General features: G+C 39.8%; 2 protein-coding genes and 1 long non-coding RNA gene across 19 annotated transcripts in view; 1 reads left to right on the forward strand and 2 right to left on the reverse strand.

Moving 5' to 3' along the window:
• Nucleotides 1-17,892: 17,892 nt before the first annotated feature.
• LOC131240061 (2-isopropylmalate synthase A-like) lies at nt 17,893-98,157 on the reverse strand. Of its 9 annotated transcripts, none has more exons than XM_058238072.1 (12): nt 97,494-98,156; nt 93,296-93,509; nt 93,083-93,163; nt 91,750-91,842; nt 91,562-91,648; nt 64,966-65,066; nt 38,468-38,501; nt 38,276-38,350; nt 21,391-21,474; nt 21,103-21,237; nt 18,416-18,561; nt 17,893-18,337 (listed from the first exon to the last, which is right to left on the reverse strand). In XM_058238072.1, exons 1-12 carry the CDS (start codon nt 98,120-98,122, stop codon nt 18,202-18,204), a joined length of 1,815 nt encoding a protein of 604 aa, XP_058094055.1. In that variant the 5' UTR covers nt 98,123-98,156; the 3' UTR covers nt 17,893-18,201. The 9 variants fall into 9 exon arrangements, 8 of the variants coding, with proteins under 8 accessions (XP_058094055.1, XP_058094054.1, XP_058094056.1 ...); XM_058238071.1 differs by having other exon boundaries at nt 38,465-38,501; XM_058238073.1 differs by lacking the exons at nt 17,893-18,337; nt 18,416-18,561 and adding an exon at nt 20,118-20,384 and having other exon boundaries at nt 38,465-38,501; nt 97,494-98,157.
• Nucleotides 98,158-116,362: 18,205 nt separating this feature from the next.
• Nucleotides 116,363-120,380, forward strand: LOC131238950 (2-isopropylmalate synthase 1, chloroplastic-like). The gene is made up of 3 exons (XM_058236526.1): nt 116,363-116,399; nt 118,164-118,821; nt 120,374-120,380. The coding sequence occupies exons 1-3, from the start codon at nt 116,363-116,365 to the stop codon at nt 120,378-120,380; spliced, it is 702 nt and encodes a 233-aa protein (XP_058092509.1).
• A 14,569-nt stretch (nt 120,381-134,949) lies between these two features.
• Nucleotides 134,950-144,179, reverse strand: part of LOC131240062 (uncharacterized) — a 12,978-nt gene continuing 3,748 nt past the window's right edge. Inside the window, exons 2-8 of one of the 9 annotated variants that reach the window (XR_009168597.1) lie at nt 139,168-139,455; nt 138,615-138,768; nt 137,515-137,590; nt 136,767-137,137; nt 136,359-136,642; nt 135,939-136,076; nt 134,950-134,979 (exon numbers count right to left, since the gene is read on the reverse strand). This is a non-coding gene — a long non-coding RNA (uncharacterized LOC131240062). Of the gene's footprint in view, nt 135,855-135,938; nt 136,077-136,358; nt 136,643-136,766; nt 137,138-137,218; nt 137,310-137,514; nt 137,591-138,614; nt 139,456-144,179 lie in introns of all 9 variants that reach the window. The other 8 variants (XR_009168598.1, XR_009168603.1, XR_009168599.1 and 5 more) reach the window with 8 other exon arrangements.

A 144,179-nucleotide genomic window follows, 5' to 3' on the forward strand; every position in this document is an offset into this window, starting at 1 on the left:
TTTAAATTTATAAGTTTTAATCGACATTATTCACACTCACGTTCAATTATTTCAGAATTCATATTTCGATCTTCTTCTAGTTCTAGTTCTAGTTATTTTCAAAATGCGTACAAGTTTAGTCCCTGTGGATTCGACCTACGTCTTACCAAGTTATTACTACATAGCGACCCTACACTTAGGGTTGTGAACAAGTTTTTAGCACCATTGCCGAGGACTATGGCTATGTTTTTCTGAGATTAATTAGTATTACAATTAAGTTAAGATTAGGGTTTATTTTTCCGTTATGTTTTTAAGTTAGGATTTTTTTTCTGAAATTAGTTTTAGAAACTAACATTGTTTTCTGTTTTGTAGAATCCTAACATAGCAACTCTAATTTAGTAACCTCTTTCCAATTCTCTCTTTCTTTTCTAGATTTCTAATTTTCTTTAATTTTCTTTATTCTTAGGTTTAGTTACTTGAGGGCTGAGAGTGTATTATGCCCAAGTGGGTCCATGATAACACTCTACGTCTTTTGAGTGAACGAGGATTAGTCGAAGGGATAGGCATCGTAAGATTAAACATCACTTAAGACCCTCTGAGTCTAAAGAAATGATGGTTGCAAATAAACCTTAACCTCCAGTTGAGGAAGTTCATGATGACAATGACGTGTATAATGCACCCCTGCCTCATACTCTACGTGATTATTTACAAGCGGGGGGGATGAGTACACCTTCCCGCATATATTCCCATTGAATGTAAGAACTGTGGATGTTAAACTGAGAGTGATTCAACTTCTTCCTAAGTTTAATGGACTAGAATCTGAAAGTCCATACTTGCATATGAAAGAGTTTAATGAGATAATATCTACACTATACTTCCCAAATGTGGCTAAAGACACGATAAGACTGAAATTGTTTCATTTCTCTTTGAAAGAAAGGGTTAAGTCATGGTTGCATTCCTTAAGACCACGGTCCATTGGCACATGGGCTGAGATGACAAGGGAGTTCCTTAAAAAGTTGTTTTCATATCACAAAAGGAATACCTTAAGGAAAGCAATCATGAATTTTGCGTAAAAAGAAGATGAGACCTTCCAATGTTGGGAGCAATTTAAGGATCTCATAAATTCATATCCATAACATGGCTACGAAACATGGAGGATAATAATCTTTTTCTATGAGGGATTGACCACATCCATACACTAATTTGTGGAGATGATGTGTAATGGGGAATTCATGAACAAGGAAGTCGATGATGCATGGAATATTTTCATAAACTTGCTGAAAATATGCAATCATGGGATACCTCCTCAATAACTACCACTTCTAAGCCAACTCAATCAAAGGAAAGAGAATGAATTTATGTCTTAAAAGAGGAAGATTATGTAAATGTAAGAATAGTCAAACTTACAAGAAAAGTCAAGGCCATGAAACTTAAGAAGGCAAAACCCGAAAAGGCTACGAAAGTTGATTGTGGTATTCGTGCTTGTAACTACATACAACTGAAAATTGCCCAACAATTCCTACTTTTCAAGAGATATTGAATGAGCAATCAAATGCCGTGAACAACTACCAAAGACCTTTCAGCAGACCCACCTCAAATACATATAACTCAAATTGAAGGAACCATCCAAATTTCAATTTGAGAAATGGGCAAACTGTTACTCCTCAAGGAATCCTTAACCAATTTATGAATCAAAGGAAACCTCAAGAGGATCCGGTCATAAAACATTTTTTTTTTTTTTACACACACACCCGCCACACACCTATGCACGTCATAGTGGGATTTCACCACTTATGGGTTTTGAACCCAAGACCTTGTGTTGAAACTCCTCCGAGTCTACCACTCAGGCAAGGATTGGAACCCATTAAAACATATTTAAAATCAATAGTTTTTTAACTAGGGTATGCTACAAGCCTTTCAAGACCTTACAAAGGTCATACAAGGGCTTGAGACAAAAAATTCAAGTGGGGAGAAAGGGATCCTTCCAGCCCAGCCTCTCCCTAATCCAAAACTGCAATATGAAATAAGTGACCCAAGTTCTTCCAATCAGATGGAGCCAGCTAAGTCTATCACCATTCTTAGGAGTGGGAAGATTATTGATAAAACTATTCCGGTGAGGGTTGAAAAGCCTAAGGACCCAGAAGAAACTGAGAATGATGACCTAGTAATGCCTGACATGGGTTAGAACTAGAACCCCAAAGTAAGCCAATTGCACCATTCCTCCATCGGTTGATTGCACCAAAACATCTATCTAATTCTCAGGATAATGTAGAGGTGCTTAAGCAAGTAAATGTCAATATTCCTCTACTGGATGTCATTAAACAAATCCCTTCATATACCAAATTTCTAAAAGATCTTTGCACTACCAAAAGATGGCAAAACATACAAAAGAAAATTTTTCTGACAGAAAAAGTGAGTGTCATATTCAAGTAAGATATGCCACAAAATTATAAAGATCCTGGTAGCCCAACTATCACATGTATAATTGGGAATCAACAGATTAAGCATGCACTTCTTGACTTAGGGGCGAGTGTAGATATGATCCCTTACTCGGTTTATGAACAATTGAGTCTGGGTGAATTAAAACTCACCCGGATCACATTACAACTTGCCGATCACTCAGTTCGCATACCAAGAGGGATGATTGAGGATGTGTTGGTCCAGGTTAATAAATTTTATTATCCAGTGGACTTTATTGTCCTGGATACTCAACTCATTATAGATATGAGCACTAAAATTTTCATCATTCGTCCATTCCTTGCTACATCAAATGCAATCATTAATTGTAGGAATGGAATTATAAATTTATCTTTCGGAAATATGACATTGGAGCTCAATATCTTTTTCAACATGAACAAATAGTTAGAGGATGTTGGCAATACCCACAACATTAATATGATCGATTCTTTTATGGAAGATAGAGAACTTCTGACCCTATACTCTAACACTCTAGAGACGTGCTTGGTTCACTCCCTTAATTTGGATGATGACACAATTAAGGAGATGGATGTCATACTTGATTCTGCGCTGGTACTTGAAGTTAACTGGTGGAGGCCACAATTTGAAAAATAGCCCCAAATCGATGTAGTGCCTCTATTGTGTAACCTCAAGACACCAAAGCTTAACCCGAAACCATTGCCTGTTAATCTTAAATATGTTTATTTAGGTCAAGATGAGACATACCCTATGATGTTTTCTTCCCATCTTAAGAAAGAACAGGAGAGAGTGTTTATTTCCGCTCTCACTGAGCATACAAGAGCCCTTGGATGGTCGATTGCGAACCTCAAGGGAATTGACCATTTGATTTATACTCACCACATTTATCTTGAGGATAATGCGAAAACTTCTCGATAACCACGACGTCGGTTAAATCCCAACATGAAGGAAGTGGTTACGGCTAAAGTAGTTAAGTTGTATGATGTGGGTATCATATACCCTATATCGGACAGTCAATGGGTGAGTCCAACTCAAGTAATTCCCAAGAAGTCCGGAATCACCATCGTAGCCAATGCTGACAATGAACTCGTGCCAACTAGAGTCACTACTATTTGAAGAATGTGCATTGGCTACAAGAAATTGAATACCATACAAGGAAAGACCACTTTCCTATGCCCTTCATTGATTAAATTTTGAAAAGGCTAGCTGGTCATTCTTACTACTGCTTCTTTAACAAGTATTCGAGCTACAATCAGAATGAGATAGCCCTTAAAGATCAAGAGAAGACAACATTCACATGTCCCTTTGGCACATTTGCTTACCGAAAGATGTCATTCGGACTATGTAATGCCCCCACCACATTTCAGCGATGCATGTTGAGCATATTTTTTAACATGGTGGGGCAATATTTAGAAGTCTTCATGGATGACTTTTATCTTTGGTCTATCCTTCAGCGAGTGTCTAGAAAATCTTAAAAATGTGTTAAAGCGATGCGAAGAAAAGAATTTAGTTTTGAATAGGGAAAAATGACATTTCATGGTTCTTAAGGAAATAATGCTTGGACATATATTTTCGTCTAAGGGAATTGAGGTATACAAGGCTAAAATTGATCTTATCTCTAACCTACATCTACCTAAGAGCATACGTAACGTACGATCGTTCTTAAGACACGCCGAATTTTATAGACGATTTATAAAGGACTTTAGCCATCTCTCGTCCTTTATGCAATCTACTTCAAAAGGATGCACCATACGAGTGGACTGAGTAATGACAAGAAGCTTTCACTAAGCTCAAGGCTATGTTGACTACCGCACCTATCATGCAACAACCCAATTGGAGCATCCATTTTGAGATTATGTGTAATGCATCTGACTATGCTATTGGGACGATGTTAGGTCAGAGAAAACAGAAGAAGCCCTATGTGATTCACTATACAAGTAGAACTCTAAATTCTACCTAAGTAAACTACTCTACTACGAAGAAGGAACTCTTAGTCGTAGTGTTCACTTTGGACAAATTTAAGTCCTACTTGATTAGATCCAGGATCATCATTTGCACTGATCATGTGACGTTGAAGTACCTTCTTTCTAAGAATGATACTAAGCCCCACTTGATAAGATGAATCCCTTTACTTCAAGAATTCGATATAGAAATACGAGACAAAAGGGGAGTAGAGAACGTAGTGGCTTACCATCTCTCTAGGCTTGATCTCCCCGATTCCCTTGAGCCGACACCTATAAATGATATGTTCTCTAATGAATAATTGTTTAGACTCTCCCAATTACCTTGGTTTGCTGACATTGCGAATTATCTTGCTACAAGTTTCACGCTGACACATTGGACTGTGCAAGATAAGAAAAAATTCTTCACCGGGAGGATGATCCTTATCTATTTAAATACTACCCAGACCAAATTCTAAGGAGATGTTTGCTAGATAATGAACACCAGAGTGTCATCTCCTTTTGTCATTCTCAGGCCCTTGGTGGTCACTTTTCTGTTAAAAAGACCACAGCCAAAATTATGCAGTGTGGCTTTTACTGGCCCACGATGTTCAGAGATACTCATGAGTTTTGCAGAGCTTGTGAGCGTTGTCAAAAATTGGGAGAGTTGTCCTGTCGAAATATGATGCCTCTAAACCCGGTTCTTATCATTGAAGCATTTGATTGCAAGGGCATCGATTTCATTAGACCATTCCCCCAATCCTTTGGAAATATTTACATTTTGTTAGCAATAGACTATGTCACTAAGTGGGTTGAAGTGCTCCCATGCTAGAATAATGATCATAAAATGATCATTCGATTCTTAAAAGAAAACAGCATTTCCCGATTCGGAACGCCTCGAGCCATTATTAGTGATGGAGGTTCACACTTTTGTAATAGGCCATTTGAGAACTTAATGAAGAAATATGACATCTCTCATAAAGTGAGCACTCCATACCACACGCAGACAAGCGGGCAAGTTAAAATTTCTAACAGGGAAATTAAACAAATTCTGAAAAAAAAAAACAGTTAACCCAGACCGTAAGGATTGGTCAATTCGCTTGACCGATGCTTTATGGGCTTCCCGTACAGCTTATATGTAACACCTCGTACCTTTCAGTACTCGGGTGTTACCATATAACCAAATTAGAATAAATATAAGCCTAGCTTGAGCAAACGTTCACGTGCATTCTAGCCTAAATTTAACAGTTGAATGTAATCCATATCCATAATTAGGCCGTCCATCCGCTTATTTTAAGAATGGACCACTACATCATCAGGTAACTCCATCTTTAGGATTCCAACCACCCTAATAAATCGACATCAAACCCCGAACCCCCAGACCCACCATTTATCAGGCCATGCCGGAGTCCATTACTTGACCACTACAACCAAGCCATCCATTAGCAACATCAGGTGGACCATACCTTTACATTAGGACTCTTCAGATAAATTATGAATCAATCACAACGTTCCATTAATCAATCTAACGATCGATTTCCATAACTCAACCTTCGAATTATAGGACTAACCATAAGTTGATCGAGTAGTAACCATGCACAGGATTTACACACATGACTTAACAAGACATGGTTCAAACCATTGATGGCTTTAACCAAGGATAGCTCCTACGTAAAATACTACCACTAATGAAAATAAATGAATAAATAATTAAATGATTAAATACTTATGTACACACAATAATTATGTACAAAGATAAAGTAGGGAATGATAATACAATGATGCAAATAATATTATTAACGACTTCGATAGTAGTAAAAGAATTATCAACACATGAGACAGATGGTCTAGAATGCACAGATGGTCCTTAGGGGTCCTTTTGACCGTCGATGTTCAATTTGGGATGATCCGACCATCGAAAACAATCCCCACCTATAGATCAAAGCAATCCACCTGTTATTACTCAAGATGGACCATCACGTCATTAGAGAAACCTATTTTAGGACTTCAATCACTTTGAGGAATGAGTCAAACCGTCCACCTTGAATTCTAAGGCCTAGATCAACAAACCCATCGATCCTCTAGCTTTTGAAATCCCCATAGAAGATACATCACCTAATCATGAAAAGTAGACCACTTGATCACTAAACTCACCAATGGTTTTCACCTAAGCTAGGCTAAGAATCATAGGAATTAACAAGGATTACATTTAGAATTAATTTGATCGTCATATAGTCATAAATCACAAAATAACCCTGTATTTAGAAAGTGTGGCCCCACCTAGGCATTGGATCTGCCTGAATCTTGGCCAGAGAGCTTGATGGGGACCTCCAAAGAGAATGGACGGAGTAGATCCATTAAAATCATCATGGATGACCCCATGCACATGGTGCATGTGCATAGGTCGTGTGCTCCCGCTGAGCACCGGGTCAAGAAACCCATTTAAACGGGTTTGACCCGTGACTTCCCACAAATGGAGGGATCCTCTCCCTCCTTTCTCATTCTTAGCTAGCAAACGGACGCCGTCCGTGATTTCGATCAGTGGCCCACCATCACACCCAGGGCCATGATCTGATCCATCCATCTGGTGCGGACGAACATTCTGACCAAGCCCCACCAAATCCTATGTCTGGGATCCCGCACGCAGGCACACAATCTGTGGTGCAAATAGGCCATACAAACAAGTCGGTTTCCAAAAACGGAAACTGTTTCCTGCTGTTGCCACGAGGGCGATCCATGTAAGGAGAAAACCTTTCATCTTAGCCCTCCATTCGGGCCTATCTCAACCGCCCATTCTAACAGCGGTTTAGGGCTTCCTTCTAGACCAAAACCATCATGATAGTAGCTGTTTTAAGAAAACCGAATGCTGGGATCAAATCCCAGCCTTCCATTCACATCCAATGGACCTAAGAGTGCTGGAATCCCTATAAGAAAGGAGAGAAAATGCCCTATTCCTCCCATTCTACGGCAGCCATGAAAAACCAGCTGCAACCTTCAACGCCCGAACCCACCACCAAAAACCTTTCAAACGTTTGGTCCAACACGTCACCGAGCTCCATTGCACCCCTAGGAACTCTCTCATGTTGTCGGAATGGAGAAAGAAGCAACGGGAAGAGATCCACCATTGCTGCCCGGCCTTCTTCCTTATTGAAGTTGCACCAAACCGAGTTGGTGCGTTGATTCGGGTAGAGCCCGGTCGTCCAGCGATTTTGCTGGACCTGCAATGGATGAAAGAAAAGAAGAAAGAAAGAAGGAAGAAAAGGGAGAAGAAAGTGAGGGAGAGGGTGCATCGTGCTGCAACCGAGCCTCACGCTAGGCTCTGCTAAGTTGGACAGCGTCTGATGTCGAGGCCTGACTCGGTTGGGCATACAAGGACTGAAGAAGGGAGAAAGAGAGAAGAAGAAGGAGATAGGGAGTAGAAAGAAGAGAGAGCGAGAGCGAGTGAGTGCATGGGTCGCACTGCACTTCGCAGCCGAGCCAAGCATGACTCAGCCTCGGTTCTGACTCGGAGTTGCTGGACCGATTCGGATCTGGTTTCCTTGCTAGTCCAATTACAGAGGATGGGGAGAGAAAGGAGATGAAGTAGGAGGGAGGAAAAGGTTGAAGGTGGGCTGGTTGCTAGGGTGATTTCGGCACCTTCAAGGTAGCTAGCCAAGTCTGGCTTGTTGCTGAGCCTGGAACGGGTATGGCTCAAGCCAGAAGTGCTACTGGTTGGGTAGAAATAAAGGAAGAGAGAAGCAGAGGAAGAAGAGTGAGAAAAGAAAATGAAGGGAGAAGAAGGAGAGGAAGAGAAACGAGTGAAGACCGAGTCGACTCGGCTGGAACCGAGTCCAATTGGGTCGAGTCAGGTCTGGGCCAATCCAAATGTTACTGGAGTTCCAGCAAGGAGAAATGAAAATAGAGAAGAAGAAAAGAAAAATAAAAGAGAGTTGGGTTTTTGAGTTGATTGTGTTGAGTCGAGTCAACTCGACTCGAACCGAGTCGACTAAGGCGAGTCCGCATTTTCCTTCCTGATTGAAATTATTTCAATTATAAATGTTACCATTATTGTCATTTCTAGGATTACTAAAGCTAAATATAATTAACCATTAGTAAATTATATATATACTAAAATTAGTTACTACAGACAAAATTTCAATTATTAAATATAAGTGTTTTATTTCTCATATTATCACTAATAGTAAAGAAACTATTTAATTGCCTCACAAAGATTATTGCTGTCACGTTGGCTAATATTGAATATATCGTTAACGTTTATGGTTACTTCGAAATTATTAATATTATTAACAATTGTACATCAACCAACATTTAAATCTTAAATCTAAGTTAACCAAAACCCTAGGTTATAATCCTAACTATAGGAAGCATATAAACTCGAACCTGACCATTCAAGTTGGTTTACTTCTTTCACCGGGTTGAGTTCTATCGTTGATGGGCTCATTGATAGGTTCCTTTTACGGTTGATATTACTATTGTGAGTCGCTATTAGTACTATTAATTGTAAGTTGCTAGTAAATATTGTAATATTGGCCATTGTAATATTCCAAAATTAATAACTAATGCATTGTTATTAAACTTATCCATCCATTATCCCCATTAACAACATCATTAATGGCCACGCAAATTAGAGTCCAAATTTCATAATCAAAACCTAGAATCTAAGTATAGGACTAAACTCCAGGATAAAACCCTAAGTTCTACATTAGAACCCCAAAAACAAGTAATCCAAACCCTATGTTACATTCATATTGACCATAAATACTTCGTAGAAACCTAATCTCACGTACAACTTCACAACCCATGGTAGGATTCAATTCTAAGGATGCACGCGCTTCCTAACGACATCAATTGGTGATTGCAAGTATAAGGTGATGATTTCTTCCCCTTGAGCTTTTCATTTTCCCATTAGCTTAAGTATAGTTTTATTTTAATTGATATCTCCATCTTATAATCACATGTGTAATTGATGGAACTGAATTGTTAGATTTCATGTTTAATATTTATCCTGCATATTTTCCTATGCTTGTGGAGTACTTGTGTATTGCTTATGGAACTTAAACTGGTACATCAATGGGGAAACCCTCACTTATAAATGTACACCCATACTTGGGATGCAACTCGATTGATTGTGGTTGTAATAGGCCTTCGACTTAGTGGTTATAGAATGGTGGTTTAATTTGGATATTAATGTGGGCCTACCATCCAGGGTTGTTGCGTTTAAGTGGTTTTTAAGGATGGTCTTTTATCGCATGGTTTTGATACTCGCCCTATGTGGCTTATTTTGATATTTACCTTATATGACTTGTTTTGATATCGCCATATGTGGCTTTGTTTCAGGTATTTTCCCTATATAGGTTCGATGTTTTATACCGTGCAACCATGCGATGGTAAGCCCCATAAATTGTAATATGATTGGCCACTAGTCGACGGGGTTCCATTAAGCATCCCATGATGGTAGTCTCATGAGCCGGGAATGGTGATATGGGACCTATGCCCGAGCTGTCTGCCTACGATGGTGACGAGCTCCCGTACTGACCTTAAGCTTATTTAAATTGGTTGATTATAACTGGACTAATAAAGGGTTGACTAATCATGCATACATGGCACAGACCAGCATTTATTGTTATCGTACATGATGTACGTATTTGTCCGACTGGATGTTTTTCCTAGGTCGATGATTGCATGGGTAACGAGTCCACTGTCCACACAGATGAGCATCCCCGGGGCGATGATTGCATTCACGCATTCATGCATCTAATAAGACCTACATCATGTATTGTTTTATATGTTTTGTTTTATAACTATGCTTACCTAATGCGGCGGTGTGTAATCTTAATGGGAATTCACACTGAGTTGGTCACTCATCCATTAAATATATAATCGTACAGGTAGCACAAGTGGCTTGATTGAGTTTCAGGTTCAGACTGATGAGAAACAAAGTGCCACTGTTGAAGATGCATGATTGTATTGTCAAGAGTTGCTACATGGTTTACAGTTCAAGATTTGTTATATTTTGCTTTGGTTACATGTAACATCATTTCACTTGTAATTGTAAGTTTGAGACATTTGTTTGTATAAGTCATTATGGGCAACCTCTTGTACATTCTAAATAAAATACAAATTTTCCTTTATGCTGACTTGTCCATTCTACGCTTATCTGTTAACTCTGATAAAAAAAATAATAAATTATATATGGGATTTGGCTCTTTATAAGTTAACACTCAGGTTTTTGGGAAACGAGTTGCATACTCGAGTCCTGAAAAGTCGGGGCGTTACATTATAAGACCCCCATTGGAATGTCTCCCTTTAAACTTGTCTATGGGAAAGCTTGCCACTTACCTGTGGAGTTGAAGTATAGAGCCTACTGGGCTATAAAAAATCTAAATTTTAACTTAGACAACGTCAGCTCGTTGCGCAAAGTTCAATTGAAAGAATTTGAAGAAATCCGAAATGACTTATACGACAACTCGAGGATTTACAAGGACAAGATAAACGTGTTCCATGACTGAAACATCCTTCAGAAATCATTCACAGCTGGTCAAAAAATTCATCTGTACAATTCTCGGTTACATCTTTTTCCAGGTAAACTTCGATCTTGTTAGACCGGCCATTTCACTGTTATTAATGTCTATCCTCATGAGACCATCAAGATAAAGAATCTAACAAATGGAAATGTTTTTAAAGTGAATGGACATCTTTTAAAGTCATTTGTTGAGAAGTTTAATTCAGAGGATATGTCCATACCTCTGATTAATCCTATGTATCAGGATTGACTTCCTAGTCTGATGGACGTGTAATTAGGTTTATTGCTTTCGTAGGATTTATGATTAGAATAGTTTGCTATGAGTTTGTTTAGTCTACATGCTAACCCATTTGATGTTGAGCACTTTGGAAAAGTTTCAATTCTCCTTCTCCAGGTATTACCTTTCCATCATTTCTCTTTTCTTTTTGTTACCTCATATGCATTGTATGCTCATATCTTTTACATTGATGACAATGTAAGTTTTAGATTAGGGGGTGTGGATTAGGTAAACTAATCAGTATTTTCTTAGTCTTTGAGCAAAAATTTTGAAAATTTTCAATTTTTCAAATTAAAAATCTGTTTGGAAAACAAAAGTTTGTACACTTAAGAAGGTTTTGAGTATGGTGATAAGATGGAGATTGAATTTTCAATTGTTGGAGTTTGATCAACCGAGTAAATTATCACTTAAGTTCTTGCACTTAATTAATTAAGAGTAAGTTTGAATATCATGTTAATCTAAGTCACAAGCCACATTCAAATTATTTTCTGTAAATTATGTTAGAATTCTGATTGTTAGTATGTGAATCATTGATAAATCTTGAGAATTAAGTCTAGAGAATTTTATCCACCTTAAAAAGATGAAAAGAACCAGTTAAAAAGATTTTAAAAAAAAAACAGTGAGATCGATGCAAAGGTCATGTATGATGAAAAAGAATGAAAAGAATGAATAATATGAAAAGAATAAAGATGTAAAGTCTGAAAAGAATGAATAAAAAGAGATCGTCAATATAAAATCAGAAACCGGAAAAAGAAGAAAAAGGGGATAAGTTCGGAGTCAGCACTTGATTATTTAATTAGTCATGAGGTGATGGGCATGGCTAACATTATGAAATGATTGTATTTTTTTTATGGAGAGTAAGTTGGAAATCACTGAACACGTTGGAAAAACTTGATATATAAACTTATGCTCTTAAGTAATAATGAAGAACCTATTTAATTGATTGCTCGCTTGGTTCAGCTCTAGGTTTTTAAATTTTCTCTTGCCTGTATGGATTATACTCATTCATACTTGTTTACACAAAATATTGTTTTTTATAATAGGTTTGAACATTGAGAGTTGAAGATTATGTCACGCATGTTTTGCTCGGGACTAACAAAATATTGGTTGGGGGGTATATTGACAGTCAAATATTACATATTTCCCCCTATTTATATCTTGGTTTTATGAACATGATAACGCTTAATGGATATATTTTATACATATTTGTATTGCGAGGTGAATCTGAGAGCTTGGATTAAAAAGATTGTTAAAAGCATGGATTTGACACTCAAGAGTCACCAAGGCAGAGGGTGGACCTTAGGAGACTAAGAATGAAGAATTCGCATGTCAAAGATCCAAGGAAACCAAGTACGAAGGATGAAGAAAAGACTAGAAAGACTTCAGAATTCGCGGCATAAAACAAACAGGTTTGGTCCGATCGAACCCAACTTCGGTCAAACCAAAATCGCACAAAACAGTCCAGCAACCAATGATGAAATTCATAGCTTAATTCGGTCCAACCGAACCCAAGTTCGGTCCAACCAAAAGTGCACAAAAAACTCCAGCAAAGAACAATGAATTTTGGAGTTAATTCGATTTGAGCGACACTTAAGTTCGATCCGACCGAACCCAAGCTCGGTGTGATCAAAATCGGGCAACTACTGAAATAGAATCCTGTCATGATTCAAACTCGACTTTAGTCTGACTGAAGCGTAATGTGGCTACGTAAATTTGAGTCGGTTTCAAGATCGGTTTACGGAAATTTCAAGGCGGTGCGAAAGATAGTGTTTCACAATTATAAATAGGAGTCCCTAGGACATCTCAAATCATCTTTTAGGGTTTAAGGAGTGGAGTCAAAGGGTGGAAAAGCCTCCCAAGAGTTTTTCTTCCTCTTCCCTAGATTATTTTCATGTTTTATTTAAGGGTTTTTGGTTTCATCATGTCTATGGTTAACTAAACCTCTTAGCTAGGGCTAAGAGGTGAAGCTTGTAGTGTGTTGAGATGTTTATCTTGCTTTAATTCTCATTTATATTGAACTTCATTGAATTCTAGTTTGATATTAAAGGACTATTTTCAGTTTTCCATAATTTACTGTGACTCAAATTACAATAGATGCTCTGATAGCTTTGGATATCTTCTTTTCCTGTTTTGAGTTGTGAGATTGGTAAATTATGATGTTCATCATCATCTCCTGGGCATAGTAGGGTGATGGAATCCCTTCCAATCATCACAATTATCCTCCACTGAGAATTAGGTCAATGAAAAGTTCGGATTTCATTTAAATTGCTTTATCCTTCAATTCGATAAGATAGGACTCCAATTCCAATTATATTCCTTAAATTAAGTAAGGTAGCATCTTAATAGCTACAAGTAGATCCTTGGCACCCTAGTTCTCACCTTTAAATTCATAAGTTTTAATCAACATTATTCACACCTACTTTCAATTATTTCAAAATTCAGATTTAGATCTTCTTCTAGTTCTAGTTATTTTTAGAATATGTATAAGTTTAGTCCATGTGGATTCGACTTCGGTCTTACCGAGTTATTACTACATCGCGACCCTACACTTGAGGTTGTAAACACTTACCATAAATGCACTCACTTAAGTTACTTAACTTACACTTGATTTAAATCATTATCTAATTTTTTTTCTTATATATTTCGATATTTGTTCTTTAAATGTTTATATCTATGATTATTTGTTAACGGATATTGTTAATTAGTATTTAGGCCACATAGTAGCTTAGTAATGTATTCCCCCTTCCATTTAGGAATTCATATTGAACAAGTATAGTCATTCGACTAAAAATGCTTATTCTTTATGGATTCCTAAATTGTACCATTTTGGACAGTTCGATATCATACCATGTACTTATAGATTGTCCTTGTTTTCGGTTTGCATGTTGTTGGAATTTCAATGGCGTCTCCCTATATTTTCTCCAGATATATGGTTCTCTATTAATTGGTTCCCTCTATCCATGTATAATGGATTACATGTAGCAACTGATCAGTATTGAATTTTACATATATCTGGAAAATATGGGGAGATGGCTGTCAAAATTCCAGCTCACATGTAAACTAGGGCTGAAAGTCGGGCGTGTTGGGTTGGGTCATGTTGGTACTCAACCCTAGCCCAACCGAAGGTTCCTATACCTCAACCCCAACCCAACCCAACCCAACCTTGGGTTGGGAATTCGCAACCCAAGCAGGCTCGGTCGGGTTGGTTAGGTTGGTCAGGTGGATACATGCTAATATTTTCATTATTATATTAGTCTATTATATTTCAATACACATCTTATTTTTGTACCTATAATTTTATTAATTATACATGTAGTTATTTATCGTAAAGTATTTCATTTTTTCCAAATAAACAAGCTAAAATATATATTCGAGAGAGAAATCTGGCATATCTTGTTAACTTGAGTCATCGAAAAAGGTGTGGACTAATGAGACCTAATGGCATTAGAATTTCTTGTGCCTTCAACACAGATGATTCGCACTTAATTATAATTTATAACTTGTATATCCATCGGGTTCGAGTTGGGTTAGGTAACCCAAGACAGTTACCTCAACCTAAGCCTGACTCAACTTTTATCGGGTTGGTGATTATATAACCCAAGCTTGAGACCAAAATCGATACATCCTACCCGAGCCCAACCCAATGTTGGGCCGATCAGGGGTCGATCAGGTTGAACCCACCCGACTTTCAGCCCTAATGTAAACTGTATAAGGACAATACATGGTATCTTACCAAATAGGATAGAAACAATTAGCACCTCCAGATAAAGACAAGTAAGAATAGATGAAACATTAGAGACAATTAGTAAACAAAATTTAAAATAATTATGGACAATCTATAGTAATGTATACATACATACCCTAGTGGATTTATTTATTAGAGAACTATTTGAGACACTTGTGTCTTGCAATTTATGGAGGGCCTCCGATATTGTTTATACTATATATTTATATACACGTATAAATGTGATTGACTGATTATTTCAACCTATAAAGGCCCTGATCTTACATTATCATTATCTTTTGATTTATAGATGACTAGTGAGGAAAACCTAAATACCTTCGGTATCGGTGCGTCAGTCACATCTCTTATTATAGAGGGAGACATATTGAAAAATAAAGTTGAAACGACTTCAAATTTAGTGAAAGGAATATATATATTTATATATATATATATATATATATATATATATATATCAGCGGAATGAAAATTTTTCGATGAGATCACACTATCAAATGGTTCAATTAAGATTAGATACAAATATTGTAAACTTTTTATAATAAGTATTCTGGTTCTTCTACTACTTATTATCATATGCATCTTGATAAATGTGCGAAGAGACCAAGAACGTCGATGGGTGGAGTCCAACAGTTACTTTCATTTACCGCTTCTGAAAATGATGACTCTCAAGCTACACTTTCTGCCTATAAGTATGATCAGGAAAAGATGAAAGAGTAGTATGCAAGATTGGTGATGGTTAATGAGAAGTCGTTTAGCATGGTAGAAAGTAAAACTTTTATGAAATTTTACAAATTTTTTAATCCCAAATGTGAGAAGGCCACTTGTCTTATTGTGAAAAAAGAGTGCATGAAAATGTATGCAATTGAGAAAGCAAACTTGAAAATTCTTTTAGCATCCGGATCAAGAATAAGTTTTGACTTCGAAGATGTGGACAACATCAAATCAAATAAAGTGATATATGTCATTAATCGCACACTTCGTTGATGCAGATTGGAAAGTCCAAAAAAATATAAACTTCTGTTACGTTCCTCCTCATACTTATATGGTAATGTCGGACTGCATTTACAATTGTCTTGTTGAGTAGAACATCGAAAAGAAAATCTCTTCAATAACTTTAAATAATGCATCTTCCAATGACACTTTGATTTTATTTTTTTTCCTTACGTAGTCAATTCAAATTTATTCTTTGAGGGTAGAATATTCTAAGTCAGATGTTGTGCCCACATATTAAACTTGATTATACAAGAAGGGCTGAAAGCTATTGACTCCATGATCGTCAACATACGAGATAGCGTTAAATATATAGAGTCACCTTCAAAACTAAATACATGGAATAATATAATCCAACGTTTGGATTTGAAATCTAAAAAGCAGTTGAAGTTGGATGTTTGCACGTGCAGAAATTCAACTTATGAAATGTTGGATATTGTTTTAAAATTTAAAGTTGCATTCCATGAAGTTGCTACGTGTGATAAAATGTACACATACATGCCTAGTGATGAAGAATATATGAAAGCTGAATATGTTCATTAGTTTCTCAAAGTATTTTATGACTGCACAGAGATTTTAGGAATAAGTATCATACGGCAAATCAGTTTCTTCCATAAATCATTTTCATTATAGACGCTCTAAAAAAGTGTGTTAATAAGAGTCCAAATTTTTACAAGTGATAGATCTAGGAATGCAAATGAAATTCGATCATTATTAGGTTGACTGTCATTTGTTAATGGTCATTACAGTTGTTAAGGATCTACGGTACAAGATGGCAATTATTAGGTACATTTTTAGGTCGCTTTATTCCAATTTTGAAAGAGTTTCAGCGGAGGCCGCCATTATTTATATTACAGTTGAAGAGTTGTTCACTTCATATATTGGTACTTTCGCCGCAACATTCAATGCAATAGTTGCTCCTCAATCTATGTGTAGTACTTCTATTAGAGGAAAGAGAGTTTGTGATTTTGTCTTTTTTAGACGAAGAAGAAACGGAAACGTAGAAAACTGAATCAGAAGTGAATAAGTATCTAAACGAGTCGATCATAAAGTCACAAGAATAGGATTTTGATGTTTTAGAGTGGTCGAAGTCCAGAGCTCATGAATACCATATACTTTCGTTAATGGCATGAGACATATTTTCAATTTCAATTTCGACCATGGCATCAGAATTAGCTTTTAGAACGGGGAGTAAAGTTGTTGTGAGCAAGTATCAAAGCTCACACACCTCGAAAACAGTTAAAACACTGATATGTACACAAGATTGGTTGTATCTAATTTGGGGCGATAGTAGTTTCAATGTTGAAGATGAGAACGAAAATGGAAGTCAAGACGAGAATGCATCTAAAACTGCATAACGGAATGTATACTTTTAAAGTTTTGTTCGAGCTTTTATATTTTGTATTATATTTTCACTTTTTGGACTCGATGTTGTGGTATCTAAATAGTATATGTAAGACTTTTTTTTTTAATCTTAATGTTGTGGCATATGAGACATTTTGGACTTAATATTGTTGACTTTTAATTTGTATTTTGTAACAAAAAATATAATAAATTGAGATGGGAGTAGGCTCAACTAAAATCAAGGTAAGCTTGCCTCGACTCGATCCACAAGCTCGCCTTGAAAGGTTTGGCAAACAAACCAAGCTCCAATGGTAAGCTCGAGGGTGAGCTCAGGGAGAGCACGGACGAGTCAAGCCAAGCTTGGCCCACCTTGACTTGATTCGTGTCGGCTTGGCTCGATGTACAACCCTAATAACCCATATGGGCAGGTCAGGTTGGGTGAGTTTCAACCCTAGCCCAACCTATTCACTTAAGCAGGTCATATTTCTAGCATGAGCCCAACCTGCTGCCCATTTAGCTTGACCCAAACCCACCTCAGAAGCAGGTAAGAGCAGTTGGCCAGTGGGCGGTCCTGACCCATCACCATCCCTAATTGGGGCCCACTGATACATGGCACCGTGCTAAAAGAAAGCAAAAGCGATGAAAGCTTGTGAAAGTGAGATGCAGCAAATGTATGTCCAGCATTCCCATTTAACGTTTTTTACACACTATCAGATTCTTCACAAGGAATAAAAGGACTGGCCAACTCATCAAGCAAAATGCATATTGCAACATTGTCTCTATGGCTCTCAGCAGAGATGAATAAATAAAATGGAGAAGCTTTTAATGAACAGTCGAAATTGAAACTGTTCTGATAAAGTACAGGCCTTCTCTATATTTTGAAGAAAAAAGAAGACGTAACACCAAACTTGCGGATTCCTGAAGACTTGTACTTGGAAAAGATATATGTGGATTACCTAAGGTACCTTGTTCAAGCTGAAGCTTGAGAACTTTCAGCAGAAGCTGTCTTTTTCACCGTCGGAGCTCTGAAGCCCAACATCTTGTTGAGTGCGCTCACATATGCCCGTACACTGGAAACCACGATATCCATTCCTGCTCCGGTCCCACTGACCAAAAAAAAAAAAAGGGTGTTGGTAGCTTGAAGGAGAGAAGGGGGGACCCACACAAGGAGATGTATGCCAAACCTGAAACTACGATAGACTGTTTTTCCTGTTAAAGCGTGCATGGATGCATGGCTGTTTTCTCCACGTATGAGGACTCTGGTTGAGGCTATCGCATCCATGCCTTCTGTTACTGAGGAGAGGGAGTACTCAAGAAGTGTAACCGGTTTCTGCCACCAAGTGGGAAATTATTTCATTGTTTTGGGAAAAAAAAAAATGCAGTCTTTCAAAAACAAAATGGCCAAAATGCATCTTCTCACCATCAACTGTTAGAAACTGCATACTTGACCAAAACAATATAAACTTAGAAGGAAGAATCATGGTTCTGTACAATAGGTCGTATGGTTGCCTATTGATCTGATTGGCCCCAGTAGTCCAAGTCATCGAGATAGAATGTCAGGAGCCATGCAATCTTTGGCTTTTATTGCACACCGTTGATGTCTTTTCCTGAAGCATCTCTTAATAGGCCATTGATGTGAAAGTCCATGACCAGGCTCTGGGCTCTGAGCCTCTACTCCAAAACCAACAGAGTGATATTGAAGGAATCATCCCAAATAAATGAATTAAAATTATCAAAACCAGCAGTCCTCGGCATCATTAGAAACTCTCCCCAATTGGACTGGAATTGGAAAAGGGCCAGCTTAATAGCCCTCCATCAGTATTTGCAAGATGTGTTTCAACAGGATTCCATTGTATTAGATGCATCACTTACAAACAAGCATTATTCTTGAAATATGATCAATAAATAAAAATATATACATGGGAGTTTTTGGAATTCCATAAGATTTCACATTTCTAGGGAGCCTAAAAACAATACTTTGTCTAACAAGGCCAAAGTAGCATGTGAAATGTGTAGAGTGAATATTATAAAATCAAATAGGAATAAAACGATAAGAATGGGACACCTATGTACTGAATTTTAAGAAATAGAAGTTATACCCTCATATTAGGTCCTTGCATTATTTGTATCAGGTGCAAGACTACCCGACTAATTCTCTCTTGCCATGTTGGGTTCATCAGGGTTTGTGATAGATGGGTGGATAGATGGTCCTTTCAATCTTTGAGGAAAATCCTTTGGAGGATGTTGCCACTACCAATCATGTGGAAAATATGGAACAAATGAAATAGAAGTTATTTTGAAGATCTTCGTGCTAGCTATGAGCATAGTCTGATAGATAAAAAGAGATTTTGTACATTGGGGTTGTACCTCTTCCAAATTCTCAGGTATCCACTTTATCCAATCTACTTCATAATTGGAGGGAGGTAATTTTAGATTTTGACTGACCTTCTGTCAAAGTGGACTATTGGTCCAACTCTGACTGCTGGTTGGTAGCAGTTTAAGCATAGATGGAAGCTATATGGAGATCACAGCTATCAGGGATTGAGGGTGTTCTCAAAGATGATCACGGCTTGGTGAAGTTCACCTTCTCAGGTCCCGTGGGCATGGGACATTGTTCAGGATCCTTTGTGTTGCTCCCGCTTAGGGTCATTTGGATGCCAAGTTTTTAAGTTGTGACTTTCACCGAAAAGTGATTTTCAGCTGCAAGTCACTTACAGAGAAGTGACTTCTCACCCCCAGCCCCATGAAGTCTCCTGGCAGTTTTGCCTATGACTTACTGGAGAATTTCCCCCCCTAAACACCATCTGTAAGTGGCTTACCAGTAAGTCACTTCCCACTTACAAAACTTACAGGCATCCAAACAACCCCTTCTGATCCCAGTTCCTAGTGGTCTGTACTTGGTAAAATTTTGAAACAAACAGCTCCACACCCGAATCTGTTGCCACTTCACTTCACACATGATGCAACTATAGAATGGGTTCCTTGAATCAGGCTGAAATCTTGGCAATCAAAGTTGGAGTGAACATTTTTGCAAATAAAATGGAAGGCATGCTTATAGTCAGGAGGGGTTCCCAGAATGCAATTGCATGGGCATTTGGGCTTGCTTCTCCTCTAACTAGCTCCCATTCTTAATTTTCATACGAGTTGGGACTCCTGCTTCACAGAAGAAATTTGTCAATCAGTTCAGATTGGAATTAATATCGAGAGGATTACTTTGGCATCTTTACATATGGGATTAGTGCCATGATATTGCAACCAAGATCTGAATTTTTCTGGTGGAAAACCATTCAGCATAAAATTTCAGTTGATCTGGAGATACAATAGTTAGCAATTCAGATTTTATCTGGGTGTCAATGGTTCAACAAACCCTCATGCGTAAAATTGCGGTTGATCTGGAGACTCAGCAGTTAGGAATTAAGATTTTATCTAGGTATCAATTCAACAAAGCCTGATATAAAAATCACTTTATATGGATTCTTAGTATCCTCCCTCCATCCCTCCCGCACTCCCTCCCATCTCTCTTGATTGATCAGCAGTGCTTTAAATGAAAGGAAACTAATCAATGGTGAATGGTAAAAGAGAAAATAATCTAAGCAACAAAGAAATAAAGGCTCAAATCAGCATTGACAGGAACATTCTTATTGTCGATTTTTGTAATTTTCTCATCATCGAAGGCATTTCTATGATTTCACCATTTTCACTGTTTCAAAAACTAAGTGGAAGACATTTGTCTAATTAGAAAACCTACTCAAATAATCAAGGAGAGCAATCAGTACAAGACTACATATTTCCATGGGAACGACTGCATCAAAGAATTCAACACATAAAGTAATAGTTGAGGAAACTTAAGAGGTCATTCCTAGCGACATACCTGCACAATGCAATCAATGGCTTTGTAAGCTGCATGAACTGGACCTGTTCCAACTGCACATTCAACATGCTCCGCTCCATCAGCACCAATTAGCTTGACAGTCGCAGTGGAAAGACCAAGAGTTCCACATGTAACCTGCATGGTGAGATCATTCTAATTATATATATATATATATATATATATATATATATATATATATATATATATGAGTAGAACAAAACATATGGATTGTGATGAGTAGAACAAAACGTATGGAATATGAAATGGAATAGAACTAGGCTAATAAACCTGCAGGTCACCTAGCGACCAAACAACTTGTGGCTGGAAAACTTCATCTGAGACCAGAGCTTCTAGATCAGCATCCGTCATATGCTGCCACATCCACAGTTTTACTAAGCAGGACTGACAAATAAACCATCTAAAAGGCATTTCAATAATTTATTATTGTGGTTTCCTTCTTAGGGTGCATAATTTTCCATGTAAAATTACTTAATTCTAGATATCCAAATGACAATCAATAGTAAAATGAGAGGGACTGAACAAATGAGTTGTCTTTTGGTTTGTGAAATTCTAATCTTTTACCAGCTAAAGGTAATGAATTGAAAGTCCAATAATCTGGAACCCAAATTGGAAACGAAGTGGAATATACCTTTTAGTTTCAAAAGAAGCATAAGCAGAACCAAAGTAGACACGAATTTCTTCATCTTCATCATCTTTTTTTTTTTGGTAAGTAATAACTTTATTAAAGAAAAGGGGTATGGGAATTAAGACAGAAATTCCCCATGTACGAGTAATCACAAATCACATGCTCACAAACAAGGGAATCCAAGAGTCGATTCACTTCACTAGGAAGTGCAATACAAGAAAAACATCAACAATGCAAGCAAGTTTCCAATGTCAACGAATCAGTGGATCATCTTTTTATCCACTAGCACTTGTCCTCAGAGGTCTGGTCTCACATTCTAATTTGAGCGAAGGTCTCCTGGGTCATGCCTAGCTCCATTGTCAGTCTCTTCAACTCATAGCATGCTAGTGGAGGGGTGTTTTAGGCATTCGGAAATGGAGTATGGTTCTTTTAGCTGTTCTGTGGGGCATCTGGGATGATAGAAATTCCCGATGCTTCTCCAATAAGAGCGGGTCCAGTTTTGGGGTTTTTTAATTGGGCTTCTACGTATATTAGGGATTGGGATCCCTGATGAGTTGCTGGTTTTTTTTTTTCTTTTCTTTTCCTTTCTTTTGTGGGTGGTTTTTGTGTTTCTTTCTTTTTCTTTTGGTTTCTTTCTTTTTCTTTTTTCGTTTTTTCTGTTTTTTTGGCCTCTGGCCCTAATGAAGTGCATCATCTTTTTTTCTTTTTTAAATGTCAAGGAGCCATCTTTAAGGCCCAAGATATGACATTGGTGGAGGTGGCCCAAGAAGCATTTGTATAATATTAAATTTCTTTCTTCCACTTTCATTGATTTTTTCCCCAATTTGGGTAAGGTAAAAATCAACGACCATCTTGGCACCACCATCCCTAAGAACACCTCCAATATCCGGATAACTCAACAAACTACCAGCAAAATTGGGCTCAATAGAGCATATCAGCAGCATCTTCCAACTATGTTTTTCTTTTATACTTCAAGAACATTCTCCTAACACCTGTTCATACCAAGTTTCTAATCCATCAATCAACAGACTAACACAAGATAACATTTTTAAGAGATCAGCCAGAATACTAAATGGTGTCAACTGTCCATGGTAAAATGGCATACATGTGCATTATCAGTACCATCCAAATCATGGCCCTGTTGTGCATGGAGAATAGAATATAATTCACACAGAACAGACAATCTAAACCATCTGATTTTGCCAATTGAATTGGACATTGAATTGATATGTGCTATAGTTGGCACAAAGCACAAAGCATGAAATGCAGCAGCAATAGGGGAAGGGGAGTCTATTTTGAAGTACAGGAAATGGGAGTGGGAGTGCGAATCCAAACACGATTTGAGTCAGAGTGGCACCTAATTAGAAGGATCATGCTCCATAAACAATTGGGTTGAAAGACTTGGTTTGCATTGGCATACACATGTGCATGATTTTATGGATGACTTGCCACAATTAATTGTAGCAAATTGGAAGTAATCTAGCCTATAGTTGCATGTGAAGCAAATAGTTGGGGTGCAAGCAGTAAAGTATCAATTGCAAAATGTTAGCAAGTATAAACAACTAGGAAGCAGGAGTTGGAGTGAGTCCAAAGAATGATTCAAAGAGGGAGTGGCACATTGTTAAAAGATTTGTGCTCCATTCACAATGGGGCTGAAAGGCATGGTTTGTATTAACATACGTGTATGACATAAATGTGGGGGTGAGTTGCCACAATTTATTGTGGCAGATGGGCACTAGTGTTGCCCATAGTTGAACATGAAGAGAGGAGGTAATGGATTCGGATGCAGGACCTGGAAAGTGTCTGGTCTGAAATGTTAGCGAGTATAAATGGCTAGGAAGCATAATTCAAAGTGGGAGTGGCATCTGGTTAAAAGGATCATGCAAATAAGGTCTGACCCTATAATTACTACACACAAATGGGAATGCATGAATACAATCATGAACTACTCAATTTAATGGATACTGAATGAAAGCTATGATGACCAAATATATTTACCATTCAACATTTGTCAGTACAAATTTTCCAGTTAACATATTTAGAATGCCACAAAAGATCTTTCAAGGGTAAAAGTGCACCAGAACAGAGTAGCTTGTTCTTCCACCAGGCAAAAAGCAACCAGACCACCTGATCATACAATTCAGATCCAAATATGGCCAATCATGTGATCAGGCCCATTTAGGGTTCGGATTGTATATCAAAGCCTACTTCAAGCCCATCCAAGGGTTCAAACTAGAGAGCACACGTATCCGACTATCCATAATGAAGAATTAGAATATCTATCTGTCTATATAGAACATCCAGACTACGTTGGGGATCCGCATTGAGCCAACTAATGATCTAGACCAGGTCAAGGGCTTTGATGATGAATCGGTACCAATTCAACGTTCCAGTTGGACTATATCACCCACAAATCCATTTGGATGGTTTTGATTAATGATCACTTGCGGTGTGTGGCACACTAGTTACAGGCTTACAGCCTTTATCATCTAAGTATCAACTGCATGACATCAGGTTTGTACAAATTGTACAAACAAGCTTTTATATATATATATATATATATATATATATATATATATATATATATATATATATATATATATATATATATAGTTTGATTTATGTTCATTTTTCTTAATTTGCAACCTGAAAGTACATAAATCAATTGTTAAAGGGAAGCTTTATAAAGAAAGATTACATAAGGATCTTCTATTGGCTTCTTTCTAAAAGCTTCTCAACTGATAGAACATTGGAACAAAGATTTTCTAGGGATTGATGCCTATAAATATGCCTTTTTATTTTTTTTCAAGGAAGAGATAATTTTATTAAAAGAACGTCGAGATGGCACCCAAACAAAAACAACCCTATCAAACAAAGGGAAGATTACAATCGTTCAAAACAGGAACACTATCGGCCCATTCTGCCACATAAGAATTCACCCTATGAATTACATAAGAAACTGAGTTGCTTACATTATTAAAGCATCCCCGTGCACATGAAAGAGAAATGGTAGAAGTGGTATATAGATTCAGCATTACCCATGCACATAACACAAATACTGGGGATAACCATGCCTCTTCTCTGCAAGTTGTCAATGGTTAAGACCCGCTTCCACCTAACTAACCATGCAAACTCTGCCACTTTTGGAGGAGCCCCTTACTAACACACCATTGCAGTCGAAGACTGCCATTCCACCAATGAATGGTGAAGCAACTTGCAGAAAGATTAAACCAAAAAACAGCCCGAATTCTCTTTATGCCAAATCATGTGGTCCCTTTCCCCCGGCAATGAAAAAATAAGGTGGATTCTCTTGAGGAGCAAGGCTAGGTTTTCAATTTCTTCATCAAATAGATTCTTTCTACAAGGAGGCAGCCACGCCACTAAGTTTCCACTAACCTCTCAACAATCAACGAGGATGTCACTATCTACCGAGATGCACGCAAATCTTGGAAAAGCATTCCCAGACTTCCTTCCAAAACCGGATATTCTCTACATTTCCAACCAAGAAGCCTATCCCCTCCTTAAACTTAGCATTCACGCTAGCAACACCTCTCCACAAAGTCGATGCTCTGTATAGAGATGATTCCTTGGTCCACCAACCCCTCCCTCGCATGTATACTTAGATGTAATCATCTCTCGCCACAAGTAACCTTCCTCCACCCTGAGCCTCCAGCACGACTTGCCTAAAAGCGCCAAATTCATCATCTCCAAAACTCTTATGTTAGCAACCCAGAACCGGATATTCTCTCCATTTCATACCAAGAAGCATATCCCCCCCTTAAACTTAGCTTTCATGCTAACAACACCTCCCCACAAAGCCGATGCTCTATAAACCTTTCCACCACTTTGTCCCATAAGTGCTTTGGTGGCTTCCCAATGCAATGAGGAAGCCCCAAATGCCCCACCCTATAGCTGAATACCTTAACTAACTGCCTCACCTCCTTCCCTTAGGTCCTTATCCCCAACATTTTGCACTTGGACTATTCTTGTCGACTTCGAAGCCATGAAAGCAACACATCCCCTGCCCTTTATTCAACATTCTGCCTAACACTTCCGCTACCATCACAAAAAGTAATAGGGAAAGGGGGTCCCCTTGTTGAATGCCTCTTGAGCTTTTGAAGAAGCCTTTGGGAGAATTATTAACTAAAACCAAGAATCTCACCAAGCGCATGCATTCCCTCACCCACTTACGTCACTTCACGCTACAAATGATCCGAGCAAGCATGTAGTCCTCCAAAAAGTTCAATCGACATGGTCACAAGCTTTTTCAATGTCCAGGTTGCACACTAAACCTTTCGAACCCTCCTTATAACGTGAGTCGATGCACTCATGAGTGGATAAGATGCAATCTAGAATCTGTCTTCCAGCTACAAAAACACATTGGTTTTTGGAGATAATGCTTCCCAAAATTAATCTGAACCTGGTGGCTAGAATTTTAGCAAGAATCTTGTAAGGCAAAGCTCATATTATCACCCTTCACAATCTCCCAAAACAATTGGAAGAAAGCTATCGGAAATTTGTTCGATCCCGGTGTGCCTTATCACCTCCCAATGAATCCACTGCAGTTTTGACTTCCTCTTTAGAAAATGAGCACTCTAGTGCTTAGCTTGTGCAATGGATAACCTTTGAAAGTCTAATTTGTGTCTAGCTTCGGACTTATCCAGTCTTCCCCTTTTTGCATCTTTTTGAAAATTGCACCACCACCTCGCATACATGATCCTTCCCTTCAGTTCTCCTCCCGTCTACAATAAAACCATAATCTTATTGCATTTAGCTTGAGCACTTGTGATGTTGTGGAAGAACCTCATGTTTTTGTCCACTTAAGCCAAACCAGTATGGATCTTTGTCGCCATTTGATTTATTCTTCCTTTAATTGATTCTTATAATCTTGAGATAACTATGCCCTTAATGCTTTTTCATCCTCCGCTTCGAACCTTCTTCCTTAATATCTAGCTTCTGAATACCCTCCAAAATATTTCCAATCTCCACCTCCCGATTCCCCAACAGCTCTTTCTTCCAACTGCTTATTTTGCTTTTTAGCAACCGCAATTTTTACATAACCTGAAGCCAGCATATCCGTCTACCTCAAGAGAACCCCACCATTGCTTAACAAGCTTTAGGAAGCCTTCGATTTCCAACTATGCCAGTTCCAATCTAAACGATCTTGACCTCCAGTTTTCACATTCCATCTCTAGCAAAATAAGATAACGATCAAATATCAGCTTCGACAAGCCTCTTTGAGAGATTAGCGAGAACTTTTCCACCCACCCTGGAGACACCAAGACATGTCAATCTTGGACATAATCAGCCTCCTGCCAATTTGACCATGTAAATTTTTACCGCCCCGGTCAGAAGACCAATTAACTCGTGAAAGTTCACCCACTCTGAAAAATCCCTAATATTGCACATTATTCTACAGCCATTACATTTTTCAAATGTGAACCTTGTGACACTAAACTCACCACCCACGCACCACAGAGTATTGCATCTTCCTTGTGCTACAGACAACTCAGACCAAAAGTCTTGCATTTTCACTGCGTCATTTGGCACAGACTGCTATGAACAACCAGTTGCAATTCGAAGCAATCTCATTCAAGATCACTGACATTGAGTAGCTTCCTCCCCACCTATCCTCCTTAACCCATAGATTCAAATTCCACTTCACCACTATCCCACTAGTTTGATCCTTCCGCATTGACCGCCACCCACTCCTTAGAATCGCAAGCCCACACCGAATCCAGAATCTACCGAATCCAGAATCTTACTATCACATGCCATCGGCTTAGGTCTCCTGAATAGCAATGATCTGCGTCTTAGATCTTCTACAGACTTCTTTAATATGCCCTCGCTTCCACCAATCTCCCAGCCCCCTCACATTACAGTCGAGAGGAATCATTTGGACATCAATCTTGCCCTTTTGCCCAACCTGACTCCTTTGGCACTCCTTGTTGAATCATAGTTAAACTAATGTCCCAGGGAAGGCACGTGTCTCAGGACATGGAAGTCCCTCAGACGATTCTGAACCACCATTAATGCTTCAAACTCCAAGTTAGGATGAGTGTTCAACTTTTAATGCCTCTTCTACACTGAGCCTCACCTACGAAGCAACAGTTGAGTCCATTCCGAGCCACAGATTCATTCCTCATGGTTTGCCCGAACCTCCCTTCCAAACCTACATGTGGCACTGAGCGCAACAAAAGCTACCTTCTCGAGCCCCTACTGTCTAACGCTTCTACAAGAATGATAAGTTAGGCCAACTGTCCCTTTCCTACCACCTAACACCTCTGTAGCGAAGACAAGTGTTGCACAATGCTTCGCTGTTGGACCATCTTTGCCAGATGGGTTCCACATAGCCACTCCTCTCTCGCTACTCCATAGGAGCACACACAATTCGTTGCTCCATATTTCCATAACTCTCCACTCGCTCGTAAGAGCCCACCATCACGAAGGCTTCCGAGAACCATAACTCGAGTGCCATCCCCCACAACTAGAAGTAGGCCTCCTCTCACCCAAGTGAAGACCACCTAGCCCACTTACAACGACTATCCACCTGCCCCTCTATAGTCGACACTCATAGGATCTCCATCTCCTCTTAAGAGCTTATGGAGATCCAAAATTCCGACTCACACAACAACTTAACATTGAAAGCTCCCTTGCGGAGGCCTCCATAATAGTGAACCCACTCCGCCACCTCTTCCAATGAACTCCTAGACTTTGTGTCCATGACTAGACTCCCAGTAGAGAGCCTTCCTAGCGTCGATCCCCATCCTCGTCCCTTTCGCTTCTACTAGCCCCTGACCATGTGCTTCTCTTCTGCTAGATACACCATCCAGCCTCCCGTCGACCCTAGAGCGGTTGTTACACCCCCATTTTGCTTGACCATCTCCTCAAGAACATTGGTGTGAGATCTTCCCCAGCCTCGGATGAAAATCTTCTCCCACACCACCCTACTCCCCATTTTAAATTTCTTTTTTTAGTACATTGCGATGGGATTCTAGCCTAGGAAAGTGATTCTTCAAAATCTAGTGGTGTGATGCCTTTAGATTCCTTTGGTTTGACTATGTAGTGTTTTGTGGTGTGAATCCACAAATCAATCCTCTTCCCCTTTATTTTATTTTCCACTACAAGAAGAGAGAGACCATCAAGTTCGTGGCAATCAATTGAAGGATTTAGGCTTCTAAATTGGTAGAAATTTCATATGTATTCCATCTAGTTCAAATTCATCGTCATCTAAGCCTTATACCAATTAATTAGGGTCAACTACATGAATCATGTTCCACGATTCACTCTATCAAGGGCCAAACCTTCAATTAGACCATAAGTCATCAAGTCTTTTTCTTACTACCTCCACTGGTGTTCGGGCCTTCCCCTTGCCCTTTTAGAGCCTTCAACTTGTACCACTCACTCCTTGTAACTGGCACGGTTCTTGGTCTCCATTGCACATGACCAACCATCTAAGTCTACTTTCCCTCATCTTAATTACCCATTGGTGATACTCATAAGTTCCCTCAAATGCATTCATTTCTTAATCTATCCTTTCTCGTCTTGCCACTCATCCATCTCAGCATCCTTAGCTACAGTCATCTTATGAACATGTTGTTCCTTAACTGCCCAACATTCAGCATGGCTGGTCTTATAGCTATCCTATAAAAATTTCCCTTGAGTGATACACAATGATCACATAAAACTCCGAAGGCACATTTCCATTTCTTCCACCTAGTTTGAATTCTATAGACCACATCCTTCTCATTCTCTCCACTCTCATGGATTATCAACCCCAGGTATCGAAGGCGGTCATTTTGGGAAACTTCTTGGTCAGCAATCTTAACTAATTCCTCGTTTTCATTCCTCTTGTTACTAAATTGTACTCCATATATTCTGCTTTAGTACAACTAATTTTAAATCCTTTACATTCTAAAGAATCTCCATAAATCTTGTTTTGTGTTTACGCCCTCCCTTGTCTTGTCAATCAAAACTATGTCATCTACAAACAATATACACCTTGGGATCTCTTCCTACAAATGCCTTGTTAACTCATCCATAACCAATCGAGGAGGTATGGCCTAATGTCCAACCCCTAGTGCCAGCCTACAATAATTGGGAACTCACTTTTCTCCACTAGCGGTCCCCACATTTGTCAACACTCCCTCATCCGTATCCTTAATAATATTATTCTAAAGCTTATTGATACTTCCCTCTCTTCTTTTATATTCCCACCCAAAATCTACCCCTAGTCCCCAACCACACAGCCTAAATCCTAGCCTAACCCTAATCCCCAATTTTTCTCAAATCCAAAATTTTCTCTTGCATATTTTGAGGACTAGACTCTCCTCTATGTGAGAATTGCATTCAATTTTCTCTAGTTTCTCTTGTACTACATCTTTTAGAGACTTTGTACAACTTGTGTTCTTTGAAAACAGCATCATCATGAACTTCTTCCCATCCTTTAATGAATAAGCATCAGCATCATTTTGAACTTCTCCCCATCCTTATTAAATGAATAAGTATTCTTCTCCGCATCAAGGATAGCATTTTAATCTTGTAGGCACGATCTTCATGAAAAGAGTATGATACCGGTCCCTTGGATTGAGAATACATCACACGTCCTAAGGGAATTTTAGCATGGAATATGACAAAAGGCAACATCTGGTCAGTTGTTCTTTGCAATTTAAAATAACAGAAACTTGACAATTCCAATACTGCAAGTCCTCCAAATTATTTCCAATTCTTCCACTATTAGATCTAAATAGATCATTTTGTGAATCCTGATGTTTTATGTACCAGTATTGCACCATGTCACACCCTCCAAATATGGAAACATCGTGGGAACATCAGGAAATATTGGATGTATCACATAAGGTATTGCAGGTTAAGGGAAACATTGAGGAAATTTTAGGAACATGGTGGAAATTTTCAATGAAACTTCAAGAGATGTTAGAAGACATGATTACACACTCGGAACTCAAACAATTACAAATAATAACCACCAATAATTTTCCATTGTTTAAGAGACAAAATTATGCGTTGTCGGCCGTATGTAATGCAATTCCAAATAATTAATGTTTTTTAACAATGCAAATATGTATCGGTCCCATCATTACGTATTAATTATATAGTAATTAATCATATTTTTGTACATTACTATTTTCCAAAAAAAAAAAAATCTAGTTAAAAATTTTCTTAATGACTAAAAAATCAGTTATGTAAGTAATGCACTAATTTATTCACTGCATCTCTCTCTTTTTAATTACTTTTAATTAAAATTTTCCAAACAAATAATGTGTTCAATCTGCAGATTGGCCTACACTCATCAACATATTTTTCCACACTGAAATTGCAATTTAAGGGGTGAAAGCAGAAGAATTTTGGATTTCCCCAATTTCTAGCTTCAAAAGTGAAATTCTTTCTCTAAATTCGTGTCAATGCATGAAACTCGAGCATAGCTATGGATTTACACTTGCTTTTTCTTCCTTAGCTATTGATAATTAAAAATAAAAAATAAACAAGGGTCCCCCCTAGAAATTTTTTTCTTCAATGTCTAGCAACAGGCATACGTATCAATCGATGAAACGAGTGAGACACAATATTTTATGATACATGCTCTGGTATCGAACGACATTAGGGATTTTGCGAACAAACCTGGGGAACTTTGTGAATAGACGATGCTAAGGAGTGGAGAGGAGGTGAGCCATTCCAATCCAAACCATAGAGCGAAGGATAGAAGATACTAAGGAGCTCGGATAATAGTGCGAAGAGGAGGCATTCTCAAGCGTAGGTTAGAGTGGCGACGAGCAGCTCTGCTAGTGGCCCTCATAGTGCAAGGTGAGGAAGATCTCGGTCAAGAAGTGAGCACATCTCCCATTACCGGAAGTCGAGTGGATCCTATTAAAATTCCACTAGGGAAACGAAATCGTGCAGAGATGTCAATGGCGATGGAGACCGAATTCTTTCAACAAATCTCAAGGGGAGGGAGACAGAAGTAGAGGATGCAAGTATAGCTATGGGGAAAGAGTCAAAGTTGAAATAGGAGGGGAATAACTTCGCGCAAAGAGGAAAAAGGACCAGAACTCCAAAAAGAAGGTGATTCAGGAAGGTTTGTTGAAGGAGTTCCTGACGTTGTACGTTACAGGTTACCCTTTTGGTATTTCGAGAGAGTATTCGGTAAAACAGGAGTAGTGGAAGTGGTCAATACTTGATTTAGAGATTATGGAGAACCCGAGGGTTTTGCTTTCGTCCGAATGCGTTCTCAAGAAGAGTTAGAGGAAGCCATGAAGATGCTTAATGGTGTTAGCTTTGCCAACAATAGGATACATGTGCAAGAGGCCAAATATGGCTCGACCAGGGTTAACCAAGAGGGCAGAACGCAAAAGAATCAGTTGAAAGGTTTAAGGAATGTGGTATCTACTGCCTCAGGAAAGTCTAAGAAGGGTAAGGTCGTGTCAGAGTCTGAAGCCCTGGACCCATAGTAGTTTCAAGTGGAAACCCTAGATCGTCAAGGAAGCGCTCTTGGGGCAAGGTTACATCGCGGGTAAGGGTTGCAAAGAGGGGAAGGCAAGTGGTGAGGAGGATGCTCCTATTTAGAAGAGCTACATGCAAAGACGTGTTCTGGAGAATGAGGAGGTGTGGGTGGACCCGGCATTGGTGGATATTATGTGCCCGAGATTCTAGTGGTTGGTGTTGGATTCAACTAAGGAAGGGGCAACACATCTCAAATCAGGATTTGGCTCAAGGGTTGCTACCAGTTGGAAGACTGCAACTATAAGATCAAACCCTTGCAAAATAACCTGTTCTACATCTTGACCAAACCAGGCATTAATATCGATCAGATGGTCATGGCAGGTGTCTTGTTCAACAATGCATCGATCCAGGCCATCAGGAAATGGGAAGAGGGATCCATTTTCGGCACCGAAACACCTGATCTGGGGTATTCCTCTGGAAATTTGGACCAGGGAAGTTCTCGTCTATCGAAGAATGCATTGGAGAAACTAAAGCCATCGATGAAGCATCTGAGATCGGGGAAGACACAAGTGTTGCCCGTCTATGTATCAACAGGAAAAGAGAGTTTACGGTCCCAAAATCGATCTTGCTCAAAGGAGGTGACGTGGGGACTTCCGACCAATTGGGGGGAAGAATGGAAGAGACGCGAGCATCTCAGGCATCAAAATCCTCATGCTGAAGGAGGTAGAGAAGAAGGTGCACCACTTTAGTATTCCATTGGAGCATCGCAGAGTAGAGCGATTCAGTGGAGCTCCACGATTGGGCCTCAGGCAGTAGGTGGACAAGTGGTTGCTTTCAGTCCTCCATAAATTGTTGGCCATTCTAAAGGAGCTTCTTCTTTGAGAGGTGGTACTCCCGTAGGGGTTGTGTCGATTGGGGAATCACCACATGTTGGGATGTGCTAGCGAGACCATTCCACTTACCCCCTCCCCTTCTGCTTCTAGAATATTCTCGGGTGAGGCTTGGTTCGACCCTGTCATGGATCCTTCGGCTCAAGTTGGAGTGGCAAGCTCGGAAGCTCCTCCAAGCGCACTTCGGCTCCGAGCCTTAAGCCTAGCGAATGGCGTTTCCCCACGTGGCAAGGTTTTGTCTTCTTCTCAATCGAACCATCATTACCAACCCCCATAGAGTGACAGGACGCCTCCCCAACCTACCTTAAGCAAAACATAGCCTGAGAGTGAGACACGTGGTGTTACGCATGTGAATCCCTAGCGACCATTGTTGCGTGTGGAGACAAGTCGGCATGTGACACACCCGCACGTGAATTACAAATCAAGACGCCGCTTTTATTTCCCAAGGATTTATATATTCTCCCTTATAGTAGAGGAGGACACCGTGCGATCCTCTTGAGGAAAGCATATATTTTCTCTTCTGTTGGGTTGGTTTCTTATGATGAAAATGTAGGACCCCTTCCAGCAAATAATGCGGATGATCTTCAACCTGCAAATACCACAACACCTCCAAGAGACGGAGGTACAGAAACCGCTCAAATCGCTAATGATTCTAAGGCAATTTCAGTGGTTCACGAGGTTCCTTTAAGGGAAGAGGAGCTCAAACCAAGAGATAATGCAGCATTGGTAGCTTTGGATATCCCGCCCCTTCAGGCGGTTGCCAATAAGGTGGATGTCAATGCAGGAGTAGGCGAAACCAAGTGGTTGTTAGGGAATCTCTAGCTAATGTCCCATTAGAGGACTTAGTATGAACAAAAGATGTCATCGATAGGGTTGGGAGGAAGCTTGGGATGTCCTTCAAGATCTACGATGATGATGCAGTGGTGTTGTTTCAGTTTATTGAGCAACGAGATCTCTCTAAGCCTTCACACATGCTCAAACGTACCCTTCAGAAGCAAAGGGAGCTTATGAGGCTCGAGTGTTCAATTAATTATGGACTGGGAAGTCAGGCAAGTGCACTAGACGGGCAGAAGGGCAAGATTTGTGTCCCTATGATCATCCTTAGCTGGAACGTAAGGGGCCTAGGGAGTAAAGCCAAGCGTGATCAAGTTAAAGCATGTAAGAAATATAAAGCTCAAATTATCGCATTGCAAGAAACCAAGATGAATTCAGTCGATTCTTCTTTTCTAGATTTTGTTTGTATGTCTAGACGCGGAGGGATCCTCGGGGGGTATCTTGGTGACTTGGAATTCCAGCATTTGGCATAAAGAAGATAGTAGGAGTGGTAGTTTTTTCTGCCTCAGCGGTGTTGGTCGATATCTCCTCTGGTTTCATATGGATTTTCTCAGCAGTTGACGGGTTGTGTAAGTCAAATCAGTGATCATCATTCTGGGAGGAACTATGCTCCATCCCGAGCAAATAAAATCTTCCTAGGTGCTTTTTTTTTTTTCCGGGGGGGGGGGGGGACATATTACCAATTCTATGAAGAACTTCTCCAATTGGATTCAATCATCTGAATTGATAGATTTGCCAATGCCAAGGGCCAAATTTACAGTCCAATGGCCAATACTCCCCTATTATGTCCCAGTTAGATAGATTACTAGTGAGCCTGTGCTGGATTAACAAGTTTCGTTGTTGGAGGTAAAAGGGCTTCCGAGAACCACGTTGGACCACTGGTTGATTCTCCTTCCATCTCAGCCTGATAGCTAGGGTCTTACACCATTTAAATTTGAGTTGATGTGGATGGAAACGGAAGGATTCGTTGATCTGGTTTTGGAGTGGTGGTCTTCATGACCAGTGGAAGGGTCAGTTGGTTTTAAGCTCAATAAGAAATTGAAATTCTTGAAAGAAAAGTTGAAGATCTAGAACAGCGAGGCTTTTCAGGCCAAGGACAATGAGTTAGATGTCATCCTAGAGGAAATCCACAATATTAAGCTAAGAGAAGAAAGAGGCAAACTAATGTCGGAAGATATAGACAGGAGGTGCTCTCTTTTGCAAATCTATTCTAAGCATCTTAAGGAAGAGGAGATAAAGTGGAGATAAAGATTGAGGGCTCTTTGGTTGGAGGTGGACGAACACTCGCTTTTGCCACGGTGTAGCCTCGACCAGAGCCCGTTTCAATAAAATCAGCTCTCTTGTGGTGAATGGTGTCAAAATTGAGAACAATGATTAGGTTTGCCAAGCTATAGTGGGGTTCTATCAGAATCTCCTATCTAAAGAAGATTAGATTCGCCTGAAGCTGGATTTTCTCCACTTTGACAATATTTCGAAAGAGCTAGCACTATGGTTTGAGACTTGGAGTGGCCTTTCTCCGAGACTAAAGTTAAACGAGCAATTGATAGTTTGGGTAGAGACAAAGCGTCAAGCCCCAATGGTTTTCCTATTGCTTTTTTTCAAATTTTCTAGAAGGTGGTGAAAGCAGATGTGAGGAAGACAAATTCTCGACAGTTTTCTTATAGCCAACGAATGCATCGACTCCAAGGCTAGGGAGAAGAAAGCAGGAGTTGTTTGCAAACTGGACATCGAGAAAGCATATGATCATGTCGACTGGGAATTCTTGGATTATATGTTAGGTAGACTGGGTTGCAAGGATAAATGGAGGAAGTGGATTCAGGGCTGCATCAAATCCTCATCCTTCTCAATGCTAGTTAATGGTTCCCCAACATGTTTTTTTAAACCCTCAAGGGGTCTACGGCAAGGGGAAGGGATCCTCTCTCTCCTTATCTTTTTTCTTGTAGTGGGGGAAGCTTTTAGTCATATACTCAATAGAGGTCAAGAAGTCGATCTTTTTTCTGGATTTTGGGCTGCGAATTATAGAGAACGAATATCTCATCTACAATTTGCGGATAACATAGTCATCTTCTACGAAGAGAACCCTCTAATGGTTGAAGATTTGAGGAAGATAGCCATGTGCTTTGAAGCTGTGTCTGGGTTGAAGATCAATGCGGCCAAAAGTGAGATGTTGGGTATTAATCTTGACAGGTAAGGAGTCGATCTATTAGACTCGATCTTCGGGTGCAAAGTGAGTAACTTTCCCTCAACCTATTTGGGGCTCCTGTTGTGCATTGGTAAGCCTCCCAAATCGGTATGGGATAAGGTTATAGAGAGAACTGAACGAAAATTATCCAAGTGGAAGGGTAGATATCTGTCTATTGGAGGTCAACTTACTCCCATCAAATCGGTCCTTTCCAACATGCACGTCTACTTCATGTCTCTTTTCAAATAACCCTATTCAATACAAGCGATTTTGAAAAAGTTAGGAAGGAATTTTCTATGGCAACGTTCTGAGGAAGGTGCCAAATTCCATCTTCTTGCATGGAAGGAGATTTGTAAACCTGTGCAGCTTGTTGGAGCAGGAGTTCATAATTTGGATGCTATGAATGCGGCTCTCCTGGGCAAATGTTTATGGCAGTTTGGAACGGAGAAAGAGAGCTTCTGGTGTCGTATAGTTGCTAGCAAGTATGGGCTGCAAGAGGGTAGCTGAGAGACCATGCGATCTACTTTATACAAGGCTTCATATGTTTGGAGGTCGATCACTGGTGTGAGACCTTCATTTCGCAAAGGCATCCATTTTTCGGTGGGGGACCGATCTAAAATTGATTTTTGGAATGATATCTGGTGTGGCAACTCCACTCTCCAAAATGATCATCCTCTTCTTGTTCACTTAGCCCCTTTCAAAGGAGTTAAAGTGGCAGATTGCCTCTCCACTCATCACTCCTCTGCTTCCTGGTCTCCGTTGAGCAGAAGGGGCATGTCGGACATCGAGAAGAATTATTTCGCTTTTGTCCCGGCAACAAACAGTTGTCCCAGCTGGAGAGGCCAATTCCATGGTCTAGAAATGCCATAGCTTCAGTTTGTTCTTGGTTAAGTCTTTGTACAAGTTTCTTTGTGAAATTTTGAGTGAGACTCTGGAAGTGCACGCTTATCATTTCTGGCATTATGGTGTGTCCCCCAAGGTTGCCACTTTTATCTGGTTGGTTGGAAGGAAGAGAGTGCTCACAATGGCTCCAAAAGAGGTCCTTGCTGGCTCCTCCATGGGATACATTTGGCACCACATTTTAGGGACATTCAGTGTCCATTGGGTCTTATCAGGTTCAGTCGGAGATTTTCTTTGGGCCTAGCATGTAGGCACCAGGGGATCCAAGGACCGTACCAGCTGGCTCCTTTCTCTTCCGGCTGTTTGGTGGTCGATCTGGCTGGAAAGAAATAGGAGGTTTTGGGATTATTCTTGCTCAGCAGCATTTGTGGCAGCGGATGCTTTGACGTTGGTGGCCGAGTGGAAATCCTTTTGTTAATTCGGGAATTTTTCCGTTGAGTGGCGTGTGTTTCAGGTTTTTCTTTTTCCTCTTTGTATTCTTTGCTGCCTGCTTTTGTAGGCGGCCAGCTGAATAAAATTTATCACCCTTCAAAAAACTTGGTGAATACATCCGAATTTCATATCGCAAAGCTGTGATATCGACAATATCAGCCAATATCTAAGTATTTGATCACTAGCGATTCCATATTTTTGCAAGCATATCTCTCAACCTATCCCAATAATAGAACTTACTCTGATAGAAAATAGTGCAAAGAAAAAGCATTGAATGAAATTAAAACTACTAAACATAAAAAATGCAGATCTCTCATTCATACCAAATATGGTTAGCATCACCAACCAGCTTTAAGCATCATGAACAAAGGGTAGAGGAATCACACCCCAAAGCAAGAGAATCTCTCTCCATGCACAAGAAAAACTTCAATTATTGATTCAACCATCAATTAGAAGACTCTTTTACGTGCATATACAGTAAACAAAAGAAACCTTCATGTAGTCCTCATCGTCCATTTTAATAAAATAAAAATAACGGCAAAAATACCTATAAATCCCATCACAACCATACAGCCCTTAACCAAACAGATCATAACTCGGAAAATTCCAATCAAATAAGATGATCTTGGTAACATTTCAGAGTTAACACAATATGCTTTCAAACATCTGAAAAAAATTGTGCACCCTTTTTCGTTGTCTATCTATCTATCTATCTTCAGTGTCAACCTAATATAGGCCTGCTGTTATGGAGGAAACTTGCAGCAAAATAGATTATCAACATTGAACAACTGAAAATTAATGTCCAAAGAAAATCAGTTCATTCTGTCTCACCTTTTTTTTCTCTGCTTCTGCTTTGAAACGCCAGAAGACATCATCAAGCTCCTTACCATCTAGTTCAAAACCAAGCTGAAAATATGTTTAAAAATAGTATAAATGCATATCCGAAACATGAATTTAATTTAATCAGCCAATTCATCATAAGTCCTAGAAGTACGCATGAGCACAATGGAATCATAGTACCACCTCCAGAAGTTTAGACCTCACAGCATGGCGCCCACTGCATTGAAACGAAAATTCATTAAAAAAGGTTAATTTATATTCGAAAAAACAAATAAATGACTCTACAATTTGGGACAATTAGCATCAAGAAGGTACAAGATCCCAGAATTTCTAGATCCAAGAAATTTATGAAAATAAGATGGGGTGCTGAATGGCAATAAGAAACTGTGGAAGTAAGAATGTTCAACAACAACTAACAGGGAAAGAAAAAGCCACCCATAGCATCAAAGATCAAAATTCCACATACAACTCCAAGCTTTATAGCTATATGAATGTTCACCAAATTTTATTATTGATCATCATGACCATCTAAGTAACAATTAATTGGGGTCAGCCACATGAACTGTTCCACCATTCCACTATATCAAGGGCCATACCAGTTGGATTTGAGAGAGTTGAGGTGTAGAAGGGTGTAAGAAGATGAAGAAAGAAGAAGTATGAGAGAGAGAGAGAGAGAGAGAGAGAGAGAGAGAGAGAAAGGAAGTGGCAGAAGTTCATTGCTGTGTTAGGATGAAAAAAACCTAACACAGATATTATTCACTTGAAAATAAAGGAGAACATGCTCCAAGGGAGCACACAGCACAGTGCACCCAAAACATAGAATACATGCTCTGAGGGAGCAACCCAACACCCTACACACCTAATACATATAAAAGTACTCACTCTACATACTGAGCTTTCCTATACTCCCCCTCAAGTTGGAGCATAGATGTTGATCATGCCCAACTTGCCAGTAAGTTGAAGAAGAGCATTCCGGTTGAGTGACTTGGTGAGCACATCGGCCAACTGCTCTCCGAAACGAACAAATAGAGTGGTAATCCCCTTGTTAGCAACCTTCTCTCGAATGTAGTGACAATCTATCTCAATATACTTTGTCTATTCATGAAACGTGGGATTGTTGGCAATATGAATGGCAGCCTAATTATCGTAGTGTAAAGGAACTGGGCTTGGAGGATCATAGCCTAGTTCTTGTAAAAGAGTTCGGAGCCAAAAAATCTCACGGGTCGCATGGGTCATTGCCCTATATTCAGCTTCGGCAGAGGAGCAAGCAATAATTGTCTACTTCTTGCTCTTCCATGTAAAAGGTTGTCACTGACAAATGTGTAGTAACCAGAGGTAGACTATTGATCATGTAAACTTCCTACACAGTCAACATCAGAATAGCCAGCTAGGCTGAGATGACCATGCGACTGAAACAACAATCCCTTACCAGGAGCAAACTTGAGATATTGAATAATTCGATACACCACTGTTAGATGTGTAGTACGAGTCTACATGAACTGACTAATGACGCCCACGGCATAAGAGAGATCCGGTCGGGTAATAGTGAGATAAATTAGTAGGCCAACTAACCGACGATACATCCCTAGATCAAAAATACGCGCACCATCATCAGGACTAAGTTTCATAGTAGTATCCATAGGCGTGGCGACAGGCTTGCACCCTAGCATTCTTGTCTCGGATAGCAAATAAATAGCATATTTCCTCTGAGATAGCACAACTCCCGACTTCAATCGCGCAACCTCAATCCCCAGGAAGTATCAAAGAGTTCCAAGATCCTTAATCTCAAATCAAGCTTGGAGGAAGGCTTTAACTGCTATCATCCCTTCGGTATCATTACCAGACAACACAATATCATCGACATAGACAATTAGAACTGTAATCTCTGCTGGTCGACGACGGATGAATAGAGAATAATCAGCTTGGTTGTGATTAAAACCATAGTCCAGAAGAGCATGATTGAACTTATCGAACTAGGCGCGTGGAGACTGTTTGAGGTCATAAATGGGTTTCAATAGACAGCACACCAAGGGTGAATCATGAGAGCCATGGGAAATGGAAAAACTACGAAGTTAATCCATATAGACCTCTTCAACAAGATCACCATGCAAGAATGCATTTTTCACATCTAGTTGAAATAGGGGCCAGCTCAGATTAATTGTCACGGAGATTATCACACGAATTGAGTTGAGTTTGGCCACTAGTGAGAATGCCTCAAAGTAGTCCACACCATATGTTTGAGTGAAGCCCTTTGCAACCAATCATGCCTTGTATCGGTCGATGGAACAGTCTGGACGATACTTAATAGTGTAGACCCATCGATATCCAACGGTATGCTTGCCCTAAGGTAAGGAAACCAAGTCCCAAGTGTTATTTTTCTCGAGCACTCGTATTTTTTCTATCATTGCCTTCGTCTAATCAGGACTGCTCAAGGCTTCCCTTACATTGTGTGGTGCAGTGGAGGATAAGGAGGCTGCAAAAGATTGGAGTGAAGGCAAGAGATGCTAATATGAAACAAAATTACTAATAGGATGCATGGTGCATGAGCGAGAAGGTTTTCGTAAGGCAATAGGAAGAGCATCATGAACAATGTTTTAAATATCGACGATATTAGCCGATATATCCCACGATATATTTTGTATCCCACCTGTGCGATACGAAACACATAGGTAGTGCCAATATATCCCATATGTTCGATCTAATGAGCATTTTCAATTTCTAGTCCCTTTTTTTGTTGAAATTATGTTAAGTTAGTGTTAAATGGTTATAAATCCATTGGTTCTTCATGTTTTGCATGAAAAATTATGGAGTTGGAGCTTTGATTTCGATATCCATTGGTTCTTCATGTTCTCAATTTTTTTTAAAAATTTTCCTTCAAGCACCTGTCAATTGAGAATAATTTCGAAGTATTTAGGAGTATTTGATGAAATGATCATCACATACACTCTAATTTCAAAATTTGAGTGTAGGTGGTCCAATTTGGAAAAATTTTGAAATTTCCCTAATTTCTCCCAAATAGCTTGCAATTTGCACTTCAAACATGAAATCAAGCATGTATGAGGGCTAATTTACTGATTTGTTAAGTCCTTGCCAATTTTTGAAAAATAAAAATCATTTTTATTAAAAAATTATTAAAATATAATTTTAAAAAAAATTTCCCTTCAACCAGCTGTCAATTGAGACTAATTTCGAAGTATTTAGGAGTGTTTGATGAAATGATCATCACATACACTCTAAATGTTATACATTCAATTTGAATATAGTTGCATTAGTTCAGTCAGCAGCACATAACTTAGGACCTTATACAAAGGAAACCTATTATTTACACTTCTTTTTTGAGATGTTATGATTTAAAAGTGCATTAAGGTCTTTTTTAACAACCCTTAAAGTTACATTGAAAAAATTCAACTATTTCCCCAATGTTTCCCCATGTTTCCCCAAAAGTGCGATAAATTACCTAATATAAACGATATATCCCGTGTGATAACCAATACGTATCTGTATCCCAAGGATGGGATACATAACGCGATATCGATATTTCGAACACTGGTCATGAGAATGAAAGAGAGAGCCTATACATGAACCTTCAACTGAGGCAGATGGGATGGTAGAAGTGTGATCCTTAGAGGATTTATTTCATCGATGATACACAAGGATAAGCTTAGAAATAGGAGGAGAAGAGGACACATCATTATCATTACCAGGATATACAACAGGAAGAGGTATGGAGTGATCATCAGAATGTGTAATCTCCCTCTGATTAACAAGAGGATGGCATAGCGATTTCCCTTCAACAAAGATGTATGGGACCTCTTAAAAAAAGGTAACATCAACGAACACATACATCTTACCGGTCAAGGGATTATAACACTTATACCCCTTTTGAGTCCAAGAATAGACTAAGAAAACACACTTTATGGCACCTGGACTCAACTTGTCACTACTTCCATCAAGAATCTGAACAAAACATATACACCCAAACACTTTAAGAGGTAATGGAAATGGTTTGTCATGAGGAAGCAGCATTTTGAATGAGGACTTGTGTGACAGTATGCAAGAGGGAATGCAATTTATCAAGAAAGCAGCAATAAGTAATGCATCATCCCCAAATTGTTTTGGAAGATTCATACCCAATAAAAGAGCACGGGTGACTTCAAGTATATGATGATTCTTCTGCTCGACTACACCATTTTGTTAAGGGTTATGAGGACACGATGTTCGGGACAAGATGCCATGTTCCTACTAAAAGGACAAAAAGACATTCGATTGGCATCCCCCAAAAAAAATATATTATAATAATAATAATAATAATTCAGAGTGTAAAGACCTTGATAGGGCATTGAAATTGATTAACCACTTCATTGTGAAAAAGTTTGAACATATCAAAAACTTCGTGCTTGAATTTAAGAAGGTAAACCCAAGTCATCCGAGTGCAATCATCAATAAATGTCACAAAATATTTATATCCAAAAGAGGATGTAACAGAGGCAGGCCCCCAGACATTAGAGTGAACTAACTCAAAAGGTGTGGGTTTCCTCCCAAATGAACTAGGAAGAAACATGGCCCTTGTTGAGGGTCAAATATTGCATATTATCCCCCAGTTATATTTTGGTTTTATAAACATGATAATGCTTAATGTTCTATTTTACTCATATTTGTGTTGCAAGGTGAATTTAAGAGCTTGGATTGAAAAGGGTGCTAAAAGCATGGATTTGATGCTCAAGAATCACCAAGGCAAAGGATGAATCTTATGAGACCAATATTGAAGAATTTACATGCCAAAGATCTAAGAAAACCAAGTGAGGAATGAAGAGAATCAAAGATTTGAAGTGAAGAAAATGAGTCCTGAAATCGTCCTGAAAAAGCATATTCTGAAACTCTGAGTCATTCTGTGTAATTGCGCAGAATGAAGTTTATTTTGGAAAACTGCGCAGAGTGAAGTCTATTTTAGCAAACTGCGTAAATTTGAGGCGGTTTCTAGAGTTTTCCAACTAGGTGTGAAAGTTGGAGTTCCACAAATATAAACAGGACTCCCTAGGATGCTCCAAAGCATGTTCTATGGTTTAAGGAGTGTAGCAAAAGGGTAGAGAAGTCGTCGTCAAGAGTTTTTCTTCTTTTTCCTTGGTTGTTTTCATGCTTTCTTCTAGGGTTTTAGATCCAATCATGTCTATGGTTAGCTAAACCTCTTAGCTAGGTCTAAGAGGTGAAGCTTGTAGCATGATGGGATATTTTTATTGCTTTGATTCATATTTATGTTGAACTTCATGGATTCTAATTTGATATTTAAGGAATACTTTCAGTTTTTAATGGTTTGTTGTGACTCAAATTACAGTAGATCTGCAATAGCTTTGAGTACCTTCTTTTCCTAATTTGAGATTGTGAAATTAGCAAGTCCTGTTGTTCACCATCGTCCCTTAGGCATGGTAGGGTGATGGAATCTTTCCTAATGTTCACAATTCTCCTGCTTTGAGATTATAGGATGGGTAAATCCTATTGTTTTCCATTATCACTTGGGCATGGTTTGGTGATGGAATCCCTGCCAACTATCATAGTTCTACTTCATTGAGAATTAGGTCAATGGAAGTTCAGATTTGGTTTTATTGATATATTTTCCAATTGGATAAGATAGGACTCCAATTCTAATTGTGTTACTTGAAGCAAGCAAGAGGACTCCTTGATCACCACAAGTGGATCCTTGGCACCCTAGTTCCCAACTTTGAATTCTTAAGTTTCTAAATACACACTTCACAATTACTCCCTTTAATTCTAGATTTAGATTCATATCTTTTTCTAGTTCTACTTCTAGTTACTTTCAGAATATACACGAGATTAGTCCCTGTGGATTCAACCTCAGTCTCACCGAGATTATTACTGCATCGCGACCCTACACTTGGGGTTGTTAACAAGTTTTTGGTGCCGTTGCCAGGGACTAACGGTTGCGTCTTTTCTGAGATTAACTAGTTTTGGAATTAGTTTAAGATTAGGGTTTTTCTACTTTCTATTTTTAGGTTAGGGTTTTTTCTGAATTATTTTAGAAATTAACTTAGCTTTCTATTTCTAGGTTTAGAAACTTTCCTTTTCTGGTTTTAGAAACTAATTTACTTTCTAATTATAGGATAGAAACTTTCTTAATTTGTTTTTAGAAACTTTCTTCATCTATTTTTAGAAACTAATTTCCTTTCCTTTTTCTTTTTTAGAAACTAGTTTACTTTCCTTTTTCTTTTTTAGAAACTATTAGAAACTTTCCTTTTTCTTTTTTTAGAAACTAGGTTGCTTTCTTAGTTCTTTTTTTTTTCACAATTCAAATATTCGAATATAGATATGGAAGGAAATAAAAGTTTCAATCTAGACACAGATGGATGCCCTAAGCGGTAATGCAATCGGAACACCGACTTCTCCTTTAAGGACATGGCACTCAATGGCATCGCAAGAGTATCATCAAAAAAATATATTCCTCCATGTTAGTAGGATTAATAACATACTTACTATAAATAAATTGTACAGTTATTTAGAAAACAGATCTGTAAATATCTTTCCTGAATTAGGCGATATAAATGCTGTAATTAGGTGATATTATGCTGTAATTAGGGGATATAGATGCTGTAATTAGGTGATATTATGCTGTAATTAGGGGATATAGATGCTGCTGTAATTAGGGGATATAGATGTTGCTGTAATTAGGGGATGTTACGCTGTAATTAGGGGATATAGATGCTGCTGTAATTAGGAGATATTATGTTATAATTAAGGGATACTGTAATTAAGGGATATATTGTAATTACGGAAAATGATTTCTATATAAGAAAAGGACCTCTCAATTGAGGGTCAGGGAGCAAATCTGACATGGTATCAAAGCCACTCTCTGCAACCTTGTCTTTGGTCCAATTTTCGTAGTTCTAGGCTCTGGTTTTCTGGTTTCTTGGGTGCGGGTTTTGGTTTGCAGTTTTTTTGGTGCATTTCGAGAGATTCTAGCTGCAGCTAACAACTCCAACTCAGAAGTCTTTCAAACTCGGTTTACAGGGAAGAATTATCCTGCCTAGGAGTTTCAGTTTCAACTTTTTGTCATGGGAAAAGAGTTGTAGGGTCATGTTGATGGGAGTGATCCAGCACCTACAGATCCTACGACGTTGGTTCAATGGAAGGTGAAAGATGCTCGCGTGATGACTTGGATTCTTGGATCTATTGATCCACTGCTTATACTCAATTTAAGGCCGCACAAGACGGCTAAATCGATGTGGGAGTACTTGAAAAAGGTCTATCATCACGATCATTCCGCCCGGCGATTTCAGTGGAAACTGATCTAACTGCCTATTCCCAAGGTACACTCTCTGTTTAGGAATATTTCTATAGTTTTCAGAATCTTTGGGCTGAGTTTTCCGACATTGTGTATGCCGATGTGTCAGCCGAGTCCCTCTCTGTTATTCAAGCAGTTCATGAAGTTAGCAAAAGAGACCAGTTTTTAATGAAACTAAGGCCAAAATTCGAGTCTATTCGCTCCAACCCGATGCACAGGGATCCTTCACCATCTCTTGACGTGTGTTTGGAGCACTTCTTCGAGAGGAACAACGTCTTCTTACTTAATGTTCGCTTCCGCAAGAGAATGCTGTCACATACGCTGCTCAAGGCAAAGGGAGGGTTCGAGACATGCGTACAGTTCAGTGCTACAGTTGCAAAGATTATGGGCATATTGCTGCCATTGTGCTAAAAAGTTCCGCAACTACTGTAAACAGAAGGGGCACATCATCAAAGAATGCCCAACATGTCCTCAAAACCGACCCGTGAATGCTTGTCATGCTACTGCTACTAGCCACACTTCGGATGGGGTAACCAACACTCAAAATCTCTCCAGTGTCATCTTCCACTGTTGTTACACCTGCCCTTACACCAGAAATGGTGCAGCAAATTATTGTATCGGCATTTTCCGCTTTAGGGCTGCAAGGTAAGGGTACTATACATACTATACCCTCTCAATCCTCGCTTGTTGACTCCGTTGCATCTAATCACAAGACCAGTTCTCCTGATATGCTTAGCAATGTTCGTAAGTACACTGGTTCTTCTAATATTCAAGTTGTTAATGGCCATCGTTTACCGATTACTGGGGTTGATGATATCGCACCATCACCTACTAATATTTTTATATCACCTGGACTTTCTACGAGTCTTATCTCGGTTGGACAATTAGTGGATGATAATTACAATGTTCGGTTTTCTCGTAATGGTTGTCATGTGCAGGATCCGGTGTCGGGGAGGACAATAGCGAAGGGGCCTAAAGTTGGGAGACTGTTTCCATTATACTTTTCCATTCCTAGTATCATTTCTTTGGCTTGTACTACAGTCTCCAATAATTATGAAGTATGGCACAAACGTTTAGGCCATCCAAACAATGTTGTTTTATCTCATTTGCTAAATTTTGGTTCGTTGGGAAAAAAGATTATTCTTTGCCTCATGCTTTGTCTTTTGATTGTTCTACATGTAAAATCAAAAAAAGTAAGATTCTTCCCTTCCCTTCTTCCGGAAGTAGGGCAAAGAATTGCTTTGACCTTGTTCATAATGATGTATGGGGCATTACTCCAGTCATTTCTCATGCTCATTATAAATATTTTGTGACATTCATAGATGACCATAGTCGGCATACTTGGGTATATTTTCTGCGCTATAAGTCTGAAGTCTTTGCTGTTTTCAAATCGTTTCTAGCATATGTTGAGAATCAATTTACCACTAGCATTGAGACTTTACGATCTGATTCTAGTGGAGAATATATGTCTTATGAATTTCTTGAGTTTCTTCGTCACAAAGGAATTGGTTCTCACCGCTCGTGTCCTTATACGCCTCAACAGAATGGCGTGGCTGAGCGCAAAAATCGACATTTGTTAGATGTTGCTAGGACCTTGTTACTTGTATCTTCTGTTCCTCCTAAATTTTGGGTTGAAGCTTTAGCTACAGCAGTATACTTGATTAATAGGTTGCCTTCTAAAGTGCTAAATTTCGACTCTGCATTCTATCGTCTGCCTAAACAGCACCCTAGCTTTCTTGACTTACACACTTTTGGCTGTGTCTGTTTTGTGCATCTACCTCCGCATCAACGTCACAAACTCTCTGCGCAATCTGTGAAATGTGTCTTTATGGGATATAACTTATCTCAAAAAGGATTTGCGTGCTATGATGCTTCTTCCAATAAATTTCATATATCTCGTAATGTCATTTTCTTTAAGCATCAATATTTCTTTCTTAGTTCTATTACATCATCTCCTGCAGTTTCTGTTCTTCCTCACTTTGATGATTTCATATGCTCTCCTGAACGTTTCAAGCCTGGTTTTGTGTATAAACGCCATCAACCAACTCTACCCCTTCCTGTGTCTGATCTGCCGCCTGATCCCGTTTTGCACCCTCCTCGATCTGGCCGTACTTCTCATCAACCGGATAGGTATGGTTTCCCTCATACCTCCTTCACGGCTACTTTATCAACTGTGTCGATTCCTAATTCCTACTCACAAGCTGATAAACATGAGTGTTGGGAAAGGCTATGCAGGAAGAACTTTAAGCTCTTCAAGAAAATCAGACTTGGGACATGGTCCCTTGTCCTTCTCATGTCAAGCTAATTGGGTGTAAGTGGGTTTTTTCTGTGAAACTTCAGCTCGATGAGTCTGTGGACCGTTATAAGGCTCGTTTGGTTGCCCTTGGTAACCGCCAGGAGTATGGGGTTGACTATGAGGAGACCTTTGCTCCTGTCGCTAAAATGACAACTGTGCGTACTATTATTGTCATTGCAGCCTCTCAGGGATGGTCCCTTTGCCAGATGGATGTGAAGAACACATTTCTTCACGGTGATTTACAGGAAGATGTTTACATGACACCTCCTCCTAGCCTCTGCTCGTCGTAAACATCGAATGTGTGTAAGCTGAAGCGCTCTCTATATGGTTTGAAACAGGCTCCCCGGGCCTAGTTTGATAAGTTCCGGGCTACCTTACTTCTATTTTCTTTCATCCAAAGCCAATATGATTCTTCGTTGTTTCTTCGTACGACTTCTGTTGGTATCGTTCTTCTTCTGGTTTATGTCGACGACGTTGTCATCACTGGGACTGATTCTGCCCTCATTGATCAACTCAAGCAGCATCTTCATGATTCATTCCATATGAAGGATCTTGGTCCTCTCCGGTATTTCCTCGGTTTGGAAGTTCAGTCCGATTCCTCTGGGGTTTTCCTGCATCAGCATAAATCCACGGAGGACTCGATTTCCTTATCTGATTTGCAGAACTCCTCTCCCATGGATACCCCTTTGGAAGTGAATGTCAAGTATCGGTGTGAGGAGGGTGTTTTGTTAGTTAGTTGGTAGTATCAATTATCTCACTATTACACGGCCTTACATCTCCTTTGTTGTCCAGCAAGTCAGTCAATGTATGCAGTCTCCTCGCCACCTTCATCTTGCCGCGATCCGCCAAATTATTCGATATCTCTAGGGTTCCTCTCACCGTGGCTTATTCTTCTCTACTGGTACTCCTCTTCGCCTTGTGGCTTTTGGTGATGCTGACTAGGCAGGATGTCCTGATACTCGTCGATCTGTCATCGGGTGGTGTATGTTTCTTGGTGATTCACTTATCTCTTGGAAGAGTAAGAAACGGGATCGTGATTCCAAATCTTCGACCGAGTCCGAGTACCGTACCATGTCGGCAGCCTGCTCGGAGATTATGTGGCTCCGTGTCTTACTTGCTGAACTAAGTTTTCCTCAGTCTACTCCCACTCCTCTTCATGCTGATAATACGAGTGTTATTCAAATCGCTACCAATCCCGTCTATCATGAGCGTACCAAACATATCGAGGTGGACTGCCATTCTATTCGGGAAGCTATTGATACTCGGGTTATCTCTCTTCCACATGTCTCAAGCGACCTTTAGATAGTGGACGTCTTCACCAAAACTATGACACGACTACGTCATCAGTTTCTTGTTGGCAAATTGATGCTTCTTGATCGACCAGCATCAATTTGAGGGGGGATGTTAGTAGGATTGAAAACATACTTACAATAAATAAATTGTACAGTTATTTAGGAAACAGATCTGTAAATATCTTTCCTGAATTAGGCGATATAGATGCTGTAATTAGGTGATATTATGCTGTAATTAGGGGATATAGATGTTGTAATTAGGTGATATTATGCTGTAATTAAGGGATATAGATGTTGTAATTAGGTGATATTATGTTGTAATTAGGGGATATAGATGCTGCTGTAATTAGGGGATATAGATGTTGTAATTAGGAGATATTATGCTGTAATTAAGGGATATAGATGCTGCTGTAATTAGGAGATATTATGCTGTAATTAGGGGATACTATAATTAAGGGATATATTGTAATTAGGGAAAATGATTTCTATATAAGAAAAGGACCACTCGATTGAGGGTCAGGGAACAAATCTGACACTCCACACTAATGACCCCCACCAATCATCTGCTTCGTCTAAAGGTCCTGAAAAACACAATAAGAAGGGGGGGGGGGGGTGTTGAGGGTACTAAATAATTCATGGATTTTTTGAGTGAGCAAATAGATAATAAATTGAGAGGGAAGTTGGATACATGAAGAACTGAGGGCAAGTGCATGGTAGGAGAGAGCTTCATGGAACCAACTCTAGATAATGGAGTTTGATTTCCATCAGCGACGGTGACAAAGTGAGACCGAGTAAAAGGAGAATAGGAGCTAAATAGTTAGGCGTACCCATCATATAAGAGTTAGCTCCAGAATCAATTACCCAAGATGTAGAAGAGGCAAGAAGAGCAGTACCTAAATGAGCTATAGGGGCTCTAGAAGTATCAGGGACCTCATGTACATGCAGACGCATCAAGGCCTCGTAGGCCTCACATGACAAGAGAACAAAATCACATGCAATGGACCTCTCGGCAGATGGCTCTTGAGTTTTCTCAGAATCAGAGGTAACATTCCAGCTACCAATACACCCACCTAGGATGGGTGGCCCGCGAGTTTCCAGCAGCGATCAATAGTATGATTTGAGCCCCCACAATGAGTGCAGATGCGAGATCCATCACGTCCACGTCCTCGGCCATGGCCACGACTCCCACGTTCCCTATCAATATCACGGCCTCTACCTCAGATACTTGACTTAGAATCTCGCCCACGTCCTCAAGCACCCCATCCAGGGTCTCTAGATTCATGCATAAATGAGGGCCGATCTCCAACATGAGCACTATAGGCAGATTGATCGGACGAAACATAGGGAGAAACGAACGATGTTGTGACCCTTTGGCATATGGCATAAATAGCTGTAAGAGGGAGAGGGTTCGTGACAATGATGTCTCCGAACACCATGATACTCAAGATTGAGGCTTGAATGAAATTGCATACTTCTAGTCTCTTCACGCTGCTTCCAGATAAGCTCATAGTCTACGGTACAATTGGAAGGGAGAGGATGATAGAGGTCCAACTCATCCCACATTCCTCAGAGACCTAAAGAGTATTCCTTCAAAGACTTTGAATCTTGTTGAAATCTTCCAATGTCTGAAATCAACGTGAATATTCTGGATATATTTTGAGCTTCCGAGTACATGTCATAAAGAGTATCCCAAATCTGTTTTGCGGAAGTTAAGAACATGACAGAATTGCTCACAGATGGTTCCATGTTATTAAGGAGCCAAGCCATGACTTGGTAGTTTTCCTTAGTCCAAGTCTTGAAGTTATCATTTGTTGAGTTTGGAGCTTCATCCATTATATATGAGAGTCTATCTCTTCCCCCATAAACAATTTAATTGATTGAGCCCACTACAAATAGTTATCGCCATTCAGCTTTACAATAGTGATTAACAAGGGATGAGCATCCGATGACCCATACTAGATCCGGAAAGTATCTTGTCTTCCAAGGGGTCCACACACACGAAACCCAAGGAGCAACAACTCAGGGTGGGCTAGGGAGGTCCAGAGACAGATGAAAGGAAAGAAAACACACAACAAGGATCACCACAGACTTGACACAGGCATAAACGATGCCTTACATGAAAAGATAACCCCCCAAGATATCTACCAAGGATTGCGGTGCACTGCCAAACCTCCAAAAACACAAAAACCAGTACCGAAGTACCCTGATATGGCTCAATAACACCTCCAACTCTCCATTTCTTCCAAAAATAACTCCATGAGAAGATGGATAGAGCAAAAACGACCCAACATATGTGATAAATCTGAGGAACAAACTGCTGATTTGAGAAATTTTGACGAAACCCTGAGAATTGGGATTTTTCAGCCGGAAGGAAGAAGTGACTCAAACATACCTCAAATGAGCTCTATAAATCTTGTAAAAATCACCACAAATCTTCTAAAACCGAGATCTATCAAACTACATTCTTCCCAATCAAAAAACAAGTTGTACGATTCGTACCTTTGTTGACGTCAGCCACACGATTGCTGACGTCAGCAAATTCCAATGTCACCAATCAACGCGAGAAACTATGCTATGATGCCAAGTTGGATTTGAGAGAGTTGAGGTGTAGAAGGGTATAAGAAGATAAAGAAGGAAGAATAAGTATGAGAGAGAGAGAGAAAGGAAGTGGCAGAAGTTCATTGTTGTGTTCGGACAAAAAAACCCTAACACGGATATTATTCACTTAGAAAATAAAGGAGAACATGCTCCAAGGGAGCACACAACACAGTGCACCCAAAACATAGAATACATGCTCTAAGGGAGCACCCAACACCCTACACACCCAATACATATAAAATTACCCACTCTAAATACTGAGCTTTCCTATAATACCTTCGGTTAGGCCATCGGGTCTTTTCTTACTACCCCCATTCACATCCTTTTGGGCCTCTACATTGCCCATTTAGAGCCTTCAACTTGTACCAAGTCGCTCCTAACTTTCACGGTTCCTGGTCCCCATTGCCCATGACCAAACCATCCAAATCTACGTCCCCTCATCTTATTACATATTGGGGTTATTCCTAAGTTCCCTCAAATGCATTCATTCTAATTCTACCCCTCATCTTGCCACTCAAATTGATTCCATGACTTTCATCATGAATCCAAACCGAACTTATGCCATAACTTTCATCATGAATCCAAAACAAAATTTATTATATAGCAAATTAAATTAAAAGTTCTATTGAATTGGAAGTTATGGCAGAACTACATTGCCACTGCCTTCTCCCCATTAAATTTTCCCAACTGTCTATAGTTACCACAAAAACTAATATCAAGCATTTTTATCTTCTCCCCATAGTCATTTAGATGGTTGTTACCAGGAAAGAATGGTTTGTTCCATGGCATGTCTTATGCCTAAGAACATGTGATCTTTCATGGATTTTTATCGGTAAAGAAATCAATTTTATTGAAAGGGGGTAGGAGAATGATGGATAAATGCTTCCACTAAAAAGAGAGAATCTAGAAATGTCTTCCTTTAGTAAGTTCATCAACAACACAGTTGTTGTCTCAATGCATGTCAAAAAATAGTCTTGAAGTCCTACTGAAAGATTCTTGACCTTGATCTATAGTTGCACAAAGAATGAAGAGAAGCACAACAAATATGGTTGCAGGAGCGGGAAGCGCCTGTTTCAAAATGTTAGCAAGTACAAATGACTAGAGAGCGGGAGTGGGAGCTGGAGCAGGGGGTTGATTCGCACAATTCAAAGCAGGAGTTGTACCTAGGTGGAAGATTCTTACAATAAATCACAATGTATACACGTTTCATAAACACAATTCTCGAGATTCATTTAATTTATATGTCAAGATCCCCCATTTAGACACTGAAAATTCTAAATTGCTAGACTCACCCATCCAAGCCGTCCTGAAAAGACATGATGAATGGTGTCATTCTCATCTATTAGAAAACACTTAATGCCAAACCAGGACCTGAATACCCCAAAGAGGAACCATCAAGATATAATTTCTACCATTTGATCAGAGATGGATGCTACCTCTCCATAACCTACGTGCCAATATTACTATCCTGGATTAAATCCCCACAACAATAATGAAATTCCAAAGAAGGCATGCCTTTGAATTATTTTCAGATGAGCCCAACTAACAAGCGTACACTTGATGCTTTTCCTTCCCCCACGACTCTAGCCTAACAATATCGAAAAGAAATTTGTCGATCTCTTTGATTCCAAATTCACTGAAGAATTGCTAGAGAAAGCATCATCAATAAGATCTTGAGGCTTGGTCAACTATGATCGTTCTCATGTTCCCAAAACCATGGATCTAGAACCCATACCTCAATTTCACCCATGTTTTATCTTATAGACATATCAAGAGGAAGGTATTCATACTCTTCATGACCAGTGGTTTAAATATTGACAATAATGGTCGATATATCCCACGACAGATCTTGTATCCCACCTATGCGATACAAAACGCACGTGTAGTGCCCACTTGTTTGATCTGGTGAGCATTTTCAATTTCCGATCGGTTTTTTGTTGAAATTATGTTAAATCAGTGTCAAATGGTTACAAATCCATTGGTTATTCATGTTTTTCATGAAAAATCATGGAGTTGGAGCGTTGATTTCGATATCCATTGGTTTTTCATGTTCCCTATGTTTTATTTCAAAATTTTTCTTCAACCAGCTATCAATTAAGACTAATTTTGAAGTATTTAGGAGTATTTGATGAAATGATCATCACATACACTCTAATTTCAAATTTTAACTATAGGTGATCTGATTTGGGGAAATTTGGGGAAATTACAAATTTTCACAGATTTCTCCCAAATTGCTTGCAATGTTGCACTCCAAACATGAAATCAAGCATTATGAGGGTTGAACTACTGATTTGTTAAGTCCTTGCCAATTTTTAAAAAATAAATATCATTTTTTAATTAAAAAAATTTATTTTTATTTTTATTTTTTTTGAAATTTCCTTTCAACCAGCTGTCAATTGAGACTAATTTAAAAGTATTTAGGAGTGTTTGATGAAATGATCATCACATACACTCTAAACGTTATGCATTCAATTTGAATATAATTGCATTAGTTCAGTCAGACAGCACATAGCTTAGGACCCTATACAAAGGAAACCTATTATGCGCATTTCATTTTTGAGATGTTATGATTTAAAAGAATGTATTAAGGTCTTTTTTAACAATCTCTGAAGTTTCATTGAAAAATTCAACCATTTTCCCAATGTTTCCACATGTTTCCCAAAAAGTGCGATAAATTACCCGATACAAACGATATATCCCTTGCAATAACCGATATGTATTTGTATCCTAAGGATGCCATACGTAACACGATATCGATATTTCGAACATTGTCATTGTTTGAATTATCTCTAATATTATCGAAATATCTCTGATATTATCATTATCTCCAGATTGGCGATATCGATAGCACCGGTAGTATTAAAAATTCCAGGCATCAGCAATATATCGCTATGTATCGATATCACCAATATTTTCAATAATGTAAATTCCAAGCGTCACTTGTATTGCCAATTTATTGATATCGCCAATATTTTTTACTGTGTAAATTCTAGGTGACGCTTGTATCACAAGTATATCGGTGATATTTCAAGAATATCGCCAATGTAAAGATATCACAAAAAGTTTGTTTATTAAAAAAATTTATATTTCGATATTTTTATGAGCACATTGTTGTATGCAATTTTCAATTTGTCATTGTTAATATTGATAATACCTCAATATTATCGCTATCGCAACCAGTGTTTTAAATAGCGGTAGCGTGTTGCGTAGCGTTCAACCCTCCGTAGCGTGTAGCGAAATAGAGTAGTGTGTAGCGTAAGCTACATGATACTTCTATTTTTTAATTTAAAAATAAGAAAAATATGATAAATAGTAAGAATATATATATATATGTCACATTCTTCAAAATAAAAATCCCACAGGTAAGAGCATCAAGTATAATACAAATGTCACATTCCTCAAAAATCAAATTCTCAAATTCTCAATTAATAGTCTCTACACTCTAGTGTCTAAAGGTCATCTACATCTAAGTAGAATACAAATCCCACAAGTAAGAGCATCAAGTACAATACAAATGTCACATTCGCATGTGGACCACACCACAAAAAACAATGCATAAACACTTACACACGCAACACAGTGGTCCCCATGTGGGCCACACCCTAGAAACAATGCACATCCACACATATGCACACCATAGTGGTCCCCATGTGGGCCACACCATAGAAAACAATGCAAATCCACCCATGCACACACCTCAGTGGCCCCCACGTGGGCCATACCATAGGAAACAATGCATAGCTACAGAGATATTGAAAAAAAAATGATAAAGAACAAAAAATGCACAGTAACCAACATTTAAAAAATAAATAAATAAATAAACTCAAAATAACTAATTCTTTTCATTGTACAAGAAAAGAAACTCACTAAGGGGAACAACGTACCTATTGTTGTCTCAAGAGGAAATTCAATCAATGAAAACTTTGAAATTTGAAGCTCCATGGCCGTCCGGAACCGGAATTAGGGAAAGCTGATTTCTCCTTCATTTCTTCTCCAATGATCGTGAAACCGCACCAAATGGACCTCCTTATAGGCTCCAACAATCGGCCAAAGAAGCCCCTTCGATGGGCTTTTGGATCGCAAGATTGAAGACAGGGAGAAGAAGTTGCGTTCAGCGAGGGCCTTCCAAGGGGTTTCGAAATCCCTATTCGATTTTCTCTTTTTTAAGTTTAGTTTAGGACTTCTTGTGGTGTGAGTTCACCACCATTTTTAACAGTGAAATGTTATAAAAAAATAAATAAATAAATAAATCAAAAGAGTGCAGTGTGCTACACTCTACCTGTGCTACATGCTACACATCTGTAGCGTACGCTACGACCCTTGTAGCGTACGCTATAGGGGATTTACGCTATTTGGCACGCTACAGACACTATTGAATACATTGACTGCAACATGCGCGATATCAAGACCACAATCTTTCGTTTCGTTTCGTTTCCAATTATCAATGATTTCTTGGCAAAATATCATAAGTTATCGATATTCTGCAATATTGATGAATGTTTGGATGGAAGGTTGCGTGGACGATTGGATGGTTAGATGGGATGGATGGGATGGTTAGATTGTCTCTTACGACAACACACGCTTTTAAGCCACAATAAATGGAAACTTATTGTATATTCATTCTTTTTGCAAATTTTTTATTCTTAAATATGCAAATATGTGTATTTTAGCATCTCCTGAACTTTCACGGAAAATTATACCGTTTCTCCATGTTTTCCCACGTTTTTGGTTATCAGCAATATCGATATTGTTTTTGTATACCCGGCCAGTGAAACTTTTAGTGATACCGATACTAAAACAAACTCTAGGTTTAACATTGAAGAGAGTATATATCATTTAATCTCTTATAAAGAATTTTAAAAGAAAAAATTACATTTTTCTAGACAATTCTTTTTTTCTATAAGGTTTTTCCTAAATGATTATTGAAGCCCTCACCAATTTAAAAACATAAAATGAAAGCTGGGTGAAGTTTACAATAGAAGAAAACAAGAATAACTTGAATTGTAAATAGGGACTTGAATCGTGAATCGTAGGATTCAAATCATAAAATCGTAGGATTAATATGAAAAGGGATTCAACTCAAATTGTAAATATTAGGATTTTGATAACAGGTTGCCAGATTCTTATCTAGGTTATCTTGACTTTCATGAAAGTCCTTCATAATGGCCCAATTCTTACCCATCTTCCTATTTTTCTTGTGACAATCACTACCCCCTCCCATTATTATGAGACAGGAAAAATATGTTGGTTATAGAAAAACAAAAATATCATCGAAAGCCAAGAATGTTAAAGGATGCAGGAGGAAGTGTTGAGGGAAATCGAGAAGGAGATGAGAGTGATCAAGGAAAAGATTGCGAAAGATTTCAAAGAAATCTCAGAGAAGATCAAAACTTGCTCACAATCCTCACTGATTGAACATGAAAAAGCGAAATGGATCTCAATCTGTCATATCTGAAATTCTCAGGAAAGGCGTGTTTGCAAAAAGAGTGGCAATCTGAGAGGAATCCATCATTGGATTGCTCAATGGATCCATGAATAGATTTGCTAATGGATCAACGGTCGGATCGGAGGAAGTTCCAATCAAATCAAAAGATCAGTTGACGGACAACCTGGTAAAAGAGACGAATAGATCGACAGATTTGGATGGCTCCAAAGGTTAGATGGTTAAGAATGAGATGAACATCTTGATGATCAAGATGGATGTGTTGATCCCATCTTTATATCAATCCACAGGAACATATCAGATGCCAGTGATGAAAAATGGGACCTCACGACAACATGACACCGATAAGAGGCAAGGGACGATGCTAAGATCAGCACTCCAACATCCAAGACAATAGAATCCGCTATTACAAATGAGGTGGAAGTTGAAACCCAGAACAAGGAGGACAGCCAGAAAGTGAAGAGATTGTGTGTATTTCAACATCGAATTATGCACAAGCTGTCGGTTAGACAGGTAGATCTTCACCATCAATTGCCATCAAAGTCAAAGATTTGATACAAATGTGATCTTTGCCATAGATTAATGCAACCGACATTAACTCGAGGACAAGTTCTTTTCAAAGCCGAGTGGAACTGTTGCAACCAAGGGGCCAGAAAAGCCAGCTGATCAAATATCTTAAGAATCCAACCGTTCAGATTTCAGACCATTGATGATCTGGAGCAGATCAATGGTCTGATGATAAATTTAATGACGTCTACACTCAGACTAGATCATGGGGCTAAGGGAATCAATCAGGTGACTCTCAAACTCTTAGTATATATAGGTTTTAGGATTGGATTTAGCCATGGGGTATTTAATACTTTCCCTTTTCTATTTTCATCACTCTTTTGGTAGGCCACTTTTAGGGCACCAAACATTGTCAGAACGACACGAAATTGGTTCCATTTGATAGCCAATTGAGTGAACTTTCAAAGAAAGAATCCCAAATAATGCAATTTTGACATCATTTGAGTGAATCATGGCCAATTTACAGAATATCCATTCCAAAGGGTTGTGATGAATTTCAAGGCCATTTTAGCCTTTTTCATAAGTTAACACTTTCTTTCTTTTGTTTAAATCCTATATAGGGCTATGATTGAACGGGTGAAGCATTATGATGGATTGGAAATAAAAGTTCTTGAAGTTTTTAGTATTTCTTTGCTCTGGAAGATAATTTGAGAGATGACTTTTTGTGATCACTAATTCTTGACTAGAGGATCATGGGTTCTTTTATACAACCTTGTTTTCTTTTCTTTGATCCATTTACATCCCCAGCGCTGTAGGGAAAAGGCCAAAGCTAGGCTAGGGCGAACCCCGGTCCTGCCCTATCCTGACCCACGGCTACCCTTGGTGGGGAATTCCCATCCCCATAGAATAGAGCATATTAGAAATGTCACAAAATGTTGAAAAGTATGGAAGATTCAATCAGAATGTACAAAAATCTAGATGAGCCTAAAAAGCGTAAACAGTATTCTAGAAGAGCGTAGCTAAGCACAAAAGCTTTTACAAGAACGAAGAGTTCTCATGTAGATTCTAGAATGATCTTGTAACTAGATGTAGGAAGAAGCACACAGAAGTTTCTAAAAATGTCTAAATATGTGGAGAATGTTTTCAGACAGTAGACATAATAAATCCAAACCAGTAACGTCAGAATCTTGAGACAATAATTCTATGATTGGAGAGTTGTAACTTGTAAGAACATGAATCAGCTATGCCAAGCCAACCCTACTAAATGATACTTTATGAGATTCAGGATAAAATTAAATTAAATTTAAAAAAAAAAAAAACCTCGATTTGGTCACAACTCGGTCAAGACTCCCTCAAGACTAGGTTGACTTTACCTGCCTCAACTCAACAAAATTCAGAGAAAATTGATCAAACTTAAAACTCGACCCGACTCACCAAGATTTTACAATATTAAAAAATTATAAATATTAAACACTAACGAATTGTGGTGTTCAAAACTTTTTTAAAAAATTAAAAATTTAAATTTAGAAAAAAAATTAAAAATTTAAAAAAAAAAAAAAAGACTCATCGAAGTTAACTCCAAAGACTTGAGATGAGTTTTCAAATGTTAAAACTTCAGTATAAATAGGTGAGAGCCCACTATTGAGAACCACCACAACTTCAATATGGTAAGTGTTGTCACCTCTCTTTTCAGTTGTAATGAAGTGCAAGTGCAACTTTCCTATTACTTGTTTATGCATATTATTATTTGCATTCAAATTCACTTAGAGGCACAAGACAAGTAGCAGCAGAAGTAGCAGCAACAATTGCATTCTATTGATAATCAGATGTTGGTTGCTGGTAGCAACAACAAATATGATGGCAATGTAAATGGTGGGGGAAAACCATTATAACAGTAGCAGTTGTGATGATAACAATTACGAAAGTGCATGCTGTCTGACGTATGTGATAAGAACCTTAACCAATGAGAAGATAACAAACATGCTTTTGGTGATTTATACAGATCCTTTGATAAATACAAGAGTATATGAACATATGTAGGTAAGGTTTTCAATAACATTATCAGGAAGTGTAGCCTGGACCAAAAACTGGTGTACAGACAGCATTGGACATTAAGGACCAGTATCAGCCACAACTTTTTTGGGGCAAAAAGAATTTGAAAAGTATCAGGAGAAAAAGGTAAGAAAAACATAAAACACCAGTATCTATCATTTTTTTTTTCAGCATGTATCCAATTGTGTCTTGGACCATTATTTGGTAAGAATGCTATAAGTAGGGCTGTCAACAAGTCGGGTTCAGGTCGGGTCCAGGCTTACCCATACCCAGACAGATCGAGCCCTGGGTCCCTACCAGGTCAGGTCCCATTGGGTCCGGATACTATATCTGACATCGCAAACCCGGATCCTGTCAGAATGTTGGGTACCTGTTGGGTCTGGGTTGTGATCCATGAAACGTGGACCATCCATGATTCACTTGAACCGTCCCGATAATGTCATCGTGGGAGATTGCTCTCCAACCTGCTGCTTTTTAGGAGTGAAAAACTTTGTTGGAGTTATTTGTTACTCTGTCAAAATATAACGCTTAATACACAGGCATTCAAAAATTATACACTTCAACCATTATACATGGTTTGTGGGACAAAGTAACACCAAAGACAGATAATACCTTGATAATCGGTGGACATTTGATGAAAGGTTCAACCTTAACAATTTAATAAAGAAATGACTTTATTATTTTTTCTTTTTCTTTTTTTTGAACGAAGAAATGTCCATAAATCATATTACACATTTTATAATCAATATAATTCTAATGATATGCCTTTTCTAGTGTGGGTCCAACTATTCAAACGGTATCAATTAGTGACATAATGATCAAACATGAAGTATGGATAAGTGCATGTGTTACTCCACGAATGTATTAAGTCATTTTTTATTGGATTATTTCTTGGAAATCCAGCTGGCTTTTGATCTTAAGTTGTAGTGAATTTTGTAGAGGAATCTTCTGCACCACCTGTTTTACATGTGTAAAACACCCATGTGAGCCCAACATCAAGTCTGTGTGACATCCACTCCATCCATCAGTTGAGGTTATGCTAGGCCCTGGAGCCATACACAAATTAGATTGGCAACACCACAGGAAACAATGAGATATGACGTGAACAATAGGTTTGTGTCTGGGACCACCATGTTGTGTATCTTTCATCAAGACTTGTTCATCGAATGTAACTCACTAGGATGAAGACAAGATGCAGAAATCAGCCTGATCCAAAACTCAAGTGAGATGTCCCACATAAACTCAGAGGTTTTAAAAACAATTTACATTGATTCCATTGGTGTGGCACGTACAAAGTTTTTATTGGCTGACCCTTTTATGTACAGTGAATAGAGGGGTTCTCACCTGATGGATGAAGTGGATTTCACATATACAACACGGTAGGCGCTACATAGATTAGTTGGTGTAAGCATGCATGAAACGGACCGGTAGATCATTCCTGACAATGAATTTTAGCATTAAATGCCGTAATCTTAACCTATCCCTAATGTAATAGGTATTCTACCGTAATGTCAGTGTATAAAGATATATAATATATTATTAATCAGGTACATTAGGTACCCAATACCCGACTCAATTGGTCCTGGTTTCTAAAGAGGTACAAACAAGGCAGTGCACCCTAACTCACCAAATTTCAAACTCAGGTCCCAAATTCAGATCCAGACATATCTTAACAGGATCAGGTTCCTCAGGTGCCAGCGGATCCAGGTATAGGTTGACAGCCCTAGCTATGGGTCTACTTGATCTGATGAAAGTCTACCAAATAGGGCCTGATAAAAAAAACAAATCAAGCATTGTTTGATAATTCATGACCATTATATTGAAATAAAACCCAAAATAATAATAATAATATGATATTTTTCCCTCTGCTAACTTCTCCTAAAATGATTCGTTCCGCTTTGATTCATCAAGTCTCATTCAAATCTTCTTTTCCTTTTTTTTTAAAATCGGCAAATCTAATTGAATCTCATTCAAAAATTGTGTTTTGATCCCCAAAATACTCCTAGATCTAGTATAAAATGTGTTTTAAAGCTTTCTCTACAGTTGAAATGAAGAAACAATTGAAAAAATTAGAGAAAAGTTGGAATTGTTTTTCCCTTTATGGTCATATTGGCCAATATGAGCTGATATGGCCTTTTCTTTTCTTTTTTTTATAGTTTTGAAATGGACCAGTTCAACCCCATATCAAGTAACAGGGGCGATACCATAACCAATTTTCAAAATCATGTATGTAGGTCATAATAGTAAACCCTACGCATACAAGAACTAGGCTAAAACCATCATTTATTAATCAAATTTGTATTACTTTTCATAATGCTAATTAATTCTGTTTACTAATAGTTTCCTGAAATACAGAATAATTGCCTATGAAATGGTTCGCTGGATTGTCATTTGATCGCCAACACTAGCGAATGGTTCCATCGATGTCTGGTTCACTTTTGGCCTTATGCTCTCTGCTATCAACAAATGCTATGGTTTGGATTGACATGCATGCATGCCATTACACTATGGATGAGACACCAAAACTCAAGGTTTGAATTTCCGATGTTTTGAGTTACCGTAGTCAGAGCCAATTTCAAGACATCTAATATATTGTCCCTTGTCCAACTTGACTTGTTTGATTAGGAGGAATCCACGGAAAAAGAAAATGGTTTCCCTCTGGATGGGACCTTTTCTGTTGTTTGATATTCAAGGAATACCACAGATTCTACATTGTAATTATTAGCATTAGCATCATGGAAATTCTCAAGCACAAGATACGAGGTAAAATTTGTCTAATGAATGTAGGTAATGCAGGGGCATTTCCACACCGGGCTCAAGTGGGGGAGCCCGTCGGATGCGAGGACACACTCGGGGTGGGTGACCCATGTGATTTGAGGCCCACTATGGAGGTCTCATGTTCGAGACTCCTCACCAAGGGTGATTAATGCAAGGGCATTTCACACTGGGCTCGAGTAGGGTATCCCGTGGGATGCGGGGACACACTCGGGTGGGTGGCCCAAGTGATTTGGGGCCCACGAGCCCACGAAGGGGGTTCAGCCGAGGTCCTAACCCATGAGATGTGGAGCCTAGGCTATGAGATAAAGGGATTAATTCGTCATACTCTAACAGTTCGAGCTTTTAGAGCAAGTGGTTAATTGTCCTGCATCAAATTGGTATCATAGAGGAAGATCTTGTGTTCGAGACTCCTCACCGGGAGTGATTAATGCAGAGGCATTTTCACACTGGGCTCAAGTGGGGTAGCCCGTGGGATGCGGGGACACACTCGGGGTGGGTGACCCATATGATTTAGGGCCCACGGGGGAGGTCTCGTGTTCGAGACTCCTCACCGGGGATGATTAATGCAGGGGCATTTCACACCGGGCTCAAGTGGGGTAGCCCGTGGGATTCGAGGATACACTTGGGTTGGGCGGCCCATGTGATTTCGGGCCCACGAGCCCACGAGAGGGGTTCAGCCGGGGTCCTAACACATAAGATGTAGGGCGTGAGCTATGAGATAAAGGGATTAATTCGCCATACTCTAATAGTTCGAGCTTTTAGAGCAAGTGGTTAATTGTCCTGCAACAGTAGGATATCCACTTAAAGCTAGTTTTGATAAGAGATTTCCATGGTAAAACTTCCAGGTGATATAATTATAATTCTCTTCCATTTGGATTGCAACAAAACATGCTAGATTCTAGGAAAAGGGAATTTAGGGCATTATATCTCTATCGTAGAAAAGGATATTGTAATCATTGCAGAATTGATTTTTTTCTTTTTTTTACCATGGAATTCTCTTATACAAACAGATAACCAATTTGGATAAAAAGATTTGTGGTAAATCAATTAACAAGTGATATGATTGCAATTCTCCTCTGTTGGATTACAAGAGATACACTGGATTCTAAGAAAAGAGAATCTAGAACATTTCCTACATGTTTGAAAACAAAATCGCAATCATTGTAGAATTAATTTCTTTTACCATGGAATTCTCTTATCCAAACTACCTCTGTTGGATTACAAGCAATATACTGGATTCTAGGAAAAGAGAATCCAAAACATTTCCTAGATGGTTGAAAATAAAATCATAATCATTGTAGAATTAATTTCTTTTACTATGGAATTCTCTTATCCAAACTACCCTGAGGACAAGAACTAGTTTGATTATGAGGATTTCATGAGAAAAGAAAACATTTTTTCTTGATTTGACATTTTTCTCCTATTTCATTTGCATGGAAAATCATGGATACCAAAAGATCATCAGAAGACTTATCCACATTTGCTTTTCTCTAGGACAAGATACGAAGTGACCATTGTCTAATAGAAATGGGATTTCACATGAGCTTCCCATGCAAATCAAACACAGCCCACTTTTCGAATCCAACTCTTTTACCATGGCAGCAGGAATCATCATGACCATTTTGGTTTCTTTTCCTTTCTTTTTCCCCTTATCAAACAGGCCCTTGAGGATCAAACAGACCCCTCATTCTTGGAATCCTCCAATTTACTCTGACAGCAGAATTCATGATTATAAATCCCTTTCTTTCACCATGGGTTCCTGCTTATCAAATAGGTAAATATACATCTATACTGCTAGAGAATTTATCTGTAAAGGCCTACACAGAAACAATATGGTCCTATTGGGTGACATAGAAAAACCATTGCAGCTCATTTTCATCCAATAGGCACAAAGGGAGGTGCACCCATCAGAATTTCAACCGGTGGTTCACAGTACAACGCTGTGCCCTCCTGAACATCCAATGGGCCCAATATTTCAGTAGAGGAAAGGACATATGAAGCACTTCAGCTGGATCGTTTGAATCCAACACAAGATTGACTGATCCGCACGTGTGCTGGAGCTGGTAAATCACCATCTCCCTTGGGGAAATGAAACTGACAAATGAGCTGCATTAAGAAAGGTACTAGGGGTTTCCCATAAACAGATTTTACAGGAAAAAAGCAAAAAAAAAAAAAAAAAAGTCCACTAATCATGATGTTGACAATCTTCTTGTAGGTAGCCCCAAATTTATCAAAGAAAATGTACAGTAATTCACCAAAACGGAAAATACCAATCCCTAGGGGTAAAAATGAATTCTTAAACAAGAACTTCAAAAATCTGACATTGAAATCGCCAGGATAAGTAGATCTAAATACATTTTGTAATTGTCACGGAATTTACACAAACATAAATTCAGTGAAATTACATCAAGTACTTCATACCTCAACTTTCCAAGCACGATACCAGAGTCATTAGAACGAGTTAATCCAATATCTTCAGGAGAAATAATTTCATATGTGCCTTTATGCTTAAGCATTCCATCCTACAAAAAATTGAAATCCATGAAATTGGCTATAAGCATTCAATCATTATTGGCATGAAATAAGGCCAGACAAAATGTAGTGAATATAACAAAATAGAAAATATGGGCACGAATACATAATCCAAGACATGAATCTAGATCTACGCCTGTTTTGATATTATGCTAGCAAAGGTAAATGGCAACAACAAACTTGAGAAGTGACACCAATCATCATCATCTAAACCTCATACCAACTAACTGGGGATCAGTTACATGAATCCTCTTCCACCATTCCACTCTATTAAGGGTCCTAACTTCAGTTAGACCATAGGTCATCAAGTCTTTTCTTACTATCTCCACCCACATCCTTCTAGGCCTTCCCCAATCCCTTTTAGAGCCTGCAACTTGCACCAACTAAACTCCAACGAGCCTAGTTCTTGGTCAACAATGACCACATAAAGTTGAATTTTTGATAGATATGTGGAATGTAGAGAACAGAGACTTCTCAACGAAAAAAAAAAAAATGTAGAGGACAGAGAATACTCTCCAAATATAGCAAAATTAAAATAAAATTTAAAAAAATATATCAATTAAGTTTATACTTCATGCAACAGCATGTCAAGATCAAACTTGAACCAAACCTATATTGATGATCTCTAGAGAAACAACAATCATTTCGTATTTTGAATTGAGTGCATTTCTTGAATTCCACTCCATTTCTAGTATATATTCATGGAATCAATTCACCGCTTTATATATAATGCAAGGTCCTAATTTCATTTACTTATCTTAGGATTGTGTTTGGTCCTCATACTTCATACATAGACAAATCTTACTAGATGCATAACTCAGGATACTTTCCCCCCCTTGGGTTGATCCTGACAAATTTCTCAAAAGTTTCTTAAAAATCTAAGAAATTTGGGAGAAGATGTATTTTTCATAAATCAAAGCTTTGATCTAAGAGAAATAGGGGAAACTTGCTCAAAGGGGGTATCTAAGACGTCTTTCCACTCTTAATGGGTGTCGACATACCAAAAAAAAAAATCTTCATGGTACCGAAAAGGGTATGTCACAACATTACGCAGTGGCACCCACTCGCACTTAAACATCACATGTTACGTTGCTATAAATGCGTAAGCATGGTGATAGCACCTTGCTAAGGGTTACGCGAGGCGCAAGCAGTGTTTGAGTTATCGGCGAGAAATCGATAATATCGCCGATATTATCGGTGTCGCCAGACCTGCGATACCGAAACCCCAATATTTCGTTTCTCTTCTAGATGTCGCCGATATTTTCGATATTATCGGCGATATTTTCGGATCACTGGCCAAATCAGCCAACTCCCCTATAGATTTCGATAAAATAGGCAAAACAAATGCCGTGTTTTCGGCGACATTAGGCGACGACCCTCTTATTCGGAAAAAAATATAGAAAAAGAAGAAGAAGAAGAAGAAGAAGAAGCTCTCTTACCTTTTTACTCACGTGGTCAACAGCGCCGGATCTTTCAGAAGAACGAAAAACCTAAAATCCCCTTTTTCCTTCGAATGGAATAGCTTTGAAAGGAAACTGGATTCTACCTAGGCTTACGGGGATTTGATTTGGGATTTGAAAAAAAAATCGGAATTTGGGGAGAGATTTTTGGGAGCTTTAAAATCGCCATGGTCGGGGGTCGGTTTATCAAAAAAAGGGAAGTGGAATGGGTGGTGTACACACAGTAGCTGTATAGCTGCTGTAGGTACGTGGCGTGCGCAGACGAGCACTAACGCTCCTCGAGCTCCGAGTTGTACGAACGGTTCAAAGGAGATTAAAGTTACGTGGGCCCCACAGTGATGTATTTATTATATCTACACCGTTCATCTATTTTTAGAGATTATTTTAGGGCATTATCCAGAAAATGAATCATATCCAAAGATCATGTGGACCACACCACAAATAGCAGCGGAGATAATGATTTTCACCATTAAACAATTCGTTGGGCCACCATAACGTTCTGTAGGCCCCACCATGATGTATGTATTGTATCATTACCGTCCATCTATTTTTCGAGACAATTTTAGAGTATGAGATCAAAAATGAGGTATATCCCAATCTCAAGTGGACCACATTACAGGAATAATGTAGACCATTAAAAACCTTTTGAGACCTATAAAAGTATTGGATCAAGCTAATATTTGATTTTTGCCCTCATCTAGGTCTATATGACGTAATCATACAGATTGAATATCAAATAAATAGTACAGTGGGCCATAGGAGGATTTTAACGGTGGATATCCAATCATTATTGTTTTCATGTGGTATGGTTCATTAGAGATTTGGATCTGACTCATTCTTTATCTATTACGTTAAAATGATATCTTCCAATGGTTGGACGGTGTGGATACGAAACATAAACCATGGTGGGCCAGATAACAGCTACACGTCACTACGGTGGCAAGTCTTGCCGCTCAACTTGTCGTACCTGAGCCGCGTCCCTACTGACTCGAGTACATATGTGTTTGCGTACTGAGTAAATTATGTGGGGTCCACCATGATTTACATATTTTATCCACTCTGTCCATCCATTTTAACAAATAATTTGAGGGCTTTAGCCCAAAAACTAATTATATCCAAATCTCAAGTGGACCTCACCACGGAAACAGTGTGAATTGAAATTATAACATCTAAAATTCCATGAGGCCTAAGAAAATCTGGATCAATATATTATTTGTGTTTTTCCTTCATCCATGTCTTTGTGACCTTATGGACAAGTTAGATGACAAATAAACATCACTGTAGGCCCTACCAAGGTTTCAACTCTGAAAATCATTATTACCAATGTTTCATGTGGTGTGGTCCACTTGAGCTTTGGACATGCTTCAAATTTCGAAACAACTATTAAAATGAGCTGAAAAAATGGATGGCCAGCATGGATAACCCGCGCACATTCATAGTGGGCCACAGTACTACTCTCAACGGCCATAAGATCTGAACAATGATTACGAGTCACCTTGTCATTCTATGTAGGGATGAAATGTGGCCATAAATGTGTATTTTTTTAAATGCATTTACTTTTGCATGTCTTAATTATTATAAGCTTACATTTGTATTACATAAACTCATTTTGGTTATTATTTGAGTGATTTCTTACGACAACGCGTGCCTTTTGGCCCCCATTAAATGGAAACTTCTTATTTAATGCATTCTTTTTGTAATTTTTTCATTTCTAAATATGTAAATATGTGTATTTAGACATGTCATGAAGTTTCACTGAAAAATTCCACCATTTCCTCCATGTTTCCCCCTTTTTCCCTGCATTTCCAGTTATCGGCGATATTATCGGCGATAACGATATTATATCTTTATCTCTGGCCAGCGAAACTTGTAGCGATACCGACAACTCGAACACTGGGCGCAAGTGACCCAAAATGCCTAGGCATGAGCCCAAAACACCTTTGACTACACTAGGAGTTAGACATCATGTTAGCTCCTTGGGTTGATCTTGATGAATTTCTCAGATGTTGGGACTTGGGAGTGAGAATTCTTCAAGGATTGGTTGGGAATCCTTTTGTAATGTTTTAATTCCTCTTTGAGGTGTATGTGCTTGCGCTAGTGGCTTCCACTTTCCAAATAAATTTCCTTCCTATCGATGAAATATATATATATAATTTTTTTTTTAAAAAAGTCCAACTCCCAATCATCCATGACTAAAGAGCACAATTGATCTTCTAGCCCCTCCAAGTTTAGTGTCAAGCCTCGCATAGATATCATCCCATTGGAAGTGCTGCACATTTCAGTATATACCCAAGAACTTGCTATATTCCCATGAAAAACATAACCCCTCTATAACTTCGAATGAGACAGAAATGCCAGTGTTGACATATAAATTGCACTCTAAGCAAAATGAGCCCCCATGCATCCAATGGAACCACTACGGCATCTGAAGTCATCATTATTTTGCCTGCACCGAAAGATGACTTCAACAATTCTGCAACTAATGAGCACACTGCCAACAATGGTTTTGTGCAATATGCACAGATAGTCCGTAGAAGCACTAATCCAATGAATCCACTGCTCAACGAGAAAACTAGGCCTCACGGGCCTATTAACACCCCCTCAGCTCTCATTTTGAGGGGACATTCAAAAAGTGATCTTCAAGACTTCAACACTTGGACATGCTAAAGACCGAAAGGAACTTCATGCGCGGACACTCACCGAGGTGAGCTTGACTTGCTTAAACATTCCAGCCCCTACAGGAGAGTCTTGTGCGATGTGTATGGCCTCCCAGATATCACTATGTAACGCCCCGAACATTTCAATATCCGAGTAATGAAAGTTCTCGAGCGTTACCTAGAAAATTTACTTATATGTACATGTGTACAATACCACTTCAACTATCCTAACCTCGCATCCTCGCCCTGAGACAAACATAGCCATTGGGAATGACCTCCATTCCATAGATCAAGTCGTCCGACCATGGATCACGCAGTTTAACACCTATTCGTCCCGTTAACTAAACCAATGAATAACCCTTCATCCCTGGTGGTTTAGGCATAAGTACTTTCATAAGAAATACCTAGAAATGCGACCGCAACCACGTAGAGCCGATAGATTTCACAAAACTCGTATATACGCAATAATTACGAAAATGCCATTACACTAAACCCCTGTATTCAAGATCACAGGGTTCCCATGATCCTTTTGGCATGAAACCTTGTAAGAAGCCTAAGTATCATAAAGTAACAATACACGACGGATTACAACCCTTGGATCATCAGAGGAATAACCCAATGGTGAAGAATCACCTAATAGCCACTGATTTGGGGTCACCTGATCCTCGGATATGCATCAGAGTTGGACCCAACTCCTCAAATTGGATGGAAAAACAGATGAACGGTGAAGATTTCCACGAGCATCACCGTGGGGCCCATTCGTAGCAAACTGGTGCACCAAAACAAGTGCACCGACATGGAACCGGACCGCAAGACCGGTCAAACACCGAAGCTTCAAAGAAAATTTCGAACTAGCGAGATTCCCGCCACTGCGATGGAAAACAGGGAAGCTGCGAGAGCTTTGATGGGCCATCAAGATCGACCCAGTGAGAAGATCTGGACCGTCCATTTGAAGCAAATCAGGCCTTCGACGAAGACCCGACTGAAATCAGTTGGAAACCGACCAGGATGTAGGCCCCACAAAGGATTACCGCACCCTGCATTACGCAAGAACGTGCATCCGAGAAATTCGGACGATCCGACGATCAAATCCGGGATCAAGAAGACGATCTGGTCCGACCAAACGCTGGGAAGAAGGATTTAGACCACATCCACGTGGTCTAATTGTTCGGATGAAACGATCCTTCACCCCAAACCCAGATCAACCGCAACTCGTTCCGCGTTTTCGCAGCGCAGGAACAGAGCTTGCGCAAATCGGCTCTGCGAAAGAGTTCACTGGAATGCTCCAGAACAAGGGGCAGCACCCTATAAATAGGTGTGTTGTCCCACGGCTGGAAGAAGGAAAGAAAGAAAGGGATCAAAAGAGAAGGAAGGAAGAGAGAAGGAGAAGAGGAAGGCGACGATCGGTCACGTGCAACAAACCGAGCCCAGGTCAGGTCTAGGTCCCCGTTTATTTCTTTTCCTTTCTTGCCGAGATTTGTTTTCTTCTCAACATTGGAGGTGGAAAGACACCTAATCCTCTAATTGGGATTTCAACATAGGTAGCACAACTGAAATAAAACTCAATAAGCCTAGACTAAATTTGACGTCTACTATAACCAAATACAGATCAATTAAACCAGGATAAACGTTGGTCTCAAAGAACGACTCAGAGTATTTAACCTTAGGAGTGGACAATCAAACAGCCTAAGGTGAGGGTTTTATCCTTTATGCTTACACAAATTCAATTTGATGTTTACATTCTATTTATTCATACCTTCATGTATATGATCTTGCCTTTCATGCCTCTATCTGATCTTACCTTTATACTAATCTCTTTTATGCCTTAGTGATTGAACTATCCTGCCCTTATATATCTTTAATAGCGTGGATTAATCCGCCTTTCATATTATATTTTTCTGGGAGTTATCCTATCAATTGATTCAGTTATTACAACTATCGGCCCTTTTGGTATATTGCATGATGTCAAATATAAGGGATTTCTCTGAATTTGTGTGAGGCTATGGGTACAAGCCTTGCCTTGCCTTATCAAATTTATTTGAGTTGGCCCCTGCCACTCTTCTTGTTATTACGTTGGCCATTGCTACTTTTGTTGAGTTGACCATTGTCACTCCTCTTTATTTTGTTGGCCTCATACCGTCTATCTTTACGACTTAGACTTGTGTCTTGATATTCCAGAACCTCCACAATTCAGTTGATATTCTTTATGATTCAGATTCAGTTATATTCGTTATGATTCAGTTATGTTCTCTATAAGTGCAAGTGATGTGTAAGATGTATCACGACTAGTGATTCAAATATTCTATCATGGACGTAATGCGCTCTGGGTAGAGACCCTCTTGGGGCACGTTAAGTCCTTGAGCCTTCGGGTAGTGGTGCACAAATCAATGTGTGTAATTCGCAAATGCAGTGTCACATCACCCCCGGATTGGATGTTCGCAACTAGTCGCTCCATGAACAAATCGTGTCACGTAATTCACCCAGCCCATGTGTTGTGCGCTCTGAGGTGTTCTCGTAAATCCACGGTAGCGTTGGCCATGCCGGCGAATATCCGTATAGTGAGAGTGCGGGTCGAGCCGGTTATCTACAAATCGTATTCCACATTGTGATGATCACTACATATGATGAGCCCCACATACTTTGTTAGGCATGCATATCATGTAGGTTGTTTGCGCATGCTGATACCCTCGTGTTAGTGGAGCACGGGACGTGTCAGACCCTTACTTCACCTGTTATGTATCTCTTGAATTATTGTTAATCTTAAAGGATAACCTTCACTATGAGTAGGGCATTGACTGTTTCCCAACCGTATAGATGATGCAGGTGACGAACAGATGAGAGAACTAGAGGATCACCGCCCCGAGGAAGAACACGACGAATAAAGTAGAGAATAGGAATTAGTTTTACTTACGTTTTTGCTGTTAATGGAATTCATGTTATGCTCCCATTGTGAGAGACTTTGACAATTTATTTATTTTGTTTTAGAGTAAGAAAGACAGTTAATTTCATTCTTATGGTTGGTTTCCATTAAAAAAAATGTAAATGAATGTAATGTCAATGGGAGAAAATCTCAGGGCAAGACCTCGAGACGTTCTCACTTTACAATATTAACACCCGGTTTCCTCAGGCACGAGTACCAGGGTGTGCCGAATCGGTTACGTATCGGCCGTATCGGCCGATACGTCACGGTAACGGTGCGAACCGTTACCCGTTTCGGGGCCGTATCGGCCGATACGATTTTTTGTACCCGTATCGGCCGATATGGGCCCGTTACGGGGTGTAACGGCCGTAACGGGCCGTTACGGGCCCGTAACGGGCCCGAAACGGTAACTTTTTTTTTTTTCATTTTTAGCTCGTTTTTTTCTGTTTTTTTGAAACCTTTTGTTTCCAAACTGTTTTTCACTCCTTCTACTACTAATTTCGACCAACCTTGGCTAGGTATTTGAGATAAAAACACATTATATCACAAATTTTTTTGAATCAAAGCTCGGTGGGCCATTTTTCAGAAATTCGTCAAAAATAGGTATTTATACTTTTTTTAATATGTTTTGCTGTTTTAATCATGTCATATGATGTGTTAATCATAGTAGAACATGTTAATGTACATTTTACAGATTTGGGGTGCCATTTAATAATTTTTTAATATTTTTTTCTATTTACGCATGAATTTTGGCCCCTTTTTTTAAAATTCGAAAAATCAAATTTTAATGGTTGTTTTGCTGTTTTAATCATGCCATTTGATGTGTTAATCATAGTAGAACATGTTAATGTGCATTTTACAGATTTGGGGTGCCATTTTATATTTTTTTAATATTTTTTTCTATTTACGCATTTATTTTGGCCCTTTTTCTGAAAATTCGAAAAATCATTTTTTAATGATTCTTTTGCTGTTTTAATGACATCATATGATGTGTTAATCATAGTAGAACATGTTAATGTGCATTTTACAGATTTGGGGTGCCATTTTATATTTTTTTAATATTTTTTTCTATTTACGCATTTATTTTGGCCCTTTTTTTGAAAATTCGAAAAATCATTTTTTAATGATTCTTTTGCTGTTTTAATGACATCATATGATGTGTTAATCATAGTAGAACATGTTAATGTGCATTTTACAGATTTGGGGTGCCATTTTATATATTTTTTATATTTTTTTCTATTTACGCATTTATTTTGGCCCTTTTTTTGAAAATTCGAAAAATCATTTTTTAATGATTCTTTTGCTGTTTTAATGACATCATATGATGTGTTAATCATAGTAGAACATGTTAATGTGCATTTTACAGATTTGGGGTGCCATTTTATATTTTTTTATATTTTTTTCTATTTACGCATTTATTTCGGCCCTTTTTTTGAAAATTCGAAAAATCATTTTTTAATGATTCTTTTGCTGTTTTAATGATGTCATATGATGTGTTAATCATAGTAGAACATGTTAATGTGCAATTTACATATTTGGGGTGCCATTTTATATTTTTTTAATATTTTTTTCTATTTACGCATTTATTTGGCCCGTTTTTTGAAAATTCAAAAAATCATTTTTAATGATTCTTTTGCTGTTTTAATGATGTCATATGATGTGTTAATCATAGTAGAACATGTTAATGTGCATTTTACATATTTGGGGTGCCATTTTATATTTTTTTCTATTTACGCATGAATTTTGGCCCTCAAAAATAATTGCAAACACCTAAATGTAAGATATTTTCATATTACATTCATTCTAACATATCTATCATTGATAGTAGATAGTTAGAAAATTAAATATATGAATTTTGTAGTCAAATTCAGGTTATCTGGTTCATAAATTCATCAGATAGTCCGATACAACTTCTCACCAAAGAGTGGACCGTTACACCACCATAAACATGTTCCAATTTATAAATGAATGCATATTTGGAATGCTTAGAATATTCCGGATTTAATCCATATTTTTTCATATTTTTTTGACAAAAAAAAATTTTTGCACCGTTACGGGCCGTTACGCCCCCGTATCACCGTTACGCCCCCGTATCCGTATCGGTTTTGGAGGTCACCGTTACGCCAACCGATACCGATACGGGATACCTTGACGAGTACATACTCTGGCCATGAAAATTCAGGATGTTACAGTTGGTATCAGATACTGAGAATGAGATTAACTGGGCCTGAGGGGAGTGGACCACCATAAACTTTACCTGATTAGGACATATGACGAATTAGATACATACACTCAATTGAATTCCCAAAGGAACTAGGCAGTGAAGAATTAGAAACTCATACTCAAGATTCCCATTAAGATTGTTAAACTAAACGTGAAGTCTAGAAACCATGAACCTAGGCACCTAAGTGCTAAACTTCAGGTAAGTTAGGCATGCGGGTCAAGAATTAAATCCTGAGAGTGCGTTACTATACCCATACCTGACATCTTAGGAATTTTTTTCCGAATGTCGAGCACACTCTGATTGGATGATTTTGCATACAGGAAATATGACCCCCGCAAAAGAAGTCACTCAAGCAAATTCCGTACCCCCGAAACCTACAGCCGGGAATGGCGCACCGCGGGAAACAATGATAGGAGAATCAATGCCATCCCTGCCAGCGACCCAACAAGAGGCCACAATTCCAAGGCAGACGCCCCCTGACGCCCAAGCATGGGCACCACTCTATTCCATCCTGGGACGGATGGAGGCATTCATGCAAAGGACCCAACAAACATTAGATGAGCTACAGCAACAAGTTCACGGTAACCCGCCAGGAGACCCAATACAGATAACACCGCCTACCCACGCCTTGCTACCCGCCCCACATCGCACAGAGCACTACGATGAATCTATCACACTAGAAAATTTTCTAAAGCTACGACCCCCCGAGTTCTCAGGCGCGCCCGACCCGGTAACGGCGGAGCATTAGATAAAGCAAACCAAGAGAATACTAAAGACAATGGCATGCCCAGAACATCTCAGGGTTTCTTTGGCCACCTTCAAACTAGAAGGGGAGGCTGTTATCTGGTGGGAAGCAACAGAGAGAACGGTACCCGAAAATTTCACCTGGACTTGAGAAGCATTCCAGGAGAGGTTCTTCGAGAAATACTTTCCAAGATCTTATAGAGAGGAAAAAATGTCCAAATTCCTGAAACTCACCCACGGTGAAATGACCGTCGCGCAGTACGAGGCCAGGTTCACGAAATTGTCACGCTACGCCTCGAGATTAATCGAAGACGAAGATTTCAAAATTAAACGGTTTATGGCCTAAGACCTTCAATCCACACCAAGATTTGTTGTCTGGACCTACCAACATATGCCGTCTTGGTAGATAAGGCCGCTCGGGCTAAGAACGACGAGGATCGGAGATCTCGAGCTCGGATGCAACACCTCAAGACAGAGAAGAGGTTCAGGACAAGCGCTATCTCGCCACCAGTACCCGACAAGAGGCCCAGAACCACCGTTCCACCGAATATCATCCCGGAGCGAAGGATACAGGGGGGCAACCTTTCAAACTGCAACTATTGCAAGAAGACAGGCCACGATGTGAGGGACTGTTTCAAGAAGATGCGAGACGAAGGCCGACCAATCCCGCCCCAAGCACAACAATTCATCCCAGACATGTCTCAGAAGGCACAAGATCGCCTGTATGCCATGAAGTAACCGAAAGACACGGACACTGCCTTGGGACTAATAGAAGGTACGGCTACTATCAAAGACATTCTAGTTGTTCTTTTGTTTGATTGCGGAGCTACCATATCTTTTATCTCCAGTTTTATAGTAGAACGGTTAAATTTGGAATTAAAAAACACAAAAGAGACGATCACTGTGGCTTCGCCTTTGGGAAAGGTAATGGAATTAAACAAGTATTGCTAAAACTGCCCTATCACACTAGTAGGCATCGAAATATTTGTAAACCTAGTGATAATGAACTTGAAAGGTTTCGATGTGATCCTTGGGATGGATTGGATGGATGAAGCTAGGGCAATCATAGAGATCAGGACAAGCGCTATCTCGCCACCAGTACCCAACAAGAGGCCCAAAACCGTCGTTCCACCGAATATCATCCCGGAGCGAAGGATACAGGGGGGCAACCTTTCAAACTGCAACTATTGCAAGAAGACGGGCCACGATGTGAGGGACTGTTTCAAGAAGATGCGAGACGAAGGCCGACCAATCCCGCCCCAAGCACAATAATTCATCCCGAACATGTCTCAGAAGGTGCAAGATCGCCTGTATGCCATGAAGTCACCGGAAGACACGGACACTGCCTTGGGACTAATAGAAGGTACGGCTACTATCAAAGACATTCCAGTTGTTCTTTTGTTTGATTGCGGAGCTACTATATCTTTTATCTCCAGTTTTATAGTAGAACGGTTAAATTTGGAATTAAAAAACACAAAAGAGACGATCACTGTGGCTTCGCCTTTGGGAAAGGTAATGGAATTAAACAAGTATTGCAAAAACTGCCCTATCACACTAGCAGGCATCGAAATATTTGTAAACCTAGTGATAATGAACATGAAAGGTTTCGATGTGATCCTTGGGATGGATTGGATGGATGAAGCTAGGGCAATCATAGAGATTAGGACCAGAAGGATCACCTTCACCCCAACAGGGCGATCCCCCAACACGATACAGGGGAGAAAGAAGGAAGAGCCATTGAAACGAATAGTGAGCTTGGGGGAAATATTCGTGGAACAAATCCCGGTGGTCAAAGAATTCACCATGGTATTCCAGGAGATACCTGGACTACCTCTCAGGAGGGAGGTAGACTTCAGTATCGACCTAATGCCTGGGACCGCCCCGGTTGCACTACGTGCCTTCCGTATGGCACCAATCGAGTTGGCGGAACTTAAGAAGCAGATAGAAGAACTCCTGAATTAGGGGTTCATCCGACCCAGTGTGTCTCCGTGGGGCGCACCAGTACTGTTCGTTAAAAAGAAAGATGGATCCCTGAGACTGTGCATCGACTATCGTCGTCTTAACCAAGCAACCGTAAAGAACAAATACCCTCTCCCCCGCATCGACGATCTATTTGACCAACTAAAGGGAGCTCAATTCTTTTCGAAGATTGACCTGAGATCGGGGTATCACCAATTAAGAATCAAAGACGAGGATATACATAAGACCGCATTCAGGACAAGGTATGGACACTACAAACTTCTGGTAATGCCCTTTGGTCTCACGAATGCACCAGCAGTTTTTATGGACCTTATGAACCGCATTTTTAAACCATATCTCGATCAATTCGTCATAGTCTTCATCGATGACATCTTAATCTACTCACGGAGTTAAGAAGAACACGGAGTTCACTTACGAAAGGTTCTGGACTTGCTGAAGGAGAATCAACTGTACGCTAAACTCTCAAAATGTGAATTATGGAAGGAAGAAGTCAGATTCCTAGGACACGTGGTGAATCATCAAGGCATCGCAGTAGACCTAGCCAAGGTTGAGGCCGTACTACAATGGGTCAGGCCTGATACCGTCACCGAGATCAAAAGTTTTCTAGGGCTAGCAGGGTACTATCGGCGGTTCATCAAGGAGTTTTCCAAAATAGCCTGGCCGCTAACCAACCTAACGAAGAAAAATGCACGATTTCGATGGGATGGAAAAGTTGAAGAAGCCTTTCAGGAACTCAAGAAAAGATTAACTTCCTCTCCCGTACTCATCCTACCCGAAGAGGGAGTAGAATTTACAGTTTATACAGACGCCTCCCTCGAAGGATTAGGATGCGTACTTATGCAGAACGACAAAGTGATAGCATACGCCTCTAGACAATTGGAAGTGCATAAACAGAAATATCCAACTCATGACCTGGAATTAGCAGCTGTGGTGTTTGCCCTCAAAATGTGGAGACATTACTTGTACAGCGAATAATTCAAACTCAATACGGACCACAAGAGCCTCAAATATTTGTTTGACCAAAAGGACCTTAATACGCGACAGCGCCGATGGATGGAAACCCTCAAGGACTACAAATTTGAAATACAGTATCACCCCGGAAAAAGCAAACGTGGTAGCCGATGCACTTAGTCGTAAGAAAACTCACGCCACAATAGCCATGCTCGCGCTTGAAGAATGGAAAATGTTGGACTTCATAAAGGACTTTAACATCCAATTAAGCCTAAAAGGAGAGGTGTTTCTTGGGAATCTTTCTATAGAACCATCGCTAATACGACAAATCATCAAAGAACAAGGGTAAGACGAAGAATTACAGAAGCGTTACGCAAAGGCCCAAGAGAACAAAGACCCACGATGGCACAAGGGCTCGGATGATGGAATCAGGTGTTGCAATAGGTTGTGTACCAAACAAACCCAAGCTAAGTCAAGCCATGATGGATGAAGCTCATCATTCCAAGCTTACAATTCACCCGGGGAGCACTAAGATGTACCAAGATGTAAAGCGCCACTATTGGTGGAATGACATGAAAAGGGAAATAGTCGTCTATGTGGCTAAGTGTCTCACTTGCCAGCAAGTGAAAGCAGAACATCAGAGACCGGCAGGGTTACTTCAACCCCTTGAAATACCCCCGTGGAAATGGGACTCTATATCCATGGATTTCATAGTAGGACTACCTAAAACAAGAAGAAATCATGATTCGATATGGGTGGTGGTAGACTGACTAAGTAAGTCCGCCCATTTCATCCCCATGAGAATCACCGCTTCGATGAACGAGCTAGCCGAAACCTACATAAAGCGCGTGGTACGACTCCACGGGATTCCGACTACGATTATATCAGATAGAGATTCGCACTTTACAATCTCTGGACTAAGCTACAAACCGCATTAGGGACATCCTTGAATCATAGCACTGCCTTCCACCCCCAGATGGACGGACAAACGGAAAGGGTGAATCAAGTACTCGAAGACATGTTAAGAACCTGCATCCTAAACTTCAAGGGTAGCTGGGAAGACTACCTTCACCTCGCCGAGTTTGCTTACAACAACAGCTTTCAGGCCAGTATCGGCATGGCTCCATACGAGACCCTATATAGACGCCCTTGTCGTACACCGCATTGTTGGGCAAAAGTAGGGGAGAAAAGTACCCTGGGGCCCGAAATAGTTCAAGTAACCTCCGAATAAATGGATCTAATAAGGAAACGCCTCCAAGCTGCTCAAAGCAGACAGAAAAGTTACGCAGATATACGACGACGAAACCTCGAATTCTTCAAGGGGGATAATGTGTTCTTAAAGGTCTCTCCTATGAAGGGCTTGATGCGTTTTGGGAAGAAAGGTAAGCTTGCACCTCGGTACATTGGGACATTCGAAATATTAGAAAGAGTTGGAGAAGTGGCCTATCGACTCGCCCTACCCCCTCAGTTAGCCAACGTACACAACGTTTTCCATATCTCCATGCTAAAAAAGTACGAACCAGACCCATCTCATATTATCAACTGGGAGCAAATCGAGTTAAGGGATAACACCACGTATATAGAAGAACCTGTGCAGATCCTGGATCGAAAGGAACAAATTCTTCGAACAAAGGTGATCCCACTGGTGAAGGTTTTGTGGTCACACCACGACAAGGAAGAGGCAACATGGGAGCGCGAGGACGAAATGAAGGAAAGTTACCCCAATCTCTTCAACAAGGACCAGGATAAGAGGAAAATGTAAGGACCATCTTTAAGTAGGATAGATAGTAATAATCCGAGCTACTATGACTAAACACGTTTTGATATATAGAGAACACACTAACGAATGATTAGTAACAACAGAAAACGGATCACCTTGCCTCCTCTTAAGGACAGGGACTGTTAAATTTCGGGGGCAAAATTTTGTTTAAAGGGCGTATATTGTAACGCCCCGAACATTTCAATACCCGAGTAATGAAAGTTCTCGAGCGTTACCTAGAAAATTTACTTATATGTACGTGTACAATACCACTTCAACTATCCTAACCTCGCATCCTCGCCCTGAGACAAACATAGCCATTGGGAATGACCTCCATTCCATGGATCAAGTCGTCCGACCTTGATCACGTAGTTTAACACCTATTCGTCCCGTTAACTAAACCAATGAATAACCCTTCATCCCTGGTGGTTTAGGCATAAGTACTTTCATAAGAAATACCTAGAAACGCGACCGCAACCACGTAGAGCCGATAGATTTCACAAAACTCGTATATACGCAATAATTACGAAAATGCCATTACACCAAACCCCTCTAATCAAGATCACATGGTTCCCACGATCCTTTTGGCATGAAACCTTGTAAGAAGCCTAAGTATCATAAAGTAACAGTACACGACGGATTAAAACCCTTGGATCATCAGAGGAATAACCCAATGGTGAAGAATCACCTAATAGCCACTAATTTGGGGTCACCTGATCCTCGAATATGCGTCAGAGTTGGACCCAACTCCTTAAATTGGATGGAAAAATAGATGAACGGTGAAGATTTCCACGAGCATCATTGTGGGGCCCATTCGTAGCAAACTGGTGCACCAAAACAAGTGCACCGACGTGGAACCGGACCGCAAGACCGGTCAAACACCGAAGCTTCAAAGAAATTTTCGAACTAGCGAGATTCCCGCCGCTGCAATGGAAAACAGGGAAGCTGCAAGAGCTTTGATGGGCCATCAAGATCGACCCAGAGGGAAGATCTGGACTGTCCATTCGAAGCAGATCAGGCCTTCGATGAAGACCCGACTGAAATCAGTTGGAAACCGACCAGGATGTAGGCCCCACAAAGGATTACCGCACCCTGCATTACGCAGGAACATGCGTCCGAGAAATCAGGACGATCCGACGATCAAATCCGGGATCAAGAAGACGATCTGGTCCGACCAAACGCTGGGAAGAAGGATTTAGACCACATCCACGTGGTCTAATTATTCGGATGAAACGATCCTTCACCCCAAACCCAGATCAACCGCAACTCGTTTCCGCGTTTCCGCAGCGCAGGAACAGAGCTTGCGCAAATCGATTCTGCGAAAGAGTTCGCTAGAATGCTCCGGAACAGGGCGCAGCACCCTATAAATAGGTGTGTTGTCCCACGGCTGGAAGAAGGAAAGAAAGAAAGGGGTCAAAAGAGAAGGAAAGAAGAGAGAAGGAGAAGAGGAAGGCGACGATCGGTCACGTGCAACAAACCGAGCCCAGGTCAGGTCTAGGTCCCCATTTATTTCTTTTCCTTTCTTGCCGAGATTTGTGTTCTTCTCAACATTGGAGGTGGAAAGATACACCTAATCCTCTAATTGGGATTTGTCAACATAGGTAGCACAACTGAAATAAAACTCAATAAGCTTAGACTAAATTTAACGTCTACTATAACCAAATACAGATCAATTAAACCAGGATAAACGTTGGTCTCAAAGAACAACTCAGAGTATTTAACCTTAGGAGTGGACAATCAAACAGCCTAAGGTGAGGATTTTATCGTTTATGCTTACACAAATTCAATTTGATGTTTGCATTCTGTTTATTCATACCTTCATGTATATGATCTTGCCTTTCATGCCTTTATCTGATCTTGCCTTTATACTAATCTCTTTTATGCCTTAGTGATTGAACTATCCTGCCCTTTTATATCTTTAATAGCATGAATTATTCCACCTTTCATATTATATTTTTCTGGGAGTCATCCTATCAATTGATTCAGTTATTACAACTATCGGCCCTTTTGGGATTATGACATGATGTCAAATATAAGGGATTTCTCTGAATTTGTGTGAGGCCATGGATACAAGCCTTGCCTTGCCTTATCAAATTTATTTGAGTTGGCCCCTGCCACTCTTCTTGTTATTACGTTGGCCATTGCCACTTTTGTTGAGTTGACCATTGTCACTCTTCTCTTTATTTTGTTGGCCTCGTGTCGTCTATCTTTACGACTTGGGCTTGTGTCTTGATATTCCAGAACCTCCACAATTCAGTTGATATTCTTTATGATTCAGATTCAGTTATATTCGTTATGATTCAGTTGTGTTCTCTATAAGTGCAAGTGATGTGTAAGATGTATCACGACTAGTGATTCAAATATTCTATCATGGACGTAATGCGCTCTGGGTAGAGACCCTCTTGGAGCACGTAAGTCCTTGAGCCTTCGAGTAGTGGTGCACAAATCGATGTGTGTAATTCACAAATGCAGTGTCACATCACCCCGGAATTAGATGTTCGCAACTAGTCGCTCCATGAACAAATCGTGTCACGTAATTCACCCAGCCCATGTGTTGTGCGCTCTGAGGTGTTCTCGTAAATCCACGGTAGCGTTGGCCATGCCGGCGAATATCCGTATAGTGAGAGTGCGGGTCGAGCCGATTATCTATAAATCGTATTCCACATTGTGACGATCACTACGTATGATGAGCCCCACATACTTTGTTAGGCATGCATATCATGTAGGTTGTTTGCGCATGCTGATACCCTCGTGTTAGTGGAGCACGGGACGTATCAGACCCTTACTTCACCTGTTATGTATCTCTTGAATTATTGTTAGTCTTAAAGGATAACCTTCACTATGAGTAGGGCATTGACCCTCTCCCAACCGTATAGATGATGCAGGTGACGAACAGATGGGAGAACCAGAGGATCACCGCCCCGAGGAAGAACACGACGAATAAAGTAGAGAATAGGAATTAGTTTTACTTACATTTCTGTTGTTAATGGAATTCATGTTATGATCCCATTATGAGAGACTTTGACAATTTATTTATTTTGTTTTGGAGAAAGAAAGACAGTTAATTTCATTCTTATGGTTGGTTTCCATAAAAAAAATGTAAATGAATGTGATGTCAATGGGAGAAAATCTCAGGGCAAGACCTCGAGACGTTCTCACTTTACAATATTAACACCCGGTTTCCTCGGGCACGAGTATATACTCTGGCCGTGAAAATTCGGGATGTTACTGTGTCATTATTCGTCAAATTCGGGAAACAATATAGATATCGCCAATAATATTGTCGATAACCGGAAATGCGGGGAAACGTGAGGAAAATGATGGATTTTTTCAATGAAACATCAAGATATGTTAAAATATACATATTTGTATATTTAGGAATTAAAACTCTAAAAAGAATGCATACATAATAAGTTTCCATTTAATGGGGCCTAAAAACATATGATGTCGTAAGAAACCAGACCAACGATCCCATCCATCCCATCTGTCCATCTGACCTTTAATCAAAATATCTATCTATATTTCATAATACCAACAACACACGATATTTCACCAAGAACTCGTCAATAACTAGGAAGGAAGTGAAAGATCGGTCTCAAAATCGCCCATGTTGCGAGAATGATAATATTGTGATATGATCAGTATTATCGTCAACAATTTGAAAATTTGCATATAACCATGCACCCTTAAAAATTTGAAATGAAAAGCTTTTTAATAAATAGATTTTTGGCGATATCGACGCATTGGCAATATTATTGAAATATTGTCGATACAAGTAACACCTGAAATTTACACAATTGAACATATTGGCAATACAAGTGACACTTGAAATTTACACAAGCGAAAATATTGGTGATAAATTGGTGATATCAATACATTGGTGACACTTAGTGATACATCGTCGATACCTGAAATTTCTGAGACTACTGGTGTTATCGATATCGCTATCAGTGTTATCGACATCGCCGAGCTGGAGATAGGGATAATATTCGGGATATTTCGATAATATCGAGGATACTCCAAACAATCGGACCAATAATACTATTCAATAACGAGATAATCTACTCTAGTTTAACCTTTTAATCAAGGGTTTTGCTTAGGGATATAATTAAGGGCTTGTGCCAGACCACATCATGGAATGGAACATGTTCCCAATAGTAACGAAAGCCACTCGGCACAACATACTTTTGGGTGCATATCATACATATTATGCATATCCTGCAATTGGAGTCATACACACTTCAATCTAGTGCACATCTCAAAAGCTCCACGCTTCACAAAGGTCCCGCAAAGATAAGCCATCTAATGCTTCGCTGGCTACACGGCTCTCTAATGCCATTGCCTCTCTAGACAAGTCCAAAACACCCTCCGGCTATTTGAGATGCTTGACGCCCCACAGCCTACATGAAATGTTACAGTATCCCTAGTCAACCTCCAAAAACAAAAGACTCATTTTATTATGAATAGTTAAGTCCCAGTCTTGCCATTGATAATTGAGAAAGCATCCTCGTCACTTGCTCCAATGTTGACATCGGTATCTCACCTAGATATCATCTCACCAAAAGTAATGCATAATTAGTCCAAATAATTCTAGAATTCCAATGGCTATTATACACTCCATCAAGAAGCTAAAATCTCTAAAAGGTTGTGTGCCTAACCTAGCAAAGCAAAGACTCACCAAAAGTTATGTTCTGTTTAATTGAAAGAGCTTCTAGGTTTGATGGCAATAATACACTCCATCAAGAATTTAAAATGACTCTAGAAGGCCATTTACCTTTCTTGACAGAAGCAAGGTTCCCCAAAGCTTTTGCAAAGACAATTCTTGCATGCCTATAGGGAGTCTACTAGCATCCAAAATGCCATGCTTCTCAAAGACGGCGCATTGCACGCTTTAAGTGTTACACACATAAAACTCCATGCATCAGTACAAGAACTATATCAATTGATAGAGCCAACTTTGCACTAAAAGATATGGTTTTTCCAAGAATCGTTGGATAGAACTAATTAAAAAAGGCAGGGAGGTTAGAGACTACTATGTTAGTCTTGCACAATTCAAAAAACAGTAAAGACACTTCTCTTCAATCATAGACATGGCATAATTGTAAAATAATCAAACTTGTCAAAATCACTTCCCCAACTATGGATGAACTATAACAAAGTTGCACCAAGAAGATATTATTAGCCATCTTCTTTTTCCTTCGAATTTGGACTACTCACTATTTCACTTTTAACCATCCATTTGATAGCCATTAATTGGACGGTTTGATTGATTGATGAGCTTTACAAATGATACATCCACAATTTTGATGGCCAGGATAGTTGTACATGATTCCACATATGAAGGGGATGTCAACACCGCTTTTTAAATTGTCCAAAACTTAACATAGGAGTATGCCCCAAAGGATATATACTGAGTGATGAAATCCATTATTCAACAATAGTAATAATATTGAATCCATGACCATACACAACTGATCAAAGGACGCATAGCCGATCAAAGATTTGGACCATCCAACCCTAGATTGGTCTAATTGAGAACCTGGATTACATCAATGGACTGATGACAAATAGGATGGTCTAATTGGAATGGGAGGTTCAATGGGTCCATAGTTTTATAATTTAATTAGTTGTTATAGTCAGAATAGCTATGGCTTGTTGTACAAGTTTTGATTAGTATTTTCAAAACATATTCAGTGGGCCACTTTCAGATATCAAATGATGTCAGAATGACATTAAATGATCCCATTTTGGAAATATATTGAGTTAGCTTTCAACCAAGCCCAAGATCATGTGATCCCCATACCATTGAAATGCATAGCCAATCTATAGAAAAAATTGTATCCTTCTGACAGGATTCACAGATATTTTGATTATAATTGAAATAGATGGTTAGGATTGGAAGCAATGGATGGTTAGGATTATATTAGGGCTTCTCTTGCTTTAAAAAAGAGCATATAAGCATGTAAAGACTCTTTTTCTGAATAGTTATTTCAACAAACATTATTTTCCTTGGGTTGAAAACACGAGTTGCTTACCTTTCATATTTATTGCCTATGGTAGAAGAAGAGCGAGAGAATGCTGCAACTACTAACATTGCTGCTAGTAGGTTGTTGAATATCAATTCACGATCCTTCATTTTTATTTTCTGTTGCATCTGTGAAGAAATTTTTCGATTTAATCCTCAAGAAAAAGCTACATATCAGAATCGAGATTTTTTTTTTTTTTTTTTTTTTTTTTTTGAAGGATGCATATCAGAATTGAGATTAATCCCCAAATTTTCCAAAACTGTAAAAACTCAATCTTGCAAAATCTTCAATTTCCATTAACCCTAAAACCAAAGTTGTCAAAATCCCCAAATTCCCTAACATACGTTCCCAACTTCCCCAATTTCTCTCCAATTTAGAAACCCAATTTTAACCCTAAATCCAAATCAGCCCTTTACCATCGCCCAAAACCTCCCTTGTTGGTTATCCAAAATTTTAATGCCCACAAGAAGAGGGACTTGATTTAGTCCTAAAATGGCAGGAGAGAACAAAGGTTGATGAAGATGCTCCAGCAGATGATAGAAAAGATGGATGTTATTTTGGGTCAGGTAACTCCTAAGCCACAAGGTGAAAATTTTAGAATGAGAGTTTTTGTATATTTGAGCCACAAAGATGATAATCAAGGGGAATATGCGTGCAAATTTCACATCTAAAGAAGCAACAATGAACTTTTCTAAGTTGGATATTCTGCCAAGTGCAAGGAACACCCAACTCAACATTATTTGGTAACTCGTTCCTTTGGGGAGAAATACTCAGACGGTGTTGACTCAACATTGCTCCCATGGATTTTCGTCATCTAATACTGAGAAAGCCATGGATCCAACATCGTCAAGTCATCCATGATGAAAAGAAGATTATTTACAAATCATGTAGTATGGACAAACATTCACATTCAACCTGAGGTCTAGGAAGTGGTGGAACCCACAAAAGCAACATTTGGAACTCCTACAGAAAGGTTCCTAACAAAAACAAATCGACCAACATTTCATTGCATCATGTGGAAGAGAGTATAACGGCGACTCCTGCATGAATCAATAGAGGAAGAAAATCTTGTGATTATCGACAGGAGGAATATGTTTGTAGTTTAGATCTTTCTAGCTCTGAGTTTTCCCTGCCTATTTTAGTTTGGCTTTTTATTTTACAGCCCACCTCAAGCTATTTTGCATCTGTTTTTGTCTTCTTCTTAATAAAATCTCCACTAAAAAGGAGGGAGAGAGAGAGAGAGGGAGAGAGTAAATCAATAAATAAAACTGACTTTACACTAAGGAAATATGGTTTTCTGCAAGCATTGTTGGATACAACCAGTTTAAAGACAGATAACGAGTAATGAAATCCCTTATTCACACTGCATGGATTAAAGAGGGGGGTAAAAACACTGCGTTCTTCCACAAAATTGCTAGTGCCGGGCAAGAAACAACAAGATTCACACCATAGTGGCGGACGGTTTGAGGATGATACAATTCTCTTTTGTGAGGCGGATGAGGTTATGGTTGATAACTTGAGCATGATTCTCCATTGTTTTGAAACGGCTTCGGGGGCAAAAGGTAAATTTGACAAAATGTAAGGTGCTTGGCATCCATTTGAATAACAATGTAGTTGGTCATTTTGCAGGCCTTTTCAGTTGCAAGGTGGGATCCTTCGCCTCTTATTTGGGGCTTCCCCTTTGCATTGGAAAACCAGCTAAGAGTCTTTGGGACAAAGTATTAATCAAGTTTGAGAAGAGATTATCAGCTTGAAAAGGGAGATATTTGTCTCTTGGTGGGTGGATTACCCTTATTAAAGTAGTTCTATCCAGTGTTCGAAATATCGGTATTGTGCAATGTATCGCACCCTTGGGATACAGATACATATCGGTTATCGTACGGGATATATCGTTTGTATCGCATAATTTATTGCACTTTTTGGGAAACATTGGGAAAATGTTTGAATTTTCCAATGAAACTTCAAAGATTATTAAAAATGACCTTAATACACACTTTTAAATCATAAAATCTCAAAAAAATAAAAAAAAATAAAAATAAAAATAAAAATGCACGTAATAGGTTTCCTTTGTATAGTGTCCTAAGTTATGTGCTATCCGATTGAACTAAAACAACCATATTCAAATATGTTGCATAACATTTATAAATGCATCAAGACGTGTATCCACACCGTCCATCTATTTTGCCACCTTAATTTACGGCACCATACCAAAAATGAAGCATATCCAATTACCAAGTGGACCATGCCATCGGAAACAGTATTGATTGAAGGCCCTACCATCAAAACCTTCTTAGGGCTTACCTTAATGTTTTCATAGTGTTTATTTACCATCCAATCTGTTGATAAGTTCACATAAGCCTAGATGAAAGGAAAAATAAATAAATAAATATCAAATTGATCCAGAACTTTTGTGGCCCATTAATAGTCAATCACAACTTTTTCCTTTGGTATGGTCCACCTGATAATTGGATGTGCTTCCTTTTTTGGATAACACACTAAAATGATTTGGAAAAATGGATGAACGACATGGATACAGAAAATATACATTAAGGTGGGGCCCCCATTAAGGGCCGCACCGTCTTGGGTGAGTATTGGCTCTCACCTAATCCACTCTCTAATTCCTAACGTTGATATTTTACTTTTTTATAGGTCTTGGCTCAAAAAATGAAGCACATTGTGTGGGCCCTATGCATTGTATCCATGCCGTCCATTCATTTTTTTGGATCATTTTAAAGCCTGAGAAAAAAATTGGGCAAATCCAAAGATCAAGTGGACCACATCAGAGGATGTACGTAATATGGTGGGACCATGACTGTGGGAACACCTCGACGTAATATTGTGTATATACACCATCAATTCATTTTGGCATATTATTTAAGGGAATGTGCCAAAAAATGAGGCAAATCCAAAAATGAGGTGGACCGCACCACACGAAATAGTGATCATTAAATGGCAAAAAAAAATTTAGGGGCTACGAAAGTTTTAGATTAAGCTAATATTTATGTTTTCCCTTCATCTAGATCGGTCAGACCTTATGAACAGATTAGATGGCAAATAAAATTCACAATGGGCCCTAGGGAAGCTTCAACGGTGGATATCATTGCCACCACGACTTCCTGTCATGTGGTCCACTTGAACCTTATATTTAACTACATTTTAGGCTTATAACCTAAAATGACCTATCAAAATGGATGGACGGTGTGGATAAAACACATATATCATGGTGGGCCCTACATAGCCTCTGATTGGACCGTCCGTCTCGGAGGCTTTCAATCCGCACTGGACACGGATTTCCTGCAAAAGGCCTTCGCAAGAAGTTCCTAAGCTTGGATGTTAGGTGGGGCCCACTATGATGTTTGTGAGAAATCCACCCTCTCAATCCATTTTACGAGCTCATTTTAGGAGATTCGACCGAAAATGAGGTGGATCCAAAACTCAAGTGGGCCATATGAGAGTGAAAACTGGGGAAAGAGTTTCCTACCGTTGAAACTTTCCTGGGATCCACCTTGATGTTTATAACTTTATATGCCATCCAAACCGTTTATGAGGTCATTCTACTGGGATGAAGTGAAAATATAAAAAACTTTTCCCGATACGAAACTTCTGGGGCCATAAAAATGTTTCAACGACGGTCACTGAATCCCTACTGTTTCCTCTTGTATGGCCCACCTGAGTTTTGGATCCACCTCATTTTCGGTCGCATGTCCTAAAATGAGCTTGCAAAACAGATGGACGTGGCAGATTTCTCATAAATATCACAGCGGGCCCCACCTAGCATCCCAACACAAGTACTTCATGCGCGGAAGTCTTTCTCATGAAATCCGCGTCCGACCACCCGATAGAAAAGGCTCGGAAGCTCTATTTCGCAGCAGAGAGGGTTTCAGCCTCTTAGAACCCTAATTTCTCTCCCAAATCTCCGAATTTCTCCAGATTTTTTTTCACATTGTCTTCCGAAATCAATTCCCTACAAACTTCCGAAATCAATTCCCTACGACTTTGATTCGAATGGCCCACTAAATGAGCTTCCGATCAGCGCAAACTCATCTATAGGTACAGAAATCCACATTGTTGAAGGTTTCTCTCTTTTTTAATTTTTCCCGATTTTTTCGGATATTTACATACAATAAAAAAAAAATTCTTGGTATCTTTTGATGGGTTTCATATCGCTGAACTACGATACCAATAATATTGGCCGATATATCGGCCGATAGTATCGATATTGCGAACACTGGTTCTATCCAATCTTCCTATATATTTTATGTCGCTTTTCAAATGCCCAAAGGCAGTTCTTTCCCACCTCGATAAACTTAAAAGAGATTTCCTTTGGGGTGACTCGACCGAGAAGAAAAAGTTTTACTTATTGAAGTGGGGTGAAGTAAACCATATGATGAAGGCGGCTCTAATATTCACTCTTTGGCCTTAATGAACAACGCCCTCTTAGGCAAATGATGGTGGAGATTCAAAATAGAAACGAGAGCTCTCTGGAGAGAGGTTATTGCAAGTAAATATGGTTGCTTAGTAAGAGGTTGGTGGACAAAGGAATCCGCCCTCTACAGATCCTCTTCAATGTGGAAACACATTGTTAGCATTAAGCACAAATTCTTCAACGGCATTGTCATTTATCTTGGAAATGGGGAGAAGATTCGCTTCTGGGAAGATGTGTGGAGGGGTGATATGCCTTTATCTGCCCGTTTCCCAACTATAGCTGCTCTAGCCCCAGATCGAAATATAATGACTGATAAATGCTATGAGGTCCGTGGTGAGCCGGTTGTTTCGTCTCTTCCTTGTTGCAGGTCCCTGTGGGACGGAGAAGTGGACGAGTACGTTGCCCTTTTGGATTGGCTCCACCCTAGCATTCTGACCGTTCGTGAGAACGATTGCTTGGTTTAGACTAAAGATAAGTCCGGTCACTACACGGTGAAATATGTCTACTTTATGCTTCATAATAAAGTGGAAAGTCTGTGCACACCTCTTTTCTTTGGCATTATGGAGCCCCTCCTAAGATTGGGGCTTTCAGGTGGCTAGCAAGTAGAAAAAGAATCCTTGCTATCGACAATCTCCAAAAGTGGTCCATGATCATCCCGAACATTTGTCCCATTTGTATGGCCTACGAAGAGTTTATCAACCATCTCCCCATCCACTACTCCTTTGCTAGCTCTGTGTGGATTTCTCTTCTCGCTAGGTACGGTCTAGCGTCATCTATGCCTTTGATATACAGGATCTGCTCTTCGCTTGGCACGGGGTGTTCTTTCGCAAGAATTCTCGTGCGATCTAGAGACTTTCTCCTTGCTGGTTTATGGGCTATTTGGGCCGAGTGGAATGGTTGATGTTTCAATGATGTTAGTCGTAGTGTGGATTGGGTCGCTTATCATGTTTGGGATATTGCTATAGAGTGGGTTACGGCCAAGGGTTGGCTGTTGTAATTTTGCTTCCCTTATTTCCCTTTCTCTTTTGTTTTTGTTGTTTTCTCTTTGTGCTATCTCAGTGCTTTTTCAATGAAAGTTCCTGTTATCTTTCCCCAAAAAGAAAAATGAAATCTTCATTCAACAATAGGAAGTTGAACAATGAGATTATAACGGCAATGAGTTGTACGTGTGCTCTTGCACTTAATTTTCTGTACACACGAAAAGCCAGTCTCGAATGGAGAACATGTTTGATTATCAAGTAGTGTGCAGATTAGCATAACATGTTCGTTTGACCAAGAGTGCACAATGAGACATCACAAAAAAATAAAATAAAAATTTATATAACTGAGCATGCCAACCTGATGGATACCACTTTCATGAGCAAAAGCATTGGCTCCAACAATAGCCTTATGCGGTTGTACCTGCAGTCCAGTATACTCTGCGACCTATAACAGTGAAAATATTAAATAAATAACTCCAGTCAAAACATACTCAATGAAGAGTTAAACAGAGATAAAATGCATAATAAAGATTGTGAAAAAAATACCATCTTGCTTGCCATAACAATATGCCGGGTGTTGATCCCTGTATAAAGCCCTCCCATTAGCTCCTTACCTCGGCATTTTATAGCCATCACCACCTACATGCCAAAAGAGGGAAACTAAAATCCTTGGCTGACAGCAAGCATGGGACATGTCGGGAATGAGGATTGCAAGCAAATGCAAGGGTGGCATAAGTACACATTTTATAATGCCTCTCACAAATAAAAACACAATATAATATATTTTTCTTTTGCTAGATGACTGGTATAATATTTTTATTTACATATATCAGGACTGATTATATGTAATGAAGACATTAACTTCTATGTTTGTTGCTTAAAAGCTTTATCCTCACAAGAAAGACAATACAAAAGTCATCATAAAAAACATAGAGGACAGTGGAGCAGAGGATGGGATAGATCCCTGATGCCGGAGGTTATGGAATAGGAGACTTTCCACATTCAAAGCAGCATTCAAAGCAGAAGCTGCACTGTGGATTGGAATTTCAGGATTCAACAGTTTACATGCCAAAATCAAAGATGATTTTTTTAATGAATGCCGAATTATGGAGTTATGTTGAGCTAAAAGTTTCACATGGTATGGTTCCCACCTAAATCCGTACAAAGCATCCATATGGCAGTGCAGTCCCTAGTCATCCACCCCTAAAGGTTATATGCACGCAAGAAATGCTAAGATAATAGTCCAAAGGCCAATTGCTAGACCAAAAACCCAACCAAATCTAACAAATTCATTTACTTTGCATCAAGAAAAAATGTTGCACTTTCAAGGCACTAATAGCATAATGAGAGAAATACCAATTCTAACAATGAAGTAGGTTAATGGGGTTGTTTTAGACCTGGTCAGTGGGAAACCTCTTTCCAGGCCAGCACCTACATCTCTTGTTTCTAACTTCCAGCACTTGCTTCACTCGTTTACATTACAACAAGTATTGTAAAATAATGTTTCTCTTACATTCATTTCTTCTTTTTTTTGACAGTCAATTTCTATTACATTCATTTCTTGCAACATTTCCACACTGTTTTTCAGTCTGGCAGTGGCAGCTAAGGTTATCAAAGAGAAGCATCCCCAAAAATCGGATTGTAATTTGGAATGCTACAGTGAGTAAAGAGGGTAAGCATGCAGCCATTGTTACACAAGAAAGCCAAAAGAAGAACCTAGATGATGAGCATAAAGAGGGTAAGCATGCAGTCGTTGCTTATACCTAGTACCACACATCACATTAAAGAAGCCATAGTTTAATATCTTCTATTTTAATGCTTTGTCCATGTCTATATCATAGAAATGCATCAGTCTGGATGATAAAATCGTAAACTCTACCTCTTCCAAGGAAGCATTCCCAGCTCTTTCACCGATGCCATTGACAGTGACCTCTAGCTGCCTTGCCCCTGCATAAGCACCCTGGAAATACACCACACAAGACTTGAGTACATCCAGAGTGAGCTTCTGGAAAACATCAAACAATCCTGTGATTTCAAAAAAAACAAAACTAGAATTTAAAAAAAAAAAAAAAACAGGAGGGAGGGGACATACAGCTAATGTGTTGGCAGTTGAAAGGCCGAGATCATTCTGGCAGTGTGTTGAAATGATCACATTTTCAATCCCAGGAGTGTTGGCTTTTATATCAGCAATTAACTGTCCAAATTCAGTAGGCATAGTGATACCAACGGTATCAGGGATGTTGAGGGTCGTCGCCCCAGCCTTAATAACCTCACCAAGAACAAGATAAAGGAACTCCCTGTCCGACCTGGCAATACAAAAAAGAGTTTAAGTATGCCCCTTGGACAGAAAGAACCATTTTAAATAATTCATTGAATACCATAAATTCATTGATAACATGTAAAGGAATCCAGTTTAGAAAGTTCGTCAGCCAAAGGAACAAGCAACCACATGATGGCAATTCTCACGCCATTCCTGTGGAGGTAATGCTTATAAAGATGCAGTTTGTAGTAAACAAGAGGTTCATCCAACAAATGATTCAGGGTTTTAAACCTCGAAGCCAACCACCATTTACAGCCATTGCATCACTTGATGTGAAGAACGCCACTTGCTCGCAAGGATCTTCAAGAGGAAATTTTATATGGCTTCACCTCCTACATTTCAAACTAATGGGGGAGGAATGAAAAGAATGTTGGTTGAAGAAGGCAACATATGACCTGAAGCAATCACCACCAGTGTTCCAAATATCGACGATATTATCAATAATATCACCGATATTATCGGCATCACCAGATCAGCAGTATCAAAACTGCAGGAAGTGTAAAAAATTCCAAATATCACCGATATTTTCAAAAGTACCAGAGATACTTTGCAATATTATCAATGCCAGTGATACTTTGAAAAGAATCCCTTATGAAAGCTCCTTGGTATCAACTATGCCAGCGCTAACATTACCAATACTCATGGTGTGCCGTAAATGCCATTACGTAAAGGTAACCGTGGCAACCATAACACGTTACGGGGTCGTAACGGCCATAACAGCCGTTATGGAAAAAAATGTTAACGGCACGTTACATCCCCTATAAAGGCCATAATAGGCCAGTAATGGTCTATTACGAAACATATACAGGTTTTTCATACTTTTTAATCAACATTACGAGCAGATGCAGGTTTTTCGGGGTTTTTTTCAATAAATAAAAAATTAAAATAGAGAAAAAATAGAGACCGTAACGGCCGTTACAGGGTCATAATAGCCGTCATGCCCCATAACGTAAAGGTAACGGTGGTGGCTGTTATGGCCACCGTTACCGTTACGAAACACCTTGCCAATACTACCAACAATATCCCCAATACTAGGGAAATATCTGTAAATAAGCGAAAATTGATAGAACTTTGGGAAATTTTCCAAAGTTCTCCGTTTTTCAAGAAATTTCTTTTGAATTTTGTTTTTTAGGTGATTCCGATCACTCGGTTTTTTTTAATCAAAGTTTGGATTTGGGGAGAAATCTCAACTCAAAACAAAGAAAGGCTAGAACTCAAGATGGCGAAAAATCCATAGAAACTTCATTTATTTTTTTCAAATGTTTGCATGAATTGCAATGGAAGTCCATGTCTATACATGATTCTCATGCATTGACATGGATTTGTGGCAAAAAGTGAGCATTTAAGTGAAAAATGGAAGAAATTGGGGAAATCCTAATTTTTCCATAATTATATTGGAAAATGTGTGCTCTTCACTGTTAATTAATGTGGAAATTTTATTTAATAATAGGTGTTGGCCAATCTATTGATTGGCTACAAATGTTTATATTTATTTTATAATAATTTTTCGACAACACACAGTTAGCCCCTTATATAATGGAAACTTATTGTGTATAATTGTTTCTTGCACTATTTTAATTCCTCCATGTGTAAACATGTGTCTTTTAACATGTCTTGAAGTTTCACTGAAAAATCCATCTTTTTCCCATTCCCCAATATTCCCCTCAGACAGCGATATTTTTCTAAGTATCAACGATAATATCAGCGATAAGAAATATGTTTCCCGATCCCCAGTCATCGATACATGTAACGAAACTGATACTCTAAACACTGATCGCCACCATGGTTTTAAAAATCGAACAGAACTGAGTCAACTCAGTTTTGGTATGAATGACAGCCAAGTCGGGATCCATTTGGCCTGTTGCACTTTTTTAAGCACAATTAGGCTTCAAAATGTTGAAGATAGAAAGAAATCATGTGAGCTTGCTGCACTTTTTTAACACAATTAAGCTTCAAAACGTTCAAGATAGATAGAAACCGTGTCCACTCATCCAACACTGATGAAACCAAGTCAGCTCATTCAAATCAACTCAATTTCAATCCAAAACAAATCGCAATCCGAAGCCAGGATTTAAAACCATAATCACCAGTCACCACAGGCATGATTCGAAAGGTTCGATGAAGTAATATTGAATATTACTTTTAAAATAAGTCATATGATGGTTGAAAAGAAGTGCAGCTCTAAGAATGTATGTGGATTATACAATTGTCTATAACAATAATCAGCTATTCAGGAGATGGAAGGATTACTGAGGTAAGATGGCTGACATTAAGGACATGGATCATTTATTATGTTTTCTAGGGATTGTAGCTCCAAGATTGAAGAGGGGTACAATTACTTAACATTACATCATAATGAACGTATGATCAATAAGCTCAAAGAATATGGCGAACTTGAAACAACGGCCACTGACAGTAGAATTGAAGACGGTGATTTTTGGGAGAGCCTTTGCTATGTTAAATTTAAAGGCTGCTCAGCAAGATAGTTTCCCACTCAGCCATCATAACATAGCACATGTCGAGAGAGTAGTGACTCAGGCTATGCACACCCTTTGTTACTCATTCTAAGGTAGATGGTAGGATCTTGAGGTACTCAAATCTCCGCCAATACATGGACTCTGTATGCAATTAATGGACAAACTGCACACAAACTTTTTAATACATGTGGATTGGGCATTCACATGCTAATAGGAGTGAGGTCTACAACTCAATATTATACATTTGTCGGAAGTAACATGGCTAAATGGAAACACAAAAAGCAAACTGGTGTTATGCGCCCAAGTGCTAGACCTGAGTGTAAGGGCATGGCCCATATTGCATGTGAAATAATGTGATCGAAAACTTCCTTCTCTGATTTATGGTTTTCACCCTCAACTCCAACACGAGGATCCATTGTGACAACCAAGCAGTGATAGAAATTTCATACAATACAGCCTGCAATAAGCGGACTAAGCAAACTGATGTTGAATTTTTCACTCGTCAGGGAGAAGGTGACAGTAAACAAAGTGTGATCTTTTCATGAGGATGATCTGACCGACTAGCTGATTTTTACAAAGGCAATGGAAGTAATAGTCATGATGTTCTCTCCATGCTGAGATGATTGATACCTACACACCAGCTTGCGACTACGCGTTGACAATTGTGTTCATGAGCATTTGCATGAATGTTATTTTTAGGGCATCCTTCACAGCCATTGTATAAAAATAAAAATAGAAAGGCATACTCACATTTTTAAATTTATTTATTTTGTTATTGGATGGCGGCCACTGCCTCGCCAAGCGTCCATGTCAAGGCTCAATCCTGGGACTACACCGGATCAGGACAGCATATGCCACCAGCTGAGATACCCAACTGGGTGTATTTTTAAATTTATGTCTACCAAAACACTTTTCCTACGACTTTTATCTGATTGCCATCTCTTCAAAACCCCGAATCCTCAAACCTGAATTGCCATTGCGACATTACCAACAGCAAACTTCGGTTTTAGCTAAAACAAAAATACATGCAAGAAACACCAGAAATTCTAAATAAAAATAACAAAATCACAACAAGAAACCAACCCATGATCCCGAAACCAGAATTTATTTATTTTTTAAGACATGAAAATAAGGGGTTGTTTGGATGCCTGTAAACAGGCCAAGTTGTAAATGATTTACAAGTAAATCATTTACAGTGTGTTTGGATAGCCTTTTTTGCCTGTAAATCATTTAAAGGCTGTAAATGATTTACAGCATTTAAACCCATCTAATTTACAGGCAAAATTTTCTGATTTCATTTACAGGCTCTCCATTACAGCCTAACAGCTATAGGAAAGATTGGCTCTCCATTTACAGGCTTAAACAATTTACACGCTATCCAAACATGGGCAATCATTTGCATGTAAATCATTTACAGCTTAAAGCCAAACAGGACAAGATGTAAATGATTTAAACCATTTATCAGGGAATTCGGAAGCCAAGAAAAAGAGAACCTTCCGGCATCTTCCGGGCTGAACTCGATGTCATTACATCCCAGACTCCTCGCATACCCCACCATATCCCTCGCGATTGTGACCACCTCCTCCCTCGTCTTCCGCAGTTTATACTGCAAATGGATCTCGCTTGTCGCAATAAACGTGTGGATCCTTGGAAACTTGGCATGCCTTACAGCCTCCCATGCCGCATCTATGTCGGTCTTATTACACCTGGCCAGGCCGCAGACGACAGGCACATGGCCATCTTCGTCTATGGTGTTCCCGACCTCACGGGCGATCATCTTGACGGCTTCGAGGTCGTCGCGTGAGGAGGCAGGGAATCCGGCCTCGATGATGTCGACGCCAAGGCGGGCGAGCTGCCGGGCCACGTCGAGCTTCTCTTTGGAGGTCATGGTGGCGCCGGGGGATTGTTCACCGTCGCGGAGGGTGGTATCGAAGATGCGGACGAAGGAATCATCGGAGATGCGGTTGGGAATGTAGTCGGGGCGGCGAGAGAGAGAGCATTTCGCTCTGAAAGAGAAGGTGGTGGTGATGGTCTTGGGAATGGAAGAGAGAGAGTAGGGTTTTAGGAAGAGAGAGCGGTGGGAGATAAGGGGGTTGGGGTTTAAGAAGAGCAGAGACGCCATGGGGTTTTTCTTCGAACTCTTCGAACAGAAAATAGGGGTTTTTTGCAGGGTTTTTGACCGGTGCTGATTGAATCCAAACACATTTGCAGGGTTTTTGACTGGGCGTGTTTGGATCAAATGTGTTTAGATTCACGTATAGTATTGTTTTTCACTGTAAATGTTTACGAACGGACGCCGAATACCTGTCACTGTAGCACAGTGTATGCCTTAATGTCGTGAACTATCACCGTTTGTTTTTTACCCGAATTTAAATACGTATCAGTTGTGGAATTCATTGTCACCTTTTGGCACAGGGTCCTCATCGGGCCAAAGATGTGTAATTGTGGATTATAATACATACACACAACCCTCCCCCCCCCCCCCCCCCTCCCCACCAAATTATATGCATGCAGGGATTGCAACCTCAACAATGCCACGTGGCATGGTGCACCTGCCATTTCTAACCCAAAGAGAAGTAATATATGCGTGATATCCAGTGGCCGTCAGTTCTGTGTTGTGGTCCACCTTTGATTTATAATCCTCACAGGAGGTTTTCAATGGTGGATATCCATTCAGAGGTGTGGGCCACCTCTGAATTATACAATGATGTGGACTAAGACCTGCAGTAACTATACATTTAAAGAAGCAATGATCAGTGGTGGGGTCCACACACTGCAGGGTCTACATTTCTACTGGGAAATAAACACCTAAATAAATCAAAACTTTATTCAGTGTTTCATGCAACAGAGTCTTACAAAATAACCAAAAAAAAAAAGTCCAAAACAAAATAATAGTTCTAGAGCTGTCAAGCAGTGACAGACATCTCCTTCAGTAACGGAAAAGGCTTCCAGTAATCGTGCCGATTATGTTTGAAAAACTCCTTCAATCGAGATGAGGTTTGAAACAATCCATTCGACCATCACATATACTATCAGCCCCCCTATCAGAACTTGAAATATAGAGAAACCATGATCCGACGAATCGACATCTCCTCTAACATCCGTAACGACATCGTCGGAGAAATAATGGTCATCAAACCGATCTTCATCGATAGCCAGAGCATGAGTCGTTGACGATTTATTCTGGCATCTCATGGAATGTCCCTCGTTACGGCAATTATGCCTTGTGGCCTGCAATAAATTTTAACAAAAATTTATGACATATGTGAAAATAATTTGTTGTCCGATCTAATGAGTGATTTCAGTTATAACAGTTATGAGAAAAGAACAAATAATCTGCGCAGCCGACCAAATACAAATGATTACAGTTACAAAAAATTACGAGAAGATACAAATGACCTGCTGACCGATAAAATGAGTGATTTCAGCTATAATAGATATGTCAGGATAAATAAACTAATGATGCATCGCCTATCCAGAATTAGAAAGTATATGACATACCTCAAAGTTCAACCAGGCTGTTGCGGCCTCCTCGAACGATTTGTACGACTGATGTTTACAACCTGAAATTAATCCACCTGTGCTTTCGCATCCTCCCATTTCTCATAAACACCCGGAACTCTTCCCACAAAGACAACATAATATTTCTTCATAATTTCCTTTCAAAAATAAAGTGTGAACTGATATTGTCAAAGCATCATTGAAGATACTGAAGTAGTTTATATGAACAGATCAGTATCCCAAAAGATGTCTGATAAAATTAGTATCTGGGTGATGTTTCATAGCAGCATTATTATAGGAAAATTTCATGCAAGTTATGTATTTGTAGTCTCACCTCAACAAATCACACTCATACAGTAACTGAACATTCGAATTCCATGTCAATGTAGAATCTGATATTTTGCCGTGGTGGTAGGATTTAAAACTACCCTGCTTACCGATATAAAATGTCTACAAGTTCAATAATCAAAAGAGGGCATTTATATCGTCCACGATATCATAAGATTGAAGGAAAGTTAACATCAGAAACACAGTATTTTAAACAAGCATAACACACTGGATGCAAACAGCAGAGCATCTCAGAGGAATCAAATAACCACTACAGTAGCCACATCACAAATCCAAGTTAAGCATTCATTCAGCGGCAATGGCCCATGGTGTACCTGCATTGCTGAGCAAAATAGCAATCCTGTTATGAGTTAGATTATAGAAGAAACTGGTAATCAATGTAGATATATGAATGATGGTCCGACCATCATTAACCAAAGTTTCTTGTATAACCTACGAGCAGAGTGTTGGATTCACCATTCAGCACCCAAATATCCAGCAGCAATCCACATCGTGACACAAACCAAACAGTCACCCAAAAAAAAAGTGTTTAGTTGTTTTTAATTTCAATTCCAGCCAAGCAGATCAATATCAGGCAGGAGAATTGTGATCCAAGAGCTTCTAGACCCACTCCTTGCACCTCTCATGTCCCATCTTGAAGAAGAAGCCGGCACTGACAATATCCTGTTGCATCAACCTTGCGGCACGGACCTAATCTTCGTGGCTCAGCCAATCAACCTCCTCTAGGATGTCCAACAATTTCTGTACGTGGGTCATACTTTTACCCTGTGCCATTGTTATGGTAAGGGTCTTGACGGCATCTGTCATTTACCCCATTCTATCACCTATGTTATGGTAAGGGTCTTGAGGGTCCACAAAGGCTTTCCCCTTCTTCCTTGGGATATGCCTGTAGCGGTACTTTAGCTATTTCTAGACCCATAAGAGGTCTCCATAGGCCCTTTGCGGACCCTCTTAGACCGTTGTTGTGATCCATCATTATCAAGAAATGGCACACCACTTACATGTTCATCATCCTCATCTGAAGACAGGCGAACAATTTGTTCCATTGTCATCAGAATCGAGTTCGTCTCTACCGCGGCGTTTGTCGGAAAGCTGAGATGAGTAGGCTGTGCTAGCAAATGCGCCATGAGCGCAATGATTACCAAATATATAAGCCAAATCATTGTAGCGGTCGATGTGTTTGTCACGCACTCTTTCAACGTATGGATGAGACTGCAAAACAATCATGTATGAATATAAATATATCTGAAGATAATTCAAGAAATGTACATAGTCAAAACAGCAGGAAAAAGAAGTATTAAAGGGCTTTTCAGTTAACTATAATGATCTTGTTACTTACCAAAATATAGCCTTCCTAAACATCATCTGTTGCCACAACCATTTTCAGGTCTGCGTCCCATCCGAAACCGCTAGCATTTAGCATATCCTTAACTGCCCAATATAATTTTTTCAAAGTTCGCAGACAGTTGGAAATATGTTTATTCTCTAACTCCACCCCACAACAGTTGAATATTTCAGTGATGCTAGCCTTATAGGCTTCAGGCTTGAAACCAATATCACTCTTACGACCCATATTGACTTGCTCAACTAAGCTGTCAACCAGCGCATTATCCATCGGATCACTCCATTGAACGCGCACTATTTTCTTACTATCTATGGTTAATCGAGTGCGTGCACTCGGAGACCTGGATGACGGAGCTTTCTACATTGTCGGTGAGCTTGTCTTTGACGGAGTACCGAACATTTAGCTAGTTGATGCAACAATCTTCTTGGGTGAAACTGTACATTTGGGGGGTGAGGGAGTGTCATTTTTGTCTTTCCCCATTTTGTACGAGCTTCGAAGGAAATTCATCTTCGTCTAGGCTACAGTAACAGTCAATGGAAATATAATCTCATGATACTAATTAAAATACGTAAATTAAGTGTTTGGACAGACCCAATAGGATAATATACGTACGTACTGAAATCATATTGTAAAAAGTCGTTACATATTATATAATCCATATAAAGAGTTTGAAATTATTATGAAAGAAACATCCCAACAGCACACCAAATACCAATTTTCCCATAAAAAATAGTACTGCTGTTACAATAACAGCTTAAAACAGTTACTAAAAAAATAGAAAATTAATGACGCTGTCGCGTTCGAGGAAGGCTGTCATTCCACATCCTCTTAGCAACATCATCTCTCTTTTTTATCCATTCAACTCTCGCGCGGTCTGTCACAATAGACGTTGCGTGCTCCTCCTCTGCAAGAGTGTAATGACCCTAAAAATTTGTGCTTTTCTTTCCTTAGTAGCTATTTGGAGTAATTAGCGATAATCTCAATTGCTTGTGAAATTCGCATCAATCACTTTAAATTCGATCTGCATGACTCAAAACCTGTAGATTAGTTAGCGCTATGTTACTCTGAAATCTGGGATCCATCGCTAAATCCAGTTGTTCTGGGGATTTTTTGGAAGTTCTGGATCGGACCTGGACCGCGCGTCGAAAGTCCGATAGCGATGATCTTAGGATGTTGCGGTCACCATGTTGGACTTGACCATCACCTCAAAAATCAAGTCCATGTGATGTTCTGGGTCGATTTGTTTGAGTTCGGAGTGAAGAGTGTGAGAACGGTTGGAAATTTAATGTGATTTTATGAAATCTGAGTCGTGTCGCCTGCACGATGATTTTAAGCAATCTGACCATTGGATTCTGACCCAATTTCACCCTCTGATCAGGGAAGGTGGCCCAGGCATGTCCTTGTGCTTGTGGACATGATCGAGATTCCGTGACCGTTGAATTGAGTGTGGTCCGCCACGACTGATCTGAAGAGCCGGTCGGTACGAAAACTCAGCTTGACCTAGATCCATGGTCAGTGAGCTTAAGTCTAACCTTTCGTGGTAATAGGCCCACCGAAAGTGCTTCGTTGAATCGTGAGAGGCTGGTTTTGGTTATACCCTAAGTATACCTTGGCCCTGGGATTATTTTCATCAATTTGAGGCCTATTTATAGTCCTTAAACCCTAGCTCTCTTTTCCATACGAATTTCCTAACCCTACCTAAGAAAGAGAAAGGAAAAGAGAGAGAAAGTGAGAAAGAAGTTGGTGAATCATCTTAGATTCTTTCCTGTTCTTCTTCATCCTTGAACCTTCACTTTGAATCGTTATTCTGACGATTCTGAGTTCATCTTTGGGTAAGTTAACCTAACCCTAATCTGTGTTGGAGCTTAGAATAGTCTTTGTATTGTTGTAGCTCATTTCTATTCTTGTCTTAGGTTATTTTGTCACCGTTGACGAAGACATATCGTCTGAAATCAGTTCGGTGTTCTTTTCTGACTTAAGGTGCGGACTTTAAATGTATAGGTTATGGTTTTCAAGGCCTTCAATGCCAGTTAATGGTTTATTCTTGTTATGGATGAGATTTCACATGCCAAATGTTATGTTTACTTTGCGTTCCTGATATGCATGTGATATATTGAGATTTGTGTATTCTATGTGTATGTATAAAGCACCGTATGCGTATAAAATATGAACATGTGATTGCCATGATTATCTGTCGTGTACTTATGCTAATGGTATGTGCGACAACTCCTTGGTAAAAGGAATTGTCCAAAGGTGTGTATTTTAACATACGTCATGTATGTTGAACTATGTATTCTAAGTGTTTGTAGAAATGCCTGAATGATCTAAAGTGTGATACATCAACCTAGTATGGGCGTTGAAAAGCGATTCTCAACTCTCCCACTAGTGTGTATGATTTCCTTCCTGCAAGTTACATTCCTTGTTATTTAATTTCAAGCATTACTTATGCTTACATTTACGTTAAGTTGGTATTCTTCAAATGCTTGCGTACTTCATGATTTGAGTTGTTGTTCCATTACTATTCTCAATTGCAGTTATGAATACCTGTTGTAGTGCAATGTGTGTGGGACTATGAATAATCCAGGAAATCGGTAATCGACCTTAAGATCGTGGCTGAGGTTGCTTTCGTCACGTAGGACGTATTAGACGAACCCGAGTCGTATTAGAGTTGTCGGCAGTGGTTTGGCCACGCGGGGTGTTTGCGCACTCTATGTCGTTCAACCCAACGTGCGCTCGTGCTAGTCGAGTTCGTCAAGTAACCCGATTGTCCGATGGATGTTCACCATGTATGGACGCTACTGCTTGAATCTAGGGTGCCGAACTTACCAGTGAAATTCTATTAACCTTGGTACCTTGATCCGCTAAGACTCATGAGCCGGACATGGTGGTATGGGACACCGTGGTCGAGCTGTCGGCCTACGCTGGGGTGACGAGCCTCCCCGTAGTGACCAGTGAGCAACTAAACTCGTGAGCCGATTATGGTGGTATGGGACACTATATTCGTGCTGTCGGCCTACATTGATTGGTGACGAGCCTTTTGTAATGACCTCGAGCATACCTGGATACCGCATTGAGGTGACGAGCCTTAGTGTAGTAACGACGGTATGATAGACGTGCATTGATTGGTGACGAGCCCTTTACAACGACCTCAAACCATATGATAGTATGAGATGTCTAGGACTGACGACCCTAGTATGGATCACTGTTTGGATGATGATATGAGGAAGGTACTTTAGCTTCCCAATCCTGCTGTATGAAAAGGACTAATAACAACTTGGTAATCATGTTCATGCACCGCTTTGCATGTGCTTTGTAGACATGGCACACTTTGAGGTGGTGTTATGCGTAACGTAAGATGAAGACGCTGAGGGTGTACGCGTGAGGGCATGCATCATTTTGCATGCATCCTTGCATTAACAAGAGTACTTAGGACTTGTTTAATTGTTCTGCTTTATCATTACTGCTTGATTGAATTGATAACATGTTAACCTGTGCCTTATTGTTCCATTGAGTTGATCACTCACTCCCACGTTTTGGGGCAGTGTTTAAACACCCACCAGACTCTGTCTTAGTTGCTGATATTACAGATGTTGATGCGACTTCTGAGGCAGAGCGGGAGATGGATGATGATCAGGCTGCTTTCTCTTTTATGCAGTTTTCAGACGGGTTCTAGTGAGCCTAGTTTTGATGCGCGGGATGCTGGAATTTCTTTTGGGAATTAAATGATGTAATTTTGATACTTGTAATTTTGATAGCAACACTTACATTTCAACCTGGTATGTATATGTATTTCAGGGATTCGCACATGTACACATATATATTTCTATAAGTCTTCCGCTTGCTTTCTTCACTTATCCCTGAATTATATTTGCTATTTGGCTTAATCTATTCCATGTTTTATGCACTAATACAGACAACATACATTTATCATTAAATATGTTGCATAAGTGATGTTTTGGAACTCGGGAGCTGAGTTATGCTCGACCCCCGAATTTCAGGGCGTTATAAGTTGGTATCAGAGCATAATCTGGATTAAACCGGACCTGAGTTATGGTCACACACCGCACGCTGTCGCCACTTTAGGGTATTTGGGTGCGAGTCTATCGTAGATTGTGTGTTTGTGTTCTGTAGCTTCTATCGGCGAAAGTTTACTGAAAACGTTCGCCGAGATCGAGTCTGTGCTCTCTCCTGATCATACACAGCGACCCAAAACCTTTCCTAGACCATCTATTAATGAGTTTAGATGATCTATCTTCCCTTTTTCAACCCTTAAATCTTCAAGAAATCTCTGTTTGAATCAGATTTCTGTCAGAATGGCCCGATAAGCGTCGAATCATGCAAGGGGCCGATCGGGACATTTCCTGTGGGGCCCAGGGGGGACCCACATCATTTTAAGCTTGGGGGACTAGGAGGACCTCGCCAAAACAGCGAGGCATCGCCGGAAGGTCCAGAGACCGGTGATGTCATCGCCAGTTCGGCGAGGCCTTGCCGATCAGCAGGCCAGGCCGGGCGGGCCGGCTCGGGGCGACGAGTTTTTGGCCTAATGTGGCCCACCCCTCCACGGTTCATTGGTTAAAACACCTCCTATACCCTACTTCCTTCATAAATTTCCCTCCTAAGCTCTCACTTTCTTGAAAACCCTCTCCAAACTCTTCCAAATCCTTCTCATTTGAGCTCTCACATTCTCTTTTAAGATCTCAAGTGTGTGGGAACTTCCCATCTTTCCTATTTCTCTCTTTCTCTCATTTCTCATGGCCCTCTTTGAATTCATCACGGTCATATTTTTCATTTCCTCCCTTCTTTCTTTGATGGGGAAGAAGAGAGCGCCTGTAGATGAAGTCGGGCCTAGCCGCCCAACCCGTGCACGGAGGCCGAGAGGTGCCGCCGTGAGCACGTCCGCCACTCGTGAATTCCAGACCAAGCGGAACCTTGATCCTCGAGCTCCCATTGGTAGAACCCTGTTAGCGGAGTTGTCGCATGGAGTCTATGAAGGTCGTAGAGTCCTTTTTGAGGCTCATGTTGATCCGCGGCTGTATGGCGAGTTTCTGTTGTTGGAGCGCCTGGAAGGAGCTGGTTGGTGTCCCTTGTTTGAAGGCGAGTATCGCGCGAATGCAAGTACTGTTCGAGCCTTTTATGTCAATATTCGTGACCCTTCGCTAGAGCCTCTGCAGTTCAAGATTCCTTATGGTAGCGGTCGGGAGGCTATAGTCAATGTCGCTTTGATATCCCGACTTCTAAATGTGCCACTTAGTGAGGTGCATGCCAGCGAGAAGAATGTGAACAGTATGCACGAGAGGGATCATCGCACCCGATCCTTGTGTGGTCGTTTGGTCAAATGGCAGCCGAATAGGAGTCTTCTGGCGACCTACATGACGGACGACTTCCGTTTGCTTCATCACATGTGTACGTTCAATGTATACCCAAGGTGGAGCAACCGCAGCAAGTGTACGCGCCTGATGGTAGATTTCCTGTATCAGGTGGAACAAGAAGCGAAGTTGTGTGTGCCGACGTACATCCTGCGCCAGATTATTCTCATCGCTCGTTCGACTAGGAGGACCGAGTCGCTTCCATTTGGCCGCCTCATTTGTAAGCTTGCTCATGAGTTTGGCTATAGGCTTGGAGCAGAGAAGCCGGTCCCTATTCGTCATATTAATCTGAGGACCCTTAAGCAGATGGAGATTGGTTCTGGCCGACTCGCCTCAGAGAGCGAGGATGAGTCAGAGAGTGATGATGAAGAGAGTTATGCTGAAGGTGGTGCAGAGATTGAGGAAAAAACAGAGCAGGACGAGGAAGAGGTTGAGGTACAGGATACGAGTGATAGCTCTCCTCCTGTGGCACCAGAGCAGAGCGCGGACCAGACTGCCAGAGATGCCCGTCTTGTTCGGCTTGAAGAAGGGCAGGCTGTTCTACGCCAGGATATTGTGGATCTTCGAGCCCTTGTGAAGCATTAGTTTAAGAAAGTGACTCGAACTCTAAAGTCTATCCTGTGTTGCTTGTAGGATAAGGGTGCCCCGCATCCATCTCTTGATTCCGACGAGTAGTTGTCGGCGTAGCCGTCCTTTACTTTGTTTGTTGTTTCTTTCTGTGTGTAGCCGTTGTTGGCTTTGTAGTTGGAGTTGTTTGTAGTTGTTTGTTGTTGTTTGAAGTGTTAGATGTTGTTGTTCACATGCTTTCCTAGTCGTGATTCATGTAATGCTGCACTACTTGTATTGCGACAATTTTGTTTAATGGAATGCATGTTGTTGGCCTTTTTGTCGCACCCCTTTATCATTACGATGTTATTATGGGTATGGATTGGCTCACGAGGATGCGAGTTGAGATTGATTGTGAAGCAAGGTCGGTGACTATCCATGGACCTGAGGGTGAGACTGTTACTTTCCCAGTTCAAGTCAGCTACCCTTTTCGTATTGATTATTATTCTTCTCTGTTGGAGAGTATGGCTGAATCGGGGTTAGTTAGCACGCCGGTAGTTCGGGAGTTTGAAGATGTGTTTGAGTTGATTCCTGGATTACCACCTCAGCGTGAGATTGATTTTGCTATCGACCTCATGCCTGGTGCGGCGCCCATTTCATTACCCACCTATCGTATGCCTCCGAGTGAAATGGAGGAGTTGAGGAAGCAGATAGATGGTTTGTTGGATTTGGGTTTTATTCGGCCTAGTGTGTCTTCTTGGGGAGCACCTGTTTTGTTTGTGAAGAAGAAGGATGGTTCTTTGCGATTGTGTATTGATTATCGCAGACTGAATTTGGTAACTGTGAAGAATAAGTACCATTTGCCTAGGATTGATGATCTGTTTGATCAATTGAAGGGGGCACGGTACTTCTCGAAGGTTGATATGTAGTCAGGGTATCATCAGTTGCGCGTCAAGGATGGGGACGTGCAGAAGACCGCTTTCAGGACTAGCTTCGGTCACTATGAGTTCCTTGTGATGTCGTTCGGTCTTACGAACGCACCGGCCGTGTTCATGGATCTGATGAACAGAGTATTTCGGCCATTCTTGTTCCGATTCGTCATTATTTTTATCGATGACATCTTGATTTATTCGGCGAGTCGGGAAGAGCACGAGGAGCACTTAAGAGCGGTTTTGGATACTCTTAGGAAGAATCAGCTTTTTGCGCAGTTCAAAAAGTGTGATTTCTGGAAAGAGGAAGTCAAGTTCCTGGGACATGTGGTGTTCAAGGAAGGTATAGCTGTCGATCTTGCTAAGGTAGCTGCAGTGCAGGACTGGAAGCAGCCTGGTTCAGTTACTGAGGTAAGGAGTTTTCTGGGTCTTGCAGGCTATTATTGACGTTTCATTCAAGACTTCTCGAAGATTTCTTGACCGTTGTCACAGTTGACACGGAAGGATTTGAAGTTTGCTTGGAATGAGAAGGCGGAGTTAGCTTTTCAGGAGCTGAAGGACAAGTTGACGTCCGCCCCTGTGCTAGTATTGCCAGAGTAAGGGGTTAAGTATATTATATATACTGACGCCTCTCGCGTTGGCCTGGGTTATGTCCTTATGCAGAAGGACAGGGTGATTGCTTATGCTTCGTGTCAGTTGAGGAAACACGAAGAGAATTACCCTACGCACGACCTGGAGTTAGCGGCTGTCATTTTCGCATTAAAGCTTTGGAGACATTACCTCTATGGTGAGGAGTTCGAGCTCTTTTGCGACCACAAGAGCCTTAAGTATATTTTCACGCAGCGTGATTTGAATATGAGGCAGTGCCGGTGAATGGAAACATTAAAGGACTTTAAGTTCGATGTTTCTTACCATCCGGGCAAGGCGAACCTTGTGGCAGATGCGTTGAGTCGCAAGAAGGCTATTGAGTTTGCGGCTCCGCTGATGATAGCAGAGTGGGATATGTTGGAGTTCGTGCGAGATTTTGAGCAGAAGCTTACAGTGGTTGAGCCGTATGAGGTTATCGGGCACATTCGTGTATAGCCCCTTATCGAAGAGAGGATCGTTGCAGCTCAGGCAGATGATGAGCTTTTGGTGAAGATGAGGAAGCGGGTTGGTACAGATGAGGACTCCGACTGGAGTATTAGTTCTGATGGGGGCCTACGTTTTCGTGGCTGGTTATGTGTTCCTGACATCCCTGACTTGAGACGGGAGGTTCTCGAGTTAGCTCATAGTTCTAAGCTTGCGATGCATCCAGGTAGCATGAAGATGTATCAGGATATGAGGAGATCTTATTGGTGGGACAATATGAAGCTCCAGATTGCTGAGTTTGTTTCTCGTTGTCTCACGTGCCAGCAGGTCAAGGCAGAGCATCGCCGACCTCCTGGGTTGCTGCAGCCCATGCCCATAGCAGAATGGAAGTGGGACTTCATCTCTATAGATTTTATTTCTGGGTTGCCGAGAACGAGGAAGGGATATGACTCTATTTGGGTGATCGTCGACCGATTAACGAAGACGGCGCGTTTCTTACCGATTAGAGTCACAAACTCTGCAGACGAGTTGGCTAGGCTGTATATCAAGGAGATTGTACTCTGCATGGAGTTCCCCTGGAGATTGTATCTGATAGAGACACGCGTTTCACATCTATCTTCTGGACTCGTATCCAGGAAGCGATGGGTGTGAAACTAAAGTTCAGCACCGCGTTTCATCCGCAAACAGATGGGCAGACGGAACGCGTGAATCAGGTCATGGAAGACATGTTGCGAGCTTGTGTTTTGGATTTCAAGGACAGTTGGGATAATTGTCTTCAGTATGCAGAGTTCGTGTATAATACAGTTTCCAGGCGAGTATCGGCATGGCTCCCTATGAGGCGCTGTATGGTCGCCTGTGCAGAGCACCACATTGCTGGGCAGAAGTTGGAGAGCGTAGTTTTCTTGGCCCGGAGTTGGTGCAGGTGACTTCAGAGAAAGTTGACATCATTCGACGTCGACTTCTGACAGCGCAAAGCAAGCAGAAGAGTTATGTTGATACGAGGCGTCGACCGCTTGAGTTTGAGATTGGAGACCATGTGTTTCTGAAGGTCTCTCTAATGAAGGGAGTTCTGCGGTTCAGTAAGAAGGGGAAGCTGACGCCGAGATTTATTGGTCCATTTTAAGTTCTGGATCGAGTGGGAGCGGTAGCATACCGCCTTGCTTTGCCCACACCTCTTGCGGGCGTGCATAACGTATTTCACGTTTTTATGCTAAAGAAGTACGTTCCTGATCCTTCGCATATTATCAGTTGCGAGCAAGTGCAGTTGAGTGAGGATGCCACTTATGTGCTGCGACCGACGCGTATTCTCGACAGAAAGGAGCAGGTATTGCGTAGCAAGGTTATCCCTCTTGTGAAGGTGCTATGGACGCATCATGGTGTGGAAGAGGCTACTTGGGAATCTAAAGCTGAGGTCAGAAAGAGCTACCCTCAGATCCTTGAGGAATATGAGAATGTATGAATTTCAAGGACGAAATTTTCTTTAAGGGGAGTAGATTGTAATGACCCTGAAAATTTGTGCTTTTCTTTCCTTAGTAGCTATTTGGAGTAATTAGCGCTAATCTCGATTGCTTGTGAAATTCGCATCAATCACTTTAAATTCGATCTGCATGACTCAAAACCTGTAGATTAGTTAGCGCTATGTTACTCTGAAATCTAGGATCCATCGCTAAATCCAGTTGTTCTGGGAATTTTTTGGAAGTTCTGGATAGGACCTGGACCGCGCGTCGAAAGTCCGATAGCGATGATCTTAGGCTGTTGTGGTCACCATGTTGGACTTGACCATCACCTTAAAAATCAAGTCCATGTGATGTTCTGGGTCGATTTGTTTGAGTTCGGAGTGAAGAGTGTGAGAACGGTTGGAAATTTAATGTGATTTTATGAAATCTGAGTCGTGTCGGTTGTGCGATAATTTTAAGTAATCTGACCGTTGGATTCTGACCCAATTTCACCCTCTGATCAGGGAAGGTGGCCCAGGCATGTCCTTGTGCTTGTGGACCTGATCGAGATTCCGTGACTGTTGAATTGAGTGTGGTCCGCCACGGCTGATCTGAAGAGCCGGTCGGTACAAAAACTCAGCTTGACCTAGATCCATGGTCAGTGAGCTTAAGTCCGACCTTTCGTAGTAATAGGCCCACCGGAAGTGCTTCGTTGGATCGTGAGAGGCTAGTTTTGGTTATACCCTAGGTATACCTTGGCCCTGGGGTTATTTTCATCAATTTGAGGCCTATTTATAGTCCTTAAACCCTAGCTCTCTTTTTCATACGAATTTCCTAACCCTACCTAAGAAAGAGAGGAAAAGAGAGAGAAAGTGAGAGAGAAGTTGGTGAATCATCTTAGATTCTTTCCTATTCTTCTTCATCCTTGAACCTTCACTTTGAATCGTTATTCTAACGATTCTGAGTTCATCTTTGGGTAAGTTAACCTAACCCTAATCTGTGTTGGAGCTTAGAATAGTCTTTGTATTATTGTAGCTCATTTCTATTCTTGTCTTGGGTTATTCTGTCGCCGTTGACGAAGACATATCGTCTGAAATCAGTTCGGTGTTCTTTTCTGACTTAAGGTGCGGACTTTAAATGTATAGGTTATGGTTTTCAAGGCTTTCAATGTCAGTTAATGGTTTATTCTTGTTATGGATGAGATTTCACATGCCAAATGTTATGTTTACTTTGCGTTCCTGATATGCATGTGATATATTGAGATTTGTGTATTCTATGTGTATGTATAAAGCACCGTATGCGTATAAAATATGAACATGTGATTGCCATGATTATCTGTCGTGTACTTATGCTAATGGTATGTGCGACAACTCCTTGGTAAAAGGAATTGTCCAAAGGTGTGTATTTCAACATACGTCATGTATGTTGAACTATGTATTCTAAGTGTTTGTAGAAATGCCTGAATGATCTAAAGTGTGATACATCAACCTAGTATGGGCGTTGAGAAGCGATTCTCAACTCTCCCACTAGTGTGTATGATTTCCTTCCTGCAAGTTACATTCCTTGTTATTTAATTTCAAGCATTACTTATGCTTACATTTACGTTAAGTTGGTATTCTTCAAATGCTTGCGTACTTCATGATTTGAGTTGTTGTTCCATTACTATTCTCAATTGCAGTTATGAATACCTGTTGTAGTGCAATGTGTGTGGGACTATGAATAATCCAGGAAATCGGTAATCGACCTTAAGATCGTTGCTGAGGTTGCTTTCGTCACGTAGGACGTATTAGACGAACCCGAGTCGTATTAGAGTTGTCGGCAGTGGTTTGGCCACGCGGGGTGTTTGCGCACTCTATGTCGTTCAACCCAACGTGCGCTCGTGCTAGTCGAGTTCGTCAAGTAACCCGATTGTCTGATATATGTTCACCATTTATGGACGCTACTGATTGAATCTAGGGTGCCGAACTTACCAGTGAAATCCTATTAACCTTGGTACCTTGATCCGCTAAGACTCATGAGCCGGACATGGTGGTAAGGGACACCGTGGTCGAGCTGTCGGCCTACGCTGGGGTGACGAGCCTCCCCGTAGTGACCAGTGAGCAACTAAACTCGTGAGCCGATTATGGTGGTATATGACACTATATTCGTGCTGTCGGCCTACATTGATTGGTGACGAGCCCTTTGTAGTGACCTCGAGCATACCTGGATACCGCATTGAGGTGATGAGCCTTAGTGTAGTAACGACGGTATGATAGGCGTGCATTGATTGGTGACGAGCCCTTTGCAACGACCTCAAACCATATGATCGTATGAGATGTCTAGGACTGACGACCCTAGTATGGATCACTGTTTGGATAATGATATGAGGAAGGTACTTTAGCTTCCCAATCCTGCTATATGAAAAGGACTAATAACAACTTGGTAATCATGTTTATGCACCGCTTTGCATGTGCTTTGTAGACGTGGTGCACTTTGAGGTGGTGTCATGCGTAACGTTAGATGAAGACGCTGAGGGTGTACGCGTGAGGGCACACATCATTTTGCATGCATCCTTGCATTAACAAGAGTACTTAGGACTTGTTTAATTGTTCTGCTTTATCATTACTGCTTGATTGAATTGATAACATGTTAACCTGTGCCTTATTGTTCCACTGAGTTGATCACTCACTCCCACGTTTTGGGGCAGTGTTTAAACACCCACCAGACTCTGTCTTAGTTGCTGATGTTGCAGATGTTGATGTGACTTCTGAGGCAGAGCGGGAGATGGATGATGATGAGGCTGCTTTCTTTTTTATGCAGTTTTCAGACGGGTTCTAGTGAGCCTAGTTCTGATGCGTGGGATGCTGGAATTTCTTTTGGGAATTAAATGATGTAATTTTGATACTTGTAATTTTGATAGCAACACTTACATTTCAACCTGGTGTGTATATGTACTTCAGGGATTCGCACATGTACACATATATATTTCTATAAGTCTTCCGCTTGCTTTCTTCACTTATCCCTGAATTATATTTGCTATTTGGCTTAATCTAATCCGTGTTTTATGCACTAATACAGACAACATACATCCATCATTAAATATGTTGCATAAGTAATGTTTTGGAACTCGGGAGCTAAGTTATGCTCGACCCTCGAATTTCAGGGCGTTACATAGAGATATGTCATTCGGGGATGGCGAACGTTCCTCCACACTATCTCCAACATCGTCAACTGTTTTTGAAAATCCATCTTCACCACTCACACGGATGAAGTTATGCATAGCACAGCAAGCTATAATAATTTTGACTCGTGTTTTAAATTTGAATTATGGTGCTATGCGTAGTATAGAAAATCGTCCTTTTAAAAGATCGAAACAGCGTTCAATTACATTTCGTAATTGCGTATGACGATAATTGAAGGGTTCTTTCTTATTAGCAGGCTTCCTCTCATTTCGAAATTCATTCAAATGATATCGTACACCTCGATAAGGTGCCATGAATCCTGGAGAATGGGCATATCCCGCATCGACAACATAGTATTTTCCTACAAAAGCAATATTTACATATGAAGCAGTAGTCAAATTGCATGCAACATCTTTATATAACACATGTAACAGATTCTTTACCATGAGGCACAAGGAAACAATCAAGGCGTCGAGTTAATGCATTTCACAAAACACGAGCATCAGAGGCAGAACCGTCCCAACCTGCTAACACATATACAAATTTCATATCGAAAGTACATGTTGCTAATACATTCTGAGATAAGAAACCTTTTCGATTTCGAAAGATTGCACTTGCTTCTTTCGACAAATACGCCGGTACGTGGGTGTCATCAAGTGCCACAATGCAGTCCTACAAGAAATATTAAGCTGACTTTTAGGTTTATAATGTACAATTAACAATTTACATGTATTATCATTGCCTATTTTCGTAGTCTCTTACCTGAAAATAAGGGCTCCACATTAGATTATCAGATATCTTTTTCGGTGTATGCAATCCTGGAAACTTTACGTATTCCGAATAGAGGCCTATTATAGTATCAAGAACTCTATTGAAATGTCGACTCACGGTTTCACCAGACCGCGCGAATCGATTACCGATGACACGGTTTCGCACATTGTGGCTAATAGTATGAAAGAACATGATGACTTGTTCTTCTAAAGAGCATCTCTTTGTGTCAAACAGCAAATTCTTATCTCTTAACAAAGAACAAAGCTTAAAGAACTTATCACGACTCATTCTTAGTTGTGCAAGATAGTCTGCGTCGCTCTTCTTTATGATCCCATCTATAAATCTATTTCTACTTATATGACAATCCCGTGGCAACGACTTCATATAGTAACGACGATAATATTCAGCAGCCCCCATAACACATGCAGAGGCTGCAATTGCGGTTAATGCTGGTGCAACTTTTGTTTCATTCCAATCACTATTGGAGGAGTTTGCCCGGCTAGAGACTTCACTGTGAAACCCCATGAGTGATATGGGTTCTGACCTGTAACTTTTTCAAATTACCCTATTTTTAATAATTTAGATAGCAGAAAAAATCTCAAATGTACAGTAATGCCAAAACACTCTTTGTAATAATATTCTTACAAGAATTCCACTAATAGTGAATCTGTTACACAATACGTATTTCATTGAAGATAATAATAATCATTCATGGATAAAACATAACAGAAAATAATTTATATGCTAATTTGTTCAAAATATTAAATAGTAATCGTGCCACGAACATAAGAAATGCAATGATTATAGAAGGAATTTAATATTCTGTATGCCACATCATGTTTAACATAAACTGATTAGTATATCACACACCTGTTAACAGTTTCAAATGAAAAGTACTGATAACTTTGAAGGTTAGCACTCTTGGAAGACTGGACTGCAGTAAAGGGCTACAATTAGTCCTGTTTGAAATGTAGATTTCAGGGTGTTATATGCAAGTGAAGACAGTATTCCATGAGAAACGTCTATACACATGATGTGAGTATTCACTTGAAATTACACGAATATATTACAAACACACAACCCGCGTTGAGTTTGGAATATTACCTCCACTGTCCAACAGTGGAGGTAATATGAAGAACAGTGATGATCCTACACAAATCTCATTGGCGTTGAGATTAAAGTATTACCTCCACTGTCCTTCAGCACCTACCAATTAGGGAAAACCCCAACAATATTTCATAGACAAATGAAAGCTGCTTCTTCATCCGGTGATGAAAATTTTCATATATATTTATGACAGATATCGTTCTGACTGCCGAAGAAGATCATAAACATAAGTCAAATTGACATGCATAAGTCATGTCACAAGTATTCGGAGGTGTATCCATCTACGGAATTTTCTCCCGGATCGCAGTAATGTCACGGTGGTATAGCAGACTGTAAAAAGTTATTGCAGATGTACTGCATCACCTGCGCACATCATAGAGGGAGAGAAGATCTTGGGCTAACACCCATAGAGATGCAACTGCATGTCTTGGGAGTGATAAGATCCATTAGATGGCGTTTGTTGATCCTCTCCTCTATAAAAAAAACAATGACATTCCATTACATGCATACGGTATTATATTTACTTTCGCTCAATACCTGGATACCACTGTCCTTCTGTGAGATGATCGGTGTAGCAGTTGGAACCGAGACGGAATTAGGGAAATTTCACAGGGACTCACCGATCGAACGATCCTTAGACGAGCGCATAACAATAACACACATCAAAGAGGACGACAGATGAGCATCCATGACGAGGATCTTGAAGAATTGCTATGATATTCTCAGCCAACCAGATCAGTGAGGAAGAAGGGAATGGATGCGGAGGGATGATATGCGCCCGATGGAGTACATGCGCAAAAACTCTGCAAGGCCGAACCGTAATGAGGCTTGTCTTTCACGCCGCAGGGCGGTGCAGTGCAATGATTGCACTACATTTTTCGATGCGCTGTATTCTGACATGAGATTACGCGTGGAAGCCGAAAACTGGTTCGGGGGCGTACTCGGGTCCCTTGTCCACGACCGGTTTTAATTCGAAATCAAACGTTGCATAACGTACGGCCGACCTCTAAACACAGTGCAACACCACCTAGGCCGTGAATCCAAACACGCCCTAAATGGAAAAAGTTGATACTCCGGGATAGTTTGATGGATGATAAACAGGCATGTGGAATTGCATAAGTGGCATACAATTAGGGCTTGTTCATTAACATTGAATTTTTGCGCTTAACACGGAATTGGAAGGTTTTTCACCGAATTCTTTCGGTGATAGGAGTCCGGGTTAACGGTGAATGTGGAGCGCTCAATGAATTTTTCATTAAACAAAAATTTTTGCTACCAAAATTGCCCCTTTTGAAGTTGCTATGGCAATTTTTTATCTTTAAATTGTTTGTGCAATACAAAATCTACTTTTAATTGTGAAACTTTTTTATGCTCGATCATGATGTATGTGTTTCATCCATTCCATTCATCCATTTTTAAATATCATTTTAGGGCTTGATACCAAAAAATGAGAACAATATAAATCTCAGGTGGGCCATACCATGGGAAAACAATAGTGATTGGATATCCACCATTAAAATTCTCCTAAGGCCCAATGTACTTTTTATTTGACATCTAATCTGTTGATTAGGTCATATAGACCTAGATGAATGGAAAAAACAAAGATCAGCTTGATCCAAAACTTTTATGGCCCCCAAATTTTTTTTAATGGTCCACATTCATTCAACACTATTTTCCTGTAACGTGGTCCACTTGAGATTGGGATATACCTCATTTTTGGTCTCATACCATAAAATGATCTAGAAACATAGATGGACAGCATGGATGAAACACATACATCATGGTGGGGCCCACATAGCACCGACCATCAACCATTGGCTGGTGGCGGGGGTAGCCCATTTGTTTCCGCGGACGCGGTTGAGTAGCGAGACTCGCTTACTGAAGTTACTTCACCAAGTTATGTAGGCGCCATCATGATGTATTTTTTGTATCCACACCATCCATCCATTTGGAAATATAATTTTAGTTAAAGATCCAAAGAACGAGTCAAATCCAAAGCTCCAGTGGACCTCACCACTGAAAACAGTGAGGAGAGTGACGCCCACCATTAAAAACTTAAATAGGCCACAAAAGTTTTTGACCAAGCTGATATTTGTTTTCTCCCTTCTTTCATGTTGTGTTAACTCGTGAACAGGTTGGATTTCAAATAAAAATCATAGTGAGCCTTAGGAAGGTTTTAACAGTAGGCATGAATCTCGCCACTGTTTTTTGTGGTGGGTCAACCACATATTTGGATCTCCCTCATTCTTTAACTCATGCTCTAAAATTAAATTTCCAAATAGATGAACAGTGTAGATAAAGCACATACATCACAGTAGGCCCACATACATCATAACGGGCCCATGGAGCTTGATGATGTCACTTTAGTAGCGAATCTCACTATTCAACCCATGGCTAATCCGCGTCCCAAATACCGCTAAACACGAAACATTTTCCCAATTTCACATTATGTGCAAAAATTCAGCGTTAACAAACAGGCCCTAATTATATGACACTTATGCAATTCTACGTGTTTGTTTATCATCCATCAAACTATCCCGGGCTACCAACGTTTTCCATTTACAAGTTTTTACCAAAATGAGGACTTCTCTTCTTCTTCAACATTTCTATATCAATCAGCACCAGTCAAAAACCCTGCAAAAGCCCCTATTTTCTGTTCCAAGAAAAACCACATGGCGTCTTCGCTCTTCTTAAACCAACCCCAACCCCCTTATCTCCCACCACTCTCTCCCTAAAACCCTACTCTCTCTCTTCCATTCCCACCACCATCTCCACCACCTTCTATTTCAGAGCGAAATGCTCTCTCTCTCGCCGCCTCGACTACATTCCCAACCGCATCTCCGATGATTCCTTCGTCCGCATCTTCGATACCACCCTTTGCGACGGCGAACAATCCCCCGGCGCCACCATGACCTCCAAAGAGAAGCTCGACGTGGCCCGGCAGCTCACCCGCCTCGGCGTCGACATCATCGAGGCCGGATTCCCTGCCTCCTCACGCGACGACCTCGAAGTCGTCAAGATGATCGCCCATGAGGTCGGGAACACCATAGACGATGATGGCCGTGTGCCTGTCATCTGCGGCCTGGCCAGGTGTAATAAGACCGATATAAATGCGGCATGGGAGGCTGTAAGGCATGCCAAGTTTCCAAGGATCCACACGTTTAACGAGATCCATTTGCAGTATAAACTGCGGAAGACGAGGGAGGAGGTGGTCGCAATCGCGTGGGAGGATGCGGATTGGTTGGTGTACCTCACACCAGCTATATAGCTGCTGTATAGATGTCGGTAAGTTCCGTGGGTCCAATCATGAGATATCAGATATATGTTATATCCAAACCATTCATCCATCTTGCCGAGCCCGTCTCAAGCTGTCTCAAAGCTTGAGACGAAAATTAAGCTGTAAAAAGTAGCAGGGGATTGAAGGTCTACCATTGAAGCCTTTTTTAGGGGAAGTTTTGGATCAATATGATTTGATTTTTTTTCCTCTTCGTATAGATTGGCTATAGAAGTTTTTGGATTAGTATGTTTTCACTTCATTCAATTGGGAATAACCTTATAAACAGTTTGGATAGCATGTAAAAATAAGGTGGACTTTATTTGGAGGTTTTGTTGCTAAGAGGAATTGAGTGCTATAATGATATTTTAGTTTTTTATGAAGTATTTTAATTTATTTGAATTAAGTATAATGATTTTATTTTCATTTAATAAAAAATAATTTATTTATAATGTAAAATATTTCCAATCGAGAGAAATGGGCAAATGTGTTAAATTAACATATTTCAGACATTTAAGATGTTTGTTAACAAATAGCTTGTTTCAGATTTAGTACTTAATTTTTAGACTTCAGTTATAATTATAAAACAAATTTTTTTACTTCATATTTCAAATTTGGGCTTTAGATTTCATATTCATGCTTCATATTTCCGATTCGGTCTTTAGACTTCATATTTAACAAACAGGGCCTGAGTCAAGGTAAACTTCCTAAATGATGACGGCTGGTGTAGGTGTATTATGAATGAAAAAAATTAAGTTAACTTAATTACCTGAATATCCAATTGTTGGACATTTATTGGACTGTTGAAAGCAAAAACTTGTCCAACAGTCCTATTTCACAAACAAGGGTCCTTCCACTAATTTCACAAACAATGCCACCTATTCGGTGCGTCCTACCCTTACTTGTCTCCAGCCAAAAACGGGTAGGTTTCTGACGCGGATGGCTTGGTACTCCACTTGTCCCTAGTGACGAGCGGGTAGGTTTTGGATGCAAATTGTGTCCTACCCCACTTGTGTCTAGCCATGAATGGGCAGCTCTGTGGGCAGGCGCACCGTGGTGTATCTATTTATCCATGCTGTCCATTTCTTTCACGGGTCATGTTAATGTATGAATATAAAAATGAGGCAGATCCAATGCTCAAGTGGACCACACTAAAGCTTGGCTGCAGTAAATGCAAGAGTTATACATGGTGTGGTTTGCTTGAGTTTTTGAAGTTGCCTCATTTTGTACTCATTCTTTAAAATAATATGAGATAATGGATGGACGGCATGAATAAATAGATACATCCTAGTGAACTTACTTACAAAACTATACGTTGGTGGCTAGAGATGGGATACAACGCAATTCATATCCTTCGGTTTCTGAGTGCCTGTTCATCAAGCATCATGTACAACTTTAATATCAAACAACTCGTATAAATTTGTTAATACCATGGGAAAGTGCGATGGATGATCGCAGGCGCTTTGGAATTGCCAAGCTGGCATTTAAAAAGCTCAAATTATCTCCAATATTGAACAGTTATTAATGGTCACATTTCAACAAACCAGTGTCCATGAATCAATGGCTAGAAATGTTCAACCAATTTAATTTTGACATTTTGACGTAGTGGCCCCTATCGTTCGTTAAATCTCTCTGTAATAATGAATGCAAGGTGTATAAATTTTTGGTGCCCTCTTATTAAGTGGCATACTATGAAAGAGTATCAAATTACCCTAATTTTATACTGAATTGGTGGTCGTCTTTTTTTTTTTACGGGCAGAAGCCTCCCACGTTATTATTAGTCACACGTATGAGATATCAGAGCGGTTTCCTCACCCGAATGCATCTTTGGATACATGGCATATAAAAGAGTAGGCTGTAACGATGATCATATGGCCAGTATACATTCAGAAGAAATGGATGCTTAAAAACAAGTGTCGAATTCTTTGTACACGTGTGACCAGCCTGATGATCTACCAGTCTGATTGCTTCTGGCTAGGCATCCGAAGTAAAGGTAGTTCTGATCTATAATAAGTGTCCACCATGTACCCGTGCGAGGTGAGTTAACTTACAGGTGAAAGGATTGGAGGCTGCTGGGGCGCGGATTGGATACTGAAAGGTCGGTAGCTAAATCGCTACTGAAGTGACGTTACCAAGCTCTGTGGACCCCACCATGATGCATGTGTTATATTCATACCATCCAACCATTTTTAGAGATCGTTTTATGGCATTACAAAGAGAATTAGATAGATCTAGAGTTCAAGTGGACCCACTATAGAAAACCGTGGGAGCAGTCACACCCACTGTTGAAACATTTATAGGGCCCACCGTGGTGTATTTTTGAGATCCAACCTATTCATAAGTTAACATAGAGAGAGATGAAGTGAAAACAAAAATATTAGCTTGATCGGAAACTACTGTGGCCCCTAAGAAGTTTTGAGTGGTGGATGTCACTGTCCCCACTATTTTCTCTGGTGGGGTCCACTTGAACTCTAGATCTATCTAATTCTCTTTTTAATTCCATAAAACCATCTCTACAAATGGTTGGATGGTATGGATACAACACACGTATCATGATGGGGTCCTCGGAAATTGGTGACGTCACTTCAGTAGCCATTTGGCTACTGAACTTGTCAGTATCTAATCCGCGCCCCTGGGGAAGTGTATCAGACTTTTCGGTCAAAGTATGGATCTGGGAGCTTTTCAAAGCATGTCTATCCACACAACCATACGTGCCAATTGGAACATGTGCGCTGTATTGGATCTTCATCTGGTTGGAAATAGTGCTTGGATCATCTACTTAAAATGGGCATATTCACGCCTCAGGTGGCCAACAATTCAGGGAATTATTTTCTAATTCTTACTCAGAATCACAGGTCACTGCAGATATGGGTTCACATGGCAACATCCGAATATGATTGAACATACTTTGGGCATTATTTTGAACGGCCGTGATCAAATAATCACATGGAAAGTGTTGAAATGAACGTTTTAGGAGCTTCTATTTCTTGATATTTATTTGTGCAACTCAATCAAACACAAGGCTACACGTGCGATGGAGGGCTTGTATTTAATTTAGGTATGCGATTAGAAAGTGCAAGCATGCCAAAGTTGCAATTGACTCAATATTTGATTGAACACTAGTGACCCCATGCTAAAACGAGTAAGTAAGACCGAATTCGAAAATCCAGTTGTCGAGTCAACCACTAATTGTAATCAATGATCAACCAATTTACGAATGAAAAAGGGAGAGTTCTTCCTAATGAATTCTTTTTGCCTTGCATTACGTAATTTTCTTTCACCACTACTTGCAACTAATGTATTTATCTAAAGAACGAAAATGAACAAATAAACAATAGAAGGCTAAACCAATGCCGATTTTATTAATATATAGATGTGCCTCGTTACAATTAACAAAGTAAAAGATAACTATAAATAATGAAAAAGATAAATACCTAATCCATCCATATGAATAGATGATATAGGCGAATGGTCAGTAGATAAATACCTAATCCGTCTGAATATGGAGATCTTCGTAAGTTTGAAACCATTGGTTTTTATATATACACTTTTACATAAATGGTCCCATGTTGGAAACCTTCAAGACACTATTGCATCTAGATTCGGGCAGAATCAAAGCCATATCCACCCTTCTCAGAGCTCTAATCAATCAAGTCATTATTGCATCTGAATCACCGAATTGGCGTTATTTCCACCCTTCCATAATCTTTCTCCCTTCTGATCGTGTAATTAGTGGTTGTGGATCCACTAGATTTTAATCTCCTATTCTCTTGATTTCGATCAATACACGGATATGGGCCCGATCTATTGGTGTCAATTCTCTCCCGATTTGGGGCTGTGTTACAACCAATCTACTTCGATACTGATCCGATCTTTAAATATTCAAAATCCATATGATCACCGCAAGGCCTCTTAACATCTCTAGGAATATCTCCCATTTTAGAAGGATTGCGAGGTCTTACAGTCGGTATCATAGCCAGATCTGTGATAGAATTTTTCCCTTGGTAGGTCTTTTATAGACTGCCAAGTACGATGTCTTAATGATGTGCTACGTGAATTATAGCCACATGTCATCCAACATTTCGCTCTTCTAAAGGCATGTATACGGTTTTGTGTCACCGTATTAATAACGGAAGATGTATCCCCGAAGATAAAGGTGTATAAGATATCTTCAAGCGCGAGTATGGTTATACCAACACTGAACCCATAGTGTCGACACGTGACGACTTCCTATTAGTTTATGTCAGTGCATCAAAAATGGGTGTAAGCAGTATCCACCATACAAAGTGAGGCCCATCATTTAAACGATTTAGATCATTGGAATGATAAACCAAATTCAATGGCAAAAGTCCCCATGTATTCTATTATAACACTTCTTAATGTTTTATTAAACAAAGCCATACATGTTTGGTAGTTGGGGCACTGCATCTCCCACACGTAGCAGAGAGAGTGAAATGGAGGGACGCGGGATTGCCTACTGACGTGTCAGCTAATAGCTATTGGACAGTGCTCTGTGGACCCCCACTATTGAGTGTGAAATATTGTATATTTCCCCCTTGTTATGCATTGGTTTTATGAATATAGATGCGTTTAATCGATCAAATTACATGTGTTTTCTCTTGTGAGATGATTTTCAGAGCCAAGGTGAAAAGGATTCTTAAAGCAATGATTGAATGCTCAAGGAATTACCAAGTGAAGGATTGAATCTATGGAGGTTAAGACTGAAGAATTTACGAGGCAAAGCTTTAAGGAAACTAAGGCACGAAGAAAATCGAAGAGTCAAAGTGCAGAAAATCAGAAGTACATAAATCGACTTTTTGATGATATCGATGATACTTTCATTAAAGTAAGTGTTAATGCCATCAAAGCCACCTTTGATCCCATTGTAAAAATCAGGATGTAGACACCCCACTCTTTGAGTTTCAACATGACTTCAATTAATTGTCTCCTACTGACTTGGAAATCATTGAAAATCTAACCGGATCATACTAGGAGCATACTTGGCACGTGCCGGAGACAACCAACAGACCCGATCGGCTAACACCAAATCCAGCAGTGATTCGGTCATGGCCAAGCATCCAAACTCCAAACCCCTAAAACTCTTTGTATGACGCAACCGACATGCAAAAATGGATAAAACTAATACTCTCTACCCATGGATCACTTTAGTATCATCCAGTTCTTTCGAATAGCGTTGTGTTGAGGTGTAAGAGGTCATATCTTCAAAATCAAGGAAAAGTATAGTCGTACTGATATATAGAATGACCATGGTATTATTGGAGGCAAATTCTGATCGATTAGGATGATTTATGATTCTTTGAAAGGGTGGTTAAATGATCTTCTTAACATATTTAAGTTTCTTCTAATCCGATTCATGATGAGGAAAATCTAGCCTGTTTATTAAAACCATGCGTTGCCGATTGACTAAAATTAGAAAAACTTTGGCTACGCTTTAAACTAGTAAAAAAGAATCCGATTGAAATAATTTCAGTTGCAATGAAAAACTTATCAGGCAACGTTTCCAATCATCATAATATCATCAAAAGTAGACCTTTGGTCAAATTGCAAACAACCGATTTTATATATTGGACGGACGTATTTTCAGCACATCAAACGAGGTCTGACTGAAGTGGTTCTAATCTTTTTAGAAAGCTTATCTGATTTTCTTCCCAACAAGATAAAGATTACCAAAAACGACCATTAACGAAGAAGATATGAGCGTTTGAACATTTGGTAGAAAAAACAAAATGTAATAATTAAGTTATATATATATATATATATATATAATCATTTAAACATTGGGTCCTTAGTCTTGCTCTGATGGTAGATTCTCATGAGTTTCAATGCCTGATCAAGGGTTCGAGTGCCCATAGGTGGTGAAATTCCACTAAGGTGTGAGTGTGTGGGGGTGTGTGCACGTGTGCAAAGAAAAAATTCATTTAAACGTCCCAAAGATGGGCGCACACAAGTCAGTGTGGGCGCCCACAACATGGCCTGATGCAGTGAGTCGTCTACAACACAAGCCAATGCCTATATAAGTGTAACACCCCATACTTTCAGTACTTGGGTGTTGCCATGAAGACGTAGATTAGTATAAACACCAATCAAGCCGTCCATTTTCAAGGTAGATTATCGAGTCATCAGAGAAGCCTAATTTAGGATTTTAATAATCTTGCTAGACAATTGAATTTCACAGTAGTTATCGCAGGCCTTAGACCACACGATCTACTAATTGTTTGACTTACGCCATGATCGTTAATAATTCAACCATACGATTGTAAGAGCTATCATAGGTTTAGATTATACACATGTTCAATCGAAAGATCGACTATCCAATTATTCATTATGGATCATGGAACGTCTTGATCAGCCCACTAGCACTAGGGTCCTCTTAGATGGGACTTAAGGGTTCAAATCATTATGATCACCATTGATTTCCATATGGGCAGTCTCCAAGGCCACTTGATTACTAAATTTTCCAATGATTTTCACCTAAACTAGGCCAAGAACCCTAGGAATCATCACTGATCATATTTGGTAATGATCTGACTGTCAGATCTTTATAGATCGTAAAATAAACTATGTATTTAGAAAATATGGCTCACTTACAAATTTAAATCTTTCTTATCAAACCCTATAAATGACATTGATCAAGATACAAGTCACGATAAATAATTTAGGAAATAATAATGGTAATATAATAATAATAATAATAATAATAATAATAGTAATAAGGATAGTAATAATGGAAAATAAATAATGATATATAGTAATAATAATAACACTAGCATTAATGTTAGTATCTGGTTAGTAAATCGTTACAAAAGACATATAAACAGCCATGGGACCCTTTCAGCCGTTGACGTTCGATTTTGGGGTGATCCGACCGTCGGATTGACAGAAATCCACCAAGATGACCCAAATCAAGTCGTGGGCACCACCAAAACTTTAGATCTACTTGATAAATAGCCAAAGGCCCTAAATGGGTTCCTAGAAGCGAATGGATGGAGTGGATCTAGAAAAAACAGCCATGTGGACCCCACACTATAGTGCTTGTGCACATAGATTACGTGCACCCGTGGTGCACTGGACAGTAAAATTCGGTCAAACAACCTTGACCCGATTTCCACCTATAAAAGAGAGTTTTTCTCCCCTTTTTCTCCCGCCAGCAACAGTATTTGAAAATGCCACTCATTGCTTCAAATGGTGGACCACCATAATCACGTGTTTAGACAATCCAAACCATCCATCGTGAAGGGACACCAAAATTGACCAAGACTATGCCTTTCTCGCGCATGGAAACACACTTACGTGGCCACAGAAAGTTGTCAAGAGTGCGAATGAGGTTTGTGTTTTTGCCGCTCCAAAACTCGACCATTGTGATTAAGGCGGGTCACCTTAATCCAATCCAAACCGTTCATCCTGTAGAGGGTAAAAATAAGATCAAACCCAAAATTTCCACATGTTTGCGTGAGGGTACGTGCACACGAGCAGTGTCACAACTGTAACGCGCGTGCAGATTTCTACCGAAAATGGAAAGCACATCTCGCTGCCACGCTGGCGATCTGCGCCCGATGCCTTCCTTCAATCCCAGCCTCTCTTCGGAGAAAGATCCAACGCCCTCCTTTAGTGCCAAAAACGGGCAAGCAAATGCCTGCTAGACAAGCCAGCCTGGGAGACAGTTCCACTTCGGGAAGGTCTCCCTGGTGCGATCTGAGCCTCACAGCAGGCTCCGTGGATGGATCTTAGCCGTCCCCTCTAGGGCAGCGATGGCTCCACCGTCTGGAGTTTCTCATCTCGTGAGAAATCCGTGAGAGGCGGGAGATATCATGAGGTACGGGAAAACGGCTATGATTACTCAGAAAAGTGGGCCCTGCAGTGATCAGCGGCCCCATTCGAGCCATGTAAATGGACTAGATCATCAGGATACTCCTTAGATTAGAATCCACCATGGGAGATGCTATCATCTTCCCCATCCAGCTACTAGGCCCATCACGATCGTATGGGCCCCATCTACTAATCCAGAGCGTTTTTCCAGTGGGCCGCAACGAGTGGAATCCATCCCTAGTGATGGATTTCCCCCACGCAACTAAGGAAAGGGAATGGAGGCGTGCACACGGCCGTTTGTCTCAGCCGTTGGATGTGATCTAAAACCGAGCTCCACGCCTATAAAAGGGCTACTTTTTTCTCGGGATTGCAGCCCAGATTCCAGGGAATAGAGAGACAGAAGGAGAGAAAACGAGAGTGAAAAGAAGGAGAGAGAAAGGGCCAACGTTGGGTTCGAGTTAGAGCCATAATAGCTCAACTTATCTCAGTCGCTGGGTCAAGCCGGCTAGGTGAGTGGGTCTGTTAAACCCATGGTTGGGTTGTTGGAAGAGGCAGAAAGGAAGGGAAATAAGAGAAAAGAAATAGGGAGAGAGAGAATAGGGGATTGCGATTGTAACATTTCTATTGCAGGCGAGTTTGAACTCGGTTCGGGGCCTGTCCAAGCTTGCCGACTCAATGGCCCATGCTCCGATGTATTCGGAACTGGTCTAGGAGTCCAGCAGGAAAAGAAGAACAGAGAAATAAATAAAAAGAAAGGAGGAGGTTGTGAGAGGAGGGGGGGGGGGGGGGGGCTGTTCCGGTCGAGTCGGGCAGGCTCGACTCGTCAAGTTCGAGCTGGCTCGAGTAAGGTCGGGCCTGGTTCGGTCCAACTTACCCCAGGGTAGATAGAGGGAGAAATCAGAGAGAGAGGAAGAAAAGAAAAATAAGGAGAAGAAGAGAGGAAGAAAGAGAGAGGGTGTTGGCTCGATGGTTGTTGCCGAGTTAACTCGGTTGAACCCCACCGAGTCCAGCTGGGTTGACCTGGGTTTGGGATTGGTCCAAACACTGTTGGAGTCCCAACAAAAATGAGAAAAGAGTAGAGGAGAAGAAAGGGAAGAAGAAGAAGGAGAGGAACGTTGTCCTTTTCATGGCACTCATTGTAGAGTTAACTGGGCTCGACTCGGCTGAGTCATAAGGCCTGGTCTAGCCCAGCTTCTTGCTGGTCATTTCCAGCTGTGGGAGTTGAAGAAAAGAAAAGGAAGAAAAGAAATGGAAAGAAGAAAAGGGAGAAGAGTGGTTGTGTTGGGCCGAGTCGACTCGGCTCAAACTGAGTCAACAAGGTGAGTCAATTCTTCTCCTCCAAAATAGATCGTTTTGAGTTATTGTTATTATTAGTAATTGCGATTATCGAGCATGATTAATCGTTAGTAGATTATCCATGCTAATAGTAGTTATTACAAATAAAATTACCATTATTAAACATTAGTAATTTACTTATCATCCTTAGGTACAATCATTGATAGTAGATCATACTACTTACTTCATCGCAACAATCACTAATGTCGTATAGTTAACCTTAATTATATGGTTAATGATAATGGCTACAATTACACTCCAATTAACACTCAAAACCTAAAATCTATCCTAGGCTCAAGTAACCTAAACCCTAAGTCTATACTTTAAACATAAATGACGAGACCATAACACCTATTATCATTAATAGATTCATTATTATGACTATATTACCATTTTTCCTTATGGGGTTAGTATAATTCTTGTTAATACGATTATTAATATTAGTACTTATTATATTATCGTTAGTAAAATTTTTATTATTATTACTTATATTATTTAAGAGATTATTAGTCATTATAAAGACATTAAATATTGTTGGTATATCTAAATATCAACTCATGAACCATCATTATTAATATGGATGGATTAAAACTCCTATTACGAATAGTCTTTGGCCCACGGTACAATAATAATGATAATAATAATATTATTAATAATCTTGGATTCAAATCCTAGAATCTAAGTACCAAACTAAACGATAAAACCCTAACCCTACATCAAAACCCTAAATATAAATAACTAAAACCCTAGGTAGTGTGTAGAGCTTGAATCTAATTGTACAAGTTCCTGATTTATTATAGGGATTGATTCTAAGGAAACATGCATTCTCTAGCAACACTGGTAGGCGGTTCAAAGTATAAGGTGATGATTTCTTCCCCTTGAGCTTTCCATTTTCCTATTAGCTTAAGTTATAGTTTTATTTTAATTTATAAATGATATCTCCATTCTATAACCACATGTGTTAATTGTTGGAATTGAGTTGCTACATCACATACTTAATGTTTATCTTGTATATTTAATTCATGTTATTGGATTACTTGTGGATTGCTTCTAGAATTTAAACTGCCACATCAGTGGGAAACCCCTACTTATCGATGTACACCCATACTTGGGATGTAACTTGACTGATAGTGTTTGTAATAGATCTTCGACATAGTAGTTATTGAATGCTGATTTGAATTGAATATTGATGTGGGCCTACCATCCAGGGGTTGCTGTGTCTAAGTGATTTTCAAGGATGGTATTTTATCGCATGGTTTTGATACTCGCCCTATGTAGCTTATTTTGATACTCGCTCTATGTGGCTTGTTTTGATATCACCCTATATGGCTTTGTTTTGGTATTTCTCTATATGGGTTCGATGTTTTATACTGTGCAACCATGCGATGGTAAGCCTAATATGTTGTAATATGATTGACCACTAGTTGACCGGGTTCCATTAAACATCCTAAGGTAGTAGTCTCATGAGCCGGAGATGGTGGTATAAGACCTATGCTCGAGCTGTTGGCCTATGCTGGTGACAAGCCCCCGTAGTGACCTTGAGCATAATTAAATTGATTGATTGTAACTGGACTAATAATGGCTTGGCTAATCATGCATACATGGCACAGACCAACATCTATTACTATCGTACATGATGTACATATTTGTCTGACTGGATGATTTTCCCAGGTCGATGATTGCATGGGTGACGAGCCCACTGTCTGCACGGATGAGCATTCCCAGGGCGATGATTGCATGGGTGACAAGCCCATTGTCCGCACGGATGAGCATCCCAAGGGTGATGATTGCATTTACACATCCATGCATCTAATAAGACCTGCATCATGTATTGTTTTGTATGCTTTGTTTTATAACTATGCTTACCTAATGCGGCGATGTGTAATCTTGAGGGGATTTCACACTGAGTTGGCCACTCATCTATCAAATATATAACCGTACAGGTAGCACAGGTGGCTTAATTGATTTTCAGGATCAGACTGATGAGGAGCAGAGTACCACCGTTGAAGATGCATGATTGTATTGTCAAAAGTTGCTATGTGGTTTTACAGTTCCAGATTTGTTATAATTTGCTTTGTTTACATGTAACAGTACTTCACTTTAAAATTGTAAGTTTTGGGACATTTGTTTGTATAAGTCATTATGGGCAACCGTTTGTATATTTTAAATGTAAATGCCAACTTTCCTTTATGTTGGTTTGTCCATCCTACGTTCATCTGCTTACTCTGAATGAATGAAAAAAAAATGTATACTCGAATTTGACCATCCTTTAAGGTTAACACACGGGTTTTTGGGAAACAGGTCATATACTCAGGTCTTGAAAAGTCGGGGCGTTACAATAAGGCACCCGGGTCACATAAACACAAGGAGGGCTGGGAGGATTTAAGCAGAAATAGGGATGGAGAAAAAGGAGAGAAAAAAATAGAGAAGAAAGAGAGAAAAAATATAGAGAGAGAGTCTGATGGTTGGAGTTTGCCTGGAGGTACTGCTGTTCACAACCCTAAGTGTAAGGTCGCGATGTAGTAATAATCTCGATGAGGCCGAGGTCGAATCTATAAGGACTAAACTTGTGTGTATTCTAAAAGTAATTAGATCTAGAAGAAGAAAAAGATATAAATCTAAATTCTGGAATAATTGGAATAATGGTGATATTGTAAATTGAAACTTGTAAATTGAAAGGTGGGAACTAGGGTGCCAAGGATCCACTTGTAGATCTTGGGACGCTACCTTACTTTGATTTAAGAGATTCAATTGGAATTAGAGTCCTATCTTATTCAATTAGAAAGAGAGATGATCAAATCTCTAAACTTCTCATTGATCTAGCCTCAATGGAAGAAGATTATAAAGATTGGATGTGATTCCATCACCCAACCATGCTCAAGAGACAAACAACAAGATTTACCAATCCTATAATCTCAAATAAGACAAGAAGACACTCAAAGCTATCACAAATCTATTGTAATTTCAATCACAACAAACCATTGAAAACTGAAAATATTCCTTAAATTCAACTAAAAATTAATGAAGTTCAATATAAACATGAATCAAAGTAACGTAAACATTCCAATCACACTATAAGCTTCACCTCTTAGCCCTAGTTAAGAGGTTTAGCCAACCATAGATATGATTGAACTAAGAACTCTTAAGAAAAATATGAAAACAAATAAAGAAGAAGAAGAAAGACTCTTGGCGACGGCTCTCCACCCTTTTGATCTACTACTTAAACCCTAGATGATCTCTAAGAATGTCATAGGGACTCATATTTATAGTTGTGAAGCTCCTCCTTACGTACCGACTTGGAATTTCTATAATCTGTTCGCGAAACCATCTTAATTTATGCAGCCGCAACTTTTCTGCATTACGCTTCGGTCGGACCAAAGTCGAGTACAAGCTTGAGCAGGATTCTGTTTTGTCTGTTGCTTGATTTCGGTCGGACTGAACTTAAGTTGTCAGTCGGACCGAATTAATCTTCGATCAAACCGAATTAACTCCAAAATTCATCGTTCCTCGCTGAAGCTTTTTGTGCACTTTTAGTCGCACCAAATCTTCCCTTTGGTTAGACCGAATTGGGTTTCGGTCGAACCAAATTAGCTTTAAATTTCATCTTTGGCTACTGGACTCTTTTGTGTGATTTCGGTCGGATCGAACTTGGGTTCAGTTGGACCGAACTTGTTTGTTTTTCTGCTGCAGATTCTATGATCTTTCAAGTCATTTCTTCAACTTTTGTACTTGGTTTCCTTTGATCTTTGACATGTGATTTCTTTACTCTTGATCTCTTAAGATCCATCATTCGCCTTAGTGATTCTTGAGCATTAAATCCATACTTTTAACATTCTTTTCAATCAAAACTCTCAGTGTCAGGCCCATATCTTATGTCATACCGTTCCTTAGACTCCCGTGGTCCTCCCGGTTGAATTTCGGCGACCCACAACGTGTAGATAGCATTTGCACACGACCCTAAATCGCATCCCATATATCAAAGTAGGCTCGACTCGAAACTTATACCCATGCAACTGCGTCGTCGCCGTGGTTCCAATGCTGTGTCTCGCGCACCGATGCAATACCGATGACAGAAGTTGTGAGCCCGCGCATATTTTGAAAAAATGCCTCGCATTTACAAAACCTAAGAGAATCTATCAAATCAATCACATCAATCAAGTCGAGTGCATCCCATCACAATCCATCACTCACCCATACCTCTCTCTTCACCAAGTCAAAGCAACTCATGCTTAGCCCATTCATCTCATCCCAAAAGTCAATGAGACCCATGCCTCCCATGTCATACACACCACTCCTCTCTCTCTCTCTCTCTCTCTCTCATTTTCTCACTCCATTCCAAGCAGTTCTCAAGGAGAAGAAACGTCCAAGCTTTCCATGAGAGGAGCCAAGTGTGGCCTACTCCTTACCCTAAGATCTCTCATCTTCAACCTGCAAATCTCATCAACTTCCATCAAAGGGAAAGCCATGGAGTTTAGGAGTCCAAGGAGCTAAAGAAGGAGTGATATTGGTAGGTGATCATAGTGCTAGATCTTGATTTTAATTTAAGGCCCACATTCGATGGGACCCATTTGATGTATCCATTGTAAGAAAGGGAGGGCCCATAGTAGCGGGGTCCCCTCCATCACGTTTCTCCCTCTCTCTCTCTCTCTCTCTTTCATTTTTATGGTCATGATGAGGTGTGTGGCCCACCATGATGTGTTATATCCATCCGCCTGCCCATCGTTAGACGTGGCCCACCGTGATTTATGTATTAATCCGCACCGTCCAGCAGGCCTGGATGGTGGGATAACACACATCAATTTGATCGTGGTCCACCTAGCATGTATTGATGGACGATGGGTTACACCATGGTGCATGTGTTTTATCAACACTGTCCATCTATTTCATCCAGACCGTCCAGCAGTTTGGACATGGTCGTGGGCTACGATGCCATATGTATTGTGTCCCAGCCGTCCATCTAGACGGTGGGCTAGCAGGCCGCACCAGCAACACCTGCTGCAGTTGACCTCAGCAAATTCTGTGGGGCTCGCACATGATATATGTATTTTATCCATACTGCCCAGCAGTGTGGGTCCCACACATGTGTGGATTCCACCGTGATGTATGAGTCGTGGGACCCACCTCTGGTGTAATTGTCATCTAGACCGTCCGTCTATTGGACCCCAACAGCATATAGTTGCTAGAATGACGTCAGTAAGTTCCGTGGGTCCTGCATGATCTCAACTGTCCATCTTTTGGGACGGTAGGCCAACAGCCCACCTCGATACATGCACTCTATACCCACACTGTCCAAATTTGGACGGTGCTGTGGGACGCATCATGATATATGTGTTTGATCCCAACCGTCCGTCCGTTTGGGGACGTGGACCCCACTTTGATGTATGTGTTTTATACACTTTGTCCATCTGTTTGGACGAGGGGCCCAACCCACACATGTGGCACGTGTGGGGGTGGGACCCACCTTGATATATTTATTTTGTATCCACACCGCCCATTCGGACAGTGCTGTTTGGGGCCGCTGTAATGTATGTGGCTTACATCCACGTTGCCCATTCGTTTTGGGCTATGCGGGCTCCTACCTTGATGATTTGTCGTATATCACGCCGTCCATCTGTTTTCTGGGGTGAGGTCCACCTTAATGTATGCATTGTGCATCAGCACCGTCCATTTGGATGTGCCGTGGGACACACTGTAATGTATGTATTGTATATCTATGTCATCTGTTTGTGCGGCCCGCTGTGATGTATGTATGCCATCCATTTGTGCGGCCCGTCGTGATGTATGATTCAGGCTGCCCATCCATTTTTCCTGGGTTATGGGCTGCCCCATTAGGCCCACCTTGATGTAAGCATTGCAAGCACACTACCCATCCCTTGTGCCTAATCCAGGGGCCACCTTAATATGATGTATTGATGAGGCTTAATGAGATGTATTTGTGGCCCATTTGATGAGGCCCAATGTGATATATTTGTGGGCCAGGCGATAGGGCCCATTGTGATATATATTAAGCCCTTGTGTAAGGCCTATTGAGATTGTATATGAGGCCCATCATGATATGATAGGCCCATTGAGATTGTATATGAGGCCCATGTAATGCGGCTCATTGTGATGTATTTGAAGCCCATGTGATGTGGCCTATTGTGATGTATTTGAAGCCCATGTGATGCAGCCCATTGTGATGTATTTGAAACCCATATGATGAGGCCCAATGTGATATATATGAGGCATACATGGTAAGGCCCGATGAGATGTATACGTGGCCCTTGAGTGAGGCCCATGGTGATGTATATTAGGCCCTTATGTGAGGCCATAGGCCTACTATATGTTTGGCTTTATGTCATTATGCCAAAACAGTGAAAAAAGGACAGCTAAAAATCGTCTCAAATCTCAATAAATGATGGTTTTGAACCGTTGCATGGGCCGTCCTTAATAAAGGACGGTTATGGACTGTCTTTGATTTTAGACGGTTTTAGACCATCTAAAAAATTGATTGTCTATACATTTAGAGAATTATTGACCGTTTATACATTACTAGAAAAGGGGGCAAAGGCCACGGATAAAAGCCTTTGACTACGGTTATCGCATGTAGCACCAATGTAGTTATCGGTACCTATCTATGGCTACGGATTAAATTCGTAGCCATACTTAAATACAGCTATATTTGTGCCAAAATCAGAACGAGGGTCGTGCAATAGGCTAAGTTTACAAGAGCTACGGTTTCAAGATTCATAGCTACAGTTATTAGCCGTAGCTACTGCCTTAAAAAAAAATAATAATTTAAGAACGGTCCCTCTTACCATTGTAGTACACGCCCTGATAGAAATTATAATAGTAATGTCTCTTGTCTACTAACAAGAACCAATTTCACTAAGAAATGAATGACATAGTTTTTTAAAAAAGACACTAAGTTACCTGAAACCAAGGCCATGACGTAGTTTCTTAAGTTCATTTTCCGCTTTTTCCTGCATTACATGAAATGGGAATAAATACTTGGATGAAACCAACCATCCACCAAACTTGAAAACCCATGTCCAAAGTAGAAACCAATACTTCTCTACTCATTACAAAGTCTACATGATCCTAACTTAAAATGCTATGATGAGTGGGTTATACCTGAAGATGATAGCCAACAAGGTCATTGATGGATATAAGTTGGACATGACATATGCAAATGCCGACGAAGTTCATTCTAGTCCAGTATAATACAATATCCTAGCAAGCACAGCCTTGAAACACACGATAACAAAAAAAAAAAAAAAACCTTCAAAAAATCATGGGTATTAAAGACTGCATTTAGTTGCAAATTTCAGCTGAGTTGGGAACACCGGTTCTGTTGTTCGGTAACTTTTTGGAATGCATGGTCCATTAAACAAAAGAGCTTGTATAAGAAAGTTCAGTGATTTTATTTCCAGATCGCTATTTATTCGTGTGCAATGGGTATAAAACCAGCCTATCATGTTGTGTGTGACATCTACTTGGTCTGCATCTCATTTCCTTCCAATGCTTAAGCTTGTGGAAAACACCCACCCACCCACCCACCCACCCACCCATGGGAAGCTTCCTTTGAGGTCGAGCTGGGTGGGCCCATTATAATCTAGTTGGACATCCACCCCATCAATCAGATGTGCCCTTTTATGGTGGGCCATGGGCCTAAAAATCAAGTCAATCTATAACTTAAGTGGACCACACTACATACAACAGCTAAAATTGGATTACCCACCTATTCTTGATTATTTACAGGGTTTGTTAAAATGCGGTTCAGACATTCAACCCATCCATTTTGTTCTATTTGGATGAGAGGTCACGCCATGCTTCAGCCATATGAAGGCATGATATCCTGTGCAGTAACCACATGACCCATGAAAAAGCGTCACACCTTTTTTTAATGATCATTTGGGAACAAAAAAGGAAAAGTGATTACCCGCTTGCAGAACTTCCTGAAACAGCATAAATTACTTCTTCAGTTTGTTGCTTGAAAGGACTTTCTTTCCATAAGGGCTGCTCCGGAGTGCTGGAACATGGACCTGATGGCCTCCAAAAAAGCCGCATGAATAGCACCCTGCTCCACAGTAGAACAATGACAAGGTTACAATCAAGAAAGAAAGAAAGAAAGGAAAGAAGAAGAACAAGATGATTGTAGCCACATGATTGAAACTACAGATAGCCAATAACCACATGATTGTAAAGAGAGCAGTAGAAGAGGGTAACAACTGTGAAGCAAATGGTGATCAAACAAATCAACTCTTTAACAAATAAAAGCCTTGTTTGTGATGAACTGCTAATAATGTAATGAAGAAGCACTGAGCAATGTGTTTGGTTTTAGACAAACTTAAGAAATAACCTCCTGTTGAATGGTCCATTCAAGCCATCCTAAAATTCTTCCTGACTGTGAGTTAACCCAGCGCATAACCAACGTTCCGGATACACTTTCAATATACAACAGAAAGTCCTGAGAGATGTGAGATGTATAGAAGAAAAACCAACAATTAAAGCAAATTCAAACAGCCAAGAAGTATATCTGGCTCTTATCTGTTTGCCTACATATATATCGGCAAACATGCAAAGACAATGCTGTTAGGAAATGCTGAATCTGATCTTGATACACATCATTTCAAGCTATCCCTCCTGCAGAAAATCAGAATTTCAAAAACACCAACATCAGTTGCAGCATCAGAGGATGATTAAAAGCTTTCGATGAAACTAAATCTATGAACATAACAGTAAAATGCAAGTGGTCTTTCAAAAATACCATTTTGATGAGCGCCACAAAAAAGTGTCAGCCCTTACCTATTGCATAACACCACTATACGACACAAAAAGAAACAATTACAAGGAATTTAAGCTTAGACAAGGACTAAAAGCAATCCAAAAATAAGCAACCCATAAATCATCATAGCTGTACTGAGAAAAATAGAAACAGAGCCATGGCATGTAGTGGCCCTCCACAGCAACATCCATCTCATCTTATGTCCAGCAGCCTCCACAACAACTACTATGGCCACACTAAACACATCCCATGTCCAACAGCCTACTCAAGCATTGCATGTTATCATACTCCTCAGCAACAAATGAGTTTATTGGAGCACATTGACCCAAGCGAAGTTGGAGATGCAAAACCACCTGTAATATGGACAAGCATTTAACTACTACACTGAAAATGTGGTTTAATGAGTCAAATTGTAGCATGATACAAATGCATACGTTTGAGGAAGCTAGTCATTCGAAAGTGGAAATGCAACTCTTTTGAATGTCAATCCAGAAATTGACAAAACATGTGACATGTATAGAACCACTGCTCCATGCAAAAAGTTGGATCCATCATGGACACAAGTAATAGCATCTTGCATCCCCATTCCAAGAATATGGATGCAAAGGTAAATATATCATACATTGAAATTAAAGAAGCTTAAGTATAGTGAACGATTACTTCAAGAATCCCATCATCAAATGACGACAAAATTTCAACCAATGAATGGATGAGTGGAAGTCTACCATACCATTAACCAAAAAATCTGAATATTGTGGCCACTGCATCCTAAAAGAGACCTTATCATCGAGAAGCACACACCAAGCCTGCAGGATGATATCCAAAGATCATGCAAATCAGAACTCACGTGAGTGCCCATAATACAAAAGATAACAAGTAAAACACGAAAATCACAAGACTTGTTAAAAAATGAGTGCATAGGCCAACCTAAATCAGCAAGGCCAAAAGCAGAAACAATACTAGAACTCTCAAACCTGGGCATGGTAGAAAAATAAGTACCTTGGGACAAAGAATTCACTACCAAAACTAAAAAAGAAAAAAATGACCATAGCCGTGTGAGCCATAAACATCCCAACTAGGGAATGTAAATAAACACATGTTGGTATCTAAATGGGGTCTTCTAAATGTCCAATCATGTTTGTCAATTCAAAATATGTTTAGAAGCGATATTTACATTTTGCGGTGTAATAGTGCAACATCCAACTAGCATATACAACTAAGGTGTGCACAGTGTAACGGTGCAACATCCAAGTAGCATATACAGCTAAGAAGTTATGCATGAAATCTAAAATATTGGACATGATTGCATATTACTCACCACTTGCAAAAGCAGAGGCAATAACACTAGTCAAAGAAAGTGAGCAATTCTAGAGGATGTTTTTTGATGAGGTTATTTTGAAGTGAGATTCTTCAGTCTATGGTGTTGAGACTCCATCCAAAATTCTGTTGGCGAGATGCCATAACAGATATATGCATGCGCGCACACACATTATGCTCTTTATTCTTTCGATCTATTCCTAGTTACAAATGGTATTAAGTAAAACTCTTTTAAATTGTGTTGATTGGATTATGCAATTTCTTCTTGTTTTTCTATGCATATTAAATATGATGGAGTCTCAACGCCATAGATTGAAGCATCTCTCTTCAACAAAATCCCATCACAGATTCTTCAATGTCTTGATTGGATTTTGTATTTTCTTTTTGTTAATATGCATATTCAACACAAAACTAGTTTGAAGGTTCACTTTAGATTTGCCTATGAAAAGGAGAGTTGTAGGAAATTTTGGTTTCTATGTCTGTACCACACTACAATTGACAAAAATTAAGTACCTGCAACCGTCCTTCTTCAATCTCATATCAAAGCATATTCACATAAATGAGAATTGGATTGTGAGATGAATCACTCCCCACTCATCATGTACGACACCTCGGGACCAGACGAGTTGGTTCGAGTCTCTGAGTCTTAAAACCATGGTGTTGTAACCTGCATCATTACAGCTTTTTTTAACTACGTAAAAATTGTACAAGAGAAGAACTTCAATACACTAACAGAGTGTGATGGATGGTATGCAAGCACTTTCAAATTTCATAAAAATTGAATACCTGCCATACAAGAAATTCAAATTAAACTATCCAAATAATATATTCCAGTTCAGATGTATCATTAACCAGAAAAAAGAAAAAAAGAAAAAAAGAAGAAAAAAGAGAGATTATTTTGATTTTCTGACCATTGAATTGGTGGACATTGACTGTGCGATTAAAAATGAAATACATACAATGGTAACTAAGAATCAATTCTAAAGAAGCATAAAGGATGAGAAAATGCCCTTTCAGAGAAATAGACATCAGGATTCTCTATTCCCTCAGGTCGGAAAATGCTTACCAATCCAACAATCTTTTTTTAAATCATTGAGGTTGGATCAGAGTTTAGTCCCTTCACCAAAGCTACAATCAGTTGCTTCAGCATGGACTGCTTAGATAAACCCGCTTAGATGGGTGATTTCCCTCTCTCCTTCTTGGTCCCCATATTTCTCTCTCCTACACCAACCATCAAACGGGGGGTGTGCATGTCCACATTGTATTTTCCATTGCCTTACCAATCAAACAAAAACAATTGAAACAGATATAGCAACAGAAACCAAGGATTAAAAATGGATTTGGCATATCATACCTGTCACGCCCCGAAATCTGGCACCTAGGTATATCCGACCCCGATTCCGTACCCGCAGGCATGACTTATGTTTTGTATATTTACATTTCATATTCCACACATATATTGACAAAATAACCTCATTCATAAAATATAACATTTCAAAAATTAAATAATTAAACATTTATTTAAAGAAAAATGTCCATGTTCCGACTATTCAAGATTATCATCAAACACATGTCATCGTAATGTTGTCATAATAAATGTTCATTACACTTATTTAGAAAATGGTAAAGAAACAAAAATAAATAAAAGAAAATCTCTTTAAGCTCCTCCATGTGATCCCGATCCTAAAATTTTAAAATCCCAACAGGGTAAGCTGCGAAGCCTAGTGAGTAATCTCAACACAGGTTTCAAAATAATCTCATGTAATATGAATAAAACTGTATAAAAATACAATACATATTTGGGCAAAACAACAAATGAGGAGATTTAATAAACAAAATGTTTCAATGTAAATTCAAAGAAAAATGGATGAATGAAATCAACATATGTTATACTCCGTAGTAACATGTGCGGTTTATTCTTTTTAACACCAGGGTCAGTTTACACCGGTTGGTCAACACCCACGCTAATACAACACCTAGCCTGACAATGGGAACCTCTTGCATGATATGCTCACCCATCCAAAAGGCACTTGGTGAGGGACCCATTTGTACGTTAGCTGGTCAGACTACTACCCTACTGAACCTGACAGTGGGAACCTTTTGCAATCTTGACATGCTCACCCACTCAAAGGGTACGGTAGAGGTTCCAAAAGGTATCAATTGGGTTTCTGGGACTTTCAACCCAAGGGTCTTGATCACCCCACCTATTTACGCTTTAGGGATTTTCAAACCAGAGAACTTGATCGCCTCACCTATTTTTTGGTGTTTCATAACTATTTTAATGATGCATGATTTTAATATTTCATAAATCAAATATTTCTAAATATTTTCAATGACTACTATTCTTCGGTCAATCCATAATACTTGATGTACATGATTTATTAAACTAAAAACAAAATTTTCAATCAATGTAAATTGTACGTAGATAATTAAAATTTTACGTAAAAAAAATAAAATAAACATTCAACGTAATCTATTAGATCATGGTTAAAATAAAAATAAACATGCAACATGATTTATTAAATCTTGATTAAAAAGATAAGCATGCAACATGATTTATACGATTTAAGAATCTATATAAAAAATATATAAACTCAAGATTTTGCAATAAATTTTAACAAAACAAAATCTACATGCAAATAAATGAATTTTTTTAAAGATAGGATTAACAATAAGACTATAAAATTTCCATGAAAGCATATTAAAGCAATGACAACAAAAAATAATAATTTAAACAACATTTTAAGAAGCAGGGTAAGTAATTACATCAAATTAAAAAGAACATCCAAGATGGCAATTTTGTATTATAAGTACAAATGAATTAACAAATAAAATGAATTAAATTAAATTCTATAAAGTTTTCATAAATATCAAGTGAGAGAAAAACTCACCTTTTTCTTAAAAAAAAGTATTTTCTTTTCTTTTCTTCCTCTCTCTTCTTTTTCTCTCTCCTCCTTTTCTTTCTTCCTTTTTCTCTCTCTTCTCTCTCCCTATCTTTCCAACGTGAATACCCAGCAACTTTTTTTTTCCTTTCTTCTCCCTCTCTTCTCTCTCCTCACTCTTCTCACGTCCCTACACTTGCTCTTTATCTCTCCTCACATCACACACTTCCTCACTTTTCACACTCACATCTTGGTGAAGAGCGACCCTCTGATTTATAGTATTGTTTTAGACATGTGCATTGAAGCAACTCTCACCTTTATTGCTACCGTTTTCATTTTCTTTTTGCCATGTTTTTTTTTTTTTTCCTTCTTCATTTATAGTCAGTTGCTGTCTAGCGTATACATGTACCATGCATTTCACAACTGCCACGTGTGTGCCACATGCATTTGCCAAATGTGTGTGCATGCCACACGTGTGTAAGTGTGTGTGCCTCATGCATGTGCCACATGTGTGTGCATGTGATGCATGTATGCCACGTGTGAAAGGTATGTGTGCATGATGTGTTTGGTGCATGTGTGTGGTTGGGATGTATTTGATGGTACATGGATGATGTAGATGGATGGATGGATCAATGTATAATAGATGGATGGATGTGCATGATGTGTTTGGTGCATGTGTGTGGTTGTGATGTATTTGGTGGTACATGAATGATGTAGATGGATGGATGGATGGATCAAGGTATAATAGATGAACGGATGGATGTATGGGTAGATGGATGGAAAAATGTACGGCTAGATGAGATCGGGGAATGGACTTCGTTATGTACCTGTGGATTAGTGGTGAGATGGACGATCAGTTTAGATGGATGGTAAATGGATGGACAAGTATTCTGATGATTTCAGCATATGGACGTTTGATGGTTGTATCGTTGGATGGATTTATTAGTTAATGAACAGTTGGATCGGATATGTCCAAATCAATGGTTGAGATTGAACCAGTTGATCTTATAGATCGTCGGTCATATTGGACTAATTGGATACATTGATCAATGGTTAAAATTTGATGGTCAAGATTTATTTGGGTTATTACATTCTACCCTCCTTAAAAGAAATTTCGTCCTCGAAATTTACATACCTATAATGCGACAGGTGAGGGTATTTCTCTTGGATCTCGGCCTCTCGTTCCCAAGAAGCCTCTTCCTCGGTATGGTGACTTCACTGAACCTTGACTAACAGTATAACTCTTATTTGAAGCACTTGATTTTTCCGGTCAAGAATACGTACTGGTTGTTCGATATATGAAGCGTCTTCCCGGATCTCTAATGGTTGCCAATCTATAACATGAGAAACGTCCCGCTCATATTTCTTTAACATCGTCACATGAAAAACATCATGAATACCAAACAACTAAGGCGGTAAAGCAAGCCTATATGCGACAACACCAACCCTCTCTAGAACCTCAAACGGACCTCTATACATTGGAGTCAATTTTCCCTTTTTACCGAACCTCATGATGCCCTTCATAGGAGAAATCTTTAAGAAGACGTGATCTCCAACTGCAAACTCTAGATCTCTTCTGCGATTGTCTGCATAAATGACTTTATGCTGGGCACAAACGGTTTCTAATGATAAAAATCTTCTTTGTTGTCTCTTGCAAAATCTCTAGTCCAAGCAAGCTACCTTCTCCAACTTCTGCCCAACAATTTAGAGATCTACAAGGCCTCCCATACGAAGCCTCATATGATGTCATGCCGATACTCGTCTGGTAGCTATTATTATAAGCGAACTCGATCAATGGTAAATGGTCATCCCAACTCTCTTTGAAATCAAGCACGCAAGCTCGGAGCATATCCTCAATGATCTGATTCACTCGTTCAGTTTGCCCGTCAGTTTGAGGGTGGAAAGCGGTGCTGAAATCAAGAGTGGTTCCTAGTGCCTTCTGTAAACTTCTCTAAAAACGAGATGTGAATCTGGAATCCGGATCGGATACGATAGATACAGACACTCCGTGCAGTCTAACTATTTCTTTAATATAGAGTTTACATAATTCCTCTAGGGGATAGGTAGCACGTATAGGAAGAAAATGTGCGGACTTAGTTAATCGGTCTACGATGACCCAAACTGCATCATGATTATTACGTGTCAGTGGCAATCCCATAATGAAATCCATGGATATGTGCTCCCACTTCCACTAGGAAATCGGTAGTGGCTGTAACATCCCTGACGGCTTCTGATGCTCTGCTTTCACCTGTTGACACATGAGACATTTGGCCACAAAATCAGCGATCTCCCTCTTCATATTATTCCACCAATATTGCCTACGCATTCGTGATACATCTTTGTACCTCTAGGGTGGATTGTGAACTTAGTGCGGTGTGCCTCGTCCATAATTTCATTCTTTAATTCAGCCACATTTGGTATACATAATCTTCCTTGGAACCTTAATCCACCATCGGTACCAACTTTCCCTTCCAACTAACCAACTTTTTCAGCTTCTATTACCTTGGCTTGCAACCATGAATCTTGTTGTTAAGCTTCTATAACCTTACTAATTAAAGAGGTTTGAACTACTAGATTAAAGAGACGAGCTACAGACTTTAGCGGATTTAATTGGACATCAAAATCCTTCATTGTATCTAAAATCTTCCACCGTTGGATTATGAGGTGAGGGATTACTCCGTGCGGCTTACGACTTAAAGCATCTGCTAGGGTGCCTGATAATGTCGCTGCTGAGGCGGTCGTCTACAAAAACGAGTGAAGTGACCTTCCATTCCGCAGCTATAACATTTACCTGCAAATCTATTCGTTGGCTGAGTTGGAACTGAGGTGTTTGTTACTATCATCTTCTACTTCTTAGAGGCATCGCCTTGTGCTTGAGATGTATTTGGTGTAGCTCTGACATTTCTCATCACTTCTCTCTTCCAGTTGCAACTTTTTCAGAATTCTTCGTTGTCTCGCTCTATCATTAGGGCCCGTTCTACTACATTGGCATACAATCTAAGCTTAAGTGGAGTTAACTTGTTACGAATTGACCCTCTAAGACCTCGCTCAAACTTCTTAGCTTTGTGAGCTCCATCTTGAATCATATATGGAGCAAAATGGGATAATTCAACAAATTTGGACTCATATTGGCCTACGATCATCTCCCCCTGTTTTAAGCTTATGAATTCTTCTGCTTTCTGCTCCCTTACACACT

This window comes from Magnolia sinica, chromosome 3 (assembly GCF_029962835.1).
Source record: "Magnolia sinica isolate HGM2019 chromosome 3, MsV1, whole genome shotgun sequence".
In the NCBI taxonomy this organism is placed as follows: Eukaryota; Viridiplantae; Streptophyta; class Magnoliopsida; order Magnoliales; family Magnoliaceae; genus Magnolia; species Magnolia sinica.

Excerpts from the sequence above, each read along its gene's own strand:
- LOC131240061 (XM_058238071.1), bottom strand. The coding sequence starts at position 98,122 with ATGGCGTCTCTGCTCTTCTTAAACCCCAACCCCCTTATCTCCCACCGC. Across the intron at positions 91,843-93,082 it reads GGAATGCTTCCTTGGAAGAG|GTGGTGATGGCTATAAAATG; the intron begins GTAGAGTTTACG and ends TTTGGCATGTAG. Across the intron at positions 18,338-18,415 it reads ACAGTCTATCGTAGTTTCAG|TGGGACCGGAGCAGGAATGG; the intron begins GTTTGGCATACA and ends TTTTTTGGTCAG.
- LOC131238950 (XM_058236526.1), top strand. The coding sequence starts at position 116,363 with ATGGAGTACATGCGCAAAAACTCTGCAAGGCCGAACC. Across the intron at positions 116,400-118,163 it reads AAACTCTGCAAGGCCGAACC|GACTTCTCTTCTTCTTCAAC; the intron begins GTAATGAGGCTT and ends TACCAAAATGAG.